A 144,179-nucleotide genomic window follows, 5' to 3' on the forward strand; every position below is an offset into this window, starting at 1 on the left:
AAGTTCTTTCAGTCATCTGTTTCCAGAATAGAAGGTTTTGTCCATTTTAAAGATTTGCTCTGGCTGGCAAGTAATTTTCCTCCACCATCAGCTTATCTAGCGTTTCCAAAAATTCTTCAGCTGCCTTCAAATCTGCAATGGCAGATTCACTGCTCACTTTCACATTGTATAATGAACAATGATTCTTGAATCATTTAAACCACCCAGAGCTAGCAGTAAATTCAACATCTAATTGGGTCTAGCTTTTTTTTTCACATCACAAACGTTTTGCTTTGGCCATGATTGTCATGGTGCTCCTGGAAGTTTCTGGTGAACTTCTCTCCTCCCTATCCTGGACTGGGTCTAGGCATCGCTCCCGTGTCACTTCTTACCCACTGGGTCTCTGTGCTGAGGAGCCTATTCTGCTGGGGGAATCATCTTTGCTGGTTGTTTCCCTTTGTCTTCAGTGTTCTCTAGTCTCGATAAACTGCCTCCAGACATGTCTTTGATTTTTGTCTATCACTGTCTCACACTTGGATTATTTCATATGTGGAAAATTTATACCTGCCTTTCTCTTAGAATATTAGGGTATCACCTCCCCACCGCCCACTCCCACTTTTCCTACCGCTTTCAGTGGGCCCATGGCCCTACCAACACCTTGACTTCATGCCACTGGCCTCTGGGAACCATGAGAGGATATATTTTTTTGTCTTAAGAGAGTATGGATTCCCAACAAGTGGCACGATTTAATAAGAAAGTGAGAGAATTGTTTTTATGGCCAATTTATGAAAAGCAAGGAGACATGCTTGCCAGTTGCCAGGGCAGATTTAACTCCAAACCCTTTTCTTTCTTACCCATATGAAGAGCTCAGTTCAGCACCCCTATGCCAAATGGCGCTTAGCTCACAATTGCAGTGACAGAATTCACAAATATTTCAGGATTGCTTATGAATTACATCATGAGATCAGAGAAATGTTGTCAGAGGAATTCCCTGCCACAGACTGTTCATGCTTCTTCAGGAATGAGGGTGCTTTGCCCACTTGTCTGCCCAGGTCCTAGGCTGTCTGCCCATCTCACTTAATTGCACTACCTTCCATGAGGATGCTAATTGGCTCACTTAGCACCCACCCATCTCGCCTCCTCCCAGTGTGTCTTCCTGTGTAACAGAGGCTGGAAGTGACATTTCCCAGGCTCCCTTGCTGCTGGGGTCCCAGGTTCTTTAGTTTCTGCTCATTAGGTGTGATTACATGAGACTTGAATTCAGGAGTGGAGACAGAGACAAGGCATGAGGTTTCCCTTTTGCTGGTGCAGACTGGAGAGGAAGTTATGTGATTCTAGAGTTAGCAACTGTAACAGAGGCTTCTCCATCCGGCCTACTGCTTTCTGGTCATGATAAGAGCAATTGCTCAAGGGATTTCAGCCAAGAGCCAAATTCTTCAGCTCTCACATGGACCCTATGAGCCACATGATACCCTGTAGTTAATTCATTCCTGCTAAAACTAGCTGGAGTAGATTCTGTTCTGTTAACCGAAAATAATCAAAAGGGTCAGAATTTAATTTAAAGAGAGTTTATTCAAGTGCCACCTGTGAGAATGAACCACCTGGAAACACCATCTCCAGAGGAATGGAATCAACATTCCAAAGTAGGGAAGGTAAGATTTCACATAGGCAGAGACTGGAGTTTTCAGCAGGATTACAGAATTATTCATATAAGATTGGCACATAGTGACAGCAGTTTGATTGGTTATACAGTGTTTGTTTGGGGGAAGGGTATATTTAACATTTTTTATAGAAGAAATCACTGTCATGGGCTTTCTGCCATTTGGTCTAAGCAAAGCAGGGCAACAAAGGGGAAATTAATTTTTTTTTTTTTTTCTGGCTACCTTTTATTTGGTTGCATAAGATGAGAGCTTCTTGGGAAGGCTGTACTTCCCTAATTCAGGGTCTTGCAGTCTAGAAAGGGAAACTCCTTTGATGAATCATTGACCAAGGCCAGGGCTTGGTCAACCTGGATTTTTCAAAGGCCTATCTCTGGCATCACATTTTTTAAGAAGTCTTCTTGGATCCCCCAACATGCTGGGTTTTAAAATATCAACTCGACATTATCCTCTCCTTTCTGTGTTCTTTCCTGCATGGGAGAAGCTAGCCTGGGGAACACATTCCCTAGACTTTTGCCAGCAGAGTTCAGGGTTAGATTCTACCAAGAAGAGGTGCTGGTGTGGTATTTTGAAGGCCAAGTAAAAGAAAAAGTCCTTATTCTCAGAAGCAGCTGTCAGGGAGAAGGTGTCAGTAGATGCAGAATGCTGTCATTGGCTTCCTTCTGCCTATTCTCTTGAAAATTACCTACTTCAGCACAGCTTCCTGTTCTAGCCCTTCCAGATTTCCCTACCAATATGACTCCAACCCATCCCACAGTTGTTTAAGCTTTTAATCCCCTGTATTAAGTCCCTTTCTGCTTGAAATGTGCAGAGCCTCCTGTCTTCCTCTCCAGACTTTGAAACTCTAGACTGAGTTAAGTGTTCTGTTTTTGACATTCTTAGCACCTGTTCCCTATGATTGCCTGAATCAATAGCTTGAGTCCACAGATAGCGGAGTAAAGCAGGAACTTTCACAGTTTCTTCAACTGCTAAGAGAAGCTTTAGTAAAATGGCCTGAGGGCAAAGCAAGAGGCTGAGCAGCTGACCCATGTCAGGCACCTTCAGCAACACTTGCAGCATGAACACAGCAAGCGGGGATTGAAATTGAGGAAACCAACTGTAGTAAAGTCATTGACTACTGATGAGTCATTTTAGTATCACAGGGCTAACCACTCCGATATATTGTGACTCTTAGAATCTTTGGCCCTTTTTCTATGTTTAGTATCTAGCAAATTTATCTGCCAGCAGAAAAACCATTCAGTTTCCCCACCACTTGCCACTTGACAGCTGCGTTCTGGTTTTGCAGAACTTGACACCAATACTAGTATAAAGAAGGGTGGAAGCAGTTTGGCAAAAAGTGATCCCCAGATTGTGAGAGTTGCAGATAGTACAGTCCTCCTTATTTCAGCCATCCTTGCAATTGTGCACGGCCTCACCTTGGAGCTCTGTTCTCTTTAATGTCGATGAAGACCCCCTGCTTCTGGTTATTCAGGTTCCTGGTGAGCCCCTGTAAGGCTGGGCATCTGAGCACAGGGACCTAATTTGAGGAGTCCACAGAGCCTGCCTGGTTGGAACTGCTCCCCTGCAGAAACCAAGGTCCATTCCATCTCTCTCCATGGGTCGTGGATTCCTTTCCCTCTACTCCAGCTTTCACTCTCTCTCACTGCTTTTCTCTTGTCTTAGTGTTGATCAGTTAGTGCTAATTTGATGGCAAGAACATGTGGTGCTTATTCTTCCATTCCTGTGATACCTCACTTTGGAGAATGGGCTCAAGCTCTATCCAGGAAAATATAAGAGGTGCTGGATCACCGTCGTTTTTGTAATTGAGTAGTATTCCATTGTATACATATATCATATTTTATTAATCCACTCATGGATTGACGGGCACTTGGGTTGTTTCCACATCCTTGCTATAGTGAATTGTGCTGCCATAAACATTCGGGGGAAGTTACTTGTTGATCTGTAACAAGGGTTGTTAATTAAGAAGTCAGGAGGTTTCTGTCCCTGATGTTATTTAATTCTCTCTAGTCATTGCACAGAACAAGAAAAAATAAGAAAGTTAATGTATAATCTGAGAACAGAAGGTGTAACTATATGTGACTTAGATCATATTCTTCTCTCTCAAGGCTTAAAGAGTTTTGGGGGGTTCCAACAGCTTTTAAGTTTCATTTATTTTCACAGTTCTCTGTAACTAAGCCTTGAATGACTGATAAATTATCTACCTATAAGCCTAAGCTAGAAATCTAATAAATTTCTTAAATTCCTCCCTTTCCCTCACTCTCCATAGCTAATCGATCCATGCATATTGTCTAAAGTAGTTGTATTAAAGAAAACATTCAGGACTATTCTGATAGGTGCCAAGACTATTGCTATAGGGGAGACAGATCAGTTCAACTTCGAACACTGCAAAGACAGCTGGAGCTACGTAGCCGACCAGCAGAGTGGGGCAGTCCGTGGACAGAAAATTACTGCAAGGAGGCATCAGTGTAGGGGAATTCTTGCTGCAGGCAGGCCAGGCTGATCAGATATCAAGGATAGGGAATGAGGAATTTGACCAGATATGGAGAGTGATTAAATATCAAGGTGGGGGATTCTTGCTAGAATTGGGCCACACAGGCCCAACAAGGACAAGGGTGGCCAAAATTGAGGCCTAGTCCAGAAGAGGGCTCAGAGGAGCCTGACTACAGTTTGGTCAAGGAAAGAGTCCTTGTCATACGTAAAAGTGCTCAGCACAGAGCAACAGTAGGCTCCACTAGTTCTCTTTCCCTCCCCCATTTTGCTCATTCCTTAGGCCGGGCTGTGAGAGAGGAGAAAGCTGAGTGAATGTGAGCAACGGAAGGTCAGTGCACTGTGGCAGCAATTGAGAGCGGAAGTGATGCAACAACAGAGGTGGGCAGATGCTGGGTTCTGCCACACGGCATGGGTCACAGGAAGCATCTCGTATTTTATTCTACAGACAGTGAGAAAATAAGCCATTGAAATGTGTTAAGCGCCTGTAATCCTAGCACTCTGGGAGGCCGAGGCGGGTGGATCGTTTGAGCTCAGGAATTCGAGACCAGCCTGAGCAAGAGCGAGACCCCATCTCTACTGAAAATAGAAAGAAATTGGCTGGACAACTAAAAATATATAGAAAAAATTAGCCGGGTATGGTGGTGCATGCCTGTAGTCCCAGCTACTCGGGAGGCTGAGGCAGGAGGATCACTTGAGCCCAGGAGTTTGAGGTTGCTGTGAGCTAGGCTGATGCCACAGCACTCTAGCCCAGGCAACAGAGTGAGACTCTGTCTCAAAAAAAAAAAAAAAAAAAAAAAAAAAAAAAAAAAAAAAACCTGTTAAGCAAGGAACTGACATGACATACACCATATTTTACAGAATTGACTTTGGCAGCTCTGTTCCACAGCCAGTTGAGGCAGAGGGGTGAGGATGGAAGTATAGGCAGCAAGTGGAAAGATCTTTCCAGGCCAACACTTAAAGCTCTACTTGATTCTTTTATAATCTCTGGGGGGAATTCAAGAGGGAGAGGAGGTAATCTTGCCAACAGCAGCAACAGATAGAATGAAAGACCTAGGAACGTGCCTAACAAGAAATGCAAAAGACCTGTGTGAAATAGACTGCGGGACTTTGATGGCAAGCATAAAATTATAAATTAAGAGAAAATATTTCTAAATGGAAAGGCCCAATATTGCAAAGATGTCAGTTTTCTTTGAGTCGATCTATAATGTCAATACAATTCCAACCAATAGCAAACAGTTTTTTCTTTGGAAACTTGGCAATCAAGTATTTAAGCTCATGTGGAAGGAAAAATTATTTAACATATCAAGCAATTTTACAAATAAGAACAATGTGTGTGTGTGCCCTTCAAGATAGCAAAGAATAATTCAAAGTTATAATGATTTAAAGAGTATAACATGGACAGCATAGCAGTGGCCCAGGAAGACATATATGCACAACAGGACAGAATAAAGAGCCCCAGATAGAATTATACAGCTTTATGAAATTTTAGAATGGACTATAAAACGTGTTTTAAATCACTGAAGAAAGAATGGTCTATTCAATTTACGGCATTTTTGATCATTGACTATCCATCTGGGGGAAAAAAGTTAGAGCCTTACTTCGATTGTACAAAAACAAAAATCAGTGAGAGTAAAGTATCCAATTCAAAAACAAAACTATAAAAGCATTAGGAAAAAAAATAGGATTTTTATCATCTTTGAATCCTAATCAGGACAAACCCAAAGGCATAAAAGGAAGATTGATAAATTAGATCTCAAAAAAGTTAAAAACCATTGTAAGACAAAATGCCACATAAAGATAAAAGAAAATTGATAGACTGAGAGATAATGTTTGTACTCTATAGGACAGACTAATATTCATAATTTGAAAGTACTCACAAAAATCACTAGAGAAAAGAAAACAGGAAGGATATAAAAAGGTTCCTATTAGAAAATAGAAAATGCTTATTTTATTCAATCTCACAGGTAATCAAGGAAGTGGAATTTAAAACAGCTTACAAAATTGAAAAAGATTAATAACACTGTGAGACGAGGTTGTTGGGAAATGGATACTCTCATACACTGTTACCCTTTTTGGAGGAAAATTTGGCACTATTACTGAGATTTTAACTGCATGAGAGTTACTGTCCTTTAATTTTTGGTAATTTTGTTACACAGCAATAGATAAATGATACTTGGAATTGAAAAACCAATACCTGGAAGTAGGGTGCTACCATAAAAATCCCCTAAAATGTGGGAGTGACTTTGGAATGGGGCATTGGACAGAAACTGGAACGACTTTGAGTATAGGGTTAATGAGAGCATGAAGTACCTTGAAAAGACTTTTAGTAGAAGTATAGACTTGAGGACACTCATTTAAAGAAAAGTGAAGAAAATATTACTGGAAACTGGAGGGAATAGATCCTTGTTAGCCATGGCAGAAAGATTAACAACACCGGAGCCTGCAGTAATGTGGAATAGTAGATGCAGCTACCCACCGAATTTGTGATCTAACCAAGGAGATTTCCAGCTAGAGTGTTCAAGGTGCCTCCTAGCTTCATCTTTCTGCTATACTAAAAGGCGAGAGGAGCAAGATAAGATAAGGGAGGATTGCTAAACATAGGAGGCAGAACCTGGTAGGGTTTTTTTTGTTTGTTTGTTTTTTTAAATTTATTTATTTATTTCAGGATGTTATGGGGATACAAACATTTTGGTTACATGTTATGACTTTGCCAAACCCAAACCGTGATTTGAGGCGTGCCTTTTCCCCCCTACCACACTCACTACGTCCATTAGTTGTGAGTTTACCCACTCCCAACCCTCCAATCCCTGAAGAATATTACTACCGTGTGAGCAGGACTGAGAATCCAGAGATGAAACCATCTGCTATTGTCATCTACTCTTTGACAAAACAGACAAAAATATACACTGGGGAAAAGAATCTCTTTTCAATAAATGGTGCTGGGAAAACTGGATAGCTACATGTAGAAGACTGAAACTGGATCCCCACCTCTCACCTCTTAGAAAAATCAGTTCACAATGGACAACAGACTTAAACATAAGGCATGAAACCCTAAGAATCCTAGAAGGTGTAAGGAAGACCCTTTCAGACATTGGCCTAGGCAAAGAATTTTTGAAGAAGACCCCCAAAGCAATCACAGCAGCAACAAAAATAAATAAATGGGACCTCATCTAATTAAGAACCTGGTAGTTTTTAAAAACTTTCAGACTCTCTAGGCAGCCAACAACACCAAAAGGAAGAGATGACTTTCAGGCAGAGATCAAGTTCAGGCACTCTCAGGAAAACATGGGCTAAACATGAAACCCAAGTTGTAATTTTAAAATTCCTTAAGACCTCAGAAAGATCTATTGTGATATCCTGGAGTACCTTTCAATCAGACAAAAGGTCATCTAAATATTTTTAAAATATGACTGACAATTTCTCTTAATCAAACAATGGGGCATTCTTGAAGAGATTTGTGGATGTGGCTATTGTCTGCGGGTATGAGCCTCAGAAGAGTCACAGGAAATCGTTACAGCCCTACCAGGTTCATTGCCTGCTGCTCAAGAGGAAGCCAATACACGAAGACAGCAGGGGTTACAGCAGAGAAAGAGTTTAACATCTAGGTGCCACGTGAGGTCACGAGAGGAGGTTCTCAAATCTGTCTCCCTGAGAATTTGGGAGAAAGGGTTTTTTAAAATAGTTTAGCAGGCAAAAGGCTAGGCAATTGGGTCTGCTGATTGGCTGGGCTTCGGGCAGGTCCATAGGGGTGTAGAAGTTGTCGTCTTTGTTGAGTCAGTTCCTGGGTGGGGGTCGCAAGACCAATTGAATCAGTTCCTCGGTGTGGGCCACTGGTCTGTGTGGGTCAGCCGCTCCACCAGAATGCAGGGCCCTGAAAGATATCTCAAAAACTAGCCTTAGGTTTCACAAGGGTGACGTTATCTATGGGAGCAATGAAGAAAGCTAAGAATCTTTATGACCATCAGCTCTCACTCCTGAGTAGCAATTATATTAACAGGAAAGCAAGCTAGGGGACAATGGCTAGTTGTTACTATTATTTTTAACTATGCCTGTGCTTTTGCTGAGTTTAGGCCCCTACCACAGTCCTCACCTCGCACCCCTTATTAATTTGTAAAGGGCGGTTTCAGTGCCCTGCCCCCAGCTTCATCCCACCTGATTCCTGAGGTGTGGGCTAATGAGATGGTTAAGGGCAGACAACAGATTTGGCTTCTTCCTGCTAACAAGGGACAGAGTTGGGGTTGAGTCTGGGATAAGAGGAATGACACCATTTTGCACCTGTCTTCAAGTATTCGTGGGTGCATGGTTGCAGATAAAAAGTTTGCATGACAAGAACATTAGTACTTTCATTTGCAGCCTTAGCACAGTACTTAAGTGAACAGTGGACTGTGAGATAGGCAATGAGTCCTAGCATAAGGAGTGAGCCCTAGCTTCAGGAGTTCCTGCAGACTGATCTGAAGTCCTGGGGAATCCAAGTGAATAACCCTCAAAACCAATCAAGCATGGGGTCACTAGTAGAGCCCTGTTGTAGCCAAATAGCTTGTTGGGAAACTTTTTGTATTTGGATTTCCATTTTTCCTGAGGTATTTATATGGATACAGCAGGTAGTGTTTAACGCTGCACAGACTCCGGTTGTTTAGCCAACAGGAAACGTAGCACTACCCGATTATACAGGACAACCTGGGCTAGAGAGTTGCAGGCTCTTTGCAGTTTCTTCTGAGTGATCAGTCCTAGAGTTGCAGACGGAATTTTAAGCATGTCTTTGATGGCACATGCTCTGTAGATAGGGACTAGCAAGCCCAGCAAGCCTTGCTACCAGGTGTGCTGTTATCTTCCTGGCAATCCTCTCCTAAGTCTAGGGGGAAAAGAGTGGACACTCTTGGTTAATCTTTTCTAGCTCAAGTATGCAAAACCCTGACTGCATTAATGGAGATTCTCTGCATAAGTAAAAACGCACACACACACACACACACACACACACACACACACAAGACAGCTTTGCAGTGTTACTTCTGTGGCAGCCATCCCAAAATACATCAAAGAAATATATTTTGGGGTAAAATATTTCTAATTTCTTTCACTCCTCACTTTGAAATTAAAAGATTTCACATATTAAAAGCCAAGCTGTTATCTTTGGACTAAGGAGTGGGAGAAAAAACCAAACTAGAGCAAATTTAAATACATCATCCTCTATCTTTTTGGTCCTGTGAACAGATCAGTGTAGTTAAACAGCTGTGTGTCATTTGAGGAGCTGGCGTTGCAGACGAGTTTTCAAACAAGAAAAATAAGAGTTAATATTTGAAACAATTCATAAAGTAATTTTCTTAGAGTCCAAAGGGCATCCGGCTGAAGTGTCTAGATGTTAAACTTAAAGCAGCCTCAGTTAAAGTGGAAGGAGGCAGTGGCAATCTGACAGATTTGTTTTTTTTCCTCCCAGAGTTTATATGTCCCAAGGTATGCTCGCAGGGTCTCAGGAAAAGATACTGGTGATTTCATTGAGTCCAAGTCAGAAAAATGAAACAAATTGAAAACATTATCTGGATACTTGTAGCCGGGAAGAATTCAGGATTCAGTCCAAATTGTAGGCAAATAACATAAACTCAAAAACGGTGGACAAGGCTAGAATCTAATAACAGGTGGACTATAGTTTCTCTTTTCTGAACCACATATTTTTTTCTCTTCAGTTTGCCATTTTTATTAAAGACAAATCAGAGCGGGATCAATTTACTTGCAAAAATAAACTGTAGTCTCATTATACTTAGCCTGGTTATTTGCATAAAGTGCAGTAAGAATAATTATTGGACATATAGGCTTTTCTTTTTTTTTTTAAATTGGCTTTGCTGGAACTTCTTCATAGAGAATCTCAGGTTAGACTTGAAAGCCTCTTGAGTCAAGCCAAGGATTTATCTGTGCCATTAGATATGTGTACGAAGTGGGTAAATCCCTCCTTTCTTGAGGTCCCAAAGTAACTTGGGGTTCCTGGACCAGTCAGAAAGTGACATTCTTTACTTACCGCAGATCAGGAAATGCTATTGATGAGGCACCTGGCCAGTTTTTCCAAAGGGCTTTTTATCAGCTGTATAAAGTCAACCTTAATTCTTTAACACAGTCTAGGCACCTCTGAAAACATGCCATTCCAGTCAAAGCCTTGGTAAAATAACCAGTATCTTTCAGTATGTCCTGTTATAGAAGAAAACAGATTCTTATTGAACTTATGCAAATAATTATATTGTTATAGATTAAGAATACTCACTAATAGTTTTCAAATTCTGGAGAAATCAAGTAGAGAGAAAAATTCTTCAAATTTTGACTACAAATATATATTTTGTTGTAAGCTATAAATAGCTCAAAAGAAGGAAAAAGTTTTCTTGACTTCTGGAAAACAAAACACAAAAAGAATCAGCAATGTTTCAAACAAAAAGTCATAAAAAAATTAGTTCAGTCCCATGGAATTAATTTCTATTCTGTTTGAGGTTCAGTTAGCAATACTTATGGGTGCATCAACTTTTTAATTAAAGTCCTGGATGTTTGTTTTTTTTTAGTCCAATGGAATATAATCTCCAAAGTTATCAGAAACCTGTATTCAGGAGAATTTTTCAGTCCTTTCCATGACTTTTCTTGAAGAAACAAACTTTAGACTGTAGTCAGTTTAAAAAAACACTTTTTGAGAAGAATCAAAGTAAAATAATACAAAAGTCTTAGAATAGCCATGGGTAAAGAGACAATTGACAAAGTTTGTTGTTTTGTGGCATACAAAAATTTAGCATAATAACCATAATTATTATTGATAACATACACCAACAGCTATCAGAATTTTAGGAATTTCATACAATATGGGAACATATTAATAACATGTTTATACAAACATAACCCAAAGAAAGTTAAACACCATATTTGACAATGCTTCCTGTATGGTTTTAACAGGTCGAGTAAGCCTCAGATGTCTCTTTTAGACTTTCAGTAGCCCTAATATTTAAAAGGGTAGTTTGAGGTCAAAAAGACTGGATTTAGAATTTCGATTTTGGAAAGTTTGTCAAATATCAAAGGCTTCAAACACTTGCTGTCATAAAACGTTTGTCACAAAATAGGATCATAGGTTACTATAAAATTATAGTCAGTTAGCCAAACTGATAATTTAAAGATTTTAAAAATCAAAAATCTTACTCTTTGATAGAGAGGAGACTTAGTTTCCCAAACAATCATAAGACCTAATATAGACAAACTGAAAGATTAGGTGACAAGGAGGCAAACTGAATCTATCTTTCTCTCTCCCTCCCCTTTTTCTTTGCAGTTTATTCAAAAGGTGAACAAAAATCTTTTGTTATTTCTATTAATATCATTTAAAATCTCGCTCAAAAGAAAACAAATTTTATCTTTTTATTATAAAACCAAATTTTATCTAGTGTATTATACGAATGGTAAGGCTAATTTAATAAAATCTTAAATTCATCTAATTTTAATCATAAGATGTTTATAAACCTTTAATAACCTTCATCATTTTTCCAACTTTTATATCCATTTAGTTTTAATTATTTAATTTAAAAACATTTTAAAACCTGTAAATTAGACAAAATTGCCTTTTTTAACAAAAACTATGTCTTATAACCTTTTTTATCAAAAATATCTTATTTTTCATAAAAATATTGTTTCTCTTCTACCTATTAGTTTTAATTACATATATTAATCATAATGCTAACTCTTAGGAAAACCTATGAGAGGCCAGGTGTAGTGGCTCACATCTGTAATCCTAGCCCTTTGGGAGGCCGAGACAGGAGGCTCACTTGAGGCCTGAGCAACATAGCGAGAGCCTGTCTCTATAAAAAATAGAAAAAATTAACTGGGCATGGCATGCTTTTTGTAGTCCCAGTTATTCAGGAGGCTGAGGCAGGAGGATTGCCTAAGCCCAGAAGTTTGAAGTGGCAATGAGCTATGGTAACACCACTGTACTCTAGCTGGGGCAGCAGAACCCTGTCTCAAAAACAACTAACCAACCAAAAATTCCCCCCCCCAAAAAAAAATTAAAAAAAAAAAAAAAACCTTGTGAGGTATTTATTATCTTATTATTTATTATTTGTTTTAAGCTCCTAAATCTTGGAGTAATTTCTTACACAGCAGTAGATAACTAGTACACAAGGTGAAGTCGTTAAGAATTTAGTAATTGCAATGACATGAATTGAAGATTGAATCTTGGAAATGTTATGCTGTGTTAGCCTTCAGTGGACAGTAAAAAGTGACAGTGAAGGTGAATACTGCAAATTGAATTTATTTTAATTAGAAGAGAACAGTGTGACAATGCGGTTTGCTTTGATGGAAGAACCTTAAGCATGCACCCTGTGGAGGTGGAAGGGTATGATGCCTCTCCTCACCCATCACAAGGGTCACAGCTGACGCTCCTATAACAAAAGACAGATTAACAAGAGGAAAGCATGACAGATTTATTTCATCAAAATTTTACATGCCATGGGAGGCTTGAGAAATGAAGACCCAAAGACCCAGGGAAAACTGTCTATTTTTAGGTTTGATACAGAGCAGACAGTCGTATAGAAATGTGATTAGTGACCCAATGGTAACAGACAGACAGGGGAAACCTAACAAGGCCTGTCTGTCCAGATTCTTCTTGGCCTGTCTATGTGGAATTCCTTCTCCTGGATACAGGGCAGGCCCCTTTGGAACAAGGGTCTTATGACCTACTATCAGACAATGTAGGTCAGAGAACCTCTTTATGGCCAGCTCCTACACAGAAAGACAAGGGAAGATCAGAGGAATATTTCTAGGTTTTATGACTGGCTTTCTATTTTTTTATTTCTAGTTTCTATGACCCATTTTGGGAAAGAGAAATTCTAGTTTCTATGGCATGCTTTCAGGGAGAAAGGGGGGCAGGAGAAAAAGGGGCAGGAGAACGCAGAAAGATCTTGCTTCTGAGCCCCTTGCCTTCAGTTCAAAGTACTCAGCATGCCAAAGTGCCACACATTGCAGGTTGGTTGTCTGATCTGCAACAATCAAAATATTTCCTTGAAGTCTTTCCCTGCAGCTCCTCAACGTTTTCAGAATACTTACTGTAGCAGGTCTGTGGTTTTGGTCTGCCTAGCACTACGTCTTCCTTCTTCCAGAGAAGAGAACACTCTTCCTTTTGAGAACTTTGGCATCTCCATTTCATGTTGGCTATGTGACTTCACTAGCTCTTCCTTAGGGGTGGGTATGAAATTCAACTTGTCACTCGGGATCCTTTATCAGGACCGACAAGGAAGAGTGAGGAACATATGCTTCCTTGAGGGGTTGTCCTTGATACCCTGCTAGGGAATCATACTAAGGAGAGAACCTGCCTGAGAATGAAGTTAATACAGAGAAAAGCTCAGCTGAAAGATAGAGCTATATAAGGAGAGGCAGGGAGCAAGAAAGAGAAGGGGAGGTGACATTTGAATCCCTGCCACATTGGATCTAGCAACATTGTTCTGCTTACATATAGATCTATTTTATTTCCAATTTATGTATATATATGTATATGTACACACAATTTATGTGTGTACATATACATATATATGTCACAAATAAATATTTAAGTTGCTCTAAGGAATTCTTTATAAACAAGAGTTTCTTTCTTTTTTTTTTTTTTTTCTTGATTGGGGATGTTGGTGCCCTAACTCAGGCTCATGGGGCTGTGTCCCTGCAGGACAAGACCCACTTTTTAAACTATTTAGCAATCTTCTACTAACGTTGCTTTATTAGTCTTTGACCCAGCCTTACCACTATAATTCTCTAATGAATACATCTTTGACACAGTTTCATTCTATTTTGTAACGGTCATGTTTTTAACTTTTTTGAAAATTATACTTTGACAATATTAATCCTTTATTACAAATATAGTCCCTCTTTGTACCATTTTTCTATTAGCTTGGTCCATGGTGTCCTTTTGAAGTTCTAAGAAGTCCTCTAAGACACTCTCCCACAGGATTTCCTCTGCATAATTTTTTAACCTCCCACCTGGTCAAAACTCTACCCCAGGGAGTTCTGATGGGAAGGCTTTATTAATTAAAGCTGAAACACCGTTAGAGAAAAGTCTAGACTTAGGAACAAATAAACGAAATTCCCATCTCGGTTATCCGGTGTTTGGGGGTCGGGGAGAAAGAAGGTGTTCCATAGGCTTCAGTTCTCCAGTTTCCCCGAAGCCAGTAGCCCACAGGGGACCTGTCGCTGGGCTGGCGTCCCCAGCTCCGTGTGCCAGGCCCTTTCCTTACTCTGGCCATCCTGTATCTGAGGTTGCTGCCGGCCTGATGACACTCCTGCAGTGAGCCCTCGGCGCGCCCCGGCGGGCAGGGGTAGCTGAGGGCGCGCCCGGGGCCTGGAGGCGGAGCCCGGGGCGGGGCGCGCTGTCATCTGACTCGGAGACGCGGCGGGCCCGCGCTTCCTCCTCCCCGCCCCGGCCCGGGCTGGAAGTCAAGTAGCGAGGCTCCAGCTGGGCCGAGCGGGCAGAGAGCAGCCATGGAGCGACGCGGGCTGGGGCTGCCGCCGCTGCGGGTGCTGCTGGCGCTGCTGCTCGCTCTGGTGGCGCAGGCCCCGCGCGCCTCCGCCACGCCGAGGCCGGCGCTGTGGCCCCAGCCGCTCACAGTGAAGGTGACCAGCAATCAGATGCGCCTCGCCCCGGAGAACTTCTATATCCAGCACGGCCCCAATTCCACGGCAGGTCCCTCGTGCTCTCTGCTGGAGGAAGCATTTCGGCGGTGAGCGCTCCCGGCGGGCAGGGGACCCGGGGGCCGGGAGAGGCGGACCACCCTGGGGCGCAGACCCTGACACCACCCTATGCCACAGGAGAGGAAACCGACCCGAGCGGGCTAGTGACCTGACCGAAGTCACAGGTCTAGGAAATGGCAGGGCCGGTTCAAACCAAGGCGGTCTGCAACCTCAGCTCCTTCCCTTTCCCTTCTGTCTCTCCTAAGGGGCACCGTGGGTGCTCAGGAACCCGGGTTTGGGTGCAGGATGCTGAGTGCAAGGAGCGGGTTGCTCGGAAGCAGTCGCTCTGTTCGCCTCAGAAGGGCAAATGAGATGGATGGAGGGGACACCGGTTTCCCAACTCCAGAGTTGGGGAGGGAAGTGACAGCCATTTATTTGAAGGGAGTTCTACGGGATCTTGGAAGATCTGGAAGAGCTTAGGCAAGCTCGTCTTGAGGGACCAGGCGCTGCCCCCCAAAGTTGACTGTCATGGGCCTGTCTCACCCACTTGTCCTCCCCAAATCTCCTGGTAACAACTCAGATGGCAGAAGTCCTTAAGTTGGAGCACCGCCTAAAATTCTCCTCCCTCCCAAAATGTTAGATGTAACTCTACTTCCTATAGCCAGTGCTTAGACAGTATCTGCTTTTTTTGTGTGTTCCCCCAACAGCAGCCCCCTGCTTCCTCTCCCTGCTTCCTCTTCCAGAGCCCTAAAAACCTTGATGCATAATGAGATGTAGCCGCACACAGCTGGCTTTGCTAACCACACCCTAGACGAGGAAGATTGCCTTTGGGGGAGTGTTTGAACCAGGCACACTGGCCCCTCTGGTATGAGACCTGTGTAGGTCTGTCTGTCCTGAAGGTGTGTAGTGCTCCAGAAGATTGTAATTTGGTGCTGTCTGCCGCCTCCAACCCCCGGGGGGGGGGGTGCCTCTGTGCCAAGTGAACACAATTATAGCTTAATTGTACCTGCAGGACACTGAACAGCTGGTGGAAAAATCCGAAACCAGCTTAGATAACCTGTTCTGACCCCAGGTGGGCCTAGTGCTCAAGCTGTAGGCCCCTGATGTTGATGGCAGAGATGGTTCATTCTCTGCCTTTGGAAGGGTCATGCTTTCCTTCTGTTTTGTACTGCATGGATATTGCTACCCTCTGTTTTAGGTGCATACTCTAATGAGCTTTTGGTATTGAATCTGCTAACTGGCCCGAATGCTATGGCCCTAGTGGGGTGGAGATGTAAAACCAAAGTGGTTGGTTGCATTGGGATATTCAGAAGGATTATGTGGGAAGTACTTGAAGGGTATTTACAAGAATATGATGACTAGGATTGGAAATCTTTTAAAAACAAACACCCTTACTATGTTTGCCTTGGAGCTCAGCTTATAAAGTTGAGTTTTCCTTGTGTGCCATGCTGCTAGTAAGACGAGGACTTGGTGATCTGCTGAAGTGATATGAGTATGGCACAAAAGCATCAGCAACATCGGTTAATAATGGTAGATAACTAGGACTTGAATCAGCTGCGAGGTGGTTTGAAAACATCGCTTGGCATTTCGAGGCAGGTACAGGTATTACCTGAAGAGTTTGTGCAATTAATTCATGGCACGTGTGAATTAATACCTGCTATTGTTAGGAAGCACATCATAAAACATTGGTCCTTATGGCTAAGACTTGAAAGCATGCAGGTGAGGCATTCTAGGAACTCGAGGTCAAAGTAAAAGCACAGTGGGGTTGGAAGGATTTGGAAATACTGCGGTGTTTAGAAAGCTCTGGGTGGTAAAGAACACAGCCTGGGCCCCAGGTGTTCAGAATCATGTGGCTCTTGTCTCTGTAGAGCCCAGGTTCTATCACAAACCCTGCTTTGAAATAGTATGCTTTTTGCAGGCAGAGAGTTTGGCTGGTAGGTGCATGGCTGCTTCCTCAGCTTCTAGAACAGGGTGCATCATATTCTAGCCACTAATTAACAAATGAATAACTTCACTCCTTCAGTTCCTGGAAGGCTAAATTAACCCGGATACCTTTGACATCACTTCCTCAGCCCTTTGAATTTTCTGTTAGAATTTTACTATTCAGGGCCAAGGTTTTCCTTATTTGGGACAAGCCGGCACCTAACTCAGATCTCGAAGCTGCTGCTTTAATTTCACATTTTAAATTTTTATTTTTAATTGTGGTAAAAATACACATAACATAAAACTTACCGTCTTAGCCATTTTTAAGTATACACTTCGGTGCTTAATTTCCTTTTTAATCTGTCAAGGTTTTGCTGTGAGAAGGGCCCTCAACACCCTCACCCATTCCATTCTCTCACTGGTTAACTTCCATACGCTTCCAGACTCATCCGAATTTTCCTACATCTCCTTACTTCTCTGGAAAAGCACAAGATACTCTTACACATAAGTAGCACATACAACTTTCTGGCTTATCCAAATCTATAAAATGTCATTTAAACAATTGCTCCAAAGCCTACTTGATCTTTTTATCCTTTAGCACCTTTAAATTTTTCTTTAATATTCCCTTTGATATTTGGGTACCAACAGAAGGTAAGTTTTAAAGGCTCTGGTGAGAATTCTGTGGGCTGGTGACGTTTTTTTTTTGGGGGGGGGGCATATATCAGCTAGGATACTTTTGTTGGGAAGTAACAGGAACCCTGACTCAATGTGGCTTAAGTAATAAGAAAACTTATTATCTCACACATTAGGATGTCCAAAAGCAGGAATGAATTTAGGGTTAGTAGACAGAGTGGCTCAATAGCATCATCATGGATCCATATTCCTTCCATCTCTGCTCTGTCATCTTTAGTGCAGCCAGCTGTCACATACAGAGAAAGTTTTCCTGTGGTTTGCTTAGGACAGGAACTTCTCACCGCACTCACACACACCCCCCCAATCACTGGTCAGAACTGGGTTTCATACCCAAAAGTGATAGGTGAGTTGGATTACTTGTTCTTAACAGGGACTTCCCTGGGAGTGTGGGGGGGATCTTTTAAAATTCTCATGCCTGCATCCCATTCTCATAGATTCTGAAGGTCTGGACAGCAGGGTTTTCAAAGAGCTCCCCAACTGCTTCTAACGTGCAGCTTGGGGTGAGGATGTCTGGTGGGACTAATAAAGGGTGGCATGGATTTGAGGAGTCAACTACAATGTCCTCTAGTACGTATGTATTTAAAATTTGGCTAAAAATGCTTTTAAAATTTGTTTAAATTTATTTCTCGTACAGATATTATGAATATATTTTTGGTGTCTACAAGCGGCCTAATGGGCCTGGAAGATTTCAGGGTGGAGCAGAGTTACAGCAACTTCTTGTCACAATTGTCCTTGAGTCAGAGTGTGATGCTTTCCCCAGTGTGTCTTCAGATGAATCCTGTAAGTACCTATGAAATATGAGCTTATCTTATTCAAAGCTGCTCGTTAACAGACTTAACTGCCAGAAACAGGCTCCATGCTATGCACTGTTATGAGTTCTTGGCCAATGACTTTATAATTCTTATTTTATTTTTTTTTTTATTTATTTTTTTTTTTTGAGACAGAGTCTCACTCTGTTGCCCAGGCTAGAGTGAGTGCCGTGGCGTCAGCCTAGCTCACAGCAACCTCAAACTCCTGAGCTCAAGCAATCCTCCTGTCTCAGCCTCCCGAGTAGCTGGGACTACAGGCATGCACCACCATGCCCGGCTAATTTTTTCTATATATATTTTTAGCTGTCTATATAATTTCTTTCTATTTTTAGTAGAGGTGGGGTCTCGCTCTTGTTCAGGCTGGTCTCGAACTCCTGAGCTCGAACGATCCGCCCACCTCGGCCTCCCAGAGTGCTAGGATTACAGGCGTGAGCCACCGCGCCCGGCCTATAATTCTTATTTTAAAAATAACCTTTAAGGTCTGATTACAAAAGTAATATATAGTCATTATAGAAAATTTGTAAGTACAATAAGTGCAGAAGATGAAGAAATTAATCACTCAAAATCCCAGCACACAGAATTAACCACTATTATTTCAGGTGTATATATATTTTTTGCAGAATAAAACATTTATGTATTTTACATGGATATAAATATAAACCCACGGTAAACACTGGCATGAAAATGAGAAGTAATTCTGGACATGCATATTCTTTTTGTAATTTTGCTATTTTTTAGATCCTGCTTTTTTGCATAATAATGCATTATGAACATTCATGAATTTCACTAAATATGCTTCTGTGACATCATTTTTAATGGCTGATTAATGTTTTACCACTCTATGGATAAGCTTACTTGGCTAATCCCTTACTTTTGGACATCTAGGCAATTTCTTTTATCTTTGAAGTCATCTGTGCTTGTACCCATTATCTTTATTTATAATCTAATTTTACACAAAGATAATGCAGAACCGAGGAGGGGGTACAGTTGTTTCACTTGATTGACAATATAATCAACATTTAGCTAAATTATTTTCTTTGTTGTTGCCTAAAGCATTATTCTTTAGGGATTTCCCCAAATTGTTTTGGAAGGAATAAACTATCAGGCATAGCCAGGAATGGTGGCTCACACCTGTAATTCCAGCATTTTGTAAGGCCAAGGCAGGAGGATCATTCTATGCTGGGAGTTCAAGACAAACCTGGGCAATGTAGTGAGACCCCATCTCTACAAAACATAAGAAAAAATTAGCCAGGCGTGGTGGCACTCTCCTGTAGTCCCAGGTACTCAGGAGGCTCAGGCAACAAGATTCCTTGAGCCCAGGAGTTCGAGGCTGCAGTGAGCTGTGGATTGGGCCACTGTAGTTCAGCCTGGGTGACAGAATGAGACCCTGTCTCAAAAAAAAAAAAAGTCAGGCATGTCTTTTCTTTAGGGTGCAGTGGCTGGAAGTAACGTGTAATTGTACCAAGGAATCAAAGAGGGGCACTATGAGGACGTGCGTAATATAAGATTAATATAAGAGAGTAGATGGGGAAATTGGGTATAAAGATAAAAATGCCAGGTATTTAGAGAAAAGAGCAACTCCGTTGTCCTCAGTCTGTCTCATAGACAGTGAAGTACATGTCTTTATCCTCCTGGTATAGATGAGATTTCTTAATATATCCCTTTGAAAAATAGCTTCATTTCTCTTCAATTCGATAGCTGTTCTTAGAAAAGATAAGGATGATTTACCAACATCAGCCATGTGATTTCAGTTGATACTCAGCATACAGACACTATATGAGGTAGGTTTTACAATCTGAGTTGAGATAGAAATGGTTATTAAGTTCCCAGGGAAGCTTTGCTGTCTGTTAGCTTCAGCTATACCGATGGCATGTTGTAAATTCCAGAAAATGGAATGTACCGAGTTTGGAGAGTTGTAGCTTACCTTCCAGTCAGCTCTGCAAACCATCTTCACTGTGAAAGGGAAGCTTCTTGAGATAAGGTAATTGTGAAATTTTCTGCCTTAGGGATAAACGAGGTTCTAAGTTTTCAAACTGGTTGATGATGATAAAAGTAACACATATGAATGGAAAATGTATCGAAAAGGTATCAAATATCCGGAGTAAGAGAAAATGTTGCAGGAAGTGGCAAGTGCTAAAGCACTATTAAAAATATGCGTACCCTGAGAACCATAGTGGGCTAGTTTCTACTCTAGAGAAATGGTTACATACGTCAAGGATGTTTGATGCAGTTTGCCTGTGATAGTGAAGAGTTGTAAACAAAACTCAGTGTCCGTCAGTAGAGGAATGGCTAAATATATCTTGTCGGTCCACACTCGAGTGCTGTCCAGCAGTTAGGAATAGAGAAGCAGTGCTACAAAGAACAGACCTGGAGAGCTTGCCAGGGTAAACTGCTGAGTTGAACAAAGAAAGCTACATAATAACGTGTAGAGGAAGACCCTGTTTATAAATCCACACACGCTGGAACGTGCCCATAAAGCAGTAGTTCTTGTGCGTGTATGGGAAGCCTAGGAAAGGCCTGAGAAGTGTTTCTCCTGAGGAGGGTAGAGGGAGTTGGGTGGGCATCTCAAAGGGGATTTTAGCCTTATCTATAATATTTTATTTTTAAAGGGGAATATATTGATATGTTATTTGTACATCTACCCACCAAAAGTGTATATGGTACAAAAAGGTATAGAAGGGGTGACTGACAAGTCAAAGATGCCATTTCTATCCCACATCAGGGAGGTGATCATTATTAACCCTAACAATTTTGTTTGAAATAAAAATTGAAATTATAGGCCAGGCGTGGTGGCTCATGCCTATAATCCTAGCACTCTGGGAGGCCGAGGCAGGAGGATCGCTCGAGGTCAGGAGTTCGAGACCAGCCTGAGCAAGAGCAGGACCCAGACCCTGTCACTACTAAAAAATAGAAAGAAATGATCTGGCCAGCTAAAACTATATATAGAAAAAAATTAGCCAGGTATGGTGACGCATGCCTGTAGTCCCAGCTACTCAGGAGGCTGAGGCAGGAGGATCGCTTAAGCCCAGGAGTTTGAGGTTGCTGTGAGCTTGACGCCACGGCACTCTAGCCCAGGCAACAGAGTGAGACTTCGTCTCAAAAAAAAAAAAAAAAAAAAGAAATTATATAGCTGTGTGTCCATATATTTGGAAAACCAAATCTCCTTCTAATTGTTATACATATTTTCCATTGAATTAGAATCCTTTTTATATCAGCCAGTCCTCAGCTATTGGAAAATAATTGGCATCAAGTACATGCAACATGTGAATGTTTTAAATGTTTTAGGTGACTCTTTGTGCTATTTCTGGGAGATCTCAAAACTATTAGTATAATGTGGCAAAAAAGTGCTTTTAAACAGTGACCAGTGAAACAATGAGCTTCTTAGGTAGCTGATGAAGAATTTGATACAGATAGAGAGGAAACATGACTAGATGTACTCATAACAGCACTGTAGTTCTTAGCCTGGCATTTAGCTGCCTCGTCACTGTGGTTTCTGATAGAAAATGCTATCTTGTCAGAAGACTGTTACCCAAGACAGTCACATCATTGATAGAGCTCTTTTGCCTGCCTGCCACCAACCCTCCTATGAGTGTCTGGGTGGAGGTGGCGGAAGGTGTTGAGGCAGCCCAGAGGATACAGTACTAAGTCATTAACCCCCAGCCCTTGAGTGTCTTTGCCGTGGCAAAGTCCCACTGCCACACCCTTTTGCTTTCAATCTCTGTACCCTCTGGTGCTTTACTCTGTCTGGGGTTGATTGCACCCCAGACCTCTCTAAAAGACTAAAATGGCTATTGAGCCAGTCTTAGGCAGAGTGTGATTTCAAAACTGCAAAGATTAGTGCCTCATGAGAAGTGGCCAACTGGAGGGAGCCCCATTCTGGATGGGTGTGAACTTGTCATTGAGTGAGACAAGCTAACTTATCTTTGTTGAGTGGGACAAAGCTGAATTAAGGTGAAAAGAGTTAGGGGGTAAGTCTTAAGGCAGATTTAGATGATATGGAGGGAAGATGGGTGCAGGGCAAGTAAAAAAAAAAACTGAAGGAAAAGAGTAGAGATAACTCTCTGGTCTGAAGGGGAGATTTGAGTGACACTCCAATAACCAAGGAATAATGGGCACCGAGGAACATTTGCATCTTTGACCTAAAATCTTGGCTTAACTAGGACCCTACTCTGTTGAGGGGAAGGAAGTTGGAGGGGAAAATGAGCAATCATGGCGGTAACAGCCAGATTCCTGACATGAGCTACTCAGCTGACTGAATGGCATGTGACTGACTCACTGACGTGGGGGTCGCAGGAGACCGGCAGGTTGAATTGTGTGGAAGAGGAAGGAAGGAGGGATGAGTTCCGTTTGGGGCATATGGAGTTTGAAGAATCTACAGGACATCTATGTGAAGATGTACAGGAGGCAGCTGGAGAAACAGGTGTGGTGCTCAAGAGAAAAGAATGGTCCAGAAATATCAATGATACACATTTAGGAAATGTATTGTGTGTCATTGAGAGATTAACAAAAGTGGTTTTTTTAATCCCCAATACAGATACTTTACTTGTGAAAGAACCAGTGGCTTTCCTCAAGGCCAACAAAGTTTGGGGAGCATTACGAGGTAAGTTCTATGCCGTTTCGTTGTTGTTTTCTAGTGAAGGAATATTTTTAGTTGGTGCTTTGTGAAATCAAGCATAAACTAAAAGCTGGTGCTTTGTGAAAATTTTGCTGCCTTGGGCCCATTACAGAAAGTTTTGTTGAGTAGTTCCAAGATGATTTCCATTAGACATGTACTCCTTCAAGCATGGGGAAACATCATTTGACCTTATAAAAAATGTTTGAGGGTCAGTACATTGCTGCTATCCTGTAATTCACTGATGGTCTGGGACTGTAATGTTTATAGAGCTATAATGGCTCCAACCTGTTCTCATTAGGAGATTTCATTTCAGCTATCACTTCTTGCTGCCTTCAGTAGCGAGCATCTCTCTTCCCCAATTTTAAATTCCTGTGGACTTAGAAACATAATCAAGTTTATAGGAAGAGTATTAAAAGCTAAGTATGCTCTAGAGTTGGTTAGAGGCAGTGGACAGAGAAGAATCTTAAAAGCTTTTCCTGTGAATTTCAGGGTCTGAACTTCAAAGTTTGGCATCAGGACATTTACTTTTGCTGTTCAAAAGTTTCTTTTACCTCTTAGAAGAAGATATTGTGCTAGAGTTTTTAAAAAGGGAATTTTTTAATATGAACTAACCAACCAAATTTATAGTAATTAAAAATAAAGAAGGCTTAGGATTTGACTTAGACTGTTATCTGAAATCATTATTATGCTATGTGTTTTTATAGCCTAAGAATGGTATGATTATCATCTTATTTCAAAATAGAATATGAAGATATCTATAGATTTGATCTTTACACATTATATGATATTTACAATTCACATAATGTATTATATGAATGTATTAAATCATCACATGTACCCCCAAAATGTGTATATCTATTATGTATCAATAGAAGAGTTGAAAAAAATTTCAATATTATACGAATTATAAAGATGATATGATGTATTAGGATCAAATCTATAGATATCTACTACAAATGTAACTGTGATCATTATCATTTGGATCATTTATATATAATGTTATGTGGTTTTAAGCTTTTATTAATCTGATCTGCCTGTTTTGTCTGGGGTCTGATAGGGAGAGTAGATCCTTATTGATGTCTGTCCTTATCCATACCAATAAAGAACTTTCGAGTATTCAGTGACTAGATTCTAGGCCAAGAAGTCCTTATTTTCTGTTTACCATCAGTCTTTCAAAGCAATGTACTCTAAACTGATAATTGGGTGTATTGCCACTTAATAGAAAATTGCAAAGTTATTCCTCCTTGGATGAACCTGTATTGGGGGGTGGGATGGGGAGAGAGGAAGGCATAGCAAAAATGACTTTGAACTATTCTCAGGTTAAAAATGTCCCTGGCTATATGGCTGTCAGCTAGAATTGATGAATCTTGATAAAGTCAAAACCAGTTAGAGGTATTAGCCTGTCATCTAGTATATTAAGGGAACAATCCACTTGAGTAAAAATGTTCAGGAGGTAGTCTTTGCAGCTATAACATTTTGTACCTTAAAACACTGTAAGTCATAAATTGGGCCTTTATTGATAGTTTCATGGTGGTTTTTTGAGCTTTTTTTCCTTCTGTTAAATTTAGGTTATCTTCTAAAAGTGACTATAATATTTGATTATAAATTCTTTCTCATAATGCTATAAATCATTAAGGAACTGGTATATTATTATATCACTGTTCTTTGTGTTTAATATTCAAACAAACCCTAGGTATGGGTAAAATGAAGTAAAGTACTCTTATTAGATGAATGGAAAAGGCAACGAGAATTTTTTTTTTTTTAATTCAGCCTTGATTTTAGAAAATATGCTAGAGGGTGTAGGTATAACACTATATTTAATTTTATTTGCCTTACCTGGTTATGAGTCTGTTTGGATAATACAACTTTAATTGTCTCAATTTGTTGTTTTATAAATTAATGAAATAAATTTTACTTTCCATAGGTTTAGAGACCTTTAGCCAGTTAATTTATCAAGATTCTTATGGTACTGTAAGTATGATTATTATGTTACTAAAAATTGTCAGATAGACAATTATTATTACTAGAAAAATGTAACCTGTTTAGCTATTGCTTCCTGAAGGTTTCTTTTCCCAAATATTTATCTTAGCTGATAAATGTAAATTTCATACTTACTTTGTTCTAAATTAATCTTTTATCCAATACTTGTATAGATAGATGTAGTCTTTATTGAACTTAAGAGAAAATTCTAAAACAAAAATCAAAATTTTGTCTTATAGTTCACCATCAATGAATCCAACATTATTGATTCTCCAAGGTTTCCTCATAGAGGAATTCTAATTGATACATCCAGACACTATCTGCCCCTTAAGATCATTCTTAAAACTCTGGTAAGTAATTATTCTAATCCGTTGTCTATTCTGAAGATGTGTTCCCTTTATGTTGTTACTTTACATTGGTCACTTAAACTGTTGTGTAGGTTGGGACAGGGGGATATGTTTTTCTTGTATTAAGTGTAAGCAGTAGGCATTCTTCCCTCCCTCCCTCAGCTGTGAAGTGGAGGCTCCCTTTGGGGAATCACGTTCCTGTTTTCACTGGGAGGGCCACATACGACATGTATTTATGAGAAAGACAGTTTTAATTCTGCCCATTGGCCCTCTGTGTATATTTCCATTTGTCAAATCATGTGCCTAGACTTTTGGTTAGGAATACCTGGCCACCATACTTATAGTTAATGTCCTTTAAATGTTGTGACCTCCTCTTTTTTTTTTTTTTTAAAGTGGCATTAGAAAGGGTTCTGGGAGCTGCCTTATACCTAGGGAAATGTTCCAAAAGAATATGGAAACTTAGAGGTGGATGGAGATAGGAAGAAGGTTGATAGTAACTATTTTCTCCTATGGACTTTTTATTGGTTCATCTCCACCATCACCTGCCAATTTGTAGGGGTGGGGAGGTTTTCCTCCCATGTTTTTATGCACCATCACTTGATCATTTATGAATATATCATGCTATTAAAAATTATTTTTACATTTACATTAATACCTTGCATTTTTTTATCCAAAAGATATTCTTGTCACTTTTATGAAAGAAATGCTTAGTGTAAAACATTCAAACAATAGATATACATAAAATAGGCATTCATCCCATAATTTCATTTATCAAAGATTGACATAAATTTTTATGTCTTATTTTTCTCACTTTAGACTTAAAAATGAATATATTAGTACATACAATGTGACTTCTTAAACTAAATGAGACTGTACTTTTGCTACCTTTTAAACAGTCGAATATTCCATTTTATGTACCATGATATATTTAACCAGACTCATGGTGATGGCTATCTTGGTTAACTTACTGTCATAAATAGTACGGCACAGTAAGCACCTTTGTCAAGGTTATCTATCTGCACATTTGTCAAGGTTATTTCTTGAGGATAAATTCTTACAACTGAATTCCTGGGCTTAAAGATGTACACCAAAAAAAATTTATCTTTTGGTACATACTGTCAGACACCCTTCTAGACAGGTCATAGCCACTATACTTGGCCAATAGCGTGGCACACTTTTGCCATATGATTTGCTCATCTGGTGATAAAATATATCTCCTTGTTTTAATTTGTATTTCCTTGCTTTTTAGTGAGGATAAGCCTCTTATTAGCTATTTGTATTTTTTATATTACAAACTGCAAATGTATTTTCTCTGTGCATTTTGTCTTCTAGAATGTTAATGCTTTAATATTTGTCTACAGATTGTGTCACTGATACTCTTATTTTTGCCTATGCTTCCATACTTATCCATCATATGTTGTGAAATTTTTCTAAATTTGCTTCTTATATCATGTTTATAGTGTTTTTCACCTATAAAAGAAATTTTTTAAAGAAGTAATATCTTGCAATCTTATCCTTTATCGTTTTGGCCTTGGGAGATACACTAAGGAAGGCCTTCTCCACAACAAGGGTATAAATATAAAAATAACCTCTCATATGTTCTTTTCCTATTACATTCTTGACTCAGTTAAAATTTAGTGTATCAGAGATGGTAGAGACCTTATTTTCCAAATGGCTAGCCAGTAATCCCAACATCATTTTTGAGCAATCTATAATTCCCCCATTGCTTTCAGTTATAGTGAATATTAAATACTAAATTCCCATAAATACATGAGTCAGTTTCTGAACTCTCAGTCTTTACCAGTTTATCTTCTTGGGCCAGTACAGATGGTTTTAGTTTCTACAGCTTTAGAAGTTGTTTTTATTTTTATTTTGAAGTAATTTTAAACTCACAGAAAAGTTGTAAGAAGGGTATAAAGAATGGTCATATGCTCTTCACCCAGACACCTCAATTGTAAAATTTTATCATATTTATTTACATATTAAATATTTATTAAATTTATTAAAAATGTGTCACATTTGCCCAATTTAAAAATATTTTTTCTAAATCATATGGGCACATATGTCTCATTACCCCTTAATATTTCAGGGGTACTGAATATCTTTAAAAAGGTTACACCTTAATAACTTCAGTACAACCATCAAAATCAGGAAGTTGACACAGTACTGCCATCTAATTCACAAACCCCATTCGTATTTCACTTGTTCCAGCAACATCAGCATCCAATCCACGATCAGGCACGTCTGCTTGTTATGTCTCTTTGGCCACTTTCAGGCTGGGACCATTTATCTTTCCTTGTCTTTCAAGACCATACACTTTTGAAGAGTAAATGTCGGTTACTTTGTGGAGCACACCCTAGCTTGTCTGCTTTCCACGTGATTAGATTCAGTCATGCCTTTTTGGCAGGATTAAAGCAGAAGTGATGCTCTGTTCTTCCCCGTGCATGTCAGGTGGCACGGTGTCTCATTCCTGGTAGTGTTCTCTTATAACTTGGCTCAGATGCCATCTGCCAGGTTTCTCTACTGCAATGTTAGTTAAAAAGTATTCTGTGCTTATTAATAAGTATTAATAGCTAAGTATCTTGTGGGGAGAAATTTTGAGACTATGTAAAATTCCCATTCTTCATCCAGTGTTCACCCACTAGCTTTAGCATCCATAGATGATTTTTGCCTAAATCAGTTATTACTAAGGTGATTTTTCTGATTTCATCATTCCTGCCATCATTTATTGGTTGGCATTTTAAGGTAGAGCATTCCCTTCTCTTTGATTTATTTATGATTTTTATCAGTATGGGCTCATGGATTCCTATTTTCTTCAACGGATTATAATCTGTTACGTTCCCTATTTTAATAGTCAAATTGTCCCAGGTTTGGCCAGTGGGAGTCCTTCAAGTTGGCTCTTAAATCCTTTCGGCATGTCCCCTTCAATCTTTGCGCACTTTCTTTTTAGCACATGACATTCCAGGCTTATCTTTCCCTGTCCCAGGCTGAATTCAAACATTTCTTCAAGGAACCCTTGTAGTTGTGAGCAATATTTTGAAACCAAAGTCTGGGCCCTTTGAGCAGACAGAGCTAGAAAATATATGTGTGTGTATGTATACATTTATATGAACATATGTGTCTTTCCCTATTTCCCTATCTGTCTATGTCAGGTGTTGGCAATCTATAGGCAAAGGGCCAGATCCAATTTACCACCCAACTTTGCAGATAAGGTTTACTGGAATATAGCCATGTAAGTGTGTTCACAGACTGTCTTTGCTCTACAACTGCAGAGGGAAGCAGTTGCAACAGAAACTGTTAGGGCTCACCAAGCCAAAATATTTACTGTCTGGCCCTTTATGTAAATAGCTTGCCAATCACTGATCTATATTAAAAACCATGAGATTGTACTAATGAGCTCAATTCCAATTGACACCCCTATTTGTATCCTTTCTCTAACAGTGAAAACTCTCCAATTACCTTCAATATGCGTATGTATTTGCGTGATCCCTTTGTATGTAAACTGTTTAGATTATTTGGTAGGATGAATCTTCCCTCTTACTATTTTTATTTTTTTCTAATAGTCTGTTTATATAAATATTATATTTATTCCTCCAGAGTATACATAAAATTAATATGTCAATTTGTCCAAAAATGTATCTGGAAATAGTATTTAGTTTGTAATGAATTTCTTTTCATTTGTAAGAGTTGGGACTCACATTTCAGAACTGTGGGAATTATAAGCCCTGACTCTTAAATGAATGCCCCATTTTTCTTTTGCTGTATTCCCAAATGCAGTAGCAGCCAAGAACTATTTTCCATTCTTGGCAGACCCCTAAATACTGGGAGTTTATAAGCTTGCTGTCTTCCCAGAGTGCAAAGTTAGAGCTCGCTGTCTAGAATACAAAGTCTATATAGGCTTTCTGAATGGTGACATGTCATGTAAAGTAATACAATGAAAAATTTATATTTCTTCCACATTCTTTCTTTGCTGAAAAAGAAAGTTTAAAGGGAAGCAGACTTACTGGAAGCCATCCCAAATGTAGATATGTAATACAGGTTGTATATTATATGCGTAGAGTATAATTTTTTAATGTTTGCTTGCAGGATGCCATGGCTTTTAATAAGTTTAATGTTCTCCACTGGCACATAGTTGACGACCAGTCTTTCCCTTATCAGAGCATCACTTTTCCTGAGTTAAGCAATAAAGTGAGTAAATCATGTTGTTGTAGTCTGTCTACAAAAACCTTTGGGATAGCTTCATTGGAAGTTTGTAGGTTAAATGTTTTTTTCTTATGGATAGAATTAAAGTTAGATGTTTGTGGTTTTTAATTTTTTTCTTTTTTAGGCTACGGCTTAGCATTTCAGATCCATAAAACTGTTATGTTTTTGTTGTTGTAAATGTTATCATAAATGTAAACAATCTCTAGGGGCAGTATAAATAAAAATTTTAAAACAATGTAGAAGACCCAAATAATTCACAAAGTACGTGTAGTTAAGATACTATATTTATCAAGTAGTCCGACAGTATATTTGTTCTCAACAGAATATGTAAATGACTGAAAAACTACATGAAGTAGGGAATTTTCGAGGTGAGAGCTCTTTCTTAGAAAATAATGGTAGTCTCAGTTGGAAGTGTTCAGATTGACTGTGTTATAGAGCAGTGGAGCTGGGAGGGACCCTCACCTAGTTTAATCTCCCTGTAATCCAGACCGACCACCTGACATCCAGAGAAGTTGGATGCCTTGTCTAAAGTTGCAGTTAGGAATCGGCAGAGCCAGGACTCTAAACTCTGTCCTCTGGCCATGATTCTAAAACTTTCTCCAATGTTAAGATATAGTATAGGCTGAAATGCTAGTAGCACTTTTGTTTTTTTGCTTTTGTTTTACTTTTTATTACAGAAAATTTCAAACATATACAAAAATAGAATATTTAATGAATTCCCATTTTAATATTTTATCACCCAGCTTCAAAAATCAATACATAGCCAATCTTGCATCACTTATACTCCTGCAGACATCCCCCTGCCCTGTTATTTTGAATCAAGGCCCAGATAACATCTCACTGTAAAAAGGCCTGTTTTGGAAAAAAAAAAAATCATTATATGTTATTGCAGCTAAACATTTAATGGTAATCTAGAAGCCAGTAAATATTCACATTTCCTCAAGTGTCTTTTCCTGTTTTTTAAAAAATCACTTTATTTGCAGTGGGATGCAAATAAGGTCCGTATGTTGTGGTCAGTTAATGTCCTCTTTTGATCTACAGGACTCCTCCCCCATCTTTGCCCTTATTATTTGTTGAAGAAACTGAGCCGCGTGTTCTACAGTCCAGCTTTTGCTGATTGCATCCCCATGGTGTTCCCTGTGTGTACTATAAACTGGTGGTTAGGTCTAGTCTTGATACAAATTTGATTTAGAGGTTCAGGAGGCAAGACTACTTTTCAAAAGTTGAATACTTATATCCCATACTTTGAGAAATGTGCTAATTAACATGTTTAATGGACCTTTATGTTTAGTTGCAACCAATAATGAATTCTAATTTTTCAAGTCACCTATAAAAGGGACTGAGGTAATCTTAAAAAAAAAAAAAAATCAGGTCACTTACAGAGTCTATGGGGGAACTTTTAAAGCTGATAGTAATTACAGTGACTAAAACACAATAGCTATGCTTTTTGTATTATAATAATGTGTGAAGTTTGATTCTAAAATTGACAAGATCAATATTTTCAGAGGTTTCACATTGGAAACATATTTTGTTGTTTGGTTACATGAAGTTGAAACAGCATGATTGGGCTGGGTGCAGTGGCTCATGCCTATAATCCTAGCAGTCTGGGAGGCAGAGGCAGAAGGATCACTTGAGGCCAGGAGTTCAAGACCAGCCTGAGCAAGAGTGAGACCCCCGTTTCTACAAAAAATAGAAAAAATTAGCCAGGTGCAGTGGCACACACCTATAGTCCCAGCTACTTGGGAGGCTGAGGCAGGAGAATCGCTTGAGCCCAGGAGTTTGAGGTAGCTGTAAGCTGTAATGACACCACTGTGCTCTAGCAGGGGTGACAGAGTGAGACTCTGGGGGGAAAACAAAAACAAAAACATGATAGAAGACATTCTTGAAACAGGAAGCACTGGTGGAGATAGACATTTCTATCAGTTGATCTGAGATTAACCCAAAGTATACTGACAATTTATTGATATGATACAGTAAACAAAGGATTTGACAAAAAGTCCCAAAATGGCTATCATCCTTGGGGTATGTGTCACTTAGTAGAAATTGGCTTTCTGTTTTCTCTAGATTTCCTACTCCTGAAGTGTTATGGTACTATATTATTTTTAAATGAGTCATCCAACATCACATGGAACTATTTAATACATTGTGATAGTGGAAAAATCTGCTATCAGATAGCAAAGTGAAAACGGGATTGTTAACAATTTCCAGGACCAGATCCACTTTTGTACATTTTAACTTGAATAAATGTGGCTTTTACAGGGAAGCTATTCTCCGTCTCATGTTTACACATCAAATGATGTCCACATGGTGATTGAATATGCCAGATTACGAGGGATTCGAGTTCTGCCGGAATTTGATACTCCTGGACATACGCAGTCTTGGGGAAAAGGTAAGGAGTTTGTATTTTATAAGTTGCAAAAAGTGAACATTTGAGGCCCCGCATCTCTTATTTTATGACTTGGTGTTTGTTCCTTTTGCTCTTAATTGTGATCTGTACAACAGTAGTACTATTGATAAATAGTCAATAACTATTACGCATCTACTGTGAGCAAGTCACTGTCTAGGTGCTGCCTAAATTATAAAGAAGGGATAAAGGAAAACATAACAAATGATTACAACAAGTAGAAAATAAGTGAATTCAAGAAACAGTTTCATGGATGAGGTAACACTTAAAGTGCTTTTGAGGAGGGAGCAAAGGATATATTCGTGCTTCTGGGGGAGGGAATAGCATGAGGAAAGGCGTGCAAAAGGGATAAGAGACGCCTGACAGGTAGAGTGGGACAGAGTGTAGCAAAGAGCAGGAAGCATTATGGGGTTGTGATGAGGAACTTAGGCTCCAGAGCCAAACTGCTTGGGTTTGAATCCTGCTTCTACTGTTTTATAAATTGGGTGATCTTGGGCAGGTTATATAACATCTTCAGTTTCCCTGTTTCTAAAATGGGGCTATTAATAGTAGCTATCATGTAAGTTTTTTGAGGATTAAATAAGGAGCGTAAATGTACCTAGCATTTATAATTGCTCAATAAATATTATTAGGGTAGACATGGGGAAGAGAGGGAAGTAATCTGGAAAAGTACATTGTAGAGGGCCTTGGGTGAGGAATGTGGGCTTCATTAGGACACACTGGAAACCAGTGAAAATTTCTGAGCAGAGGAGTGACATGAGGGAAGCCATACTTCGGGAGAACCTTTGTGAAAGTGACAGATTGGAAGGGGAAAGAGACTGAAGTCCTAGACCAGGAAGGGAATAGCGGGAATGGAAAATAATGGACATAACTGACATTCTGGAAATATCCATAGAACTCAGCAACTTACTGACTGCAGGAGAGGGAAGAGGTATAGACTTTATCCTTACTATAATAGAATACGAAAATCAGAAGCTACAGGAGAGAGTTTAAGGAGTGGAGATGCTGGTTTTTGATAGATCATATTTGAAGTGCAGCTTAGGATTTCCAGTTGCATTTAGCAGGGAATTTGAAGTATGCATTGAAGCTCAAGTAAAAGCGTTGGGGCAAGCTTACGATCTGGGAGTCATTAATATTTGAAGTGGGTAAAATCTCGGAGAGAGGCTGGATAGAAAAGGAAACAGATAGAACTCAGGAAACAATTCTCCCTCATCTTATTTGGAAGAAATTGCCATAGGAACTCCTAGTAAACATGCTTATCTTTTGTGTATAAAACCTCTTATAGCTTCAGCAAAATAAAGTAATATAATCATATGCAAAGCCAGGTCTTTGTGATAAATACGCTTCTTTAAAAAAAGAATCATGTTTTCTTCTCTAGGTCAGAAAAACCTCCTGACTCCATGTTACTCTGGAAAAACACAGTTGGATACTTTTGGACCTATAAACCCTATTCTGAATACAACTTATAGCTTCCTTACTACATTTTTCAAAGAAATTAGTAAGGTGTTTCCAGATCAATTCATTCATTTGGGAGGAGATGAAGTGGATTTTCAATGTTGGTAAGATGATTCTTTAAAACCCCCGTTTTTAAAAAAAGCTTCATGTGAAGTAGATGTCTCTGCTTATAAGGGTTTAAACTGGGAAATATGGCTCCTGAGATGGTGGAGTTTTGTAGAATGTACATTTGAATGGTATGACAAAGTAAAAGCTTTGGAAGGAGAATCAAAATAGAGAAGAAAATGGAGATTCAAAAAAAGACTACTGTGAAATGAACGTTTTTAATGAAAGAGGGCACTGATTAAAGGGAGGGGGAAGATTTTTCAAGTAAAAATCCTCTTTGCAAATAGCTTTAGGTGGAGGAGAGAGATGGGTGGGTAAAGAAAGCCATTTTTACAGGAAATCAGCTTCTGGAAAAAAATTATTTGTGATGGAAAATTAAACACACTCTTAATTATGTTTTTAGGCTTTTATTACCTATAAACTTTAGTAGCTTTAAGTCTGCACAACTGATGTTAGGAATATGTGCTGCTTTAAATAATTGGGCATATCAAACTTTTAATGAAATTTTAATCACCGTTTTTGTTTAAGGGAATCAAATCCAAACATACAAAATTTCATGAAGAACAAAGGCTTTGGCGGTGATTTCAGAAAACTAGAATCTTTCTATATTCAAAAGTAAGTTATTGGAAAGTCTACTTCTATATTTCATCAATGCTTTTTGTAAAAGTTTAAGCTATTTTTTAGCACTGTGCTGTATTTTTTCAATGTTTAAGCTATTATTTGGTACTACGCTTTATTTTTTTCATTTTCTCTCCACCCCTTGCCCCAAAGTATAGATGTGAAAAATCACCAAAGAAGGAAGCAATATCCACTGCTTTAAATCAATAACGTGGTGACTCTAAGTATTTTGCAAGACTGTTGAAATATAGGAATGCAGTCATCTGTTCTAAAACTCTGCTCCAAGCCCTAGCTACCCTGGGAAGTCTTCACCACCACCCAGCCCCTGGAATTCATTCCCTTTTGTTAATTCCAGGAACTTATCTTTTGCTCTGTTTCTGTGCTGTCCAATATGGTAGCCATAGCCACATGTGGCTACATTTAAGTTAATTAAAACTAAAGGTAAAAATTCAGTTCCTCAGTTGCATTAGCCACATGTCAAGTGTTCAAAAGCCAGATGGAGAGGCCGGGTGCAGTGGCTCATGCCTGTAGTCCTAGCATTTGGGAGGCCAAGGCGGGTGGATTGTTTGAGTTCAGGAGTTCGAGACCAGTCTGAGCAAGAGCGAGACCCCATCTCTCTACTAGAAAATAGAAAAAAATTATCTGGACAACTAAAAATATATAGAAAAAATTAGCCGGGCATGGTGGTGCATGTCTGTAGTCCCAGCTACTTGGGAAGGCTGAGGCAGAAGGATTGCTTAACCCCAGGAGTTTGAGGTTGCTGTGAGCTAGGCTGACGCCATGGCACTTTAGCCAGGGCAAAAGAGCAAGACTCTGTCTCAAAAAAAAAAAAACAACAGCCAGATGAGGCCAGTGGCTACCATATTGGGAAGTACATATATACAGCATTTCCATCATTGCAGAAAGTTATACTGGACAGTGCTGCTCTATAATAGGGATCAGCAAACTTTTTTCATAAAGGGCCAGACAGTAAAATATTTTAGGCTTCATGGGCCACATACAGTTGCCCATCCTTCTGTTTTACTAAACAGTATCTGCAGAGTACCTGGTATTTTCTAAATACCTGTAAATATTTGTGGACTGATTATCAGCAACTATTGAATATTATTTAGGTGATATGACAGACTAGATTATGGTTTCCATTATTCTAAGCAAGCCACAAAATTATCAGATTGTTGTCGGTACAATTTCCTATCAACTCAATTTGGGGTCACTTCTTCATATCTTAGGGGCATACTTAAGCACACTCCTTCCGGCAAATGACTGTTACACTTCTATACTATGTTAGGTTCTGTACCATGTGCTAGAAAGAAGGAACTACTTGGGTCAATGCCCAACTATAGCTGATTCTACTATTAAGCTTTGTTATACTGAAAGGGACCTCTCAACATTGCAAGTAATCCTTGGTAGAAAATGTACATGTTTAGAGCTTTCAGTCTGAACTTTGTGATTTTTTGCAATGCTAGGCTTTTGGATATTATTGCAACCATAAAGAAGGGATCCATTGTCTGGCAAGAGGTTTTTGATGATAGAGTGAAGGTAAGAATTGTGAAGACTGCGTCTGATTCTGATAATACATGACAATGCTTCCTCCTTCTCATCTCTCCCTTCTACCCTCTTTCCCCACTATCTCATTATGAATCACAAATAGAAGTACTTCAAATTTTTTTCCAGACAGGAAGAACAAATGAGTCTTTATATGCTATTGAAATAGCTTTGTAATAAGTAAAATTATCAATGTGTATATATATTTTTAATGGTACTTTCTCTCTGACATAGTCAGAATTCTTAATTTTCCTTGGGGCAGCTGAGAATTTGTGAGTCCATCTACTAGTATTACCTTTCCAGAGGTATTAGTGACATCCTCATAGTTCCAAAGGAAGTAAAACTTAGTGTGGTAGAAATGATACTAAAATGCAAATCTCAGCGTTAGTTTATTGCACCTACGTGGTGTCATCCATAGGCAAAAGTTAAATATCCAACCTTAAAGTGGATGAAACTTCTAATTTTAAATCCCTATAATCAATAAAGTATGGTACTAAATCTACAGGAAAGAGGAAAAAAGAAAATGTATGTTTTTTCATGGATCTTTGAAAATTATGTTCTTAGCCATAATGCCTTAAACTTTCAATTTTATCTACTGTATTTGCCAGACCTAATCATATGTATTGCAATTTGTAACTTTTATAGCTACAGCCAGGCACAATAGTTGAAGTGTGGAAGAACGAAGGGTATCTTGATGAACTAAGTAAAATCACAGCGTCTGGCCTCCCTGTAATCATTTCTGCTCCTTGGTACTTAGATTTGATTAGTTATGGACAAGACTGGAAACGATACTATACAGTGGAACCTCTCAATTTTGCGGGTAAGTGAAGCAACCATCATTACCTTGGTTTGTTAGTTTTCTTCCCTAATCCCCTATCCAGGAAATCCTCACCTAGATACTACCCACTAACTACCCTGCCTTTTACGCTTGACCCTTGATGTTTGTGTATTTAACACATTGACTGCCACACTGGAAAAAAAAATTTTTTTCCCTGGGGCCACCGTGTTTTATTAAAACAAAACGATCCTTTATAATTTGTTATCCTTTATGGTTTTCTGTGCGTGAGTTATATGCAACACAATCCGCATTTTTAGAATTAAATCATCAATATTAATTGTAACAGTAAGAACATCAAAAAGTAAGATTTTCACTGAACCAACTGCGGGGTTTTGCTTCATGATGCCCTGGGGTCGAAACTAGCCTGAGTTAAATACAATGCACATGGCAGTCAATGTGTTAAAGAAAAAAACTCAGTATCATTTTAAACTCTGTGAAAGAAACCACATAACCTACTTGCCTAAATGTAAGAACTTCAAAAGTAGATCCCTTTAGATTTTATCTCCATTTTCACTGATGAGTCTTGTCACTCTCTACGTTTGAAAGCTGTTTGACTGCTTAACTTTGTATTTCCTCTTCTGAATTCTCTCCAGTATAAGACACCTGAGCAAAGCTACAGTCTAAAACTTAAATCACATGTCTCCCAGTGGATTTCAGGCTGTGTGGTCATACAGTTATGAGTAGGCATCCTTGGGGGGGAGAGGGTGACAGGAGGGAATGTGTCTGAATGTGTCAGAGTTATGGAGCTCCAGGCATTCAGACCCCCTTCATTAAGAACAGTTCTAGGCCAGGTGTGGCAGCTCACACCTGTGATCCTAAGCACTTTGGAAGGCTGAGGTGGGAGGATTGCTTGAGGCCAGGAGTTCGAGACCAGCCTGGACAACATGGCAAGACCCTGTCTCTACAAAAAAAAAAAAAAGGAAAAGGAGAAAAAGAACAGGTTCTACTTTGTTCAGTTTTGTATATCAAGATTTAGTACAAAATTTCCTTTGAAAAAGGATTTTGCTGTTTAAAATTTCAAAACTGTAGGTCTATTGAGAATTGATACAACTTTGTCTAGAACATATTTTCTGATGATCAAAAACCCATAATTACTGTTAAAAAAAAAAAAAAAAGTAGGTCCTCAGGATTCTTTTTGATAGAAACTAAAGGCAGGCATGGTGGTTATAGCCCATTAAAAAAAAAAAAAAAACAAAAAACTAGCATTCTACCTTGTATTCCCTGGCCCACCAAGGAAAAAATGGTTTCTAGTGTCCAAGTAAGTTTGCATAAAACCAAAATAAAATAGTATCTCTAATACTAGGCTATCACGTATGTCTGTGATGCTAACACATGCTGGGAACCATGGGTCAGGGGTGAACATAAAGTTTGCCACCTTTTTTGTGCCACAACCATGAACATCTCCCAAGGTCCTGCTGACTACAGGAGAGAAATGTTGCCCTGGGATAAAGATAGAGGCAATGCTAATTCCTCCTCCTATGTACAAGCCTTGAACTGCTTAACTTTTATCATTTCAATAATTTTAATGTAGGTACTCAAGAACAGAAAAAACTTGTCCTTGGTGGAGAAGCTTGTCTATGGGGAGAATATGTGGATTCAACTAACCTCACTCCAAGATTGTGGTATGAAATTTTAAGTGATAACATTTGTGTTAAGAATTAAGGTGCCGCTGGGCGCGGTGGCTCACGCCTGTAATCCTAGCACTCTGGGAGGCCGAGGTGGGCGGATCGTTTGAGCTCAGGAGTTCGAGACCAGCCTGAGCAAGAGCGAGACCCCATCTCTACTAAAAATAGAAAGAAATTATATGGACAGCTAAAAATATATAGAGAAAAAATTAGTTGGGCATAGTGGCGCATGCCTGTAGTCCCAGCTACTTGGGAGGCTGAGACAGGAGGATCGCTTGAGCTCAGGAGTTTGAGGTTGCTGTGAGCTAGGCTGACGCCATGGCACTCACTCTAGCCTGGGCAACAAAGTGAGACTCTTTTTTTTTTTGAGACAAAGAATTAAGGTGCCTTAGGCTTTCTTTCTCCCTCCAAGTAGGAAAGCACTAGGAATTTCCCCAGGCATATGATTCAGGCACTTATTTAAGAAAACATGGCTTTTAACTGTTTTGGGGGACATGTTTAAATTTTAGGCCTCGGGCAAGTGCTGTTGGTGAGAGACTCTGGAGTTCCCAAAATGTCAGAGATGCAGATGATGCTTACAGGAGACTAACAATGCACCGCTGCAGAATGCTCAGGTAAGATACTTATTTCTCAAGCCAGGATAATTTAACCTTCTTATTCAGTGCTAGCTAGTTTTTTTTTTTTTTTTTGGCTATAAATAGAAATGCCTCTTACCTCAGTAGTAATTAGGAGAAACTGGGAATTATTTTTTATAGGTAAGAGGATAATAAATACCTCTAAAGATACATAAATTGTGGTATAACTTAGAACTCTTTTTTTCAGTAACAATGCTGTGATTCTAATTTAAGCTAAGTTCTGTAAGGAGGCAGATGAGTTCTGTCGATCTGAAACATCTTTATTCATGTTATCTGTCTATAGGCGTGGAATAGCTGCACAACCTCTTTTTGTTGGATATTGCAACGATGAGGACAACATGTAAAAATGAGCTGAAACAAATATAGGAGTGGGGGGAAGGCCACGGCAACTCCGTATTATAATCAACTCGATTTTGAAATCATGTAAATTGAGACTTGTTAGACTTTTTTGAATAAAATTTTTATTGATTGAACCTCTTATTTTACATTACATCTAGAACTCTGGCATCTTTCTTGTGAGAGCTTCTAATCAATATATTCCAAAGGGCTGAGTCTTAGTAACTTCACAGATGAACAACATGATTCAGGTAGTTACTTTGAACATCAAAGCACATTTCTCATTACAAATGAATGGCTCCAGTGCCACTGTCGGTTAAAAATGATTCTTACGGAAAACAGAAGTAGTTCTCTCCAAGGACCTAAAACATCTAGGTCAAGCCGCTTCTCCGGTTGAGCAGTGCACTTTGGTCTTGGGGATTCATTGCTTGATAAGTAGACAGTTCTAAGGCAAAGGTAGCTGAGCCTGATGTTAGCGTTCGAAGCACCGTGGAATAGCCCTAATCAAAATAATTTAAGTCATTTAGCCCATCAAGTTGAAGCCTCAAGTTTCTCTTCCTACTGATAGCGTTTGCCTACTATGGGGGAAAGGTGATGTCACTCATGGGGCTTAGCCATTTTTTTCAGAGGAAATTGGCTATAGAAATATTGTAGGTGACAGAAAACAGTAATGTAGCTACGCTGCAGATGTATTCTGTGGTCCTGGCATTTGGTGAGAAGGGCAGAGTCATCTCACCAATCTGCTGGTACCCAGGTGCCTGCCTGTTCTAGAGCAGAAGATGGTGTTGGGGGAGAACGACACTTGCCTCAGATCTCACAACGGCAAAAGTAAGACAAATGCTTGGAATAGAAAACATGGTCATTTACACTGGTGCCACGTTTCGGTACGGCACACCTCAACCACTGTGGTCCTAGAATTGGAAATAACCTCCTGAAGTGCTATAATACCTGCATTTCTGCAAAGTCCTAACCGCTGCTGATGGTTGAAACTTAAAATGTATTCTCTAAATCAAAGACCTGATGCTTCTTGCAGGTTATTGTCTGTTTTCACTTGAAATACATATCCTCTAAATTTAAAAAAATATGTGCTTTTCAGTCACAAAGTACCTACCATCATTTCTGCTAAGGGAACAAATCCAATAACAACTTTGTTGTCCTGGCGGGTCTGGATTTCCTGAATGTTTCCTCTTCTTTGTGCCAGGTCTGCCAGGACAGGGCTGAGATAATCTTTAGTTACTGTAACCTCGAGATTCATCAGAGGCTCTAAAACTTGCTTATTAGCTTTCTTCAGAGCCTAAAGAAATGAAAGAATGTTAATCCTTCTTTCCTAAGCTAGGGCTCTAGCAAAAACACATAAGCTTGCTTTAACTCTAACATTTATAAGTCATCAAGAATTTCCATGCATGATAACTGTCTAGATCTCTTGTATGTTGTATGTTGCAAGGGGGTATTTAGTAAAGCTTTTTTATACAGAGTACCTGTGAACATGTGCCAAGAGTCAAGGAAAATATTCCTCCCCTTTCAAAGATTCACTTCTTCATGTCTATAGTTACAGTCCATGTTACATAGGACAATGAAGGAAATAAAGGGGAGAGCTTTAAAAAAATTTAACACAATAAGGTAGTAGAAACAAATTATTTAAAATAAACTCTCTTGTAATACAGAGGCCAAGACCATGTACATAAAGAATATGAAAACTGAAAATATCTTTTGGAATAAAATGGCGGTGGGAAAAGGTAAAAATTAAGAGGAAAAATGCTACAACTAAGAAAAGGATTACATTCTGTGTAACTGAATAAGACAAACTGTGCTTATGGAACTGTTCTTAGTCCTCTTTGACAATCTTTTCCCTTGGTAATATTGTCTAATTGCAGAGTTCAAACTTATGCGGCTTCCTCAAAAACTTTAAATCCTGTCCAGCCCACAGTCTGAGTGCTACTCCATTGCCCTGCTTTGGGATAGTGTTGGAATATCCTACAGCTCCTCCAATAGGCCCCAACCTGAGCTCATCGTTTTCTTTTCCAAACACTCTGCTCTTCGCCATTCCTGTTCAGTTCATTTGGATGTGCATCTTTGACTTCCTTTCCTCCAAGTAAGCTGTAAAAATTCCATTCCTAGTGCTGGTATCCTACTTCAGACCTAATCCATTTCCTAGACTATCTCTTCTCTACCCTAATCCCTCTGGTACTGATTATACTTCCCTCTTTAAAAACTGTTATTCTCCACTGGTCTCAGAACAAAGTTCAAAACTCTTTAATGTAGTTTTTAAAGGTTTCTCTATATTCTGACCCCATTTTACTTTTCCAACACTATGCTACTACAGCTAAAGGGACTTTGTCTGCAATGTCCCCTACCATGCCCAAATCCTCCAAAATCATCAGAACTCAAATATTAATTTCTCTCTAAGAATCCTCCCCAATTTCCTGCTTCCCAGCTTTTATGGTACTCTGCCGGTTTTATCTAATACTTTGACTGTTTGGCTAAATTGAATTCCCTCACTAAATCACATGCTCCTTGATGTAGAGAAAAATATAATCATCCTATTTGTGTCCTCAGTGCCTAGTGAAGTACAAGCACAACACGAATGACTCAATATACGAAGCACTGGTTATTAACCTCTCATAAGCAGAGAGAAGGAGCTTCCCCTTGAAGCTTAACAGGGGTAGCAGTACTTCCATTAGGAGTATTTTAGTTAAAGTAATGAATTATAATTAAAGACTAAATGTAAGCCCCCATAAAATTCTTGTTCTCTAGAACAGTCTTATTAAAAAGGTTAAACAACTCAGAAATACCTGATCTTAGTTTTAGAATCTTACATTTTGAAAGACAGACCAATATATTGGGTCTTGCAGTTAGTTTGGAAACATTAGATCATTTTTTTGGATTACCATTATTTGAATATTAAAATCAATTTCAAGATAAACTTTACTTGAAGGTGAATGTTCTCAACAATATGCCTACTTTAGAGGTAATATTTCTAACTACATTCTAAGGTGAATAATATCTATTTTTTTCAAAACAGGTTTTTCTAATCAAACTTTTCAAGAAGTATGAATTTAAACTCATATGAAAGATATTGGGCCTTGAGTCAGGGGCTTACAGTATTTAAATTAACCTTATAATTAATCACATTAATTATGAATTCAAATAAAACTATAGAAAAATCAGGTCTCAAACAGTCCAAGTATTAGAAAATGGTTAGAAAGGGAAGTGTTATAATGCAAAATCGATCACCTACAAAACTAGGGTAATTCAACACTGAGAAGAATGCATGGACTCAGCATCCAGCACACCCCACTCCTGGGAGTTAATCCAGCTCTGCTAGGTCATTGAGGCAGGAAGCAGAGGGTCCATGACACTCAAGGACATCCCCCTGCCCCAGATAACCACCCCAAGACCACACTGCGGGATGCTTTTCAGAAGGGAAAATGCTTCCCCTGATTTGTTATTCAGTGAGACTTACCTGGTTTCAATGGTCCTTGACTAAAGCAATCATTTGAATAAACATGAAATCCAAAGTTGGAACCAATATTAGATTTTCAATGGCCTTTAGATTATGGTCCATCTTGAGCCAAGTTAACCCCAGATCTGTCCTCTACTCAAACCTACCAACCTTGTCTCTAATGGCTGTGTGTCTGGGATGGGGAAAGCAGAGATGCCACTTAAAGAAGCCTGCTTCTTTCCTAAAATCAGGATATTTCAATAGCAATCAGTGTTACACAGTCATTTCTAAGATCCTCTTTCAAATAAAAATCTGGTGATTAAGAAATCAAAGAGTGTCCATAATAAGAACTTCTGTTGACCACAAGCCTCAGGAGGCAAAGACACAAGGTGAAGTTCTGTAGGCATGGCTGTCTGCAAGATCAGTGGTAGTATACTCCACAGAGTTGCCATAAAGCCGTAAGGATTAGGATAGTTCTATACCTTTTGTACACATCTTGAGACACAGGCTGAAATCATAGTTGTTGAGGTACCAGGATGAATTATCAGGGAATGTAAAGTAATTGCCACATCTTGCATTGGGGATCCAAGCAATGGTCCTAGGCAAGGGAAAAAAAATGTACTATGACTACTCAATATATAGTGATGAGTAACTGAGAAGTGCAAAGAAAGAGGGAGAAAACACTATCAAAATTATGAAAAAGACTGCAACAATATGTCACAGGAGTGATTAAATAGTTGGGTGGGAAGCTAATACTTCCTCTAAAAGCGTACCCTACCTTGAAGGCACACACTATGAATTCCATTTTCAATGGCCTCTTGGGAGACCTTCAAAAGGTCTTCCCCAACACTTGCAGCATACTCAATCACTGGCATTACAGATGATGTTTCAGTTGGCCTTGTTTCCACTTCAACAGTCACGAGATGCCGTTTGTCTCCTAAAGTTCTATCTAAGGTATCTGTAAACAAACAAATGGAATATACCTCAGAGATTTGTTCTGAAAAGGTATCAAGGTGCTACAATCAACAAGCTCAAGGTCTCACAGAAGATACAGTGGGAGAGAATATTAACAATGGCACTAAATACAGTATAAAAAATCAGAGTAAAGAGCTCTACCAACAAAGCATCTGCTTCCAAGTTTATCAATGTTAAAAACCTGCTCTGTATCACCTACTACTGTTTCAATGTTCACATGTGTTGGGGCACATGATACGAAGATGATACTTTTAAACTTTTCAAAATGTATCTTATGTGATTGAAGTCCTTTCAATTATAAAAGTACACAAGTTTAGCTAATGAAAACTAAAAGGTTTTTAAATACTGCCAACCCACAAACTGTTACATTTCATATATTCTTCCAGTAATATTTTAAGCACTTAATGTTTAAAATTTCTTTTCCAAAAAACAAGTAAAATGGTTTTTGAAAACAGTATCTCTTATTTGCTAATAGCTGTTACCAATCTCCAGTATTTTACTAAAATAAAACTACGTTATATTTATGTGAGTGGCCATGTAACACAGTCACTCACGGCCTTCATTCAAAACTAAGAGTTAATTATGGTCTATAAATCTTCATAATTCCTTTTAAAGTTCATCACTTTTACATTATAAAATATTTTATATTTAAAAATACATGTATAAGCTAAAAGTATGTATATAAATACATAAAAGCTTATATGAGCATCCATGAAACCTAAAACTATTAAAGAAACATTAGAGTACTACCAATATCTAGGAGCCTTCTGAAGCAACTACTCTCATATTTAACTACTCTCATGGTTTTCCTTTGAGTCATATCACATATGCACATATCCCTAAACAACAGTTTACTTCTGCTTCGTTTGGAATTTGTTAATACACCATATTTATTCCACAACTTCCTTCTTTTGTTCCATATGTTTGTGCGAGTCATCTGAGCTATTTTCCGACTCCAGCCCACCTCCTTGACATCTAATAGTCAGCGCTTGGCATTCCACAATGAGGAAGAACTCTCCCTCTTCTTCCCCAGTTATTTATCTTTGTATTATCAGTACAGACTCATGAATTCCTATTTTTTTCCTCTATGGTCTATAATTATTGTACTTAATTATCTCAGTGTTCAAATTAATCCAGATTTGGCCAGTGGAGTTTCTTCAAGCTAGTTCCTGTGTCCTTATATGCCCTCCCAATCATTTCTTTAAGCATTTCTTGCCTTTCCCAAGACGTTAGTAACTGAACACTGCTTTAAGCAATTAAACAGAGAAAGAGAGAGAGAGAGAGACAAAGAGAGACAGAGAAATAAACAAAAACAGCAAGTCCTAAAAGTTTTATTTTTTACCTGTGGCACGAACCGAGTTTAGGATGGTCTCCCGGTATGCTATCTGGAGAGGACCTAGATAGGTCTCCAGTCCATACTCCCTCTTGATTCGATCATGAATAATTTCAATATGTAATTCCCCCATACCACATAGGACAGTCTGGTTACAAGAGGAAGAAAATAAAACAAAAAATATGGGAAAATTACATGTATTGCAAAACAGTATATAAAGGTATGATGTTAATATATATTTAAGATACTTTTCATTAATTACACACTGAGTTTCCTTTGCAATTTTTTTTTGGGAGGACTCTAACGTCAAAACACTGTTTTTTACTTTTCTGACTGGAATGATAAATCAATTAAAAGTAAATTACCTGGCTATTCATTCTCTCCTGCCACAATAGTTGAATTATCTACTGGGCAAGTGGCATCTAGCTAGGACTATACTTCCCAACCACAAAGCTAAGTTCCAGCCAATGCAAGATGAGTATAATTGATGTTGGCAACTTCTGGGTTGTGCCTGTAAGAAAACCCTTTTCTTAACCAAAATGTAGACAACTGTCTTGACACGTGGATAAGTGCTAAAGCTTCTGAATGGAGGGAATAACGTTTTCCCACAACATTTCCCAACCCCACGGACATCTCCCAACCATCCTGGGTGCCTACAGCTTTGTAAACAGTCAGAAACCTCTAGACTAGCTTGAGCGAGAGAAACTTTTATCTATTTTGAACCAATGTTTTTCTGGGTCCTTGTTAGAACAGCCAAATCTGCATCAAAACCAATTAAGACATGTATTTCTTTTTAGTAAGTGGTTATACCTAAAGAAGGTCTTTTAATGAGAGAGAACATAATGCAAGGTGTCCACATTTGATCCATCTTATTCATATGCCACCTGATAAAGTGAAGAGCTAACTTCACCCAAAGAGAGATCTGGCCTTTGCTCTTGGCCACTGGGAGCAGATTTCTAGGCCCTAGATTATCCTCCCTGATAAAAGTGTCTTTGTTTGCCTCATGGCTTTGCCTACCAGGTAGTCTAACAATGTGATTTATGATGTAGGCTTTTTAACATACCACGTTAGCTCTGACTTCCAGAGAAACTGGAGACTAAAGATATTAGCCTGAACCTATGGGAGGGGCTAGAGACTAAAGGTCAACCACACAGGCAGTGTATGATTAAGCCCCAATAAAAACTCTGGACACCAAAGGCTCGGGTGAGCTTCCATGGTTGGCAATACACTGCCAGGAGGGTAATTATGTCCCTCCTGGATGAAGGAAGCTTTGCAAATGTTTAGAACCCTCCCAGACTTTGCCCTATGCATCTCTTCCTTTGGCTGATTCTAATTTATATCCTTTTGCTTTGATAAAACTGTAATCATAAATTTAAAAACAAATAATCACTTGGTATAGGATTACTATAAAGTTAAAAAGTGAACTAGGTGAGAAAAAAGCAAGTTTGTAGAACAATATAGACAGAATGACTTGTTAACATATATCCTGTACTTACGTATTTGGAAAAACTATGCTGTACTGTATAACAGCACAGCAGAACAGATGTTTGGGGGGAAAAAAAAGTATGGAAGGCTATTCACCAAGTCTTCACAATGGTTACTTCTGCAGGATGGGATTGAGGGACAGTTACTTTGTACACTTGTATATTATTTGCTATTAAAAAGAAAATATAGTGCCATTTTAAAAATAAAAGTTTCTTAAAATAAAAAGCTTCTGTTCTAATTACTGTTTTTATAGCCTTCAAGATCAACTAAACTAAATTACTACTTCATTTGGCTGGCATTTTGGAAAAATAAAATACTCCATATTTTCCAGATTAAGTCACTTTATCCTTTTTAAAGACAAATTTATAATCTTCTTAAGAAACTATTTCTAACATCTCAATAAACTTTACCCCACCCTCCTAAAAAGAGGATGCAGAATGTAATCTTTTCTTGAATCAAGAAAATTAGTTCTTCTACTGTGCTATATTATACAGCACAATTCTGCACCTATTTTATTATTTTATTTTTTTAGCAATAGGGTCTTGCTCTGTCACCCAGGCTAGAGTACAGTGGCACAACCATAGCTCACTGCAGCCTCAAACTCCTGGGCTCAAGCAATCCTCCTGCCTCAGCCTCCTGAGTAACTAGGACTACAGGCATGCACCACCACAACCAGCAAATTTATTTATTTATTTTGAAGAGATGAGGTCTCACTATGTTGCCTAGGCTGGTCTCAACCTCCTGGCCTCAAGGGATCCTTCTGCTTCAGCCTCTGGAAATGCTGAGATTATAGGTAATAGCCATGCCCAGCCAGCAACTACTTTAGAACTCTATTTAGATTGTAATTTATCCCTTCTCTCCTATTTTAGGTATGCTCCGGTCATTAAAAGCACCTTCCAATCCTTCCTCTAGTAATGCTTCTATAAGCCTTAGCATAAGAGGCTCAAGGCTTTGTCTTGGGGTTGAAATTTATTTCAAAATTTCACAAAAAGCTATCTTTTGGAAGGTCACAATGTTAGGGAGTAGTTTATATATATGAAGTGTAATTACATTAGGGAATTAAGAAGAATTTATTTAGGCTTGACAGTCAACATAAAAACCAGAAATTTATAAGAAAATCAAAAAAGAAACCCTTTTCTTTCAGGGGCACAGACCAAGCAATGTTTTAAATATATGCACATGTGTGTGTATGGCACGCTCGAGCACACATACACACACAAACAGGCTATCATAGAAAGGATTCTAGGGTTAAGTAATAATATACCTACTTGTCCAGAGTCAGGATCTACCCTCACTTTTAAACTTGGATCTTCACGCTGAAGGCATTTCAATGCATGATCCAAATCTGTGAGATAAACAACTGTTATCTTGGTATTTCATTATTTAAATAACTTACTATATGTTCTAGTAGGGAAAATAGATGAACACGCAAACAAATTTTAAAAAAGAAAACTTCAAACAGCCATAAATGTTGTAGTAGAGAATAAAACAAGGTGATGTAATAGTGATGAGAGGCTACTTTGACACTGGGTGATCTGGGAAGGCCTCTCTAGGATAATTTGCCTGCGGCCTTGGGGCCACATCTGGCCTTCTGGATCCTTGAGTGTGGCCTTTTGACTGAATAATAAAGGGATTTGTTCTGTGAAGTCTGAATGTGGTCAAGGGGTTGCACTTGGGGATCTGGAGACCACATGTGGCCTTGAGGCTGCAGGTTCCCCACCCCTGATTTAGGTAAAGACAAAAAAAAAAAAAAAAAGAAGAAGAAGAAGAAGAAACCTATAGGCAAAATCCTGAAGAAAAAGAATTCCAGACAGAAGCAATGGCTGTGCAAGAAACATTTTTTGCTAACATTGGGAAAAACAGCAAGAAGGCCTACTAGTAGCTCGAGATTGGTGGGCAAAAGGAAGATTAGCAGCAGATGAGGAGATGTGTGACAGGGATCATATCACATAAGGTCTTATAGGCCATGGTGAGGAGTCTGGGTTTGCACCGGGAAGCTCCTTAAGGGTTTTAAAAGGGGCAGTAACCAGTGGCTCACACCTGTAATCCTAGCATTCTGGGAGGCCGAGGCAGGAGTATTGCTTGAGCTCAGTTTCAGACCAGCCAGAACAAGAGCGAGATCCTGTGTCTACTAAAAATAGAAAAATTAGCTGGGCATCATGGCGGGTGCCTATAGTCCCAGCTGCTTGGGAGGCTGAGGCAAGAGGATTGCTCAAGCCCAGGAGTTTGGGGTTGCTGTGAGCTGTGATAACGCCACTGCACTCTACCCAGGAAAACAGAGCAAGACTCTATCTCAAAAAAAAAAAAAAAAAAAGGGGGGGGGGTCAGTAACATCACCTGATTATATTTTGCAAAGAACAATCTAGGAGCAGACCAAAAAGCAAGATGCCTTCAAAAAAACACTGGCAGTAACAAAAAAACTGGCAAAAAATTACATCATGAATAAAGAGATACTAGTATGACAACTCTATGATAAATTATCACAACCACAGAAGAAATAAGAATATATTATTTACATTAAATATGCCATCTAAAGTGATACTTTAATACAATCAATTAACTGATAAGCATTCTCTCTCTCTTTATAAAAGAAAGATGTTAGAAGTTCCACAGACATGAAGTATACCTAAAGAAAAGAGGTGAGCAATGGATTCATGAGCTAACCTTAGAAGTCACAAATACAGCGTTCTTAGGTATATAAACCCGGATTTCTAGACCTGTACTGTCCAAACATTAACTATTAGCCATTTGTAGGCATTACTGATATGAACTGACAGGAGCTGTAAAGGTAAAATACAAACTAGGTTTCAAAGACATATTATGAAAAAAAGAATGTAAAATATCTTAATACTTTTTTATACTGGTTACATGTTAAAATGATAATATTTAGATATACTGGTTTAAGTGAAAATATATTATAAAATTAATTTCACCAGTTTTAGTTTTATGTGGCTGTAAGAAAATTTTAAATTATGTATGTGGATCACATTCTATTTCTATTGGACAAATACTGTTCTAGATCCTTGACATCCCAAAGTGGGATCCAAGGACCAGCACTGGTATCATCTAGAGCCTGATAGAAATGCAGAATCTTAGGTTCCAGACCGACTGAGTCAGAGTTTACACTTTAATAAGAATCTCAGGAGACGTGTATGCACAAAGTTAAGAGGCATTATTTTAGATAATATTTTTAAGCATGTAGAGATACTTAAAGAGGGTAACAATGCATATGACACTATGCTGCTTTTGTAATAAAAAGACAATTTTTACTATAAAATAAACAAGTTCATTTAAAAAATATTTATACTCTATCCTTCAAGGAGTTTACTGGGGTGAAAACACTTAGAGCATTATGATACCCCCAGGGTGTCAAGTGCTACAATAGGCCTATGGGGTAAACACAGAAGAAGCACAGAAAAAGAAACATGTTGACCTGCTCAAAAGAAGTGTAAGTAAGGGAGCTCTGGGAAGTTCCCTCCTCTCAGGGGCCTGTGACCTCTAAGCTAATGCCCCTTAATGAGACTTTCTTTGGACACCAAACTTTTTCTCCCTAAAGTAGTTAAAAGCTTGAGTATTAAGATGTAAAATTGGCTAGTACAATGTAACTCAATCCCACAATTTGAATTTAGGTGCACACACTACATTTGAAATATGAAATGACTTTCAAATATATTTAAAAGAACTCATGGGTTACTTTGTTTGGGCAGCCCCCGCCCTTAAATGCCTCGTCACTCCTGATGCAACAAGCTTGGTCAACTTTGATGCACTTGGGCAGCTAGATTCATCATTACCTGATCCTTCTCCACTAGAGTCAAGACTATACCTAGCTCACGCCTGTAATCCTAACACTTTGGGAGCCCAAGACAGGATGATCACTTGTGGTCAGGAGTTTGAGACCAGCCTGAGCCAAGAGTGAGACCCCATCTCTACAAAAAATACAAAAATTAGCTGAGTGTGGTGGCGCTGTGCCTGTAGTCCCAAGCCACTTGGGAGGCTGAGGCAGGAGGATTGCTTGTGCCCAGGAGTTTGAGATTACAGTGAGCTACGATGGCACCACTGCACTCTAACCAGGGTGACAGAGTGAGACCCTGTCTCAGGAAAAAAAAAAAAAAAAAAAAAAGCCTGTACGTAGCTGGCCTCAGAGCATTTTAAAGCAACAGAAAATGCTGCTGCAAAACAAATGCTGTTCCTTCCCCAACTGGACAAGAAAAGACCCAGTTTCCTTCAGTAACCTTGGGGCTGCCTTATATCTGCACTCAGATTTCCTTCATGTGAACTCCATCTGGGAAAGTAAGGAACTGGAACCCCTACTTGGCCAGGGATCTCCCTCCGTCTTTCCCACTTGGTCCTCAGGAAAACATGGGGAGGCAATAAAGGTTGCTTTTGTTTTTCTATAATCTGTGAGTCCAACTTGTCTGCAAGGAAAAAAAAAAAAAAAAAAAGGCTTCTAATGTCACCTCTAGAACTACAAGGTTTGTCCTTAAATAGACTAACATAGGAATTCAGTGCGAGCCTCATACTGTGGTGATGCTTGAGCTGAGACCTAAAGAAAGAAAAAACCTTTTCCAGGCAAACAAGTTCAGGGGATACCATTATAATGCAAGAGAGAACAAATGAAAAGAAACAGCAATGCAAAAAGAGTACAGCATCTTCAGGAAATCAGAACTACTTTAAGTTTCAAGAAATGAGGCCAGGCAAGAGGGCTTGTGGCAAAGCCTGCTGGTAGCCTTCTACTCTACTCTGCTGCTGCTTCCTTAAAATGCTACTTTTACCAGACTCCCTTGAAACTGGGTAGCCCTATGTGTCAGTGCTGGCCAATGACATATGACAAATCTTAAGAGGGAAGGGGGTACATCTTCTTCCTCCCCATTTCTCCTTTTTGCTGTCGGGAACTCCAAGGTGACGCCCAAAGCTCCAGGAGCCATTATAGGGCTACACACTCAGAGAGGCAGGGCAGAAAGATGGGAGCCTGGGTTCTTGGTAACACTGTGGTGCCACTCTTTAACCCTTGGCTACCAGTTCTTCTTTTATAAGAGAGAGAAAAAAACTTTTGTTTTATTAAAACAATTGTTATTTGGGGGGCTTCCTATGTAACCAAATCTAATTGGAAATGATACAACTGGAATCACAGGCTTTATATACCACACTAAAGAGTTTGGGTCTCTGTTATATGTAATGAGAAGCCACTGAAGAATTCTGAGCTAATATGCTAAAGAACAAAGTATATAATTCTCTAAAGGTCAAACAATATTAGTCATAGCATATAAATATCTTCACTGAGTTTTAGAAGGTGAGCTAGAAAACAAAGTAAAATAGCATTTTTATACATGGTGATAAGAAACTGAATTGATTATACTGTCTAATATACCAGAAGGGCAGTTCTAGGGCCAATTACTTAGAATCCCATAGATAGCCCTATAAGAATGAGAGTAAGGAAAAATATGAGAAAATGGCTAAGACAAGAAAAAAAAAAAAAATGAAGGCATTCAAAAAAGTCAAACACCTTACATAAAAAACTAGACAAACCATAATAAATTCAGATAAAATTTAACTCAATCACATAAATCTTTTGCGGTATAACTATTTGATATAAATTATCAGAGCACTAATTAGTTGATACACCAAGACTGTTTATACCTGGCTGCTTAGCCACTGATGGCGGTTCTATGGTACAGAAGAAAACAGGTTCTGGAATCTCCACACCAGCCAATAAAATTTTCTCTGCTTCATTGCTTTGTTTATGCTTCTTTTCTCCTTCCCTTTCGGCTCTACGAGCTGCAGCTAATGTGCTGGACTTGGATGACACAATGGTGTCTCCAGTGACAGTCTGCAAGAAAACAAGATGACTTGGAATAAAACAGGCTCTTGGCAAGCACTCGTCCTCCACCAAAAACTACAAGATAAGAAAAATTTTAATGTGGCATTTTCTTTTCATCAGGAACTTAAAAGAGAAATTCACAAAGCTTATTATAACTTTGTATTAATATAAGTAAAGTTAATTTAACTTGTATAAGCATTCTATCCAAAATACTGCTATACTGTTACAATAATTTTTAACAACAATAAAATACACACACACATCCAAAATTTGTTTGGCAAAACAATGTACCTTCCTAAATTTCCAATCATGATGAGACAGGTTAGGTGTACATTATAGTGTTTTACCACCCATTAGAATTTATTACTATTTTTTTTCTTTTGAGACAGTGTCTCGCTCTGTCACCCCAGATAGAGTGCAGTGGTGTGATCACAGGTCACTGCAACCTCAAACTCCTGGACTCAAGCAATCCTCTTGCCTCAGCCTCCCAAGTAGCTGGGACTACAGGCATGCACCATGACACCTGGCTAATTTTTCTATTTTTGGTAGAGACAGGGTCTTGCTCTTGGTTCAGGCTGGTCTCAAACTCCTGAGCTCAAAAGCAATCCTCCCACCCCAGCCTTCCAGAGTGCCAGGATTAGAGGCATGAGCCACCTTGTCCAGCCAGAATTTATTACTATTTTACAGAAAATCCTCTATCAACTGAAATATACAATTAAGCAGAATACCCTTGAACATGCAGAATTGCTGGCTTCTGTGTAGAGCCCAGTTATTTTTTAAAACTAGAAATTGACTTTTAAACTTTTATATGATAAAGTTCTGTGCCAATTTCCTTCTCTATGAAAACATCCTACTGAAGCAACGGTTCAAACATATTTGTACAGCTTCTTCAAATATGTACAAGGAACTCCTGCCTTCAGGTAGAAAGAGGGGACATTTCAATGCCAGAAGTCCAGTAACCAGACTATGGGAATTTTCTACTAAAGGATCTTAAAATTTGCAATTAACCATGAAGAATTAAAATGTTAAAAGTAACAATGTTTATCCTAAATGCCAAATGTATCAAAGTTTAATGAGAAAACTGTATTTGACTTATCCATATAAATGAAATATCCTTAGTTTTAACCCACCAAAAATAGACAGGGCATCAAGTATTTTCATCCATTCTTCCCACAATATCTATGGAGTGCCTACTATGTGCAAGCACTGATCTAGGGACTAAGGATAGAGCAGTGAACAAGACACAAAAATCCTGACCTTCATTGACAAAATATCTTTAGTTATTACGTGATCAGTTATAAGTCTAGATTAAATTTTCTGCAATGATCAAGACAGGAAAAAACCCAGTGGGAATAAAACAATATTTTATGTAAACTTAAAACACACATATGTATCCATAAATAGTGTATCATTTTACTTGGATTTGAACTTTATATGAATATAATCCATCTTGTCTGTCGTCTTCCGTAATTTACTTTTCTTTCTAGTAAATGTATGAGATTCAACCATGTTGATGAATATGCCACAATATTCATTATTCCACTATTGATAGATATTTGGATTGTATATGGGAATTACTTCCTGAAGAAATCATTTGGTCACTTACGTGTTTAAGGCCAACGGTCAAAGCAATGTTACCAGCAGTCAGTGAAGGTATTTCTATATGTTGGTCAGCGAATGGCAAAAGCAGACGACTTATTCTCTCCCTGTAAAACCATGGTTTATATTAGTAGAAGTGTTTTAAAAGAAATGAGTGCAGTTTCAGAAAATAACCTAAGCTTCTACTTACGTGCAGTCTCTATTAATATTATGGATGGCTAAATGGGATTTTATCATGCCTGAGTAAATGCGCATAAAAACCAGTGGTCCTCGCTGCTTATCATGGAGAACTTTAAATGCCAGTGCACATAAGTCGCCCTTATACCACTTCCTATAAAATAAAGGAGACATTCCAGAAAGTTTTGTAAAATATACTTCCCATGTATGTATACAGATCAGATCAGAAAATCATTGCAGAAACTTAACCTTAATGTCCTCCAAATATCCCTCATATCTTCTAATAGAGCTACTCAGGGCCATTAAATAATGTCATTACTATGTAACACTGTTCCTCCATTGACTAAATTATTCAATGGAGATCTTACCATTAATTCCTCAAAACTAAAAGAAACAGATCCTCTTCCATATATACCTCTATTTGCAAATAATTTCATTGCCAAGAGGTCTCTCCTCAAAATTTATACCTGGGAATATCACACCACTTCTTAAGAAACCTGCACAGGGTAAACAAACAGGTACTTTTCAATTATAGTTTTCACTCTCTTCTCCCACTTTCTGTCCAGGTGCATAACCATAAAAATCTACACTAAAAATTTGAACTTGTTTACAAAGCCAACATTCTAAAAAGAATGTTGTTCTTAAATCAGTATTCACTGATAGGTTAGAAAGTTTGAATTTTCCTGAAATTGTCAAATTTTGTGCATAGGTGCATCTTTCTGAGGAGAGGCTCCATATTTCCATGAGTTTCAAATGAGGCCATGACTAAAAGTAGGTTAAATACTTATTATAGAACTTCTCCAATCTTACCCTTAATCCGTCTGATTTTTTACCTTAACAAATACTAATATAGAAAGCTTACTATGTACTAGGCACTGTTTCTTGTGCTTTATAAACTTATTTCTTTTTTTAAACCTTTTTTAAAATTAAAAAAAATCTTTTTTCACTCTCTGTTTGAATCACAATAAACTCATTTAATTCTTACAACAACCCCATGAATAGGGGTTGTTGTAAGAATAGGTTCTATTCGTTGCATTTTATAGATGAGATGTTAAGCAATTTGGAAGAGCCAGCATTTAAACCCAATAGTACAAAGTCTGTGCTCACAATCACTTTACCATGATGCTTCTCCAATTTAGAAATATGAAAAGTTATTAGTCATAGTTAACAGAATTAAAGTCTACTTCTCTGCCATTTTGTACAGTGCTCACTCAGTTTTAGAGCACTTACTAACTTAAGTACAAAGCTGTTAGTAACAACAGGAGTAAAACGGTGACCTTTCCTTATAGGCACAAAATATTTTGAGCTTATGAAAAATCCTGAAATTTAGATGAATATATATACAGAACATTTAACAAACATCCCCAGGATACTTCCTTTTTTTTTTTTTTAAGAGAGTCAACATTTACAAAAGCCATACCCTCTTGGCTCCACCCGTAAACATGGCAGGTTACAAGACAAAATGGAAAATGTCCTTTCAAGTAAAAAATGACTACAGCTCTATATTATATCATTTGCAATAATATTCTTCACCATTGTTATTCAAAAATGGTGATTTAACTACTTTTCATGAAACAGCCTATTTGCCTACTTATTTCTTCAAGGCTATAGGATTTTAATCTGTATTACTGCATACTTACAGAAATTCATAATTACGCTCTTCAGGTGACGGTAAGTACATAGTAATAGCATCTAACAAGGGCTGTATGCCTTTGTTTTTCAGGGCACTTCCACATAGCACAGGCACTGCTGTCTGAGCCAGCGTTACTCTGTGTATTGCAGTCTGTAGCTACAAACCAGAAATATAAGTGAGCATTTATTTTGTGTGCAATATATTGGTCTCTGCCAGAATTCTCAAAATTAGAGGCCTCCTCTAACCACCCATGTAAAACACCACTATTCACCATACTTCCATCATTCTCTATGGCTTTATTTTTTTTCTTTTTAACACTAATCACTACCTGGCATGTTACATATTTATCAGGGTATTGTCTGTCTCACATTCTCTACAGGGGTCCCTGTGAACGTTCACATTTTCCCTATGTATGGCGGCGTTTGGGACACCCTGTAGAATGTAAAATCCATATGGGCATTACACAGTAAGTCTCATGAAAATACTATTAAATCCCCAGAAACTAGAAAAGTTCTTAAAATATAATAGGACTCAAAAATATTTCTTGAATAAATAAATTAATATACTTGTGATGTAACCTTTATAGTTCAATAAACTGTTCAGAAGTAAAAATATATAAATCTGAGTTATAATTTCTTCAAATGAATGAGATCCACATTAAACAAAATCAAAAGGAAAATGAGAAATCAAAGTAGAAAAAATTTTTAAAAGACCTCAAAAACTAAGAAAAGCTTTGGATGTGTTTTCAAGCTATTAATAAAATTAGTAGGTCAATGCCACTTCAAACTATAAGCTCTTTGAAAACAGAAATCATGTTATGTGATAACAAAATGTTTAATAAACATCACATTTAAACATTCAAATACTAAACAAAAATTCAAAAATGATGGCTTTTCATTCAAAAGAAAAAAATCAGTCCCCTTCCCCCTTCTAACTTCAAGTGGCTCAAAAGTATGCTTCAGCTATTGTGTTTTTAATTCTTTTCATGAATAACAACTACTAAGTGAATTTGCTGGGCTCATCTTTGGCCCATTTTACAGATTACTGCTTAGAAACACGCTACTTTGTCAACTCTTATGTTTCCTAAAGGAAAATAAACAACATATTTGCCAAATTCATGGGGGAAGGTCCCAGTCAAAACAAAGCAGTGAGTTTCTTGAAGAACTCTGTCATAATTCAATTACTGTCAGTATTTTGCTTGCTGCTTCTCTGGCTTAATGTATGTCAAAAGGAAAGGAAAAAAAAAAAAAAACAAAGAATTATAAAGAGTCTCCATTAAAAAATAAAACAAATTCAGAAAAAATCTTCTGAGAAAAACGGTCATTGTAGTAATTTGAAAAACCAGTAAGTTTTAAATACAAACTTTCTACCTATGATTTCCCTTAAATTCCTTAGAGAAATGATCAGAGAATGAGCAATTAACTGATCCTGAGTCAGTATGCGTAAAAAGGATTTAATTTCTAATTTTGTAAAGTATATCTGATTTGATACCGCAATGAGGAGCCTAAAAAAATAAAAATAAAGTATATCTGAAAATAGTAAATCACTGCGATTAAGTATCAATATTAGTAGTGATTTTACCTTAATATTCTAATTTTTAAGGTAGCACTTTCTAATAGTATGCAAAGTTAAAAACACACACACAAAAGACAGAGAAATCAAACTACATCCAATTAGTATAATTTTGTCAAAGCAATGGAGTAATAAAATCTACCTTTTCAGCTGGCAGCAAATCAAAATTTTCACTAAATTCTCCTAAAACCAAGTCAGCAAATTCGTCATCCAAATCTGCAACCTATAAAGAAAGACTTTAGAGTTCTATAACTTGCATTTATTTTCACAACTATTAACTTGTCTAAATACTATAAATACTTAATATTCAAATATTTTGAGATGGCTACATGATCTACCTTATCCAGGCCAAGCAACTCTTCACACTCTATTTAGAGAGAAAAAGAAAAAAGTTTTTCTTTCGAAAGGAAACTGAAGATATGCTATTCTGAGTTTCCTAAATTGACAGAAATCCTAATAAAGCATTTCAATAAAGTGCTATCTACTCAGAGCACTCAAAAGAAATGAAAGAAAACACACAATTTATAAACGATGATAGTACATACAATGGGTTGCCATTTTTAAGATCAATTTGGGGATTTTAGTTCATAAAAAAGGTTCATCTGGTATCCCTCTACTATATTCTGAATGTTCATCAGATATCCCAAGACAGTCAAATTAAAAGAACTAATGTTATTGTAATACTGCACTAAAGAAATACATTTACGTTGCAGGCCGAGGCAGGAGGATCACCTGAGGCCAAGAATTCGAAGAGGTAACAAAACCCTGTCTCTAAAATAAATAGAAAAATTAGCTGGTCATGGTGGTGCATGCCTATAGTCCCAGCTACTCAGGAGGCTGAGCCAGGAGGATTGCTTGAGCCCAGAAGCTTGAAGTTGCAGTGAGCTATGATGATGTCACTGTAATTTCAGCCCAGGCAACAGAGTGAAACCCTATCTCAAAAAAAAAAAAAAAACCAAACCAAACATGTAGTAAGTGCATAATAAATATTAGCTGTTATTATTATTGTTTGTCTTTAGAACAAATAAAGTTGATTCTTATTCTCCAATTTAAAAATTTTTAAATTGTAGTAAAATAAACATAAAATTTACCATTGTAACCATTATTTAAGTGTACAGTTCAGAAGCATTTAAGTACATTCACACTGTCGTACAATGAATCTCCAGAACTCTCTTCAACTTGCAAAACTAAAACTCCATACATGTTAAACAACACATCATTCTCCCTTCCCCTATTTCATGGCAACTACTATTCCACTTTTTTTTTTTTTTTTGAGACAGGATATCACTCTGTTGTCTATGCTGTAGTGCACTGGCACAATCACAGCTCACTACAGCCTTAAACTCCTGGGCTCACGTGATTCTCCTGTCTCAGCCTCCTGAGTTGATGGGATTACAGGTGTGAGCTACTGCACCCAGCTCTACCACTCCACTTTCTGTCCCTGAATTTAACTACTCTACATACCTCATATAAGTAGAATCATACAGTATTTGTCTTTTTGTGTTTGGCTATTTCAGTTAGCATAAGGTTCTCAAGGTTTATGTTGCAGCATGTGTCAGAATTTTCTTAGGACTGAACAGTAGTCAACTGTATGTATATACCACATTTTGTTTATGGACACTGTTGATGGACATTTGGGTTGCTTTCATCTTTTGGCTATTATGAATGCTGCTGCTATAAATATGGATGTGCAAATATCTCTTCGAGACTCTGCTTTCAATTCTTTAGTGTCTATACTCAGAAGTGGAATTGTCGGGTCGTATGGTAATTCTACTTTCAATTTTTTTGAGGAATTGCCATATTGTTTTCCATAGTGGCTATACCATTTACACCCTCACCAACAGCGCACAAAGGTTAAAATTTCTCCACATCCTTGCCAATATCTATTTTCTGTTTTTGATAGTAGAAATCCTAATAAGCATGCAGTGGTCTTATCAGATAAATTTTATACACACTTATATATTCCTTATAATTAGCATCTTATTATTAGTTACCTACAGTCTCAAATTTTATTTCCATCACATTCCAAAAAATATGAGATATATTACAAGTGTGTGTTGGCTCCTCAACTAGATTATAAAATCCTTTTAAAGTTTATCCCTATAGCTCTTTTGTATTAAGACAACACAAAAAAACCTCAAAGAGGAACTGATTATGCACCTAATTATTGATTAGTAACAGTCAATTCCACTTTTATTCTTTTTATGCTCCCCCAAATTAAAAAAGCAGTATAGCAAAGTGGGTAAAAGCTCTAGCTCCAAACTAAACAGACCTGGGTTCAGATTCCAGCTCTGCCACTTTATTAGCTCTGCAACAACTTATTTAAGCATTCTAACTTGTTTCCTCAGCTATAAAATGGATATAAGGTTGTCAGGATTAAATAAAATAGCATATGTAAAGCGCATAACCTAGCACATAGCAGGCCCTCAATAATCAAGTTTATTTATAATAAAAATAACTATTATGTTAATGATAAAGTTGATGATTACTATATACAATTATACGTCAGTGACATGGATACATTCTGAAAAATGCATCATTAGGCAATTTCATCATTGTGCAAACATTATAGGGTACAGCCTACTACACACCTAAGCTATACGGTACAGCCTATTGCTCCTAGTCTACAAACCCGTGTAGCATGTACTGAATACTGTAGGAAATTCTAACACAATGGTATTTGTGTATCTAAATATATCTAAACATAGAAAAGATATAGTAAAAATATGGTATTATAATCTTATGGGTCCACTGTATACATAGTTTGTTATTAACCAAAACGCTGTTACACAGCATATTACTGTACTTCAAAAATAGCTACATATGAAAGTGAATGAAAAAAATTAAGGTTGATATAATTTATTCAGACCAATTCAATTTAGAAGTGAAAAATCAAAGGGATCAGACTCAAATGTTTTTCTGTACCACAATATTCAGGGAGTTTATTTAAGGTAGATTTACTTAGTGCCCTATATACTAATGATATAAATATTACACATATTAACAATCTTACTATTTTCTATTAAAATTTTGAAGGTGGATGAGATCCAGAGCTATACACCAACTATAAAATTGATGGTTTTAAAATTTTATAAATAATCTGACAACCAATAAAGTAAAAAATGTGCATACCCTTTGACCCAGCAATTCTACTCTGAAGTTTAACCCTAAAGAAACTCTTGCACATGTGTACAAGCAGATAGATACAAAGATGTTCACAGCAACATTGTCTGTAACAGCAAAAAAGAGAAACAACTTTAAAGTCCATCTACAGGAGAATACACAATAAACTGTGGTATAAATCATATATTAGAACACTATACAGGGTTGAAAATGAATAAACTATATCTACACATAGCAACACGGTAAGTGTCCAACATGGTGCTGAACAATGTAATAAAATACAAACAGTATTATTCCAATTATGCAAAGTTCAAAGCAGGCAAAACTAAATTCTTCAGGGATATATACATTTATGGTAAACTATAAAGAAAAATAAATGAAAGATAAATACTAAAATAATGTATCGATTATAGGGACAGATAGATGATTAGTGGAGGGAGAGACAGATGAACAGCAAGTACCACATGGAGATTCAAGAGCACTGCTAAAACAACTGGACCTCCGAATCCTTGGGTTCCACATCCACTGATTCAACCAACTGTGGAACGAAAATATTTGGAAAACAAATTGTGTCTGTACTAAACAGACTTTTTTTTTCTTGTTATTATTTCCTAAACAACATAGTATAACAGCAATTTACATAGCATTTACATGGTATTTGGTACCGTAAGTAATCTAGAGATGATTTAAAGTATATGGGAGGACATGCATAGGTTGTATGCAAATACTATGCCATATTGTATCAGGGACTTGAGCACACGCAAAGGGGTGGTCCTATAACCAATCACTCAGAGATACCAAAGGACAACTAAATTCTATTTCTTAAGTTGAGTGGTGCTCATTTTATTATTCATTATAGTTCACATATTCCATATGTAATTTTACATAAAATTTCAAAATAATTTTTGTAAAAGTTTCTAAATACTTAAGCAATTTTAAACTAAAAGTATTTATTTTACTTGTTCAATTAAGGCATTCCTTGCTTCAGTTGTCTCTTTCAGCAATTCAGGATCACTCGTTTCCAAGAGGGGCTTTCTCTCAAAGTTTTTTCCATCACCTGAATTAGGATTCCAAAGAAGTTTTTCTTTATTTATTACATCCACCACTCCTTTGAAAGTTTTGGCTTCACCAACTGGTAACTATCAATCAGAGTGAGATTAACATTATTAAATGATCACTCACTTAAAACTGCATTAATGATAAAACTTAACTAATTGTACCACTTTCCCCAAAATATCTATTATCATTATTACCATAATCTATAGCTATACTTATATTCCACTTTCTTCAAAAAGGATTTCAGACAGCCTCAGAAATGTATATATTGCCACAGTAAAATAAACTGATGACAAAACTGAGGAGGAGCTGATGCTATTAACTAATTTACCTGTAAAAGCAATGGCTTTGCCTTCAACTTCTCTCTGATGCTTTCAACTGCATAGTTAAAACTGTAGAAAGCAAAATAATTACAGTTAAAAGTATAGCTAAAAATTCTTAAAACAGGTTTAAGAATGTTAACACCCTTCTCTTATGAAACTGTAGGAAACAATTCTCTACTCTCTGCCTTTAGCAATGATGAGGAGCACCGTAACCTGCAGAAATATAGGGACTATACCATACAGTTCTAAAGAGAATCAATGGCATCAAGATACCACTTTGTCAGGATCCTATAAATATGATTAAGCCTCTCTACCCTAGAAACAAGATGATTCACTATCTATTGGCTTTCTATTAATCCCAAATTGTTACTTAACCTATGAATTAGCTGCTTTGAAATTATCTTTTTTAATGGCAATGAATTGGGATTCCATAGAATATTTACCCTATACGAAAGAATAGCTATTTCTAAATTGAAGTTATAGTCCATTAAAAGCTCAAATTGTGTTCTCACTTTGATAAGCCAAAGAAACATTTAAAATACCTTGCTCCAGTTTTGTCCATCTTGTTTAAAAAGCAAATTCGGGGTATCTTGTGTTTATCTGCTTGCCTCCATACTGTGAAAGTCTGGGCCTAAAGCAAAGTTCAGCAAAAATATATATATTGGACAAAAGCAACTATGTTACTAAACACAGAATGAAGAGATCCAAAAATCTATCATAACATGGAATTGGGACCTATTCTAGCATAGAATTAGTGCCTCTGCACTAATAATACTTCTAGGGCCACTCTTTTGCTATCTGGTTAACATAGTTGGGAATATGATGAAGTATGAAGAATGTGCTTGAATACTACTGTGGGTGAACTAGGTTGACACACAAAGAAAATTAACACCTGGGAGGTACTGACAGTTATGGAAAGAGGACTTAACTGTGAATCAGAAGGCCTACTTTTTGTTTGGCTTCACCTTTCCTAGTACATGTCACACAATATTGAACTCGTTTATTTATTTTTTTTTTTTTTCCATTTTGTTTTTTAATTTTTTTTAACTTTTTATTTTTTTCATTTATTATTATTTTTTTTTTTGAGACAAGAGTCTCGCTCTGTTGCCTGGGCTAGAGTGCCGTGGCGTCAGCCTAGCTCACAGCAACCTCAAACACGTTGGCTCAAGCGAGCCTCCTGCCTCAGCCTCCCGAGTAGCTGGGACTACAGGCATGCACCACCGTGCCCGGCTAATTTTTTCTATATATATTTTTAGCTGTCCATATAATTTCTTTCTATTTTTAGTAGAGACGGGGTCTCCCTCTTGCTCAGGCTGGTCTCAAACTCCTGAGTTCAAACAATCTGCCCGCCTCGGCCTCCCAGAGTGCTAAGATTACAGGCGCGAGCCACCACACTGGCCTTGTGTGATTCTTTGATTAATAATGTCAGTCTCCCTGGCTGAGCCACATGAGGATCAGGGTGCGGTCTGTTTTTGTTGCACACCTCTGTATCCCCAGCTCCAAGTATGGGGCTGCCATATAGTGGATGCTTAACACATAGTTGAATGAATGAGTTCTGTCTACTCTGCCTTTGCACAAGCTGCTCCATGGCCCAGATCTGAACTCGTTTAATGTCAGTTTTCTGATCTGTAAAATAGGAACTTTTGTCTTAATTCAGACGCTTGTGAGATAAAAGGAACAAATGGGAATGTACTATAAAAATGCTATTATGATAAAAAGTTACAGATTTTATAATGAATGTTCATGTAAACTGAAGAGGATTAAAAAGGGAAAAAAAGAAACCAATACCTACATTTATAAGTTGCAATTCTCATATGCATTTCTTCTATTTGACTGCTTTTAATTTCATTTTTGCACATATTAAATATATACAGTCTAAGTCTATTATAATATCTGTGTCCAGTGGAATCCAATAGCCCAGAAGCAAAGCATAATAAGTCTAACATGCTGACGGCCAGTTACAGTAAAAGTCAGTTAGTTGTATTTTGGGGTAAAATTTATATACAATAAAATACACAGATCTTAAGCGTATGGCTCAATGAGTTTTTTGGGTTTTTTTTTTTTTTTTTAGGAGAGGGGAGATAAAGAGAGGGACAGGGGGGTGCAAAGCTCAATGAGTTTTGATAGAAGTATACATTTGTGTAACTACTACCCCAGTCAAGATATAGAACACTATTACTCCAGAAATTTTTCTTATCTCCACTCCCTATAAGCAACCTGTTCTGACTTCTGTCACCATAGATTCACTCTGCTTATTCTTGAACCTCATATAAATATTACAGCATGGCTTCTTTGGTTCAACATAATGTTTTTGACATTCATCCACGTTGTTGGGTATACCAGTTCATTCTTTTTTTATTGCCATACTCCTTTGTATAAATGTACCAGTTGTTTCTCTACCCACCTGTGGACATGTACTTGAGTTGTTTCTAGTTTGGGTCTATTATGAATTTCGCTAGTATAAACATTCTGAATAAGTCTTTGGTGGACAAACATTTCCACTTGTTTGGACAAAAATATAGAATTGCTGGGCTTCAGGGTAGTGATATTTAACTTTAAGAAACTGCCAAATAGTCTTCCAAAGTGGTTGTATTATAATATTTTATAGTCTTATCAAAAATGTATAAGAGTTCCAGCTGCTGCACACTCTCACCAACATTTGCTATCATTCTTTTTAGTCATTATTGTGGGTATGAAATGGAATCTCTTTGTGATTTTAATTTCCATTTTCTGATGACTAATGAAATTGTTCATCTTTTCACATGCTTACTGGCCACTCAGGTCTTCTTTTGTGAAGTGTCCATTCAAGCCTTTCATCCATTTTTTTACTTGGTTTTTTTTTTTTTTTTCCTTATTGTAGTTCTTCATATATTCTGGATGTAAGTTCTTGGTTGTACATATGTACTGCAAATATTTCAGCACATATTTCCCAAGAACAGCGATATTCTCCTATAAAACCAATACTATTATTATATTCAGGAAATTTATTATTTGTATAGTATTTTATCCAACGTTAAAATATTTTCTCATAGTCTGTGGCTTACCTTTTCATTTTTATTAAAAGTTTTATGAAAATTTCGATAAGGTTTAATGAATCAATTTTTCTTTTATGTTTTGTTTCTTACATCTTTAGAAATTGTTACCTACCCCAAGGTTGTGAAGATATTTTATCTTTCTTCTAGAAGCTATATAGATTTAACATAACACTATTATCTATCCCAAATTAATTTTTGTTGTGGTGAAGTGTGTGTTGGGGGGGAGGAATATATTATAAATTTTCCAGGATCAGAAACATATTAAAAATTTTTTAAAAAGCAAAAAACTCTGGCCGGGCACGGTGGCTCACGCCTGTAATCCTAGCACTCTGGGAGGCCGAGGTGGGCGGATCGTTCGAGCTCAGGAGTTCGAGACCAGCCTGAGCAAGAACGAGACCCCACCTCTACTAAAAATAGAAAGAAATTATATGGACAGCTAAAAATATATATAGAAAAAATTAGCCGGGCATGGTGGCCCATGCCTGTAGTCCCAGCTACTCGGGAGGCTGAGACAGGAGGATCGCTTGAGCTCAGGAGTTTGAGGTTGCTGTGAGCTAGGCTGACGCCACGGCACTCACTCTAGCCTGGGCAACAGAGTGAGACTCTGTCTCAAAAAAAAAAAAAAAAAAAAAAAAAACTTATGTAAAGAAGTTATGACGACAGAAAGGATGCAACCATTAGGAAATAAAGTGACTCAGAAGGAAACAGAAATAACAATGTATAATCAATCTCAGACCTCAGCATCAGGCTTTATCACTGTCAGGGGTTCTCAGGCAGAGCTTTTAAGTAATTGTATTATTTCACCCCAACTTTTCGTTTTGAAAAAGTTCAAATCTATAGAAAAGTTGAAAGAATAGTAGATTTGGGAACAACACTGGAAAGCAAAAAAAAAAAAAAAAAAGACAGACTAGTATAAATTATCCACGTAATCTTCACCTAGATTCCCCAAATGTTAACATTTGCTTTTCTCTCTACCAACATCCGTGCATGTGTGCATTACGTGTGTGGTGGCTGTCTAAACAGACCACTCATCTCCTACTACGAGAAGCATAATTAACTGATGGTCCAACTGCGGCCCTTCTGGCTCTGCCACCACCTTCTTGCCAAGGCCCAGCTTCCTGTGGGCTTTTCCCCGCTAATGACTGAGTACAGCAGGGGTATTAATACAGGCCTATTCCTGCGAGACATGGGACAGGTAACTTGGCTCAAGGACTCCCCATCGGCCTGACCAAACCTTTTTTGGAATTGTGCTGTGTAGTCTGAGAATGTGCCTACCCAATCTTTCCTTCCGTCTCCTTCACAGGTGTCGGACCCACACTGTGGTCTGAATGTTCTCCCCAACTTCTGTTTCTTTTCTCTCTTATTCCTCACAGGCATTATCCCCAATAAATCTTCCATATATCTAATCCCATGTTGGCATCTGCTTCTCAAAGGGCTCAAATTAACACCAGGTATGCAAGTGGATGGGAGCCGTACTATCAGAGCGAGTTGTAGATATTGTGACATTTCAATCTTAAATACTTCAGCATGTGTTTCCTAAGAATAAAGACTTGCTCCTAAGTAATCAGTTATAATTATTACATTTAGAAAATTTTAAGTTGATAATACTTTTATCTAATACATATAATCTATATTCAAATTTCTCTGATTTTCCCAATGCTGTTCTTTGTAACTTTTTTTTTCGGACCCAGGATCCAACCAAGGATCATGTATTACATTAAGTTATCTTGTCCCTATAGAATCCTTTAATCTAGAACAGTTCTCTAGTTTTCTGCCCCCCATCAGTCATGAGGCTTACATTAATTAAAAAAAAAAAAATTTCAATTTCTGAAAAGTTCTGGCCAGGTTTTTTTTTTGTTTGTTTGTTTGGTTTGGTTTGGTTAGCAGAATGCCTTTTCACTCAGATTTGATTGCTTTCTCATGATGAGATCTGGGCCAAATATTTTTGGCAGGGATATAGCATGTGTAATGTTGTATCAATTCATCACATTTTGAGGAATGTTAATTTTGACCACTTAATTAAGATAATGTTACTTTTAGTAATTTTAAGGTGAGGAGAACTAATATGGATTCTATATTTAACATAAAGCCAATTTTGAGATTGTGACATAAAGAGGGTAACCAGGTATAAAGAGAGCATAACTAACCCCACTATCAATGTATTTATTATAAATCTTCAAAATTTATTCAAGAGCCTTTATATTATTGGAAGATAATTCTTCATGGGTCTCTCATATTTTTGCATGTTTGCTAGGAGAGGCACTGACTGCCCTTTGTTCCAGACTATCTTTTCAATGACGTTTGTATAAATGAACAATCTTGAAAGAAAGAGATGATGTCTCCCTCTGAAGCAAAAGGCAGGTCTGCTTATAACTTTGGAAGATAATGTCTCCCTCTAGAGCAATGGGCAGGCAAGCTTACTGCCCATTTTAAAATATCAATATTTTTCATTCCCTAAGCACAGAATTTCTCTCAACCCATTGTACATACAGTTTTCACTTGACTCCCTTCATGTCACCCTGTGGAAATTGGGATTTGAGGAATCAACACAAGAAAATGCTGATACTCTGGCTACTGCCATTTCTATGATGAATAAAGTCCTTTGCCCCTGACCCAGGAGTCTTACGTCTTTTTCCAGAGTCCACGAAACCATGGCAGGCTAACTTATTAGCTTAAAAGTAAGGTAGTATCTCAGGCCCTTCACAGTTCTTGACACTAACTTTCCTATTTCCTACAGAGAAGCAAATTTTCCTTTCCTTTTACCATGAAATATCTGAAATCACAAATATATTGCGTCTCAATATTAAATTCCAGCTTCCTTTAACCATAATTTGATTTATATGAACTTACCAAATAAAGGGTTACAGTTAACTAAATCTGATGTACTCTTTTTTAAAATCATGCCATTCTATCTTCACTTTAACAGTATTTTTTACCTCTACACCAGCAGAGGCATCAAATACAGCCACTGCACCATCCAACACTCTCAGGCAGCGCTCAACCTCCAAGGTGAAGTCAACATGACCTAAGAAAAATGTAAGACATAATGCTTAAAATCTTTTTAAAAAACAAAAACATCATATGATCTAGCAATGCCACTTCTGGATATACACCCAAAAGTATCAAAAAAGTAGAGTCTTGAAGAGATACTTGCAAACCCACATTCATAGCAACTGTTCATGACAGACAAAAGGTGGACAACACCCAAATGTCTACTTATATATGAATGGATAAACAAAATGTGGTATATACACACAACAGAATACTACATAGCCTTAAAGAGGAAGGAAATCCTGTCACATACTACAATATGGATGAAACCTGAGGACTTCATACTAAGTGAAATAGGTGAACCACAAAAGGACAAATACAGTATGATTACACTTAGATGAGTCATCAAAAGTAGTCAAATTCCTAGTTATAGAAAGTAGAATGGTGGTTACCATGGGTGGAGAGAGGAGATAAAAGACAGTCGTTACTATCAAATTGGTTTCACTGATTATCACCTAAGAGCACATTTAGGAATAACATTAATCGGGTGTCCGGCAGATGTGAGGTGGGGGGAGGGGGGGGAGTATACATACACAATGAGTGCCATATGCACTGTCTAGGGGATGGACATGCTTGAAGCTCTGATGGTGGGGGGGCAAGGGCAATATACGTAACCTAAACTTTTGTACCCCCATAGTATGCTGAAATAAAAAAAAAAAAAAAGACAGTTGTTGTTCAATGGATACAGAATTTCAGTCCTGCAAGATGAAAAAATTCTGGAGATCTGTTTTCACAGCAATTAGATTTTACTTAACACTACTGAACTGTACACTTGGAAATGATTAAGACAGTAAAATTTATGTTTTGTGGTTTTTACCACAATAAAAAAACAAAACAACCCCACACAGACAAAATACCCCCAATGATGCAACATCTCTATATTGTTAAAATAGTACCATACCTGGTGTATCAATTAGATTGACTCTATACCCCTTCCAATCAAAGGTAACAGCAGCTGATTGAATAGTAATGCCTCTTTCTCGCTCTTGAGCCATGAAATCTGTCACTGTGTCTCCATCATCAACATCTAACCAGGAAAAAGTTGACACAGTCTTAATACCAAGTGTATTTCATTGGTACTTGATATCTACCTGACATAGTTCAATTTGCTTTAAGAAAAATCTTTCCTAAAATAGTTTAATAGAGCCCTTAATCTTTCTCTAAGTAAATTCTCATTCTAGAAAGTTTTTCAGCAAGAGTAGTAATTTTGCATAAAAATAATCTTTAACCACTAAGAGGAAAATCTTTTAATTTTACTGAACCATATACTTCCTTCCTTTTTTCCATAGCTGGAAACCTTTATTACCCCCCTCTTTAACTGATGTCCCTCCCTCCTGATCCCTTCCTTGAGAGGGGGCAGAGTGGCGCAATGAAAGTGCACAAACCTAGATTTAAATGCCAACTTTACTACTTACCACTAAGATCTTGAACAAGTTACTTAACCTAGTTTGAAATATAAGGCTAATAAAGCCATCTTGGCTGGGCTATTATAAGGATGAAATGAGACCATATACATAAAGTATCTGGTACAGTAGATGATAAACAATAGCTACATGGAATGAGGTACAGAAAAAAAAAACTCATCCAAAGTTAAATTATCCTTTACAAACCCTTCACATTACTAAATTTTTTCTTTTTGTTTTTTGAGACAGGGTCTCGTTCTGTTACCCTGGCTAGAGTGCAGTGGCATCATCATAGCTCACTGCAACCTCAAACTCCTGAGCTCAAGCGATCCCTCCTGCCCTTGGCCTCCCATGTAGCTGGAACTACAGGCACATGTCACCATGTCCGGCTAATTTTTTTTTTCTATTTTTGGTAGAGACCGGGTCTTGCTCTTGCTCAGGCTGGTCTCGAACTCCTGACCTCAAGCAATCCTCCTTGCATAGTGCTAGGATTACAGGCGTGAGCCATCTCGCCCAGCTTCACATTAACTACATTTTCTAAAGAGAAGGGATTTATTTGTGCAAATGCAAATAAAACCTGAAGTCACAGAAAAACTTTATCCTGACTACTGAAAAGTTCAAATTACTCTGCAGTAAAATTCTTGAATTATGCATTTTATTCTAATTAAATTTACAGACAGTAAAACAAATGGAAAACAGTTGATCTTCACCATTCAAAATTTAAGAAAAGATATCATAGCCTTATACTACCACTTGTATCAGCATTAAAACCCTAAAATGGTAGCTAGTTGTCCCATATGGTTGTGTATGTGTATAAAAATGCATACACACATATAATCTAAGCACCAATAGAGGGGGAAATAGCAAGAAAAATATATTGGACAGCAACTCCAAATATCTTTGTTAATATCTATGAATTGCGTCAGTTATTCACGATTATCACTACCAAAGAAAATTATCATTAAGGTTACAAAGACCAAATAACTAATCAAAAGTTCTAAACAGGGTAATGTTTTAAAACACCTATAGGATAACAATAAGATTTTTCACAATGATAGAGATCTGTATTTCATATCATCTCTTCATGATTATTCATATAATAAAATCAACCTTGAATAAGTTCTGCCACAATTTGGACAGTTTCTAGGCTATAGCCTGAACTAGAAAAGGACTTCAACAGATAACTTGTACATACACATGGGATATGATTCAGCCTTAAAAAGGAAGAGAATCTTGACAAATGCTACAACATGGATGAACCTGAGGACATTATGCTAAGTGAAATAAACCAGTCATAAAAAGACAAATATTGTATGATTCCACTTATATGAGGTACCTAGAGTAGTCAAAGTCATTGAAAGAAAGAAAAAGTAGAATGATGGTTGCCAGAGGTTGGCGGTAGGGAGAATTGGGAAGTTATTTAGTGGGTACAGAGTTTAAGTTTTCCAAGATGAAAAAGTTCTGGAGACTGGTTGCACAATAATGTGAATATACTTAACACTATTAAACAGTTCACTTAGAAATGGTTAAAATGGTAAGATTTATGCTTTTTACCACACTTAAAAGAAAAAAAAGATAACATGAAAGTTGCGGGGGGGGGGGGGAGGGTTTCACCTCATCTGGACCCTCGCTTAAGGGATATGAATTGTGGATATGAAGGAAGGATTGTTATCAGATTTGTGACATAACAGAGGAAGCCTAAAAGTTCCATGTTTTGCCATCCATCACAGTCCCATTTATACAACAATAGGAGAAGTTCAGGTGGTTATACATTTAGGAACGTATCATCATGAAGATTCTAACCTTGGTGTTCTTTTCCTCTATAAATATTAAGTCTCAGCCTATTCCAAGCGTCTAGAGAAATGATTCCCAATAGAGTGCATATCATATACTAGACCTTCTTAATTTCCCGAGTGGGTCTAGGCTGGGGCATCATTATTTAAAAACAAAACAAAAATACAAAAAAAAACAAAAAAAAGGCTACATGGGGATCCAAATGTACATGCCTAGTCAAAAACCAGTTTTCACGTGTTTTAATTAAAAAATAAATTCAAAACTTAGGTAAATACTACTGTTACAGGTTAAGGATTAACAAAATCCTTTCTTCTACATGAGAATTTGACTCAAGTTAACTTTTCCAGTTCTTCTAGAAACTAGATAACAGAGATATGTCAACTATGTTGCTTGGCAATATATCTTATGGAAAAAACAACTTCTGATTGTTAAACTAAATCTGAACTGGAAAGAACTATAAATGAATTATAAATACCTTATGGAGAAATATAACTTTGCATTTTCCTGAGTATGGCACGTCCCTTATGTAACTAAAGGCTATGTCTGTGGAGTTGTAACAAGAAATATTCATCCCCATAGGGCCAAATGGGGTCCATAATAGTCTTGTGAGTCTGAATGTTTAGTTGAATCGAAGAAGACCCTTTCTTTGGTGGGTGTTGCAACTACCTTATCTTTATGTTGTGGTTTAGACATCAGTGCTTCCATGCCATACTCAAGGTGTCTAGGTTGATTTCTTAATCAAAATATTTTCCAGTGATGATTTTGCTAATGGGGAGTGGGGAGAGGAGGAATCCATTCTAACCTCCCAGTGATCTTGTGTATCCAGAATAGTACAATATTCTTTCTGTGGTGGTAGTTTTGCCTGCATCAATATGAGCCATAATTCCAATATTACGGATTCTGTTTAAAAGGGAGAAAAAAACGTGTTATGAGGTGGACACTACATTTATAAAACCAAAATATCTATGCTATGCAAATTTCAAAACTGGTATTTCTATAATTTACATAATATTGTGTAAAAACTAGAAAAATGGAAAACCCATTTAGAATATATCCTACCACATTACTCTGACAAAATAAGTAACAAAAATGCTAACTACAATCTTGAGAATATATGATATTTCTGTGAAAAGTATGCTGCTGTTACATTCATTAATAATGCCCATCAGAGAAAACGTACATATTCTCAACAGCCTATGGAAAAAAGCAATATCAACCATGGTACTTACTTAGCTACGGGAGGATTGATGATAGAATGAAGGGACTTGATGTCATTTCCTATTAAGCCTAATGAAAAGAAGGTTAAAATTGAACTGTGAAATTTTCCTTTAATTTACAAATGAAGGAAATTAAAACAATTTTAAGCACATACTATAATGTCAAATAAAGCAAAATTCAAGCTCAATAAAACTCTCATTTATCTAAAAGCTATTTTCCTTCAATCTATAAGGAAAAAGCTATGGACAACAATAAAGCAAGGTACAACTTTTAAACATCAACTTCTACATGATATCCTTAGAAAAACACAGATTTACCCCAATCTCTGCCACCTACTGAACATCTATTTACAAAATTATAGAAGAATGGTCATAATGATAATCTTAAGCTCTAATAGATTCTGAATCAAAGAAAAATTTAAAAAATGCACAGTCCTGTAAACCTGCATTTTCTAAGGCTTGAAGAGCTAAGAGTGATCCTCTTGTCGGCTGATAATGAATTTTTGTACAATTTGGAACCTACCTTTCTAAGCAATCCCAGGATGTAATACCTTTCAAGATGGCCTGGACGTATCACTAAACAGAAGTCATAGTAATCTAATACTTCTAAAAGGCCAAGTAGTATTTCTTAAGTTAAAAAAGTCCATAATGGCTTACTCCATGCTTACCATAAATTTTAAGAATATTAACGCAACAATGCAGTTACATTTGTAAAATTAATCTATACCTTCCTGCTATTTAAACTAATTCTCCCAAGTTTCAATAATAAAATAAGAGTTTTGTTTTGTTTTTTTGAGACAGAGTCTCATTGTGTTGCCCAGGCTAGAGGACCGTGCAATCAGCCTAGCTCGCAGCAACCTCAAACTCCTGGGGGCTCAGGAGATCCTCCTGCCACAGCCTCCCAAGTAGCTGAGACTACAGACACTCACCACCACACCCAGCTGAAAGGGGTGGCCTTGTAAAACACCTAATCCCACCTGGGAAAATACCTAATCCTGCAATTTCCCCAGTAATGGTTAAAGATTAATTCTATGAGTTCTCTCACTAATAGACACTTTACAGGAGTTCTGTTTTGCACAACTTCTGAAGATAACTGAATGGACGGAAAAGAGACGTAAATCTCTCTTTCAAAATTGCTTTTTTTGAGAATCTGCTTTTACAGAGTTCCTGAGTAAACGAAGAACAAGCTACAGCCTCAACCATATCTCAAGGACAGAGTCACGTCTCCTGTGATAATCCCTTCTCCGAGAAAAGGCAGGAAACCAAGTCTTGGACTTTGACGCCCTTGTAGTTTTGTTATCTGCCTGTTCCCAAGAAGAAAGAAAGGAACAGATGCAGCAATTTCTCAACTATACCCTGTCATTTTTACAGGTCCTTTTAAAAAGCTCCAATAGCTGATTTTGGGGGCCAGCATGTTCTTCCTCTTTCCACCTCCATGCTGGTCCTTTTCCCTTCCTTCAGGGAAAAGTAAATAAACCTTTTCTTCCTATCCTAATCTGTCTGGAGAAATCTTTCTCAAAACCCAAGTGCACCAGCTCTACACTAGCTTATCACCCTAACACAAGCTAATTTTTTCTATTTTTAGTTGCTCAGCTAATTATTTCTATTTTTAGTATAGACAGGGTCTCTCTCTTGCTCAGGCTGGTCTTGAACTCCTGACCTCAATCGATCCTCCTGCCTCCCAGAGTGCTAGGATTTTAGGTATGAGCCACTGCACCCGGCCTAGTTTTATATTATTTTTAAAACCTCATGGCATTTGAGGATCAAAAGATAATCTACACTGCTTACAAGGGCAAAATATAGAAACTTAGATACACATCAATAATGTGGCCCATTAAATTCACGTGCCCTTGTAAGTGAACAGCCAATCTGTAGTTTTATTCTATTATTCTCACATGACAAAGATAGTAATGAGAACAGCAACAGAATTAAACTAGTTTCATAGAGCCCACTATGTGCTTGCTTATTGCAAATACAGGAAGGATATTCAAAACTGAAGTAGTCAGCTCCTCAACTTTCAGCTTTTGATAGTCATATATCTAACCTAAACTATCCCAGATAAATACTTAACCAAACTACTTTTAAGAATCTTCAAAATACATTCTAGTATACCTCTATTGACAGAAAACACTTGCATAAAAACCAAAAACTAGAAAATAAATATTTTACAAGAGCACTCTACATCCAGTTAGACTCACGCGGTAAACTTCTGAACCCACTACTAAAACCACCAACCTTCCTTTCATTCAGCTCCTCAGCATGTCCAGCAAATGAGGAGTACAACTCTACTGGTATTCCCTCCTGCCATCTATCAGAGTACTCCCACCCCCTAATAATCTCAAGGAAATAGCCAAGAAGTAAAAAATGGTTGGAGATCCCTAATAAGGGAGATTATTGCAAACAAAAGAAAGACAGAGAGAGAAAAGATAAAGCCAGCAGTTTAGATAAAATAAGAATCTAACATTTGTACCTGGTAGGGAACTGTAATTTCTTCCAAGAGGTACATGCAGCTTTAATCTTTTTAAACTTGTTCTTATTTTACAGAAGCACATATTCTAATTAGGAGAAAAAGAAACATGACATTAATTTTATTTTAGCATAACACAGCAGTTTTAACACTGTAACTATGCTTTGTCAGAGAATAAAATATTTTGCATATCCTTACAGTAACCCCAATTTATTAACTCCAATCCTTTTAAAGTGACGACCCAAAATTATCCTACAGAAAGAATAAGGATAAAATAAATACTGATCTGCTACTTTGAGCTGACCTTAAAACAATGGTTCTCCTAGACCTGCAACACTGGCATAGAGTGAGGACTTATTTGCAAATTCTAGGGCCACTCCAGACAAGACAATCAGAAACTCCTGAGGATGGGGCCAGGAATCTGTTTTAACTAGTCCTCCAGGTGATTCTGATAGCTACAGTTTGAGAATCACAACCCTGAAGTTTAGAAAGTCAGAGAGTGCCAGAAAGTTTAAATATGGTATCTCACCATATATATACCTTAATGCTCCTCTTAGCACTCCCAAGTGCTAAGAGCTTGTAGGGGAACTCTAAAACCATTAGTTGTTTTCAGGATTTATAACAGTAGTTACACATTAGAATTACCTGCAAAGCTTCTTAAAAAGATGCAGGTGGGGAAAAGAAACGAGCAATGGGGGATCTAGGCAGTGGCATTTTTAAAAGTTCCCCAGGTGTCTCCAGTGTAGCATCACAATTGAAAATCACTGAGTGAGAGCAGGTCAGCCTAAGGCCAAGTCTACCCTCCACTCGCTGCTTCCCTTACCTTCTCCTAATGTTCCCATGCAGAGGTTGAACATTCTCCATCCCTATTTATCCATAGACCACTAGATATACATTTAATGGCTGCCAATATATTTGGAATTATCAATGTATATAATGATTTGGGGATCCCACAATCTTCTTCTTCTTTTTTTTTTGATATCATGGAATGTATGCCTGCGCCTTCTACATTATCTTGATACTAGTTACTAGGTTCCTAGCAATAATACACTATCATCCTAAGAAAGTATTTCAAGAGTAGAGACTCAAGTTTCCACTGCATAATGACCAAGATAAGAAGACCCAGTGTCTACCTTTCACAGGTGGCATAGTCTGGATTGTCAGCAATAGAAACACCAAAGAAAAACTGTGTAACTCCTCGGGCCTCTTAATGACATAAAAATAGAATAGAGAGATATATACTCTTCAAAATGCCACACAGGTGATTTAGAGTAGCACACACTGCACTACCACAACAGCAAATCTGATAGCCAAGATGGCTACTGATGGCAGCTAGTGCCTATACAGTGTGGATACGCTAGACAAAGGGATGATTCACCTTCTGGCTGGGATGAGGCAGGACAGCGTAAGATTTCTTCATGCTACTCAGAATGATATGCAATTTAAAACTTATAAATTGTTTATTTCTGTAATTTTCCATGTAATATTTTCAGATCTCTGTTGACTGCAGGTAACTGAAACAGCAGAAAACGAAACTGCAGATAAGGGAGGATTACCGTACTCCCTGTTAAGTCACTGCAGAAGATAAAAAGAAATGACCCAGAGAAGCTTTAAAGTAGTCTCTCACTTAGCTATAGATTAAAAAAAAAAAAAGGAGGCATGATTTCATTTGAGGATATTTCTAAAGTATATTGAAGGTGTGACAGTTTACAAAATAATTTATAGTGTTTTGAAGAGGATTCAGGAGTCAGACCAAAGCTTAAAGACCAAGACAACATGCCTACAGGAGACAAATATTAGATTGCCCAAGAAGCTGACTTCCAACAGCTCTGCAGAAGAAAACCAAAAGTAGTTTTATTGTATCAACCATTATACAATTATGTTATACCTTGACATTAATTTAAGAGGAACTTTACTTTCAGGAGTCTCAAAAGCATATTTTTAGTTAGCAGTTTAAGGATGTGCATTAAGTGCTGCTATTCCTAGAAAAGATAGAGGCATACCCGCCTCCAAAAACAATTGGCGTTTTAGTATTCCATGAGACCAGCATTTAGCTATATGTTGTTGTTTTTCTTAATTGAGGTAATTTCTTATTATATTTTATTAAATTGAGGTAATTTAAGTTAATTTGCCTTGAGGATATCCAAAGGTTATGACTAAACTAAGCTTGGAATCAAAAGCTGATGAGATATACTATGCATTTTAGGCAGTGAAGTAACTGAAGTTATTGAAGTACATTTAATTTCACAAGAAAAGCTTACATTAATGTGCAAACTGGATATTTTCTGATGATTCATTACAAATATCCTCATGTTGGTCAACATCTTGATCCTCTGAACAGGTATTCTCTGAAAAAGAAATATACAAAATGATAAAACCAAATTTACATATTATGCATAAAGTATATATCAGACATATGTAATATGTATGTTAAAAACGTATTACTTTTGGCTGGGTGCAGCAGCTCACGCCTGTAATCCTAGCACTTTGGAGGCCTAGGCAGGAGGATCACTTGAGCCCAGGAGTTCAAGACCAGCCTGGGCACTGTCGCTACAAAAAATTTTAAAAATCAGCCAGGTGTGGTGGTGCGTGCCTATAGTCCTAGCTACTCAAGAGACTAAGCCAAGGGGACTACTTAAGCCCAGGAGTTTGAGATTGCAGTGAGCAATGTCACCCACCACTACACTCTAGCCCGGATGACAGAGTGAGATGCTATCTCAAAAAAAGTATCACTTTTATTATAAAAAGTAGGAACAATATTTTAGCTATCAATAATTCAATGCAAAATTCTGAGTAAATATGAAAAATAAGGTTAAGCATCAAATATCCCTTATTTGTTCCACACATTTTAATACTTAAAGGCAGGCCAGGCACGGTGGCTCATGCCTGTAATCCTAGCACTCTAGGAGGCCGATGAGGGAGGATTGCTTGAGCTCAGGGGTTTGAGACCAGCCTGAGCAAGAGCCAGATTGTCTCTAATAAAAATAGAGAAAAATTAGACGGGTGCATTAGCTTGTGCCTGTAGTTCCAGCTACTCAGGAGGCTGAAGCAGGAGGATCGCTTGAGCCCAGGAGTTTGAGGTTGCTGTGAGCTAGGCTGACACTACAGCACTCTAGTTTGGGCAACAGAGTGAAACTGTGTCTCAATAAAAAAAAAAAAAAAAAAAAAAAAAGAACTTAAATATTTGAAGGTATAGATTTAGTGAAATGACAAAAACATCATACCAACCAAAATGCATTTTTATGTAGAGAATTAAGAATAGAAAAGTAAGCATCCACATGTTAACTTGGTAATTTCTCACTGGCAGTAAAATTTATTGGTTTATCTGTATATTCTAATTTTCCTACCATAAATATATAAATATAGAATCATGTAAAAAATACACAAAGGAAAGCACTCTTCCTGTATGAGTACAGAAACTAAGCATCCTTAGTTTAAAAACATTTACTAAATATTCACTATGTTTCAAGTACAATATCAAAGCTATGAGAAATACAGGGACACATCTGAGACTGGGGGTGGTGGGGAGATAAAGAGATAATGTTAAACCATCGTGTTCCATGTATATAAGTAGCCATGTCGAAACTCATTATTACTCTTAAATCTGTTCCTTTCTGTATTTTATCTAACAAAGAAACATTCGTTATCCTTATTTAGGAAATCACCAAATCCTTTCATTTTCTTTCCTAAATATATTAATATCTTGACTGCATTCTCTCTTCACTCCTAATGTCAAATTTCAGGGCTTCATCTTCTCTCTCCAGTTACTACTGTAATAGACCTTTGTCTCTTGTTACTCTAACCTAGTGGTTGTCAGCCAGGAGTGATTTTGCCTCCCCTCAGGACTACGTTTTCTCATTCAACAAGATTCACGTGTCTACTGTTGCCTTCTAGGTGTTGGCATTAAAGCAGTGAACAAAAGACAACAATCCTTGCTCTCATACTGCCTCTATCCTAGTCAAGGGATATAGACAATAAATAAAAGGAATGAATAAAATACATAGCATCTCTTCTGGTGATAGGTGCTATAGAAAATTAAGCAGGAATGGGGAATTGGGGCAGCAGTGAAGAGGTCAACGAAGGCCTCACTAACACAGTGAGGCCTGCTTTTTAACAGGCCTCATTTAAACAAGCACCTGAAGTAAGCGAGAGTGGGAGGGGCATTTCAAGCAAAGAGATTATACAACTTACTACACCTGAAAAATACATAAACGCTAGTTAGTTCTGGTTTTAAAGAAAATGAGAGATCATTTTGAGGCAGTTTTTCCTAAGATGAAGTCTTAAAAAACGGCCTCAAATCCAAGCACTAAGACTTAATGAGATGAATACTTTCCTCTGGCACAGTTATTTTTGCTCCCATCATAACTAGGTCACCTTTCAAACGGTGAGGTAATTAAGGGAACTTCTGCCACTGGGCAGTAAAATGGTAAAACTTTCTTATAGTGAATTACTTCATTCTAGGCACTAGAGGGCTACTCAACACAAGTCCACTCAGCACTTGGTCCAGGAAATTCTGGAATCAGTCCTGTACCTCCAGAAGACCAGAATGGTTTTTGTTTTGTTTTGTTTGGCAGTTGTAAAGTTTTACTTTCCTATACAATAAATTTCAATTCCTATGCATCTTTCTCCATTGTGCACACATTACACATCATAACAGGAATAAGGATGAGTCGCCCTCGCTTAAGGTTAGGGAGAAACGTCCGCATATAGCAACACCGAGGGGTGTTCTGGAGCCCCTGTTGCCCTCCTCCGTGGCTGGTTGTGTCAGTCGCAGCCTGGAAGGTCAGCAGTACCCTGCGCGGGGCACGGTCATAGGCACGCGGAGTCGCAGGCTCGGGGCGGTACTCACCCGGCATTAGGTCTTGTGTCGGAGATCAGCTTTTTACCGCTGGGCTGTGAGAGCATGAGGCGCATGTTGCGCCAAATCTGCAACAGCCTCACGCCTCGACGCACCACCTCGGCAATCGTCCTCGTGTCTACATGGGGCCGGGGGGAGGGGGGGGGGGGGGAGTGTTTCCCCGCCCCTTCCGCTGTGCCTCCTCCGGCAGCCACACCTCACTTCCGGTGGTGCACCAGCCAAATGCCGCCTACTAGCAACTTCCGCCCTTCTAGCTAAAAGCAAAAGCAGAGAATAGAGGCTCGGAACGAGTGTGTCGCGCTTGCTCTTCATTCGGTCCTTTTAAAGGGTGACCTTTTCCTGTCGCGGCCTGCGCTAAGTTGGCTCGTGGATCTCTGAGTCCCGAAGATTGAGAGCTTCTTCGTGCCCGAGAGGTTGCGACCGGCGGCTCTGCGGCCGTCACCATGGTAATGAGGCTGCCTCTGGCGCTCGCGACATAGGGTGTGTGAGTTAGTAGAGCCTGAGGGTCTCGGGGTGCTGGGGCAGGGCGTGAGGGTGGTAGGCGGAAGTGAGATACTGCTGAAGGGAAAGAGGGTAGACTCCGTGGAGTAGGCTGGGCGGGGGGGGGCGCGGAACTTCACCTTAGGGACAGAGAGTGGGTATTTTCCAGAATACAGACTTTGGAGTAAGACAGATTTCACCCTTAAATGCCTGGTTTCGCCACATGTGAGGTCATCAGTGCCAGAGCCAAGCAGGAATACGGTTGAGCTTTGTGATAACCCTATACGGTATAACCCTATCTCGCCACTTCGTTATACTTCCGAGGAAACTGATGGCGTCCTTGACAAAGACCGCACAGTTAATGAATTCTAGAGCCGGGCTTAACAGTCCAGATCTGACTGCCCGTATCCTTTCTCTACATGTCTAATCTGTTTCTTTGCAAAAATGGCATTCCACCATACCTTTCTTGGGGTTGCAGCAAAGTCTATGTGGGAACAGTAGAAAACACTACAGCTTATTGTTACTTAGCATTGTTCTCCGTGCTGGAGTTGGCTTTGCATCATTTTATTTTTGCAGTCTTAAAATACAGATAGACTTGGGCCGCCTGTTTAAATTAAAGCTAGCATTTGAAGTGCACAAGGGATCCCATACATTGCTGGTGAAATGCAAAATAATACAGCCACTTCAGAAAACGGTCTAGCAGTAAACATATGTCCACATGAAAACCTGCATGAAACTATTTTGCAGCTTTATTCCTAATCACCAAAAACTGCAAACAACCCAAATATCCATCAACTGATCAGTGGATTAAAAAAGGGTTGCGTATCCATATAGTGGCATAATACTCAGCAATAGAAAGGATTGAAATACAGATACTGGCAACAACATGGATAGATTCCAAAAGCCTTAGGCTAAGTGAAAGAAGCCAGATACAAAAGGCTATGTGCTGTAGATCCCTATTATGTTTCCTTCTGGGAAAGGCAAAACTATAGGGATAGATATCATTGAGGGTGAAGAAAAAGGATTGACTTCAAAGTGACAAGGGAATTTGGGGGGGTGGTGATGGAAATACTCTATATCTTGATTGTGGTGCTTACAGGACTATAGTTAGTCAAAACGTTGTATGCCTACAGCTAAAATGGGCAAGTTTTTTGTTGGTCCAGTGGATTTTAGACATTTCCCTTCAATGAACAATAACCTTTACTGAGATTATTATAAATTTAAACCCTAGTGCCTCATACTATCCAAGATGAAATTTTATTTAACTTACATCATATGAACAGACTTAATAGTATAAGAAACATTGAACAGGTGAACATTTGGATGATACAGGGTCTTACCTACTTTATGTGCTGTGTAAAAGAAAGTATTTTAGAATGGTTAGTACTTTTTTTTTTTTTTTTTTTTGAGACAGTCTCACTTTGTTGCCCAGGCTAGAGTGAGTGCCATGGCATCAGCTTAGCTCACAGCAGCCTCAGACTCCTCGGCTTAAGCGATCCTACTGCCTCAGCCTCCCGAGTAGCTGGGACTACAGGCATGTGCCACTATGCCCGGCTAATTTTTTCTATATATATTTTTAGTTGTCCATATAATTTCTTTCTATTTTTAGTAGAGACTGGGTCTCGCTCTTGCTCAGGCTGGTCTCGAACTCCTGACCTCGAGCGATCCTCCCGCCTCGGCCTCCCAGAGTGCTAGGATTACAGGCGTGAGCCACCGCGCCTGGCCTAGAATGGTTAGTACTTTTAAAAATTAAAGTAACATTTCTTTCATCATTATAGCCACAAAATGAATATATTGAATTACACCGTAAACGCTATGGGTATCGTTTGGATTACCATGAGAAAAAGAGAAAAAAGGAAAGTCGAGAGGCTCATGAACGGTCGAAGAAGGCAAAGAAGATGATTGGTCTGAAGGCTAAGCTCTACCATAAGCAGCGCCATGCTGAGAAAATACAAATGAAAAAGACGTAAGTAATCCCATTTATTTGTTATAACAAGTTAACATCCTTTGGGTAACAGTAAAACAGAATCTTGAATCTTTTTCCTTCTTGGTAGTATCAAGATGCATGAAAAGAGAAACACCAAACAAAAGAATGATGAAAAGACTCCACAGGGAGCAGTACCTGCCTATCTGCTGGACAGAGAAGGACAGTCCCGAGCCAAAGTACTTTCCAATATGATTAAACAAAAACGAAAAGAGAAAGCGGTAAGCAATAACAAGTGAAGTCTTTATTTCTTTTTTGTTCAAAATTACTTAAATTCAAATTTGAGGGTCTTTGTTTCTTCAGTTTAACTTGAAACATCAAGTTCAACTATTATTCATTCCCATTATTTAGGTGTTGACATCTTTGTAAGTTTTGCAAATTTAATTATAAAAACTTGCTTTCTCATCAGGTTTTAGAATTTAAGTTTTTAAAAAATTTATTAAGATGTCACGCATCTTTAGTTTTTAAAAATTAATTAAAAACAAAAGTTAACCTGTTAATTTCAAATTCAATATTTTTTGGCTTCCTATACTTGAAAATTCCTAACACTATGCTGCAGTAAAGAAAAATACAACTGCTACTTGGTTTTGCTGCTCTTCAATGCCAAAATTGGTTAAAAAGTAGAATGGTGGAAAACTCCCTGAGTGAGTTGATATAAATAAAAACTCAGGTGGTTGTTTTTAATAATACTTCTGCATTGTACTTAGTGTCAGGTTAGGTTAAATTTTGCTGAAAACAGAAGGTATAGATATTTTTAAGCACCAGTGAATAGACTGACAAAAATCCAGGTAGGAGAATACAAGATATCTATATTTAAAGAGCTTATAGTCTCCAAATTTTATTTTTAAAATATTACTGCGTTTTTATGTGTAAATAATCAAAATTAGAATGGTGTGACTTTAGCACTGAAAGAAACTTTAGAGATTATCAATCTAACCCAGGGGTCCCCAACCTATGATGAGTTGTATAATTATTTCATTATCTATTACAATGTAATAGAAATAAAGTGCACAGTAAGTGTAATGTGCTTGAATCATCCTGAAACCATCCTCCTTTTCCCCAGTCCATGGAAAAATTGTCTTCCATGAAAACAGTCTCTGGTGCCAAAAAGGTTGGAGACCACTGATTTTTAACCCACTCCTTCATTTTATAGATGAAGAGACTGGAGTCCAAAAGGTTGTAAATCATTCTTCAGGTCACGTAACTATGAAATGGTAGAGTTGCTCCTAGGACCCATGTAGTAAGCCCAGGTTTCTTTCTACTACTTTCTACTGCTATAATTTTTTCATAGAATTTGCATTCTAGGGAGGTACAAACATCTGGTAAAGACTTTGTCTTACTAGTAATGTAATCCAAAATCCATTTGAGGGAGAAATACAAAGATTATTAAAAGGTGAAGACAGTCTTCAAATTTTATTCTGTTAACTAGTAGTAAGCCCATACACTGCTAATAGAAGTCACTGCCTTACTATAGGTGATATTTTTGCCCATAACAAGGCATTAAGATTTTTAGCTTAAGTAAACCATTTATTTAATATACCCTTGATACACAAACTTCACTAGTTCTATTTAATTTGCAGCTTCTAAGGACACAGTGCAGACTTCTAAAAAACAGTTGAGCCAAAAAAACATGTTGAATGGTTAAGGAAACAAGTGAATCTACTACTTTGTACAACTAGAACATATTTGATTTATTATTTTCATTATCCTTTACTAATAACATAAATTTCAACTGTGGTATATTTTTAGGGAAAATGGGAAGTCCCTCTGCCCAAAGTTCGTGCCCAGGGAGAAACAGAAGTATTAAAAGTTATTCGAACAGGAAAGAGAAAGAAAAAGGCATGGAAGAGGATGGTTACTAAAGTCTGCTTTGTTGGAGATGGCTTTACAAGAAAACCACCTAAATATGAAAGATTCATTAGGCCAATGGTAAGTCCTTGAAAGAGTGCAGTGACTTAAATATTAGTTCTCCTTGTTAAACTGGATAAAGTCCATTACAATTTCCTGAATTTTTATTTTTTTTTTTTAGAGATGGGATCTTGCTCTGTTACCCAGGCAAGAGTGCAGTGGTGCAATAATAGCTCACTGTAACCTCAAACTCCTGGGCTCAAGTGATCAGCCTCCTGAGTAGCTTGGACTATGGGCATGCTCCACCAGGCCCAGCTAATTTTTTTTATTTTTTGTGGAGATGAGGTATCTTGCTACATTGCCCACGCTGGTCTCAAACTCCTGGCCTCAAGCAATCCTCCTGCCTCAGCCTCCCAGAGTGAGGCACATATGAGCCACCATGCCTGGCCAACCTCCTTAAATCCTTAAAATTGATATAAAAAATAGGTCGAAAGATATTTTTGTTGTTTTATTAATAAGAGTTACTTAGTACTTTTTCCACTACTGTCAGGAATCTTGTCTTCAGCTTCGTAAGAGGTTTGAAATGAAAAAGAATTTTCATGAGAGAATGTTTTCAGTGAATTCTGACTTAAGCATATTAGAATCTTCATTTTCCACACAAATTCATATTTTACTCATTTAGCAAGTGATATACTATATCCCTGGCACTGCTAGGCCTCAAACCCTTCTTTCTGACAAGTTAGAAAACTTGAGAAGGACTATTTATCGAAAGAGTCAATTCCAATTTAGTAAGAAAGTAACTTAATGCTTTTGAAAACATTCAATATGCTATCATTGGAAAAAGAAAGGGAATTTAATATAAAAGTAGCTTAATTTATGTTGACACCATTAGTAGTAATATGACCCCAAACTAAATTCTGTCCCTACCTGCAGGGAAAAATATAATTGAAGATACATCTTTCTTTGTAAAAGCCCTTCAAAGAGACTGAATTATTCTCCCAGCTAGATGTTCAGCCTACTTAGGAAAACAATCAGAGAAAGGAAAGTTTCAGTGTTAATCCTAGTGCTCACCCTGAGTAATTATTACTGGATTAAAATATTGGCAAACAACCTGTTTCTGTAATAAAGTTTTATTGGACCACAGCCATGCCTCTTCATTTATATTTTACTTATGGCTGGTTTTCCCCTCCTGCAGAGTTGAGTAGTTACAAAAGAGACCATGTAGCCTACAAAGCCTAAAATATCTATCTGGTCCTCTACAGAAAATCCTTTGCCCACCCCTGGATTGTATCATAGACTCCCCTTGATTTCATAATCTTATAAATACATTTTGATAACCTTATCAGTTCTACAAGGAAAGAATATTCTAGCCAGGCTGTGCTAGGTTTTCTGTAGCTTGGCAGATAGATTTGCCATTGTGAATTAATTGGATGGCATTCTGAATGGTGTAAGTTTCTCACAAACTTGATTAGTGAATCTGTTACTAAGAACCTGACTTTGTGTTGTTTCCCCCTACCCCACATAGAGGCAAAAATTTAAAAAGACTGTGAAGTGTTGTGACAATTAGAGTGCTACACCCCAACAGACACTCTATGTGACTGGGTGGCTCTGTAACTGGTCTCTGTAACAAAGACCTCTCTGGGCCTTCTCGGGTCTTTGATCCTTATCATCAACACTTATTACCATCAACACAAAGCTGACAATCCACCCCTTTTTTCATCATGGAAGGTAGCTGCAAAGTATATTTTATAAAGACTTCGAATCAGAATATTCACCATTTAATCTGGAAACAAGTCACTTAACCTGCCGATCCTTATTTGAAAAAATGTGGGGAAGGGTTATGTTTAAATGAACCACTTAGTGAGCTCTAGCATATTGCCTGGCATGTAGCAAGTCCTTACTAAATGTAGATAACTAGACAAGGTAAAATCCTGAGTATGTTCCTAGATAGCTATTACATGGTAAAAACTTTGCAGGAGTACAAGTGTGGGGTGTTTTCCCCACATTTATCCTATTAACTATCAGATTTTTTGTCTGCAGAATTGCTAGTATTTTATTTGAGGCTTTAAGAGTGGACATTATTCAACCCATGGTTTTTTGGAGATGGTTGGAAAAAATAAGGAAAAAGGACTACTACTCATCGTTAACATTTTGAACTCAACATTCTGTGCTGTGTTTGACCTACTAGGGCTTACGTTTCAAGAAGGCCCATGTAACACATCCTGAACTGAAAGCTACCTTTTGCCTACCAATACTTGGTGTAAAGAAGAATCCCTCATCCCCATTATATACAACTTTGGGTGTTATTACTAAAGGTACTGTCATTGAGGTCAACGTGAGCGAGTTGGGCCTTGTGACACAAGGCGGCAAGGTTATCTGGGGTAAGTAAATTTTTTAATATGGGGCTGTTGCTATTATATAATCCTAACAGAAATACCTTCAAGTAGATATAAAGTACACAGCAAATTTTTAATGCAAACAAGCTAAATAAGTTAAAACTTGATGTAAATCAGAAGTAAACCTTTAGGAAGAATACATTAATAGAAAAAGTAGTTACGAATATAATTCTTTTTAAATGTAGCTTATTAGTTTCAATTACATAAGTTTTACATAATATACTCCTAGATTTATTTTGATGCTTTTTAATAAAAATCATTTATTATAAGGGAAGCAAATGCAAAAAAATTTTTTTAAGAAAATTCATTAACCATGAGCAGAAGAAGTGAAGCATACATCAAACACATAACCACACTAGTTCAGTGATAATTAAAATGGAAATGTGTCACGCAGCAAATTTTAAATTTTTCTTCCTCATTTGCTTAGTTTCCTGCTTTTAGTGCCCAGGTATCTCTAAACTTTGACGTTCTTTGAAAGAATACACTACAACTTCTTAAGTCATTTGACTAATACTTCATGTTGGCTGGCCTCAGTTATAAAATAGGTTGTTAAATTGATTTGAAACTCATTTCAAACCAGTTGCATTTTCCAGGAAGAATTGTGTGGAAAAGTAGCAATGCTCAGGTCAATCCACAGAGGCCTGTTAATACAATGTACCAATAAGCATGGAGCTGACCATTATTTCTAAAAACACTATTTATATCAAAATTGTCTTTAGAACTCAAAGTTGGTCTTGAATAATTTTATAAAATCTCATTTATCCCCCTATGGTTCATTTCTTATTTCTTAAAAGTGTTAATTAGAAATATTTTAGGCAAAAGTTATATTCTTTAAAATTAATTTCTATTAGCTAACATCCTTCCCTTTTCATTTTTGTTTTGTTTTCCTTAGGGAAATATGCCCAGGTTACCAACAATCCTGAAAATGACGGATGTATAAATGCGGTCTTACTGGTTTGATAGCACTTACATACAAGTAACTTCTTATTGAAGACCACATACCAATTGGGAAAACCACCATTACTGTGATGTTTCTGAATGCCACCAAGTAGCCTTACGTATCTGCAGTCATCAAAAGAACTATTTATTAAATTGTATAAAACATTAAAATGGTCCAGTTTTACAAAGTGGTCTTTATTTTGGGATCTGTGTAGACCCCATGTTCATAAAATTGAATGATTGGAAAAGCAAATCTACAACTATCCTACCTCATCTGTATCTGCATTAATGAGTGGGTATTCAGCAATGCAGATCTGTTATTACTGGAAAACCACCAATGTAATTGACAACACCTTTCTTTTTTTTTTTTTTTTTTTTTTTTTTGAGACAGAGTCTCACTCTGTTGCCCAGGCTAGAGTGAGTACCGTGGCGTCAGCCTAGCTCACAGCAACCTCAAACTCCTGGGCTTAAGCAATCCTCCTGTCTCAGCCTCCCGAGTAGCTGGGACTACAGGCATGCACCACCATGCCCGGCTAATTTTTTTTTTTTCTATATATATTTTTAGCTGTCCATATAATTTCTTTCTATTTTTAGTAGAGATGGGGTCTCGCTCTTGCTCAGGCTGGTCTCGAACTCCTGAGCTCAAACGATCCGCCCACCTCAGCCTCCCAGAGTGCTAGGATTACAGGCGTGAGCCACCGCGCCCGGCCGACAACACCTTTCAAAATAGTTAATGCACAACTTAAATGGGGCCTAGGCTGAGAAACTCTCACGTCTCAGACCTTACCTGAAATCTCTTCTGTATTGTTTATCATTAATCCTAAAAAATGTAACATTAACACGTGGTAATGTTGAAGTTTACAAGTATTTACACTAAAAGTATGTGAAAGAAGGCACACATTAAGTAGAAAAACTTCAGAATTCTTAGATAAATCTCTTCACCTGTGATTAATCCTTAACTTCTGAGTACAGTAAGTCAATGAATGAGCATTCTAAACATTTTTTTCCTCTTATTCACCATATATAGTAATACCTACTGGGGACAATACTTTCTACTTGAAACATGAAAAAGATGAAAAGATTATACTAAAATGTCTATTTTGTTAGCATTTTTCTATATGCTAAACTTATACTTACTTTTTTTTTTTTTTTTTTTTGAGACAGAGTCTTGCTTTGTTGCCCGGGCTAGAGTGAGTGCCGTGGCGTCAGCCTAGCTCACAGAAACCTCAAACTCCTGGGCTCAAGCGATCCTCCTGCCTCAGCCTCTCGAGTAGCTGGGACTACAGGCATGCGCCACCATGCCTGGCTAATTTTTCTATATATATTTTTAGCTGTCCATATAATTTCTATTTTTTTTTTTAGTAGAGATGGTCTTGCTCTTGGTCAGGCTGGTCTTGAACTCCTGAGCTCAAACAATCCGCCTGCCTCGGCCTCCCAGAGTGTTAGGATTACAGGTATGAGCCACCGCGCCCGGCTAAACTTATGCTTTCAGAATGGTATTAAATATTAACACATTGACTGCCACACTAGGGAAAAAAAAATTTTTTCCCCGGGGCGACAGTGTTTTATTAAAACAAAATAATCCTTTCTAATTTGTTATTTTTTTTTGTGATTTTCTGTGCATATAAAACAAAATAATCCTTTCTAATTTGCTTTTTTTTATGATTTTCTGTGCATGATTTATATGCAACGCAATCCATGTTTTTAGAATTAATTTGTCAATATTGTAACAATAAGATCAACAAGTAAGATTTTCGAGAACCAACTACAGGGTTTTGCTTCAAGAAGCCCCAGGGTTAAAACTAGCCTGAGTTAAATACAGCTCACAGGGCAGTCAATATGTTAAAAATTGGTTTAAGTAATTCCAAGTTAGTTTTAAAGGGGAAAAAAGACTACACTGACACCCTGAAGATAATTTACTTAGTTACTTAGCTAATATAAAAAGGTCATGTAAGCCGGGTGCGGTGGCTCACGCCTGTAATCCTAGCACTCTGGGAGGCCGAGGTGGGTGGATCGCTCGAGGTCAGGAGTTCAAGACCAGCCTGAGCAAGAGTGAGACCCCCGTCTCTACTAAAAATGGAAAGAAATTATCTGGCCAACTAAAAAATATATATAGAAAAAATTAGCCGGGCATGGTGGTGCATGCCTGTAGTCCCAGCTACTTGGGAGGCAGAGGCAGAGACAGGAGGATCGCTTGAGCCCAGGAGTTTGAGGTTGCTGTGAGGTAGGCTGACGCCACAGCACTCACTCTAGCCTGGGCAACAGAGCGAGACTCTGTCTCAAAAAAAAAAAAAGAAAAAAGGTCATTTTTCAGGGTTCTAAGTTGGTCACAGCACTTTTGTGATCTGTGTTACACATTTATGGCTTTGAGCTTTATGATGTTCATATATTAATCTATAATCACCACATTTTAAATTCTGTTTATTTTTTTCTCTGTCTGCAAAATACAACCAATGTGATTTATTGTGCCTTTAACAAAATCATTCAGTATCTAAACAAATTCATTATCTAAACACATCTTCATAAACAAAAGTGGGGAAAAGAATTTCAAAACACAAATCAGGAAACAATCACAAAATATAGGTTTAATTACTACTTTTTTAAACTTAAAAAAAAAAACCTACCAAGAAAATAAACATAATATTCCAGTAAGACTTGCATTTGTGAATAATATCTCTTCTAAGTTCTATAAATATAGTAGAAGTTTCAGAACACATACAGATGCTTAGGAAAAGAAAGGCTAGTTCTTGGAAATGACATTCAGTATGACAGAATCACTTGATGACAGAAGCTGAACCTTTCTCACAATTAGATTTCAACAAATGATTTTGTCACTGATAAAAATAGGTAATACATGAATGAAAAGTTCTAGAAGGTGAAAAAAATTGACTCCAGGTAATTGCTGGATACTACAGAAATGAAGTTTGCTTGTTCTTTGGAACCCAATATGTAGGAAATTACTATCTTGTACAAAGAAAGCTTGATACTAAGTATAAAAACATAAGCGTAACATCTGTAACTAATCACACCCATGAAAGACTAGATCACACCTGAAACACAATATTGCTACTAGTGGACATACAAGGCAGAAATTTGTTTCTAAAATACTGTTATACAGATGAGTAATGTTAGTATAAATTCTTTATTTACATTAAGATCTGTTTCAGTTTGCTGGTGTGACCAAACCTTAGAAGGTAATTCCAAAGGGTAAAGCAGAACATTAAGAGCAGGTATTTAGGTAAAAGCTCAACTTGATGCAATCATAAAACTTCAAAATATTTTTCTAAAGTCACTGGAACCATTTTAGGTAGTGTTCTGGTGGTCTGGTAAAAGTAAACCATTAATGACTAGATGTTATTTTTACCATCTCTGCACTGAATGGAAACTCCATGGATATAGACACATTTTAAGCAGAAGACTGACATTCTAAGCCATGCTGTTTGATTTCATAAAAAATCAAAATAGAACCTCTCACCTTTAAAAGTTGTAGAGGAGCTTTACAATAAATTCGTAAATATACAAATTTCTGTGATATCTAGCAATTGAATAATTTAGAACTAAAATTTTGCTAATAACCATCTGCTTTATATTACACAAGGAAATATATATGTATGTACACAAAAGGAGAACTCCCTTCTCCACGAAAAAAGCAGTTCACAAAGGATTATGTAGAATGTGACTGGACACTCAAGAACTAGACTAGCTGGTTGAAATTGTACTTTAGTACTCTGTAATTTTGAAAGTTTTTCTAATGCCTTGCAAAAACTACAAATATGTGATAAAGCTTATTTAGATTTAAGATAAATTTTGTTATAAATTCTGTACTCAAGTTACTGAACATGGAAGTTCAGATTTTCCATGTGACCTTTTTTGTCTACAATCTATAAACTTCAAAATAAGATTTTCTGTCAGAGATAATCTGTAACAGAAGTTTTCTTCTGTGCTGAACAAAAAAATTTGAAATTGCTTAAAATTCACTTACTGTTAAGAATAATTTTGTACTGTTAGTCCCCAGCGATCGTAACGTCTTTTTTGTAAACTCAGCAACTATATTCAATATCAAGAGTTGTCAGCTCAATCTTTAAAAAAACTACACCTGTTTAAAGAAAGTATTTTAAACAGAATAAGCAATCCAAATAAAAAAGTGAAATATACAAAAGTTATGTTTTTAAATCTAAGAAATGAAAAATGGAAAGGTTAAGAATTTACTTAACAGAATCTTTAGTTATTTCCCTAGTTTAACAAAAGTTTCCCATAAAATATATAAAACAGCATGAACGTTTGATAGATTCACTAGTATTAGCCATACTTATTCTTTCACTTAATGAGTATTTGTTGAAAAAAATAAATGGTCAAAGTGCTCTAATTTTCAATTAGAATGAAATAATCTGGCTTACCTCTGACCAATAATTTAAAAATACAAAGGATACAAGTGTTCAAAATCTTACATGATTAGTAGGGTTTACTATTTTGCTTGCTTAAAGGTGTTGACTCATTAGATCTTCCTAAAATACCAACATCCCAAAATAAAATTTATCGACATGATATCACCTGACTGCAGACTGAATAAACCTTCAGTGTCAATTCTTAGCACCTCAAATAATGACACAATGTCATAACATATTTCTTTCACATAAAGGATCAAGATCAAGCTATTTTAAAAACAGCCTAAATGGTCTCAAAACATTCTCCAATTAAATGCAAATTTGAGTACATTTAATACTTCCAAAGAGTAAGACTGTTTTGAGATTCTCTTTGGATTTTAAGAACCACCATTTCGTTCATTTTTAAATAAATTATACAAAAATTAACAGTTCAGGGATTTTGTTTTTAAAATTTTCCTAGGCATTTGCCATGGCAACACAACGTACACATAACAAACTACTAATAGCTTGCAACCAGTACTCAGCACAAATCAAGAGTGAGGAAGACCAAGGGGACAACTGAACCCTCCAATTTGATTTAAGCTCTTGTAACTACAACTCCTAGGGCAGCCTCCTGCCATCTAGGTCTAAGACTGTGGGGTGCAGCTCCAAGCCTACCCAAAAAATGAGTATCAAGGGTATAAGCTAGGAGGCAGGATAATCTGGGGAGCAACTCTGAGAGTTAGAGAAGTGAATGAAAGCTGAAGGGAATATAAATAAGACTCTAGAATTAGGGCAGTGGCAGGATTAAGGAGAAGCCTTAGGAAGGAGCCTCACACTTCCCAAGTACAGATGTTAATTGGGTAGGGATAAATGTATAATCTCCAGCTTAATTTATCTATCTGATCAGGACCAGATAGTCCCAGTTAAACTACATCCCTAAATTATATTAGTGGGATGTTTAACCTCATTAAATGTTGAAAGTGTACTTTTTAAGCTTGTAAGCATCTGTAAATATGCAGAGAGAGAAAAAAATCATACCAAACTAATACTGCAAATGGAATTTTAAATAATTATATTACTGCCCACATGCCACTGTTAAATCCCTAATAGTACTGTTAATATCAGATGATAGAATGAGTCATTAACAGATTTTGTGTGTACCTTTCCAAAGACATTGAAGTCAATGGAAGAAACTGTATCTAAGAGACCAAAACCAAAATATCTTCATAAACTTTTGATTATGTTTCTGTTTTTGTGCTCTCATTTATTTGAAGTTTTATTTATTCTAATTTGCTGACGCTTATTTTTGTTTAGGCATGTCTACATTTTTAAAAATGGTGATTAGTTTTGATATTTAAGATAAAACTTCAAGAACCCTCACCAAGTTTTACTATTAAAACCCTTAGTATAAAAGATTTCTGTGATCCTTACAAGTAATGGAAAGCCTACTACTTTCACAGTTTTTTAATTATACTTTTTGAAATATTAATGGTCAGATACCTCACCTGCTAAAGAAAATATAATATGATCTGGTTTCCCAAAATTGAAACATGGTTAATAAAAATAAAAAATTGCATTTACAAAAAATAGCCTGAAAAATTAAAAAGAATGGTGAATCCTAGGTCCTAAAGGGAAGAGAAAAAATGCATAGTAAATAAGTTCAAATTGAAATTTTGGAAATTTTTGTCCTGTGTCCCATGCTGTTTATTAATTACCATATTTTAAAAATAACAATTATGTTACAAAGTAGAGGATTTATAATCTGCATTTCTTCATTCAGGTCAGCTTGGCTTTCTTCTTAGCAGGTCCTTTATGCCCTTTGGCCTTTCTTCTTAAATTCCGCCTGTCTACCACAGGCACTTCCACTTCTATTTCCTCCGAGCTGCTATCCACAACTTTTTCTGCTGATTGGGTAAACTGATCCAGTTGCTCAGAAGATGCTTCAGACTGCTCCTCTGACTGGTTCTTCTGTCCTGCATTCTGTGAAAATGGCACATCTTCAAGTTCAACCTCTATCAAGGAACTCTGAGGAAGAGGAGTAGATCTTTCCTGGGGCTCAGGTACCCCCTCCTCCCCCTGGTCTTCCAATGAAGAAGTAGTGTTGGGTGATAAATTCTCAGAGACCGGTTCTTCAGAAAATTCAGCTATCACAGAGTTTGGAAAACCAGTGTCAGATCGTTCTTCATTTGAGATAGCAGCAACATTGTCTGAACTCCCAAGATGTGCTTTCTTTCTTGAAAACAGGGACAGTTTCTCTTCGGTGTGCCCCTTTTCATCAGATGGGCCTTCGTCTATCAACGTTTCTGAGTCAGTTATACGTGGGGTCTAAAAATAAATAACCTGGTCAACAAATAAACTTTTGCAACATAGTTCTAAAATAAATTATTCTAGACATTAATATGCAATGACACTGAACTACAATGTAAATAATTTAGTATTAGTTACTTTCATCACTCGTACATATTCTGAATACAACCCTATCTCTTCAAAATTGTCTCACATGGTAATTCTGATACACTAAGTTCTTAAACATATAATGAAAGTAATTATTTTACCTCAAATAGTACACTTAAGACCCTTTAAACTTCTTACCAAGATTCCTCAAAACCATGAATCAACTCAAAGTTTCTAGTTTCCTGGTATTACTGAAGCCAGAAACTAAGTACCCCTTGGGGCTTGACACTGTGCCCCCCACTAAGTTTGACTATGGTTTCATTGCAATGGAAGTTTTATTCATTTATTCAGGTGAGACACGAATAAAATAATGCTATACAATACTGTTTTAGCCACAAATTGGAATATTCAAAAGTAACAAAATTAAGTTTATTTTAAAATCCTCCACCAAGTTTTTTCCCCACTAATCTAATCTGTCTTCCTAATTAAAATTGCCGTATTGGCCATAGACTCTGTAAGCAATAGGTACTCAAATATTTGATAAATAATGCTTTATCCATTTTTCTAAGCACTTCCCTAAGTATACAAAGTAAGTCATAACAATCTGAATTTATGAAATATTACTAATTGCACTTTCTTACACTATCAAATCTAACATAAAAGTTAATCTTCCTGAAGGACTGTACATCTTAAGGTGGAGGCAGATATATATACTACACCCCTCTCCCCTGCCATAAATCACCAACATTGGCATACTTTACAAAAAATTAGGTTATTTCTCCCTTACCTTTTCTGGTACATCAGCCTCAGGGGGTTTTGAAGATTCTACCACCAGTGGAACAAGATTTGCAGAGTCTTCATTGGAATTAAAAGACTGTAATTTTAATTCTTCATCTAAAACTTCACTAGTGGAATCCTCCTCTTCAGTTATAAGTGAGGTCTTAAGAGTATCATCCATTATCTCACCATTCATAGGCTCTAATTCAGATTCCTACATCACATGTCGGGGGAGAGATTAGGACATGGTTACAAACTTATTTGTCATGCAAAGTAAGCCCCTCTCAGTCTCTACCTGTCGAGCATCAAGACTCAAGATAAATTTATGTTATAAGGTATGGGTTTAAGGAGAGTCTTACTGGGGGAAAAGGGGAAACTCATGAGGCAGAGTCAGGAAAAGAAAAAAAACGTGTTGAGTCTGAGATTCAGTGAAAAGACTAAGCACCCTTCTTGTTCTTCCTTCTTATAGGACAATCATGGTCTTTGAAGACTCTTTGCAGTACAAAGGCTCCAGAGGGAGTCCTGCTCATTACTTAACACCAGCTGTTCAGCACCTGGAACCTTTCAGGCCCGGGGGATGTTGCAGTTTACCTTGCCACAGTAAGGAAGTACTATCTGTCTCATGGGAAGTTGAATTTGACTGCTGCTTCCTGCTGGGGAAAAGAACCCCAATCTCAGCTAGCTCATTGTCACTCAACCCAGAGTCATTTCTGAATAATCCTGCTCCTTGTATCATATTGGTAAAATATAGAAATGCAATTTGATTAACACAAGCCCTCCAATTTCTCAAATTATTCTTTTAATGTTTACCAATTTACTTCAATGTGATGTCAAATATTTCTAATTGATACTAGTGACATTCTAATAAGTAAGGGGAACTTTACTACCATTATTAAAATTAGAAAACTAAGGCACTTGAATGTTCAGAACTAGATTTGGCCAGATTATATAGGACTCCTAATACATAGGGGATAATTTTTCAAAAGGGATGTTGAAATCAGAGACTTTTATTTTTCTATACTAAAATTTTCTAAAATAAAGTAACTACAATAAACTTTTCCTAAAATAAAATTTTCTGTAATAAATGGATATTATAAAATATGCTTTATTATATACCAGATGGTATAGAGAATAGATTACACACAGAAAGTAATTATAATAAAATTCTTGACTGGGCGCGGTGGCTCACGCCTGTAATCCTAGCACTCTGGGAGGCCGAGGCGGGTGGATCGCTCAAGGTCAGGAGTTCGAGACCAGCCTGAGCAAGAGCGAGACCCCGTCTCTACTAAAAATAGAAAGAAATTATCTGGCCAACTAAAATATATATATAGAAAAAATTAGCCGGGCATGGTGGCACCATGCCTGTAGTCCCAGCTACTCGGGAGGCTGAGGTAGGAGGATTGCTTGAGCCCAGGAGTTTGAGGTTGCTGTGAGCTAGGCTGACGCCACGGCACTCACTCTAGCCCGGGCAACAAAGTGAGACTCTGTCTCAAAATAAATAAATAAAAATAAAATTCTTAAAAGGACCACAGTGGGAGAAATGTATAAATTAAATTTATAAATTAATTTGTACATTTTTGTGAGTAACTAAAAGTAAGAAGCAATGGAAGAGAAAAGTCCTTCAACTTTTAGGTTTGAGAACAGAGTGAAGGATGAGAAACAGGAAAGTAGGGCCAGGAGTTCAAGACCAGCTTGGGCAACACAGTGAGACCCAATCTCTACCAAAAAAAAATTGTTTTAATTGGGAGGCCAAGACAGCAGGATGGCTTGAGGCCAGGAGTTTAAGACCAGCTTGGGCAACACATCCTGTCTCTACAAAGAAAATTTTAACAACTGGCCAGGTGCAGTGGCACACATGCCTGCAGTCCAGCTACTCGGGAGGTGGAGGTAGGATGATCATGATGGATTCAGCCACATTAAGAAATAATTTTGAGATTTTGTTCAATTTAATATGAGAGAAGATGTTTCTCTAAATATAAATATTCAGAAGGCAAATGACATTATGGGACTAGAGTCTGGATCAATACTGAAGATCTAGAGTTATTCATCATCCCCATGGAGACAATTAAAGACATTAGCACTGGATGCATTTTCAAAAGAGAGCATGAACCAAAGATCAGAAAGTCAAGAAAGGAGTTTTTCATATTGTCCACAATAAGGGGGGGAAAAGCAGGAAGAAGAGTAAAAAAAATAAATAAAAATAAAACTTCAGAGACAGAAAAACCAAGAAACCAAAATACAGTAGTGTAATAAAGCCAGGGGACTGGAGAAGTTTGAGGAAGGGAAAGTAGTCCACCCAGGTTTAAAAAAAAAAGCTATCACAATTAAAATAGAAGTTGTCACTGGTGTATGTGTGGTTGGATAAATGAAACAGGTTATATGAAGTATGTGTAGTATAATCTTAAGCTTTTAAAAGACAGAAAAAGCCACAAATATATATTTCCATAAATATCTAGATACATGTAAATCCTATTTTTAAAAAATGTGCTTTTCTTCATTTTCCCAATTTTCTACAGAAGAAAAATGCCATTAAAAAATATAGTTTCATGAAGTACAGGAAACAGGAGCTGAATAAGAGTGACTTAAGAAAATAAAACTAGTAATAAAGTTTCACTTATTCACCTGCTGGCTGGACCTGGCAAACAAGTAAAAGGTTTTTCAAGAACCTTAAGTACATATGAAAGAAGAAATAAGGAATCTGTAGAGAGGAAAAGATTAAAGATACTAAAGAAAAAAAAAAAAAAAAGACAGAAAGGAGAGGAAATGGATAGAGAGGAGGAAAAAAGAAGGCAGAGATAAGTACTTGTGAAGCTACAGAAATCAAGCCAGATGAAGAGTTTACTTAGTCACAAAGGGTTTGCCTATTTGTTTTCTAATGTTTATTTTATTTTTTTTGAGACAAAGTCTTTACTCTGTTGCTCAGGTTAGAGTACAGTTGCCCAAACCAGCTCATTTAAACCTCAAACTCCTGGGCTCAAGCAATCCTCCTGTCTCAGCTGGCACTACAGGCACATGCCACCATACTTTTTGTAGGGACAGGGTCTCGCTATGTTGCCCAGGCTGGTCTTAAATTCCTGGCCCCAAGCAATCCTCCCACCTTGGCCTCCCAAAGGGCTAGGATTACAGGTATGAGACACCACACCTGCTCTGTTTTCTGGTGATTAAAAAAAAAAAAAGAGTTTAATTATTTTTCCAGGAATTTGTAAAATCAATTGTGGTCAATTATTTTTTTTTTCCTGGATAACTAATTCCTATCCTTCAAACCAAAACAGGGGTGCAACAGAAGGCTTGTTGGACCTGAAGGCATTTTAATTGGTTCTATAAGGTAGAATTATGGTCGCATCATTTATGTACTTAAGTGTGTTTAATTCCACAAATTATATTTTAAATGCCCTGAAGGATCTTACTACTTAAACATCCCCTATTTTATCTTTGATATAACTCAAACTTTTATAAATTCAGAAATATATAATTAAATTTGTAGCTTTATCCTCTCCCCAACTCTAGTATTTGACCTTGCTTAATAAGTATGTGCTTTTTAACACTAAACACAATTTCTATTAAGACTCTAAAATACATCATTATATTTTCCTAACAATAGGATTAAGAAAGTTAAAAATTTAGTTTACTTCCATTCATTATAGTCACACCTTTTTACCATCTTGCTTCTCTAAGTGTGGCTGGGTTTCTGGCGCTGGCTGTGCATCTTTATCACTGCTTTCATCTTCAAATTCAATCACTCTCTGTTCGCGTTCTTCTTCCAAGAATTCTTCTGAGCTCTCTGATGTGCGTGCAGTAGACTCCAGTCTAGAAAACCGAAGAAAACCATTCTTACTTGTTTTATTAAGGATGAATATAAAATTCCGGAATCCTTTCTTAACAAAGTAATATTTTAGAGAATCAACTATGTTCAGTTAACAACTTCAGATTTTAAAACCAATCTCCTCATCCTCTTATAAACTTGTTCTCTTTCCCACCGTGTTCTCTGGTTCAATTAATAACATCACCATCTTCTCAATCATGTTAACTGGACCCTCCTTTTTATTCTATCCATATCTTATTGGATCTCATTCTATTAGATGAACATATATCACAGTTTACCTGGTGCAGTACCAGTTTATAGACTTTTGTCCATAATTATGGATACTGGCATAATTATTAATAACGCCCCTTTCATTCTCAAAAATTTCAGTTTGAACAATAAATCATATGGTTTAGGCCAGACAAGGTGGCTCACGCCTGATAATCCTAGCACTCTGGGAGGCTGAGGTGGGAGAATCACTTGACGTCAGGAGTTTGAGACCCTATCTCTACAAAAAGTAGAAAAATTAGCCGGATGTGGTAATAACACATGCCTGTAGTCCCAGCTACTAGGGAGGCTGAGGCAGAAGGATCGCTTGAGCCCAGGAGTTTGAGGTTGCTGTGAGCTAGGCTGACGCCACAGCACTCCAGCCTGGGTGACAGAGCGAAACCCTGTCTCCATTAAAAAAAAAAAAAAAAAAAATTTATACAGTTTAGTTCAACCCCCAAAATGCCTTTCAAACATATCCCTAACTTTCTATTCCCATCCTCATAGCCCTGCTTCAGGTCCCAATTCTCTCTGGACCCCTGTAACTTTTTCCCAACTCATCTTCAGACTTGCAGTACATCCTCAAGGCTTTCGGAGCTGACTTTCTTTATTTTTTTGAGACAGAGTCTCATTCTCTTGCTGGCCTAGAGTGCCGTGGTGTCATCCTAGCTTATAGGAACCTCAAACTCCTGAGCTCAAGCAATCCTCCTGCCTCAGCCTCCTGGGTAGCTGGGACTATAGGCGCACACCACCGTGCCTGGCTAATTTTTTCTATGTTTAGTTGTCCAGCTAATTTCTTTCTATTTATAGTGGAGACGGGGGTCTCGCTCTTGCTCAGGCTGGTCTTGAACTCCTGAGCTCAAGTGATCCAACTGCCTCGGCCTCCCAGAGTGCTAGGATTACAGGCGTTAGCCACCGCGCCCGGCCAGAGCTGACTTTCTAATTCACATTATTTACACCTGTGACAGCCCAGCTCAGAAACTTCTGCTGGTTCTCTGTAAGTTCAGTGAATAAAACATACCTCCTTTCAAGGTTAACATGCATGACCAGACACTTGTATTTTTATTTATGTTAAACATCAGTTATCCTTATCAATATTCCCCCTAGCTTTGTTCAGGTTATTCTTTTACTAATACAGTAGCCACAAGACACGTCACTATTTTACATTTAAACTAATTAAAATGAAATGAAATAAAAAATTCAGTTCTTCAAGTACTCAATTGGCACACTGGCTAGTGGCTACTATACTGAGCAGTACAAATACAAAACATTTGCATCATCGCGCAAAGTTCTATTGGATATCCCTGGTGTAGATAAGGGGTCAGTGAACTCTTCCTTTAGGCTTTGTGGGCCACGTGGTCTCCATTCCAACTATTCACCTCTGTCACTGTAATGTAAAAGCAACCATAATAAAACAAATACATAAACTTAATGAGCATGAGTGTCTTACAATAAGACTTTGTTTATAAAAACAGATGGCAGGCCACATTTGGCCTACAGACCATACCTGGAGGACCCTTACAGTACAAAGTCTTCTCTCCCAACTATCTGTTGAGTTTCTACTTATCTTTGAAGCCCTGGCCCAGAAGCCAAATAAATCTCTCTAGTCCCTCAGTTAGAACCAATCAGTCTTTCGTCTGCATTCACAGCATTCTCTACCTTACAGTGCTCTTAACTGAGTAAATGTCTGTCTTTACCACTAGGCAGTCAATTCTTCAAGGGCAAAGATGATGTTTGTTCTTCCTAAGTCTGAGGAAATACTCAAGCATTTAGTCTTACTGTTCTATTTATGAAAAGTAAACAAAATGCCACATTAATTCCGGAATTGATATATTTCCTCCTAAAAAGGGTACTACATCAAAATATTGCTCAGTGAGAAAACCAGTTATGTAAACTCTTATTCTTTTTGCAAATTTCTAGATTTAAATATTTACTTATATTTGCCTTTAACACTGTGAATTTTTCACCAAAATAAAACATTTACATATTTAATTACCCAAATTTAAAATTATTTACATAACGAAATTAGCATGGTTACAGACTTCTCTACCTTAGTAAAATAATTTGACAGCTAAAACAGCAAAGTTATGAATTAACTAAACGGTTGATTCAGGAACAATTGGCAAAACTATTAGCAGAAGTCTAATTTTATTATAAAATTTAGAATCTTGCCTTAACATTCAAAAAAAGACAGAGGATAAAGATTTTTATTTTATTTTATTATTTTTAGAGACAGGGTCTCGCTATGTTGCCCAGGCTGGTCTTCAACTCCTAGACTTAAGCAATCCTCCTGCTTCAGCCTCCCGAGTAGCTGGGATTATAGGCACACACCACCGTGCCTGGCTGAAAGGCCAAAGTTTTAACCCAAGTATTCTGTTGATTCAGTTTGGCTACTAAATTCCCAGAGGAATTGACTGCACTATTCGTGGTTAGCTTTAATTTATAAATTATATCCAATGGCCCAGTAAAATGAATCAATTAATAAAGTAAAATTGAAAGTTTTTAAAAGTTGACTAAACCTCAGCATTACTAAAAAATCAAATTCAAAGTTGGCAATAATGACTCATTTGGGATAATATAATCACTAGAATATGCTCCTGGATTTTCACATGAGAGATTAAATAGTGAGTTTATACCACTCTCTTACTAACAACTTCTCCCTATAACACTACCAAGTTGCCACCACTAGGAAGCACATAACCAGTAGTCTTATAGAAGAATTCAAATACAAACTTCTACACCAAGGTCATTTGTTATACAAACAATGCAATAATGGCCTCTACCTTAAATGCTAAATACTATGAAAATAAAAATAAACAAAATAATGAGAGTAAAATAAGAAATTATTTACTTGTTGATTGAAGCCGTAGGTGAAGTCTGGGGAGTCTTTTCATCTTCACCTTGAGAAGTACTAAATTCAGAATCCTGAAACCGTTTTCCAATCTTTGGTCGCTTTAGATGACTACTGCGAGTACGAGTAGAAACAGGCGTTTTATCATGACCTGAGGAGAAAATGGCAAAACTGTACTTGATTATGCATTCAAAGGATTACCTAATACAATACAGAGAAATGCAAGAACTACGCTAGTTTACATATATTCCCTCCCATCATACAGGTTTGCCCTTCCCTCGCTTACGTCAGGCTAAGAAAATTATTTTATAATTTATGTCTTTTTCTACACTATAAAATAACCTTGTCAATATTCATTCCTCACATTTCCATGTTACCTTGAGCTTTGCAAAAGTGCTTTTTGCATTTTCATTTACATTCTCTACCATCTTACAGGTAAGGAAATGAGGAAAAGAGAGGTACAATAGCTTACTCAATGTTCACATAGCAAAATCAGTGGCAGCGGTAGCATTAGAATCCAGATCTGGATTTTACAGCTGGATAAGTCACACACACACAGCCTTAATTCAAAATGTCTCACTGATAGATCAGCTGAATTTCTTACCTTCAGAAGTACTTGCAAAGGCATCTTTTAGAGAATCAATCTAAAATAGAGATATAGATTAAAACAGAGTTTTAGACTATTTTTTCTACCTGTCAATCTGTTTCATTCACATCATCACAGAAAAACTTTTAAAATGCATTTCAAGTAACATTTTTTGTTAAGAAAATTTACTTTAAAAACAAAGCTTCAACTAATGATAAGGCTAAGAATATATGCAAGCCATCCAATAGGTTACAGTGGGATATAATGGCCTTGTCCTAGTGTTCTGTCCTTAGCCACCTTCTCTTTTCAAGCCACATACTCACCCTTTACTTTTTTTTTTTTTTTGAGACAGAGTCTCACTCTGTTGCCCAGGCTAGAGTGAGTGCCGTGGCGTCAGCCTAGCTCACAGCAACCTCAAACTCCTGGGCTCAAGCGATCCTCCTGTCTCAGCCTCCCGAGTAGCTGGGACTACAGGCATGCACCACCATGCCCGGCTAATTTTTTATATATATATTTTTAGCTGTCCATATAATTTCTTTCTATTTTTAGAGGTGGGGTCTCGCTCTTGCTCAGGCTGGTCTCGAACTCCTGAGCTCAAACGATCCGCCCACCTCGGCCTCCCAGAGAGCTAGGATTACAGGCGTGAGCCACCGCGCCCGGCCTCCCTTTACTTTTTAACCTACCAACTTAACCTCAACATCTATTTGCTGATGAATCCAAATATACACCTTAAGCTCCCTAACTTCCTGATTTTCAAAGCTCTATTTCTAATGAAATGTCTCTCAGTGGGTGTCCCACCCAATTTCACATCCAACCTTTCCTAAAATAAACTTTATCTTTCCCAAATATTATCCCCTATCTTGGTTAATGGCAATAACAATTCAGTCAGTTATTCCAGCCAGAAACTAGTGAGGCAGTAATGATTTCTTCCTCTCCTTCATTTGATCAATCACAAAGCCTGTCAATTTTAACTAAAGAATCTCTCAAAACTGCTCTGTCCTTTGTATTGCCATTTTAGTTCAGGCCTTTATTATCTTCAACCTGAACTATTCCAACAGACTCCTCACTGGTATCCCTCTAATTACACCCCATCTAATCTCTTCCATTCTGATGACAGAGTGATACTTCCAAATCACAAATTGTGCCACTCCCTTCTTTAAAAAAAAAAAAAAAAAAACTTTAATAATCTATCACTGCCTAGAATACAAACTCTCAACCTCTTCAATACCACATTCCTCTTTCATATCAGACATGCCATTTCCTTTCACATCTCTGTATTTTTTTTTAATAAGCTATCCTCTGGAATGCCCTGACAACTCTTGTCCTAGAACTCCCACCCTTTAAAAGTCATACTCTGCTATGAGCCTCCCATCACTTACTGTAATAATTAAGGCAATTATCATCCTGTAGCATACTTTGTTTACATATCTGTTTCCAACAATGAACCATCTAGTTCTCCCATGTGTATAAGAACCATATCTTTACGTCCAGTGTTTGCCATAGCACCTACTTTATTATATAAACCACCATCCATCCATTATAGGGTTACTAAAACCCTTGTATATGGTAGGCACATAGACTTTGACAAGCTCTATTTATAGAACACAAATGAGGGAGCAACAGTAACAGATGTTATGATAAAAATATTATCTTCAAGAAGCCTGTAGTTCAACTAGAAACAGATAAGATATAAAGATGAATAAATAAATGGAACAAAAAGTATCATAAGAGAAATGTATGTTTTAGGAAAAAGCAGATAAAAATACCATCATCACCTAAAAAATAAATCATGTAGTTGAAATAAACAAACTACTTCCTCTTGTGGTTACTGATGATAAAAGGACACATAAAGTAAATCATTTAATGTAAGAAATAAACATTTTCCTTGAACTATTAAAACATTAAAGTAATGTGAAGAATATGAATTTCTGAAATCTAATTTAATTAGGCTAGGCCCTAAAAATCTAATTTAATTTAATTAGGTGAGAGTCCAAATTCTAATCTAATTTATGCTGTCAACCTTATAAAATGGTTCCACTATAATACATCCTCACTCAAATGACACATTTAAAATTATGTGCCTTAATATTAAAGTAAATCATTACCCTCATTACATTACGGGAAGAACAGATTTTCTACTTTCCTCGATTTTATGACATCTGGCCAATACTAAATGAATCTGTGTATATCTGAGGAATCTGGACTATAACAGAACAATAAGAGCTTATTCTGAACTGTGAAGTTCCAAATGTAGAAAAAATAAAAACAAAAAATCTAACTTTTTATATATAATTATATTATTTGTTATTCTTAAAAATGTTTAAAATTTTTTCATTCAAGTATAGTCAACTTTCATGCTAATTAAAACACAAAATAAGAAGCACAAATCTCCAAAGCATTTATCTCTGAAATGCCTATGCATTTACATAGGCATGTTTAACACTCACTAAGAATAAGCTCAGATAGTTATGTACAAAAATACAACTGTAATAAATGCTATCACAACAAAACCTTGAATAAAAATAGATTTCTAGAATCCCATTAATGGGCCCATATTTTGGGTAATATCAAGTACCACATAAGAACCACCAGGTTCTAGAAAAGGACCTGGTAAGTCCTATGGAGTTCACTAATGGGACCTGCCTGTCTACTTTCAGAATACCTGGTATTTGCAAAGTGCACTGCATTCTACAAAGATCTAGCATATACACACTCACACCTTCCACAGTAACTTCATAATCTTTGACCTACTAATAATTCCACTTCTAGAAATTACTGTATATGTGCAGAGAAATAATTACATATGCACAAAGAATTGTGTATAAATGTGTTTGTTTCTGCACCACTTAAAAATGTAAAAAATTTAAGTATCCTATAAGGAAATAAATGATGGTACTTACATAAAATAGGTAATAGTGTGCTATTTAACAGTCATGTTTTAAAACAGTAATGCCATAGAAAATGCTACCAATATTATATTAACTGAGAAAAGCAGTTAGAAGCAGCTGAAGACAATAAAAACAACAAGTGTACAGATACATGTTTTATAATATTAAATACATATACCAAAATGTTATCAGTGGCTATATCTGAATAGTGAGATTACAGGTTTCTATTTTCTTCTACATTATTTTATGTATATTCTAAATTACCTTTATCTTTTAATACCATTAACATCATTAATTTTTTAATATCATTAAAATTATTTTTCTAAGAAAATTAAGTCTTTAATAATTAACAGAAGATGCCAGAAAAACTAACAAATAGAAATTACAGAAGCTTGTTGAATGAACTATAACATTTAAAACTTAAACATAAACTGAACCTATTTTTAAAAAAACACAGAAATTATTATTTCCTACAATAAACATACAGTGTACCTACAGTTAGAGGAATCTCACTAGACTGATTGTCTTCAGCTCCTGCTTCATATTCTGGAACAGGCGTGGGACCATATTCTCCAGACATAGGTCTTTTAGGTTCAATTTGAGAAACTGCTGTGTATAGAAGAATTTTAAAAATTGTAACCCAATCAGTATTTGGTTTTAACTGTAACATTGTTTGTAGTGATTTTCATAAAAGCTCTGAATAGCACCCAGGACAGAATGGTATAGAACATCTAGGTTTGAGATATTCCCTCACCAATATCTTATAGTGAAACCTTGTCATTATACAGAGTGTTAAATAGTTATAAGGATTTAGTGACTTTGGAGAGAGATACATGAGTAGGTGCTACCTTTGATCCCCTGATGCCTATTCTATGCTGTTTTAGTAAAGCCTTTATTTCTTACCCACCAATTCCTATTGGGCTGCTACATTCAAGTGGGCTATTTGAGGTCTCCTTATTAGTGACTCCAAAGTCAATGCGCAATAAAAATTCAAACTTTAGACAAGAGGGTCTGTTACTAGAAAGATCACATTATAATACAACACTACTCCGGACTGTAAGTCACAATCATTAGCCACTGCTTTTTAAACTGGACTTGCATTCAAACTGAAAACATTCTTACCTGGAATTTTAAGTGTTTCTCTCTGTAACGCTCTGGTGACTGGTATTCGCTGGTACCAGTGTCCAACACCTTCAACCTCCCAAAGGAGTTCATGGTCTCCTGGATACTTTTCAAAGTACTGCTTGCAAGCTGAAAAACACATTTAGAATTTTCTAGAAATCCCAAATATCAACTGTTTTGAAAAACAGAAGATAGAAAATAGGCTGCCCAACTAACTTAATGGGGATAGCATAACCTTGATACCAAAACAACACCAAAGGAACTCAAGAAAAGTATACAATAGTCTCATTTATGAATAAAAATTTTTAATAAAATACCAAATGAGAGTTTTAGCATGACTAAACAATAAAAACCCTAATAAAAATGTGCTTCAACTTTAAAGGCAAAATTATTAAATGTTACTGAAGGACATAACAGAAGAACTGAATAAAAAGACTGTCAGACTCAACAGCATAAAAACACTAATTCTCACCAAATTAACCTGTAAATTCCATGCAATTCCAAACAAAATCCCAACAGAATTTATTTTTTAATGACACTTGACCAAACTTAATCCCAAATTCAAAATGAAAGGACAAATAAGAAAAAATATTCAGTATGCACAACTATTATACATCAAAAAAATACAAAAAAAGCCAGCCTGAGCAAGAGCGAGACCCCGTCTCTACTAAAAATAGAAATTAGCTGGACAGCTAAAAATATATATAGAAAAAAATTAGCTGGGCATGGTGGCACATGCCTGTAGTCCCAGCTACTCAGGAGGCTGAGGCAGAAGGATTGCTTGAGCCCAGGAGTTTGAGGTTGCTGTGAGCTAGGTTGACACCACAGCACTCACTCTAGCCTGGGCAACAGAGTGAGACTCTGTCTCAAAAAAAAAAAAAAAAATTAAAAAAAAAAAAAGAATACAAAAAAAGGAAAAGAATAGGCAGATCAGTTCTATGAAGAAAAATAAGAATAAGGACTTGTCCAAGTAGATACCAAAAAGTTATAAAAACCACAGTAATTAAAACAATCTGGTCTTGACATATGGATATACAAACAGGGGAGAAATAGAAAATACCAAAAAAATTAAAAAACGCTCCACCAGGAAGAATCACACATACGTTAGAACTTGGCAAATGACAAAGGAAGCATTACATTTCAACAGAGAATGGATAAACTATTAAAATAAGGGTGCTGAAATAAAAATCCATATAGAAAAAAACAAAGTCAGATCTCAACCTCACATCAATATCATTCATAAAAATAAATTCTAGATGGATTCTAAGACCTATGTGAAAAGCAAAATGTTTAAAATAAAACATAGGAGAGTACCTCTAGGACATTAGGGTTCTGATGGCTTTCTTAATAAAAGACTCAAAAATCACAGTCCATAATGAAAAATCATGATAAACTTGATTGCTAAGATTTAAACCCTTTTATATCAGGATTATGCAATAGAACTTTCTGTGATAGGGATGTCCTATATCAGCACTATCCAATACAGTAGCCACTAGCCACATGTGGCTCCTGAGAAACTGAACTTATAATTCTATTTAATATTAATTAAACTTATATTTAATTTAAATTAGGGGCTGCTGTATTGGACTGCATAGCTCTATATGAAAATGATACCAGAAAGACAGAGATTGGGAGAAATTTAGAATATAACAAAGGATTAGTACTCAGAGAATATAAAGAATTTCTAAACTTGAATTCTAAAGACAAAATGATTCCAAAGAAAAACTACATATTTGCTCCAAAGAAATGAAAACATATGTCCATACAAAGATATTTTCATGTAGCCTTCCTTGTTCATTATAGCCAAAAAAGGGAAAGAAATCAAATGTTTATCAACAGGCAAATAAACTGTGGTATAACCATACAAATGAGGAATACTCAACAATAAAAATGGAATGAAGTATTGAGACATACATCAATGAATCTCAAAAATAAAATGCCAGACACAGAAGTATATATACCGTATACTTCCATTTTTTAATGAAATTCTAGAAAAGAAAAATCCAATCTGTATTAAAAGAAAGCAGATCACTGCTTGCCTGGAGCCAGGAGTTTGGAGGGGAAGGAAGCTAGGAGATGGATGGACAAAGGGAACTTTGGGGAACAATGAAAGTACCATCTAGATGGTGTCTGTGATACCAAGGGTCTATACGTATGTCAGAATTCATCAAAATGTACACTTAAAATAAGAACATGTTATTGTATATAAATTATAACTTAATAGAGTATATGTTTAAGATGCTATCCCAATAACACTTTTTACCTATCATGTTAAGAAATATCAAACATATTTGATGAACTACGTTGCTATGATGTGAGGAAAAAGGCATTTCATGCATTGCCGGTAGAAGTGTAAACTGGTACAACCTCCATGGAAGGCAATTCAGCAAAATTTATTGAACTTAGAAATGCAGATCTAAAGTGATTGAACCAGCAATTGCACTTTTAAGATTTTACCACTTTAGATATACAGTAGTCCCCCCCTTATCCAAGGGTGGTACATTCCCAGACCCCCAGTGGATGCCTGAAATGTTGGCAAATGCCCAACTCAATTGCTGCCAACAGGAACATATTTCCGATCATGTCTTCTACCCACCAATTTCATGCCTTTTCCTTCTTAACTAAGCACTTATCACACACTGTTGCCATAACTTTTGCAGTCTGAGGTGTGACAGCAAACTAGCAAAAATTTCTTTTTCCTTTCTCACAATTTCACAGATAAAAGATTTGTTCTTACCATAGATTTTAGCAATCTCAGAAAAAAAATTTTTTCTGTCTTTATTAAGTTGAGAACTTTCACCTTTTCATTTTAAAGGAAGCACTTTACAGCTTCTCTTTGGCACATCCAAATGGCCAGCATCAATATCCTCGCACTTTGGCGCCATTAGTAAGTAAAATAAGGGTTACTTGAACACAGGCACTCCAATATCATGACAGTTGATCTGGTAACTGAGCAGCATGGATGTGCTAAACAAAAGGAGGATTTCTGATCTGGGCAGGATGGAGCAGGACAGCAGGAGATTTCATGAATGGCACACAATTTAAAACTTATTGGTTTTTTTCCCCTTTTTTTCTTTTTTTTAATTCCTCAAGTCACCAAGTAAAACTTATGAATTGTTTATTTCTCAAATTTTCTATTTAGAAATTTTGGAGCATGCTTGACTGCAAGAAACTAAAACCACAGAAAGCAAAACCTATGGACAAGGAGGGACTACTGTACTTACGTGAGTAAAAAGTTAATAAAACTTTTCAGTTTGTCATAGGAAAAGGACCTTGCTTTAACTTTCGAAAACTCTTTTTCCTACAAATCTGATAAAAGTGAAATGTCAACTACTTTGGTAAGTAATATTACTTATGGTAAAAGGGACCACTGATTGGTAAATTGCATCTGAACTGTGACATATGAATAAATCATAAATATCTAGAAGATACACATATTTGTGAACCTCCCCAAGTTCAGCTTGACTTGTAACTGGGCATTTGTCTGTTTGCCTTTATGAACCACAAGCTATGCCTTTTGGTTGTTACAAGAATCCCTGGGGCATTAGGACTTCTAAGTCAGGGTAACTCACACCCATATCCATATGTCACTGGCAATGTCCTGAATTATAGCTGCTCAGTGAGCCAGGGTGCTGGAGTGAAGATGACAAAGATGACCACTAATGGACATGTACCATCAGGGAGAAATCAACTTCTGTGATTTCAAAACACTGAGATTTTTTTTTTAACCAGGGCATTAACACAGAAGCTAGCAATATTAAGAAATATACACATGGTCTCTGCCCTCAGTCCCAGAGCTCTAAAACCCTAGCAATTTCCTTAGTGGTAGGGGTGCTAGGAGATCTTTTCAATGTTTGGTGTCTGCCCAGTTGCTGAGACAGAGTTCCTAATACCCTTAAATAGGGGTGCTAGGAAAATCTTTGTTCTCTTATTTGGTCTTTGATTCCAATTCCTGACACAAAGCTCCTAAATCCCTTGGAATTTCCTGGGTGATAAGAGCATGTTTTGTTCTAATGAGACAATTCTTGGTGGGCTGCTGGAGGGGGCTGGTCACTAGAAAGGCCAAGCCACGATCATAAGCATAGAGCTTTCAGCTCCATCCCACCATTCTCCGGAGAGGGGATAGAAATGGAGTTAATAATGGATCATGCCTACATGATAAAGCCTCCATAAAAATCTCTAAACTATGGGTATCGGGGAGCTTCCAGGCTAGCAAACACATCCATGTGCTGGGAAGGTAGTGTACCCCAATTCCATGCAGACAGAAGCTGCTGTGCTAGGGACCCCTCTAAACCTCATCCTATGTATCTCTTCATCTGGTTGTTCATCTGTATCCTTTATTATATTCTTTTAACAAACAGGTAAACATAAGTGTTTCCCTGAGTTCTGTGCGCAGCTCTAGCAAATTATTCGAACCCAAGGAGAGATAGTGCGAACCCTGATTATAGCCAGTCAGAAGTACAGGTGACAACCTACTACTGGTAATTGGCATCTGAAATGGGGGCTGTATTGTGGGACCAAGCCCTCGATTTTTGAGATCTGAGGCTAACTCCAGGTAGGCAGTGTCGGAATTGTATTGGAGGACACCCAGATGCTGTCCCTGGAGAATTGCGTGTTGTGTGAAGAAATGCTCCCACCCACACATCTGGTTTCAGAAGTGCTATGCTGAATAGTGTGTGGGTAGAAATAACAAATTAGAAACAATGTCCATCAATAGTTACAGTATCCATTTGTAACATACTATGTAAAAAAGAATGGCCCATACCATGTTAAAGAAAAAAAAAAAAGGAAGGTCTTTACACACTGATATGGAATAAAATATATTAAGTGAATAAAAAAAGGTTTAATGTATAAAGTATAACATTTCTGTAGAAAAGGAAGAAAAAGGAAAATATGTATTTTGTTTGCATATACATAAAGTATGTCTGGAATGATACATAAGAAACTGAGAACATTATTTGCCTCAGGAACAGAAAGAGGGTGGCTGAAGGGACAAAATGAGAGACTGAAACTCTTTTATATCTCTGAATCTGTTGGCCGGGTATGGTGGCTCAGGCCTATAATCCTAGCACTCTGGGAGGCCAAAGTGGGAGGATTGCTTGAGGTCAGGAGTTCCAGACTAGCCTGAGCAAAAGTGAGACCCCTTCTCTACCAAAAAGAAAGGGGGAAAAAAAAAACCCATTGCGGCAGTGCACCTGTAGTCCCAGCTACCTAGGAGACTGAGGCAGGATTGCTTAGAGCATAGGAGTTGGAGGTTGCAGTAAGCTACAATGACGCCACTGCACTCTACGCAGAGCAACAGAGTGAGACTCAGTCTCAACAAAAACATACAAAGCAAGTGAACACCCCACCTCACAGCCCCCATCCCTAAAAATAAAAAAAAAAAATAAGGAATTTGTGATTGTACTATTCAGTGAAAATAATTCAATATTAACAGCATCAATTGTCACCAAAATAAACATTAAAAACAAAACTTTAAATGAAAGTGAATATAAAACAAAAATCATTATTAAATTAAGACCGCTAAGACAGATAAAGGTAGGTTTTGGATATGTAACAAGAACATTCTAGTATCATGGTCCCTCAAATTTATGCAAAATGCCCCCATTTTCTGTCAACACATATTCTAATTTGTACTGTTATTCAAGGTAAAATTAAAGTAATAATCTTAGCAAGCATTTATAAAAAAAAATTTTTTTAATTGGTGAAAAGTCAGGGACCCTGTTAGGGGCAGAAATAGTTCAATAGTATGTAAATTGTATCTAAATTTTTTTAAAAGTTACCACACCCCCAAAAAGCCATATACATTAGATAAGGGCACATTTGCAAAATTACGCCCTAAAGAGCCAAAGATTCCAAAGTTACTTAATTGTTTTTTAATTTCAAAATTATTTTTATTTCTTTTAGAGACAGGGTCTCACAATATTGCCCATGCTGGTCTCCAACTCCTGGCCTGAAGTGATTCTCCCACCTCAGCATGAGCCACCATGTCCGGGTGAAATTTACTTAATTTTGACGTACACACAACTACAATATCGTGGAGAAACAAGTCAGAAGTAACACTGGGACAAGTTTAACATTTTTTAACTTAGACCATTTACCTGTATACATGACAGAAGACAGTGGATACCGCAAGCCCAGCGCATCTTCTGTAAAGGAGTCAACAAAGTCTTCCAGCATATGAAGCCCAAAATCTTTACCTCGATATTTCTTTCTTAGAAACATTGTATCAAGAACTGGCAGTTGGTAACTTTGGGTAAGAAAGGAGGCACATATGCTTCCTGCAATAATAAGAACAGAAACCCAACAATTTTTCACATTCAGATATATATACATTCAGTGAACACAAGTTAACATCTTTCTAAAAATGTTTAGTTTTTATCCTACATCAAGAAAAATGTTAAAGAAATGTAAATTCGGTAACATAAAGTGTTTTCAAGCTGTTATTAGACATCATAATGTATACATGTGATAAGGAAAAGAGCTATGTATCTTACATTTGCCCACGGTATTATCCAATAAAGGCTAAATAAATAGCTCATTATCATTTTCTGAAAGTCAAATACTTGACTATACGTATTATATATACTACCACTGTCTGTAGACTTGTGCAACTTTAAAACTCATCAACTATTAAAATTTCAGATTCAGAGTATTTGATGACTGCATACAGTTTAGAATACATAAAGTATTTAATTCTAACCTTAGTACCTGAACATTCATCTTTTCCCTTTACTTATTTCTTTATGAGTTCCATTTTATTTTTATCTGCTTTATGATGGTGAAGAAGTGAATTAGTTCTCCAAATTTTTAAGGACTAATTGGAAACATGTGTCTTAGAAATGGCTAAATCAGCTAACATTTTTCCTGTGGATTTCATTCTAAATGTATCTTACATGTTTAAAGTTAAACAGCAAAAATAATTTGTAGTTATCTAAATATGTCTCTCCTTATTATACACAGCTATGCTGATTTGTCTTTTAAGAACCCTGCTGTATATTTGGGTTCTGACCAACCAAACCGATATATTAGATCCTTTCATGTCTTAAGATAATTTACAAGTTGAGGGCACACGTTGTGGTTTCCCCCCACTTTCTATTCATTTTAGAATTCATAGTTATCAGTCAATATTCTACCCCTTTCTGCCTCAAATGAAATAATTATTCTTGTCAGATTATTCATATGATTTTGAATAATTCTAACAATGTAGTTCAAACCAGAAATAAAATGTCAGGAAACAAACATCTCACAAATTGATTTACCGATCATATTATTTAATTGGTTGATAAATATAACATCAATGCAAAAATGAATGAGAACAGAAAGCACTATCTAGTTCTAGTTCTCAATACAAAGTCAGCGATCTATGGTTGCTTATTATTGTACATGCTTTGCGTTCTTTACAAAGGAATACTAATTAATTGTATGAAGGAAATTTCCCATAAGTTGAATTTTTTTCTATTTTCACAGAAACATTCCTTTTAGTAGAGAAAGGGTAAATTCCAGCATCTAAGACTACTGTTAAAATAGTCAATTTATGGAACAAGCAGGGTTCACAAAGTCTGAAGTTCTTCTACTATTTACTTGACATGCACATGTTCATTTCAAAAAATCATGGTGGTTTTCTTCCTTCGCCTTCACCTTACATACTTCTACTCTCCAGGGTTCGGCCCATATAAATGCAATTAAATAAAGGGAATAAAAACTTCCAATGTTACCGGAGATTCTTAAGATACATCAATAGCTGCAGACAGCAGCATAATTACATGGTAAAGCAAAAATCACAACCTGCTACCTTACGTCAAGTTTTCATGAAATTTATTAACTCAAATGAAATTAAATTTAGCACTGCACATGATAGATTGAATGTTTACATTTCTCAAAGTTCAATCTTTGGCCTTCTTCTCTTTCTGTATTCCCTCTTTGGGCAATTTTATCCACCCCCAAGACTTCTGCGATTTATTCAAATGCTGAGTACCACTAATGTCTATCTTTAACCTCTGTAAGGCATGGCACTTACTTCAAGATCAAGAATGGAAAAGCTCATATAAATGTAAATAAAACAAAAGCTACACGATCATCTCAATAATCAGAGAAAAGCCAACACCTTTCCAGATAAAAACACTCAACTTCTCAACCTGATAAAGGGCATCTACAAGAAACCCACAGCTAACGTTATACTTATTGGTGAAAAACCGGATATTTTCCCCTAAGATCAGGAACAAAGCAAGGATGTTCTCTCACTACTTCTATTGGACGTTGTCCTGGAGGTTCTAGCCAGGGCAATTGGTAAGAAAAAGAAAAAGCATTCAGGTGGAGAGGCAAGAAACAAAACTATCTCTATTTACAAATGACATGATCTTGTATATAGAAAATCTTAAGGAATCCACTAAAAGGCTATTAAAAATAATGAAGTAGTTCAGCAAGGATGCAGGATACAAGATTAATACAGAAAAATCAATTGCACTTCTATGCATCAGCAATGAAACAAAACGAAATTAAGAAAACAATTCCATTTACAATAGCATCAAAAACTAATAAAATGCTTAATAAATTTAACAAAAGAAATGCAAAACTGGTACACTGAAAACTACATTGTTAAAAGAAATTAGAGAACATGAAACAGACAGACATATCATGTTCACGGATCTGAAGACTTAACATTGTTACGATATCAATATTCTCCAAAATGACCTACGGATTTAAAATCCTAGTTTGATTTTTTTGGTAGAAATTGACAAGCTGATCCTAAAAATCATATGGAAATGAAAAGGACCCCAAATAGCCAAAACAATCTTGACAAAGAACAAAGTTAAAGAACTCACACTTCTCAATTTCAAAACTTACTACGAAGCTACAGTAATCAAGACAGTGTGTTACTGGCATAAGAACAGATATAGAGATCAATAGAATAAAGGATCTAGAAACAAACCCTCATGTTTATGGTCAACTGATTTTCAACATGAGTGCCAAGACAATTCCATGGGAAAAAACTACAGGAAAGAACTGTCTGTCTTTTCAATAAATGGTGCTAGGACAACTGGACATCCACATATATAAAATAACAACGTTGGGATCCTTCTTTGCACCATAAACAAATCTTAACTAGATCACAAACCTAAATATAAGAACTAAAATTATAAAACTCCTAGAAGAAAACATAAGCGTAAACCTTTGCCATCTTGGGTTAGGCAAAGCCTTCTTAGATACAACACCAAAAGCACAAGTGACAAAAGAAAATGTAGATAAATTATACCTTATCAAAATTAAAAACTTCTATGTCTCAAAGGACACCACAAGAAAGTGAAAAGACAATCCACAAAATGGGCGAAAATATTTCCAAATTATATATCTGACAAGGGAAGTGTATCCAAAATATATAAACAACTCTTACAACTCAAAAAGAAAAATAGACAACCCAGACTAAAAGTAGATTAAGGTTTCCAAGGATTGTGGGGTAAGGGAAATGGGAAGTGGCCATGAACAAGTACAGGGATTCTGAAGTGATGAAAATGTTCTAGAGGCCAGGCAAGCAGCTCACGCCTGTAATCCTAGCACTCTGGGAGGCCAAGCGGGGAGGATCGCTTGAGCTCAGCAGTTCGAGACCAGCCTGAGCAAGAGCAAGACCCCGTCTCTACTAAAAATAGAAAAATTAGCCAGGTGTCATGGCGCACACCTGTTGTTCCAGCTGCTCAGGAGGCTGAGACAGGAGGATTGCTTGAGCCCAGGAGTTTTAGGTTGCTGTGAGCTAGGCTGACGCCATGGCACTCTACTCAGGGCAACAGAGTGAGACCCTGCCTCAAAAAAAAAAAAAAGAAAAGAAAAGAAAATGTTCTGGAATTAGATCATGGTAACTGCTGTTGCACAACTATGAATATAGTAAAAACCACTGAATTCTACACTTTAAAAGGATGAATTCTATGGTATGTGAATTATAATAGGATGGATCTCAAAATGTGCTGAGTGAAAGAACCTAGACCACTCCCTAAAAAATAGAGTACTACTGTATGACCACATTTATATAAAATTCTAGAAATAGCAAGCTAAGCTATAGTAACAGTCAGCAGATAAGCATTTTCTTGGGGACAAATGGGAGGGAGAGACGGATTACAAAGGAGCAAGGAGAAACTTCTGAAGATAACAGATATGTTCATTATCTTGATCATGGAGATGGTTTCACAGTTGTATACATATGTCAAAACACAACAAATTATAAATGTTAAATATGGGCACTTTCTTATATCAGTCATGCAAACACAACTCAATTAAAAATGAGCAAAAGCTTTTAATAGAATTTCTATTCAAAAAAGATATACAAATGGCCAAAAAGCACATGAAAAGATACCCGACATCCGTAGCCATTCAGGAAATGGCATGCCACTTCATACCTACTAGGTTGGCTATTATTAATATGACAGATAATTACAAGTATTGGCCAAGATATGGAGAAATTGGACCCTCATATACTGCTGGTGAGAATGTAAAATGGGGCCACTGCTTTGGGAAACAGTTTGGCCAGTCCTCAAAAGGCAAAACAGAGTTACCATATGACCCAGCAACTCCACTACTATGTATACATGCCAAAAGAAACGAAGACATGTCCACATAAAAACACGTACACAAATGTTCACAGCAGCATTATTCAAAATAGCCAAAAAAGTAGAAACAACCCAAAAGTTCATCAACTGATGAAAGACAAAATTGGTATATCCATGAAGTGAATATTATTTGGTCATAAAAAGGAATGAAATACTGTTACACAGCAATATGGATGAGACTTGAAAACATTATGCTAAGCAAAAGTAGCACAAAAGGCCACATAGTGCATGATTCCATTTCTATGAAATATTCAGTAGATTAGTGGCTGCCAAGGTCCAGGGGCCTGGGATTGGGGAGGAAATGTGGAAAGATTGCTAAGGAATACAGAGTTTCTTTTGGGGGGATGGAAATTACCTAAACTTAGTTGAGACAACAGTTGCACAATTCTGTGAATATATTATTATAAAATAATTGAATTATATACTTTAAATGAGTGGATCATATGGTATGTGAACAATATGTCAATAAAGATCTTAAAAATGTAAATAAAACAGCAATTTACACATGACTCCAATAAACCATGTGTAATCAGATTTTGCATAGACAGACCCCAAATTTGCTCCTCCCCCAGTTTACCAATTTTTCAGTAAATTTCACCACTATTCAGTTACTCAGAGCACTCAGCTTTGACTGTTCCTTCACAGCCCTTGTAGAATCCATCAGACATCCTGTAGCAATAGCCTCATAACTTATCTCAAACATGATCTTCACTTCTCACCACCTCTACCCCATATCTCCCTGTCCACGCCACTGGCACCTCTCACAAGGCTTCTATAAAACAGCCTCTTAACTAGCTTAACTCAACCTTGCCATCTTTCCAGTTGTAACCAGTTTTCCACATAGCAGTCAGTCACCTTTTTAAAAGGCAAATCAGATGTTACTCCCACCCTCAAAACTTTTCAATGGTTTGCTATCACCTGCAGAATAAAATTCAAACTCTTTCTTTGGCCTTCAAGACCTTTCAAGGTAAAACCTCTACCTCTCCAAACCCGTATCACTTGCTCCAGGATAGCCACACCATTTCTGAAACATGCCAAACTTGTTTCTAACTCAGGGCTTCTGCATTTTCAATTCTTTGCCTAAAAATCTGTTCTACTGAAGTTTCACATATCTCGTTATTCCATCACTTTTTTCAGAGAGGCTTCTCCTAACCAGTCTATTTAAAATAGTACCCCTACTGGGAGGCTGCAGTGGCTCATGCTTGTAATCCCAGCACGTTGGGAGGCCGAGGCAGGAGGATTGCTTGAGATCAGGAATTCCCCACCAGCCTAAGCAACATAGCGAGACCCTGTCTCTACAAAAAATAGAAAACTTAGCGGAGCATGGTGCTGTGCGCCTGTGGGCCCAGGTACTTGTAAGGCTGAGGCAGGAAGATTACTTGATGCCACCGCACTCTAGCCCGGGCAACAGAGCAAGACTTTGTCTCAAAAAAATAAAAAGTAAAAAAATAATACCCTGCCCCAGACTCTCTATTCTTTTAATTTAGTTTTCTTCAAAGCACCTGCTAGCATTATTACCTATTCGTCTATTCATTGCTACCTCTTCCTCTAAAATGTTAAGTTCTAGGACAGAGCTTACAAAATTTTTACTATTAATACTATCACTCAATTTTTCCCACTTGGTCTTTCTCCTACTCTCTTCTTTCCCTTTTTCCTCCCCTTTTCTATCTACATAGCACTTAAAAACAACTTTTCAATAAATGAATACATTTAAATGATACCATTCAAGACCTATGCATCAAATTCAAGAACAGATTTCCCTGCCACAATTGAGTGGCTTCCTCTTCTCATGGAATCATTTCTTCCTTGTCCACCCAGGAATGTCTTTCCTCCCCTCCATAAAACCAGGATTAACACCTCGTGAAGCCATCAGCCTATGACTGTCTCCAGTCATAGAAGACAGGCATAAAGTGAATTCCAAATAAACAATGTGATTATCTTTAGATAAGAGACCTGTCTCATACCACTAGGGAATATATTCTCATGATAGTCTTCACACTTTATAAATCAGTTAAGGTAATGCTAACTGTCAGAACAAACCAAACCTGGAAAGCTTAACACAGTAAGTTTCTTTTTTGCTCAAGTAAGTCTCACGTAGGTGTTCCTGACGAGTGGATGGTTTTCTGCCTCACAATCATCCAGAAACTATTTCAGTTACTTATTCCTGCCTAACATACCAGCCTAAAACATGCTGGATTAAAACAAAAACGTATTCACTATTTATCACCACTCTCATATGGCATCAGCGGGGGCGCTCGGTACTGGCTGCTGACGGAAAGCACAGCTGGGCTTGGCCTCAGAGCCTCCGTCCTCTTCCACAGAGCCACTGGGGCCTCCTCGCCACAACGTGGTCTTAAGAGTCGTATTTCTTACCTGGTGACTAGCTTCTAAGAGAACCACAGCGGCAACCTTCTTAAGGTTTAGCACAGTGTCCTGTGTCCTGCATTCTCCCAGTTAAAGCAAGTTACAGGGCCAGCCCAGACTCAAGCAGGCTACGCAGGATGTAAACACTGGAAAGCATGGTTCATTGGGGCCACAAAGAAACAGACCACCACAAAAACCCGGCTTCCTGCTACCTGTGGCCTCCCTATCCCTTACGTCCTCAAAGTCCTGCACTCAGCAGACAGATGAGGAAAATGAATGCATCTTAATCAACTTGACTGGAAATCACACACATCATTTCTTTCATTACTTAGAGGGAGACCTAGTCACACAGCTCCCTAAAGTTGTGACAGTGACTGGAAGATATAATCCCTGACTGAGCAGCTGCTGGCCAATGATCAGAATAAAGAAAAGGAAGCACAAACATTTGGTGGACAGGCTGCAGCCTCAGCTAACTTTCCTCTTACCTCCCAACAGATTAACATTTCCTTTTTAACTTTCAGGAAATCAATGGTCACATCTCAGGAGAGAGTCCCTTTTGCCGGCTTCTTCCCTCCAGTTATGTTTGGTTACCTCAGGCTGTTTTCAGTAACACAAGCTCACACTAACATTCACACACACAGATACTTTATACAACAGTTCTGACTAATCCCACCCACACTATGTATTACCTTGGCTTCTGGGGTCCACACAAATATCCACACCTCTCCCATGTGCTCCAACTTACATTTCTAACTATATATCTCTACTTATATGTTCCACAGGAACATTGAACTTTCCCTGTCAAAATTGAACTAAAGTATTATCAAATCTACTCCTTTTTTTTGTATTTCCAATCTTAGTTAACAGCCTCCCATCAATGCCTAAGCACCCAAGCCAAAACCACCCAGATCCATCCCCTCCCTCCACACAGACAATGGAGTCACCACACACTGCCCAAAAATCTCCCTCAAATCTGTTTCCTTCTCCATTCCTACTACCACTTTCCTAGTTTCCGTCCTTCTTTCACCTGAACTACTAAAACAGCTCTTTTAATTGAATTCCTGACTTTAAAATACAAATTTCCAACTGCTGCAAAGTATTTAATCATGTTATCCCTACATAATTCTTTGATAGCTTCCTGGCCAATAAAATGCCAGACTTCTTAGTAGGGCATTTAAGACCCCTCACAACATGACCTCCATCTTCACGTCTCCTACTTGTTAGTCCCACCACCTCATCCAGGGTGTAGTCCTAAATACTCTCTGAACTTTAATGGCTCTGTGCCTTCTTTAATATATTTATATTCCATCCACATGTTTACTAAGAATGTTCTTTTCCTTCCCCCTTCTCTGACAACCTACTTACCCTTCAAAGCCACTTTTTTTTTTTTTTGAGACAGAGTCTCACTCTGCTGCCCAGGCTAGAGTGCCATGGTGTCAGCCCAGCTCACAGCAACCTCAAACTCCTGGGCTCAAGCAATACTCCTGCCTCAGCCTCCCAAGTAGCTGGGACTACAGGCATGCATCTCGACCATGCCCCACTAATTTTTTCTATATATTTTTAGTTGGCCAGCTAATTTTCTTTGTATTTTTAGTAGAGATGGGGTCTTGCTCTTGCTCAGGCTGGTCTCGAACTCTTGAGCTCAAACAATCTGCCCACCTCGGCCTCCCAGAGTGCTAGGATTACAGGCCCGGCCCAAAGCCACTTTTAAATATCACTTTCTCAGTAACACCTTCCCCCAGGCAAAATTAACTGCTTACTCTTTAAGGACTACTACTGTTGATACCGCAAATACATTACTCATCAAACTGAATTATGATTAGATGTTTATCAACTCTAGTTTTCTGTCTAATCTGCTAGATTTTCAGTGCTTTGAGGGTAAACTCATGACCTTGAACCCATGATCTTGTGTCTCTACTGAGTCACCTGTATCTCCCCAATAACAGAATCCTTATGTGCTTTTTTAGATAGTTAGAACTGCACCTGAACAAACTAGCCATCTCATTTCCCAATGACACATTTCAGGTAGCCACAGAATAGAATGGGATTCTCACATGCCTTTGCTCATTTCCATAAGAAAGGGATTACAGACTCAAGTCCCTAAAATAGAACCTCAATCCTCCAGCACAAACTTCAGCTGTGTTTTGCCTTTAGCTATACCATCAGTTGTTATCATTTTATATCAGTTTTTGTTATTCCTTAAATAATCTCATTAAATAAAAGAGTCAAATCCAAATTTTACTGAAGAGGAATCGAGAGATCTATCAAAAAAAAGTAGGGAAGATCATGGATATAGATAGCTCCCAGTAAAAGGTCTGAAAGTCATAAGGAAAGCTGACTAGCAAATAAGGAGAGGAAAAATTGCTTCCATTATAGATTATTTCAAACACAGATTTAAAAATCCAAAATACATCCCCTAGTATTGATCATCAATCTCTTCAATAGTGAGTTAAACTGACGTATAGAAGTAGATCAGGCTTCCCCAAAATAGAGGTTTTCAAATTGGATGAAGGCAATTCACAGTTGAAGCCAAACAATTATGGGTATTTCCAAAATAGCAGCTAATGACAGTGCCCTCAATTTTGTTTTTTCTCTCAGCTTGTCTATACCAAAATGTGGTATCTGATTTATACAAACTGCATCTTTATTCTTTATATATTTCTTGATATAGGCCAAAAGACACAAAACTGCCACTGAATTAACCAGTGGTGTTTTTTCTTCCATTGTTTTTAATATTAATAACCCCAGGACATTTTTTCATTAGTTTTCTAGTTAGAACAGATGGCCCTGATCATTACAGGCCCAATGACAATTTATGAAGTTCAGCTAATTTTGTGGTGGACATTGATTAGACTCTGGACAAGGTTCCATTTTTTTAAATGTTTTCTTTTTGATTTTAATCAAAGTTATACATGAATATTGTTTAGAATATAATAGTTGTATAAGACCTGAGGGGAAAAAAGCACCTTCCTGATCCACACACAACACGCCTGCCACACCCCATAAGCAAACACTTTGAAATCACTTAACTGATCTTTTTGGTATTTACTTCCACATCTCTAAATAACATACTACTTGTCAGGCATAATTAACTGACTTCCCAGTATGGAAGGTGAGAATTTAGCAATTACTTACATTCACACACCCCAATCCCAACTCCACTACAAACACATTTCCGATACACCATACCCCAATAACCCCAAAACAGTAATCTGTGATTTTTTTGGTTAGATCAATTTTCAGTTTTACATTATGACTATATAAATGCTTTGGACAACTGAGCCACGTAGCATACCATGATTGTTTCTTCTTTCCTGCGCTGCTTTTTATTTGCCTTAATACTAATTATTATTTATCTCTAATGTACCCCCCAAAGGCTTCCATAACTGTGTAAATCTTGTCTTGATAATCAGTTCAAACACTTCAAATTTTCTCTGTTTCATCTTCTTGAATCAAAGTTCCAGAGCTTTCTGATCTGCTCCAATCTAGATGAGTCAATCTCTAGAAAAATGTTGTTCAAAATATCTGTGATGGAAATGTTCTCTCTACTGTCTAATGCAGTAGCCACCAGCCACACATAGCTATCAAGCACTTAAAATGCAGCTAGCATGACTGAGAAAATGAATTTTAAAACTGTATTAATTTTAATTTAAATAGCCACCTATAAAGCTAGTGGTTACAAGACACAGCAGCTCCACAACTGATATATAGCTGTGATTTCAGATCTCCTTTTTCTCCTTAGTTTCCTGATCCCATATTTTTCTTCCTTGATTTACTTTCTTATTTTAATGGAGCATAAACTCTACTTGCTTCCTGGAAAAGGATACACAAGAAGTAAATTGTTTTGAGATTGACCATCTAGAAATTTCCTTCATTCTCACATTTCATTGATAACTTGACTAAGCATAGAATACATTGGAAATCATCTTCCCTTAGTATCTTATAGGCATTGTTCCACTTCTATTGTTCAGTGTTGCCGTTGGAAAATCTAATTTCCTGATCTATTATCTAAATCACTCCATCATGATTTCACAACATCTGAAATTTCACAATAGTCTATCTCGGTATGAGTCTATTTTAATTCATTGTGATGGCTGCTCAATGGGCCCTTTTAATCTGGAAATACTGTTCTAATAGTTCTGAGAAATTTTCTTGAATTATTTCATTGGTGATCTCTTCCCCTCCAATTTCTGTTCTCTCCTTCTGAAACATCATGTAGATGATTCCTTTACTTTTATCTTCTCTTTCCCATATTCCATCATTTAAGGTTTTTTGTTTTTACTCTCCTTTCTGATCAATTTCCTCAACTTTATCTTCCTTCTGTTGAATTTTTAATTTCTAAGATCTTTATGAACATTCTTCTAAGAGATCTTGTTCTCATTTCATAAATGCACTGACTACTCTGAACTTTCCAAAAAATATTAAGGGCCACTGTCTTCTCCAAACCTCTTCTATTCTTCATTGTTTTGACCTCCATCTTTCTTATCAGTGGGTTTCCTTAACTATGACTATCTGTTCATAGTTAAGAATGAGACATTAGAAAGCCAATCGGAAGCTCTGTGTGTATAGTGGGGATTGCTTACAATGAACTTTACAGCAGGATGATCTAGCTGAGGCCCTTCCCAGGGTAACCATTTATATCGGTATTTTTAGATTTTTTTTTTCCTAGGAATTTGGCCTAGTCAAATTCCTCAAAGAAAACATTTTTGCTCATGTAACTATTAAAATAATTTTGAAATGCTATGTATTCACACATCTTTGGTGACATCTAAAATTTTCATCTAAGTTTCAATAATTAGAAAGGATGTAATTTCTGACATATTGCCAATGTTGACTTTTAAAAAACTAGTTGGCCGGGCGTGGTGGCTCACGCCTGTAATCCTAGCACTCTGGGAGGCCGAGGTGGGCGGATCGTTTGAGCTCAGGAGTTTGAGACCAGCCTGAGCAAGAGCGAGACCCCATCTCTACTAAGAATAGAAAGAAATTATATGGACAGCTAAAAATATATATAGAAAAAATTAGCCGGGCATGGTGGTGCATGCCTGTAGTCCCAGCTACTCGGGAGGCTGAGACAGGAGGATCGCTTGAGCTCAGGAGTTTGAGGTTGCTGTGAGCTAGGCTGACGCCACGGCACTCACTCTAGCTGGGCAACAGAGTGAGACTCTGTCTCAAAAAAAAAAAAAAAAAAAAACACTGTTTTAAAAATAAAAAAAAAATAAAAAACTAGTTTAAAAATAATTTTAGACTTACAGAAAAGTTACAAAAATATTGCCCTTCACTATAATGTTAACATCTCACATAGCCAAAGTATTACTATCAAAATCAGAAAATTAACAGATACTATCAGCTAAACTACAGACTACTCAAATTTCACCACTTTTTCCACTAATGCCCTTGTCTGTTTCAGAATCCAATCCAGGATTCCATACAGCATTTAGATTAATGTCTCCTTAAACTCTGGTCTTTGATTTTTTGTTTTTTGTTTTGTTTTGTTTTGAAGGGACAGGGTCTCCAGGCTGGAGTGTGGTCTAGTGGCACGATTATAGTTCACTGTAACCTCGAACTCCTCGGCTCAAGCAATCCTCCCCTCAGCCTTCCCAGTAGCTAGGAATACTGGCACTCACCATCACACCCGGCTGATTTTTTTTATAGATACGGGGTCTCACTATTTTACCCAGGCTGATCTCAAACTCCTGGCCTCAAATAATCCTCCTGCCTCGGTCTCCCGAATGGCTGGGATTATAGGCGTGAGCCACCCTGCCCAGCCAGTTTCTTTTTTTGGAAACAAGGTCTCACTCTATTACCTGGGCTAGAGCGCAGTGGTGTCATCATAGCTCACTGCAACTTCAAACTCGTAGACTCAAGCAATCTTCCTGCCTCAGCCTTCCAAGTAGCTGGAACTACAAGTGCACGCCACCACACCCAGTTAAGATATGTCTTATTTCTGGTGACATTAACCATGATCTATTGGTTAACGTGGTATCTGCCAAGTTTCTCTATGTAAGTTTACTATTTTTCCCTTTGTAATTAATTAATGATATTGACTTAAAGAAAAATAAAATGATTAAATCATTCTTTAAATATATCAAATAGACTCCATCATAAAAACTACAATGTGATAACTGCTGCTAATCATTAAACAAACTATTCCTTAACTGCTGAACAAGCTCCCTGTAACTAAAATGACCCTCTAAAAGAAAGCCATAAAACTCGTAATGGATCTACACAGAGAAAGGAAAAGTCATTGTCCCTCAAAAGTGTCTAAATACAATCTTGTAGGTATCCGGAGAAGATATGAAGTCAAAGAGTAAACATATAGTGTAGCTTCCTAGAGTGTAAACTTCACCAATATTCTACAGTGGGAATGTTTTAAAAAATCCTCTAGTGTTCCGTAGCACAATAGGGCAACTACAGCTAATAATTTATTGTATATTCAAAAATCACTAGAGGAATGGAATTGAAATGTTCCCAATACAAAGAATACAAAGAAATGATAAATGTTGGAGGTGATGGATATACCAATTACTCTGATTTGATTATTACACATTGTATGCTTGTATCAAAATGTCACAGGAACTCCATAAATATGTACTACTACATAATCATAAAAATAATGAAAGGATAATTAAGATAAAAACTTAAATTAGTCTATATGTATTTTTTTTCAACAATCACTACTTTATTTGAGAACTTGATTTGAAATGTAGAGAATATAAAGTTCTGTTGCTCTTCACCTGGAAACAATTTTTTCTTGAGGTGGGGGAGGTGTGTCTTCTTAACTGGATATTTTAACAGGTGAAAATTCTGAAACTTGGAAGATGTTAACTAATATATTTACCTCTAAAAAAGAAGTATTGTCAGACATCTTTCCTTGGTAAACTACTACTTGAGAGCAGTCTGCTTCTTGTTTAAAAAACAAAAGAGGCACTTTGGGAGGCCAGACTAGCAGGATCACTTGAGGCCTGTAGTTTGAGACCATCCTGGGCAACCAAGCAAAATCCCATCTCTATAAAAAATTTTCTTTCAAATTAGCTGAGTGTGGTGGTGCACACCTGTAATCCCAGCTACTCAGGAGGCTGAGGCAGGAGGATTGCTTGAGCCTAGGAGTTCAAGGTTACAACAGAGAGCTATCAATCATGCCACTGCACTCCAGCAGCTCTAAGCAACAGAGACCCTGTCTCTAAAACAAACAGAAAGAAATATGATAATTATACTCCATTTGCGAGCCCCACAACTGACTGAAAACAAAATGACTATAATATATTCCTGTGATATATTTACAGTCTACTAACGAAAGATTAAAGATTGAAATCCTTACAATAACGAAGAGCTGGTTGAATAATTTTGAACAAAAGAGAAAGGAAATCATTAACTTCCTGTCTACCAAAACAGTATGGAGATTCCGTATTTTTAAATTTGGAATAACAATTCTTACAATAAAGGAATTAGGCAGTAAATTATATGCTAGGTACAGTTTCCAAAAATGTTTGCAAAAGCAAAGCCAAAGAACTCAAAAAACCCAGCACAAGCAATTATTATTTCTTATAGTCTAGTTTCCATTTTTATGTATTCATTTTCCTGTTTCCTTCATGTGTTGCAACCAATATTTAAAGGAGAGATGCAATGCTTTCCCTTCCGAATCCTAAGAAAAATGGTGTCAATAAGGATATAGATTTTTTTAACTTAAGAAATGCTCTCTGTTCTCAGAAACTACTTTAACTCTACTTTTTTCTTTATTTCAATAGATTTAAGGGGTAAAAGTGGTTTTGTTACATGGATGAACTGTACAGTGGTGAAGTCAGGGCTTTTAGTGTACCTGTCATCCAAATAGTATACACTGTACCCGACAGGTAATATTAGATTCCTCACCCTCCTCCCACCCACCCCGCTTCCAAGTCTCCAAAGTCCCTTATGCCATTCTTGTGACCATGGTCATTCTGTGTGACCACGAATACCCATAGTTTAGCTCTCACTCATAAGCAAGAACACGCAGTACTTGTTTTCCCATTCCTTCCTGAGATACTTCACTTAGGATAATGGCGTCCAGTTCCATTTAAGTATGTGAAAGACATTATTTCATTCTTTCTTATGGCTGAGTAGTACTTCATGGTATATGTATACTACATATTCTTTATCCGCCCATCAGTTGACGGACACTTAATTTCATATGTTTGCAATTGTGAATTTCGCTGCAATAAAAGTACATGTACATGTGTCTTTTTGATATAATGATTTATTTTGCTTTGGGTAGACACCCAGTGGTGGGATTGCTGGATCAAATGGTAGGTCTACTTTTAGTCCTGTAAGAAATCTCCACACTCTTTTCCATAGAGGCTGTACTAATTTACATTCCCAACAGTGCATAAGCATTCCCTTTTCACCACATTCATGCCAATATCAATTGTTCTTTGACTTTTTAATAATGGTCATTCTAACAGGCATAAGGTGGTATCTCACTGTGGTTTTAAATTTGCATTTCCCTGGCGAATAGTGATGTTTAGCATTTTTTCATGTTTTTTTGCCATTTGTATATCTTCCTTTGAATATCTTCCTTTGAAAAATATCTGTTTATGTCTCTTGCCCACTTCTTAATGAGGTTGTTTTTTTCTTGCTGATTTGAATTCTTTGTAGATTACAAATATTAGTCCTTTGTCGGACGTATACTTTGCAAGTATTTTCTCCCATTCTATAGGTTGTCTATTTGCTCTGTTGATTATTTCTTTTGTTATGCAGAAACTTTTTAATTTAATTAAGTCCCATTTATTTATCTTTGTGTTGTATTTATTTTTGGGGTCTTACTCATAAATTCTTTGCCTAGGCCAATGTCCAGTGAGTTTTTCCTAAGTTTTCTTCTAGAATTTTTATGGTATCAGGTCTTACATTTATTTAAGTCTTCAATCCACCTTGAGTTTATTTTTGTGTATGCCGAAAGATAGGGTTCCAGTTTCATTCTTCTGCATGTGACTCTACAATTTTCCCAGCACCATTTACTGGATAGAGCGTCCTTTCCCCAGGGAATGTTTTCACCTGCTTTGTCAAAGATCAGTTGGTTATAGGTGTATGGTTTTATTTCTGGGTTCTCTATTCTGTTCCACTGATCTATGTGTCCACTTTTATACCACTACTATGTTGTTTTGGTTACTACTGCCTTGTACTATAATCTGAAGTCGGGTGATGTAATGCCTCCAGATTTGTTCTTTTTGCTTAAGATTGCTTTGTCTATTCAATCTCTTCTTTGATTTCATATGCAATTTAGGATTGTTCTTCCTAATTCTGTGGAACATGACAGTGGTATTTACTTCTTTTTTATTAATCAACTCTTACTGGTTCGAGATAATTCTAAATTAAATTCCTGGTTGCTTTGTAGGCATAACTTTTATTATAAATAGATGACTTTCAAACATTTAGAATATTAACTTACAAAGTATATTACATACAGATATAATTTGGAATTACATCAAGAGGTCAACTAAAAGAACAGATTGTGACAAATTTATAAACAAAAAAATCAAAGATGTTATAATGTAAAATATCTAGAAATAATTATACCATTCACTACACTGGCAATATATATGCCTTAAAATATTATTTTTATTGCTAAAATTATTTAATAAATGCCAGTTTTAAGAAAAATTCACAAGTTAATGTTGAAGAAATCCCTATCACAAGCTATTCTAAGACAAATGGAATAAACAGTGTTGAGTTTAACACTGATAATAAACACTTATCTATCTTGAGCTGGCTGAGGAAACTGGGTGGTGAAGAGACAGAACATATGCTTTCAATGAAAATTTCATAATCATACAAGAAGATAGTGGGATTTTATGGCACTGTAGCTTTTATATCACTGAAACTTTAATCAGTTTAAAAGGGCCCTGAATGAGCCGGTCAATCATTGCTCCAATAATACTACAGCAATCTTCTGCCACAACCAAGGAAACTACATATGAAAATCTGTTGTTGATATCTAGGAAGAAAGAGGAATTGGTCCATTTGGAATTATACAGGACATACTGTCAACCTTAAGAAATACGGAAAATTAAAATAAAGATTGCTTAGTAGTTTAATCCATAAGGCAAGTAGCATTGTGCGTGTTGTGCTACCAGGAATAAACATTGTATCAACTTGGTAATCTAACTCACTTCTAACTCCAGATTCAGAAAACTTGAGAGCCAAAAAAAAAAGTCTCAACAATCGTCTTGGTCAAGCCTAACTCCCTTATTTTAAAGGAGGAAAGTGAAAACCAAGGAGATTATTACACAACTTACAAGTTAGTAATATAATAACCAAACCCAAAATCTCTTTGATACTAATCAAATCTACATGTTCTATCTTGATTTTGATTTAAAGATAATTTCTGGGTTATACAGTAGAGTGAATAGAAACAATGAATAATCTGACTGAATACATTGTTCCAATTATTTCATTAATAATTTCTTCAAGCTCAAAATCATCAGCAGTCTTGGGGTATGTAAATAAAAATAATTAAGGTACAAGTTAAGTATCCCATATCCAAAATGCTTGGGCCCAGAAGTGTTTTGGATTTCAAATTTTTTTCGGATTTTGAAATATTTGCAGTATTCTTATTGGTTAAGCATCCCTAACCTGAAAATCCAAAATCTGAAATGCTTCAATAAGCATTTCCTTTGAACATCATGTCAGCACTCAAAAAGTTTCAAATTCTGGTGCATTTCGGATTTTGAATTTTCAGATTAGGCATACTCAACATATATACTTTCAAATTTATGATGAATCCTTTCACTTTTCTGGACTTGTGAGAGGTATGGTACTTGTTAAGTTATGAATCATTATGTTTTTCTTTGTTCCCCATCTCTCCCTAGAGCTTAATTTAAGCAAAGATTTGACTCATCATAACTAAAGACATTATGAGATATGAACAGAAGATCTCAAGAATTATCCATTTCTGGAATGCAGTAACAATACCTTCAATCTCACTCTTATGTTCTTTTTCAAAAACATTTGATATAAGAATCAGTTACATTAAGTAAGTAATTGCTGATTAAAGAAGTGAAAACTTATTTTGCCAATAAGATAAATCAGAAACCCCCAAGGAACTATTTCCTGAAGCCCTCTTTCAACTGTAAAATAAACATTACTTTATTTGAAAAAATTTTTTTACTTCATTTGAAAGACCAACTTGAAACATTTGCTATTTTTGGAGAGTTTTTGAAAAGTACAAAAGATCATATAACTACCAAGGACAAAAAATGAAATATAGGCCAAGCATGACAGGTCATGCCTGTAATCCCAAGAGTTTGGGAGGCTGAGGCAAGAGGATTGCTTAAGCCGAGGAGTTGGAGGTTATGATGAACCATGACTGTGCCATGCACTCCAGCCTAAGGCAACAGAGCAAGACCCTGTCTCTGAAAAAAACATGAAAAAAAGCCAAAAAAAAAAAATATATATACACACACACACACACACTCCCCTTAAAGGAATAAATTAGAGCTCATTACATGAAAATAACAGAAATACAAAAAAACGCAAAACACGTATCTGTATAACAGAACTATCTACCTAACCCAAAAATCAAATAACCAGACAACTGGTCTCACACAGTGATCTCTTTATTTCAGGCAAAAAAGAATTTATATAGTTTCTGGAATTTCACTGTACTGTAACAGAATTTGACCTCATAAACAAAGTCTCCATTTATATACCAAGGCTACTGTTATATCCTAATAATGGCCATTACTAAAAAGCCAAAAAACAATTGGTATTGGTGTGAATGCAGTGAAAAGGGAATGCTTATGCACTGTTGGTGGGAATGTAAACTAGTACAGTCACTATGGAAAACAGTGTGGAGATTCCCTACAGGACTAAAAGTAGACCTTCCATTTGATCCAGCAATCCCACTACTGGGTACCTACCCAAAGGAAAAGAAATCATTATATCAAAAAGACACATGTACTCATATCCCCATAAACTCATTTGCTATTTAATTTTTAAAAATCATAAATAAAAAAATAATAAATGATTTCACAAGACTTCATTCAGCTACAAATATGCTTAATAAAGATTTTACATTTTTGTTGCTGCTGCAGATTTTTCCTGAGAGAAATATATATTTCTCATATATGAGAAATATAATTATATTTACATATATAAAAAATATAAATACACCTATTTTATATATATAAAGTATATATATCAGAAATACTTCTATCACAGGTGTTTTAGTATTTGTTTTGGATAATTTCTCTAAAATATTTTAATTATGTTTAGGTTTCCTTTGCAGAAAAAAAACTTCCAGACTGAATTAAATGGCTACTAATCAAAGGCCAGTATAAGCACACTTAATTCCACTGTTATCTGGTAGATGACAGACAGAGCTTAAAAAGGAAAAGAAATAAAATATATGGTAGAGAAGTATGAAAGGTGCTAAAGTGGTAGATACAGTAGCACCTGGAAGCCCCAGGACATACACCAGAGTTGGCTACCAGAACAAGCAAAAATACAGGCCAGGTGCCAGGGAAGCAGAAACCCCACGATCACATAAAAAGAAGATGCGCACACTCCTGAAGTCAAATGTTGATCAGAAATCCTAAAAGGAAAGCTATGTCTTTTAACTGTGTGTCTTTCACAGAAAGCAAGCCCTCAATAAAAAGGTATAAGCTAATATGTGCCCCAAATGTCTATGAGCTAGTTTCAGGTAGGAAACTCCCCTGGAGCCAGCATAAGAAACAAAAAGCCTCCAATTCCCATGGGAATAATGTTGTATAAAATAAAGCACATAGCAATTAATTCACACACCAACTCCCAAAATTAAAACATTTAAAAACAAAGTAATGTCTTTTGTGCAATGCAGCACTAAACTTCCACTGAAAGTTCTTTTTCTTTCCATATATATCTTTCTAAAGTTACATAAATTATTGGTTCTATTTCAAATTTATACAAAAATAAAACAGCATATTGGAGACCCAAAGTATTTACCATAATGCAGAACCATTTTAAAGTATACATCACAGTTTTTTATTCTTAGGGAAAAAATGGCCTTCCTTTTATTGACTATATGCACTAATTCTCATCACAAATGTGTATTAAATATGGGATCAAATCAGCAGTGAATCTGGTATGATCTTTAGACTGGATCTGACCAGTTTGGAAGATTTGAAATGGAAGTAAGAAAGAAACTAATGTGTATTCTCTGTGAAAGGTTTTTTGGTCAAGGTACAGAACAAGGCAGACTTTGTTCTTTGGTGGTAACAAGGTGTGGGGTGTATGTGCACACAGGGTAAGTAGGTTAGGTCTTCCTGGCTCCAGCAGCTCTAGGGAGCTGAAAGAACAGGAAGACAGGGAAACCAAGTCTGAAGTTCCACTAGTCTTTTAAGGGTAGGGCACAGCTGGCTATTAGGATCAGAAACCCAAACTTTAGATTAACACTTTCAAAGCTATTTGTATTTTATAAATACATTAAAGTACTTTGTTTTTCTTGGTAATTAGCCAGGTTGCTCTTTAATGTCAGGCAGATTCAGCTGTGCTAAGCAGAAACAAACTATGCATTTGGGCCACAAGTAGACTGGAGTTTTAGAAGGAGCCAGTAACAGTAACAGCAGCAGGAATCAAAGTAAACAACCATCTTTAAATAAAGGGAAAGAAGTGCAAGGACAAGGGGACAGACGAAGATAAGGTTCAAATACAACCCTCTCTCCACATATGTGGGTAAATCTTCCTCTGGATCAAATGTTTGCTTTTATTTTGTTTCAAAACACTTTCCTAAAAATCCTCATTTTCACAAGATGGCAGAATCAAAGTACTCCCAAGAAATACTAAGTAGAATCACCTCAGTTTGTAGCCTGGAGATCAATTTAACAGAGATGTTGATACAATTGGGGGTCTAAAATGGAGATTTCCATAATATGAAGTTTAAATAACTTTTAAAGACTCACCTGTAGGCTTAACTGAATAAAACCCAATGGCCTCTCCTTTCTTCCACAGAATCTTAGCATAATCAGTACTGCTATGACACAGGAATGGGATCTCATTTCTCTCCATTTCCTGTTTTCTATAAATAATTCGATTCAGAACATAAAGAACCACTCTCTCCCCAAGAGTGCTCACCTACAAAGAGAGTCAAACACCAGGCACAACAGTTATAACATGCATCAATTAGGAGATGCTATTTACCTTGCCCCCAGTTCCCATACTTCATACTAGCATTCAAAGCACGTTGAATACATTCAAAATAATTGGTAAACATTTTATTATCACAAAGACGAGACTAATTATTCATACTGATTACAATCCATTTCCATGCACACATATTATGCATGGAATACTACTACTCAGCAAAACCGTAAACCAGGCAAAACAAGTTCCCAATGTACCAATCCTCCAGCATCTCTTTCAGCACTCGGTGTCTTCTTTCTGCTTCCAGCTGCTCCGATCCAGGGTCTCTGCAACCCTAACTGCAGCCCCCACTACATATACTGCTTAGTGTTATCCCCTGCAGACTTTAAAAACAATTACCTCATTTGATGAGGGGAGCCATAATTATGCTCTTCGGAAAGGAATCTGTCTCATCTTTTCTAGGTAAAATACTCATTTAACAGCCTTGTCTTTGCTGTCTAACTATAAGGAATATCCCCGCCTTGCATGCCCCGCTCTCCCAGACCAGATGAGAGAGAACAGTTGACATCAGGAAGTCTAGTAAAAACGTACTTGGGGCAATAATAGAATGGAAACAGAGGCTCACTTCCTATACACAGAGCTACATGGCCACACGGCTGCATGGTCACAAGGACCCCACCAACACCCCAACTTACTGACATCAAAGAGTAGGTTTTTACCCATAGACACCTTCCACTGCTTAAAACAAGAGTTCTATATATAAAGTCTATTTTCCGCAAGTCACCTTAAAGGAAAACAAGTTCACCCTCTAGTTAGTTGAGTGGAGAGAGAAAGAATTAACCATACACATGCACTACTCTCAAAAATATCCCTGGCAAGGGATATCCCATACAAAACAACACATAAAATGACAAAGAGCCCACTAGCACAACATTCCAAGGCAACTCATTCCTTCCTTGTACAGCTCTGACCAACAATTCTTCCTCATACTGAGCTGAAATCTATTTCCCAAAGACTACACTTTGATATTCTGCAGCCACACAGCCTACAAATAATTTGAAGATAGCCATGATCTTCCCCTAAATCTCACAGCAAAGTTAAACAGAGGAACAATTCAAGGAAAAGGCTAACCTAATGCAATGTGGGGTACTCTTGCCCTTCCAATCCTCCTCCTTGAAATTGATTCTCTAACATCTCTCTTCATGTCTGGCACATGTATATTATAAACATTGGAGGTACTGCTGAGACAATGGGGCTTTCTATATAAACTTCAGGTTTTTATTAGCTTTTTTGCTAACCTTGATTTTACTTCTAATAAAGCCCAACTCTTTTTCATATGTGCTGCCATTTCAGTTTAGTTTTCACGGTGTACATGTACAGTTAATTTTTTGAACTTGTAAGTATTACTTTACATTTCTCCCTATTTAATTTTATCATGTTAGAGTCTTCTCTTTGTTTCTTAATTCTGCCTTTCAAAGATTAGTTCCTGCATTCAGCACTATGACATGCAGAAGTGATAAGCATGCCGTCTACATCTTCTCTAAGTAACTGATAAAACGGTGACTAGGACAGAAAAAAAGACAGTTTTGCAGCACGCTATTGAGGACCTCCCTTCCATATAACTGAGCTCTAGGGTTCAGGCACAGGGTTATGGTCTTTATCTCATTTCATTTTCACAACTATATGAGACAGAGGGAATTAAGGTTTACAAAAATATAGTGACTTGCTCAAAGTCAGGTGTTTGTTAAGTGGAAGAACTGTTACTGCTTCCTGTAACTTTACCAACCAATTTTTCCTTATTAGCCAGGATCTGACTAGAATAGCAGTCCCCCTTTACTGATTTCTCTACACTCAAGAGGCGATGTTGTCACAAAGGTAATTAAAGCTGAAGGAGTCCAAATAGTTAGTCTTATTTTTGGTTTTGACTCCTCCTCCCTTCCCGTATCTGGAAGTTTCATAGTTTCTTCACTGGAGAAGAAGCTACAATATACTTATACTACCATAATAAAATGTCTTTTTTCTCCATTCTTTAACCTTCACATCCAAATGTCCCCTGTAATGTGCCAAACCTCAGTCATGTTTAAACACCTCAGGGTGTTTATTTTCTTGGCATATATGCTTCCTTTCGCTAACAGAACTGTTCCTGAGAACAAGTCATACTCCTTTATTGCCATCTAATACTCCAATTTTATAGCTTCATGCAAGTTTTTAATTCCCTTCTCCCCTCTATTTTTTCTTCAAAGTTCTTTATCAGACTGGCAGATAGCCAGGTGTACACATTCTCCTAGTCTTTGTGAGACGGGCCTATCACTCTAGAACCTCAAGGCACATTCGAGAACTAATGCAATATACAGAAGTAAAAATAATAAGTGTATTATTCTCATATTTTCCTATGTCTTCCAAAGTTCCAAATTAAAAGGGAAGAAATGAACACACCTCAGTAACCTACAAGCTTTTCACTTTCCTATCCTGGATTTCAAAGTTTCTTGACACACTTTCCTTGTTTCTTCTGATTGGTTCAACTGCCCACAAAAATGCACCTTGTAAATTTGGCAAGTTTTTACAGATTTAGCCCATCCTAGAAGCATTCTAAGGAAGAATATCAAGATACATATATATTTCTGTTAACTCCGTTCCCTCATCAAGTCTCTTCCTCTTAGGATTAATTATCAAGGATCCCTATACCTATTAATGAATAGTGCTTCTCCAAAAAGTCAGTATTCTCCTTACGTCTAATGTAACTCCAGCAAGTCAAAGTTTCCTATCCCTCCACTTATATTGTAAATCACACTCTTCCAGACATCAAAGATATCATCACTTTTTTATTCTGCCCTGCCTCTTCAAATGTTTTACATCTTGGTTTCTGTGGATGTTCCCTCCATCCTGTCCTATTTATCCTCTAATAACCAGAGCACCAGAGATTTCTCAAACTCTCTCACCTCTAGCATGAAAATCAGCTTCCCTCCTGCGATACTCCTTAGCAGGCTGGCTTCTACTATAACCTGCAGAGGCTGGAAGCTTACTCCCTCCTGAACCTGGTTACTGCACTGTTCCCAACACTGTGTAGACCACCCAAGGAGGCCCTACTGATAAACAAGTTTCCTGATCAGTCTCTCCTAGGGACAGAGAAGCTAAGCAATCACACTAAGAGAATTAGCTTTTCCTTTACCAAATAAAAAAATCAGAAGCTAAAGTGGATAAAGGTAGCCGTAGCTCAACTAATCTGTAGGTATTCAATCTTCTTCACCCAATTCTCAGATACTGTTAGAATCACATAAAATAGAGGAAGCCCAACCTGAGTACCAGTTTCACCACAAGAATGAAAGTCTAGGGGGTTAATATAACCTCATTATATTAAAACGGGGAAGAACTCAATAACTTCAAAAACTCTCACTGATGATAGGAAACATTGTGAAATGGCCTCATAAGAAACACTTTCACAATTACAGGATCTTGTTACCTGCTTAAGCCCCTCTCTAGAAGGGACAGATGTTTTCACAATATCATCAATAGCCCACCACTGATCAGCAAGGTAAAGTGCCACAGCTAAAACAGAATAAATAATCATTAATATTTACATTTTAGGGTATACAATATTACTATTTGCTAAGGTTTATATAGAGACTCTTCAATACACCACCCATACTTTATAAATACCATGTGGCCTCATCTATACTACTTTGATTTCATTTCATCCATTAAACATTTAATTATAAGCAATTGAGAATTACATTTTCCTAAAATTACAATTTGAAACAAGTTTTTTAAAGAACAAATTCCTTCATATAGCTACCTTTTTAATAAATTTCTAACAGTTTGGAGAAAAATTCCTCAATTTATAAAAAATTAACCAAAAAGAGACCTGTCAGTGAATCCTCAGGAGCAAAAAGAGCAAGAATTTTCTGGGTCTGATCTCCACCATAAAGAGGTACAAAGCCTACATTTGATAGGCTAATAGGAATCTGAAATGACAATTAAAGATCAGTGAAAAGTCTGTTAAGAAAATACATGACAAAAACGCCAATTTTTTACCAAAGTATTAAACTTTTCCTATTAATACATTAATTTTAGTTACATAGCTTCATTTCATAGGAAATAGTATCTCTAGTTTCCTTAAAAAAAAAAAAAAAGTTAATCAGGTATTTCCCTTTCAGAAGAATTTTATTGTCTTAAGGAAAAAATGAAAATTTATTTCAACAAATATTACTGGGTTCTAGCCACACATCCGAATAAAAACAAACGCCATGATATCACCCATAAGGCCATAAAAAAACTATAACTTATTATCAGTTTTTTAGCCTACTTGAGGGGAACACATTCCATTTTCCAAGAAAAGAAAGCAGTTAGGTTAATTTATTTTTCCAGTAAGATAAGTGCTATTAACACACTTTTAACATTTTTTTTCCTTCATTAATCCAACACTAATTCCCCACTTAGAGACATTACACTTCAGAGAATTATAAAATATTGGTGCTAGAGAAGACATAAAAAAAAAAAAAAAAAAACTTTTAAATCATCATCATTTCCAGAAGAAAAATCTGAGGCCTAGAGAGGTTGAGGAATGTGCCCACCTCAGTTCATAGCAGAACTCTAATGATTCCAAGTCTAATGGTCTTCCTATCACAAAGTATCATGGCTTACTGACCAGAAAATTTGATTTTACTATTTTAGGAAGAGGAAGGAAAGATTCATGACACAAAAATGTATAATCTCATGTTTTGCTGCTATTTTTAAGTAAAAAAAAAAAAAAAATTCTAATCACACAAATTCCAAAATCTGAGGCCGGGGGCAGTGGCTAACACTTGTAATCCTAGCACTCTGGGAGGCCGAGGTGGGAGGATCACTCGAGGTTAGGAGTTCAAGACCAGCCTGAGCAAGAGCGAGACCCCGTCTCTAGTAAAAATAGAAAGAAATTATCTGGACAACTAAAAACATATATAGAAAAAATTAGCCAGGCATGGTGGCACATGCCTGTAGTCCCAGCTACTTGGGAGGCTGAGGCAGAAGGATCGCTTGAGCCCAGGAGTTTGAGGTTGCTGTGAGCCAGGCTGACGCCATGGCACTCTAGCCAGGGCAACAGAGCGAGACTCTGTCTCAAAAAAAAAATACCAAAAATATAAAAATTAATTAATTAATTAAATCTGAGTTAATGCAAATAATAAACAGTCTTCGCAAAGCTGAAGAACTTCTCACATATAATTTTAAAGGCATAAAGACAAATACTAAGCAATAACCCATGGAGTTTGTCTTTTTAAAACTGATCATGCTGCTCTATGAATCAACCAATATTTACTCATTTTACTGAACAGATTTCTGATAAAAATTTCAAAAGTAAATGGTTAACACTTAAAGATGAATAAAAGGATATTGATTTCACGTATAAACTGGACTGAAAAGATTGATAAACATCACTGCAGAACGCCTTACCGTAATATTGAGAAGAGAAAAACACTCTGGATTGTCAGGGTCCCCACACCTTAAATCTGACATGTAATCTTCAGCAGAGTTTTCCAGGTCCTCGTGACTGCAATTATCCAGCATATCCACAGGGAATGCCATCCTCTTTAACAAACAACATGGAACAAAACATTTCAAAATATGAAATGCCATCTTCCTTTACTCATGGAAAAAAAAATTTTATTGTAATATTGCCATATTTTATTGTAACAAGACTTTTCTATTTCACTATGCCATGACAGACTGCAACCTGAGACTGCTGATTCAATCATGTATGTCAGAAAGAAGACTTTCAAACATAATTCATTTGTATTAGAAAATAGGCAATAGAAGCCAGGAGTAATGAGTGGCTCAGGCCTGTAATCCCAGCACTTTGGGAGGCCAAGGCAGGAGGATTGCTTGAGGTCAGGAGTTTTAGATCAGCCTGGGGAACAACAAGATTCAGTCTCTACAAAAAATAAAAAAAAAATTAGCTGGGTATGGTGGTATTTAGGTGCCTATAGTCCCAGCTACTCAGGAGGCTGATGCAGTAGAATTGCTTAAGCCTAGGAATTTGAGATTGCAATAAGCTATGATCAGGCTACTGCACTTTAGCCCAGGCAACAGAGCAAGACTCTGTCCCCCAAAAAATAAGTAAATAAAAAGCAGACAATGAAACAGTAATAGATACTTCCTTAAATGATAAAAATAAATATATTTATACAGGAAGAGGACATACCTATATGCACCATAGACACAAAAATACGCCTATAAATACACTCTCATAAACCACTTAACATAAAAGTCACTGTATAAGGACACAAGGGAATTTTCTGTAATGATGAAAATCTTCTAAAATTGGATGGTGGTAATGGCTGCACAACCCTATAAATTTACTTAAAAAAAAAAATCAACCCTATAAATTTACTGAGAAAAAAAGTCACTGAATTGTAGAGTTTCAATGGGTTCAGTGTTACAGTATGTAAATTATATTTCATACATATATAGCTGTTTAAAAAAACAAAGTCCAGTACTTTAATGGGGCAACACCAAAGGCTTTCCCACTAAAGTCAAGAAAAATAAGGACTCCACTAGTATATAACATTATGTACTCAACAGTCTATGCAATTAGACAAGACAAAGCAATTAGAAGCATAGAAACTGTGGTTGGGGGGCAGGATGGGAGGGAGAAACTATTCCTATCTATTATTACTTTCAAATAATATACTTAGTTAAAAATCCCAAAAGAATCCATGGAAAAACTATTAATATTCCAAATAATAAGAAAATTTAGTAAAATAGGAGGATATAAAATTAGCATACAGAAATCAAGTCTTCATATATACAATAATAACAGCAAGAGGAAATAAGGAATGGGAAAAAAGTAAAAATAGAAAAGAAGACCTCATTTACAACAGCAAAAACCAAAATAGGCTTAAATTTAACAACAAAAGCTATAAAAACCTCCATGAGGAAAACTATAAAACATTCCTGAAAGAAGTGAAATCAACAGCAGGAAAGACAAATCATGTTCTTGGAAAGGAAGCTTCAACATCATAATGCAATCCCAATGAAAATACCTTTAAAGTTTTATGTTTTCCTGAAGCAAGACAAGTTGATTATAAAGTTAATTTGAAAGAACAGAGTAGCAAAAATAGCTAGAAAAACCTTAAAAAGGGAGAACAACGATTGAGGGAAAGTGCTAGCCCTGTCAGAAATTAAAAAATTATCTCTATTTAATTATATAAGATATAATTAAAACAACATGATACAGACAGATGAACGGAACAAGATATAAAAATAAATACTAATGCCTATGGAAACTGAGTATAGGATAAAGGAGATCTCTCAGTGAGTTAAAGACTTTTTTGATAGTATTGTTTCACTGGTCTGTCTTATGTTTAAATGAGATATTCATTTTGCTCATTTTTGAACTTCTTATATCTGAAATCATTACGTCCTCCATTGTGTTAACAACTCTTTTCACTCAACATAATTTCTGCAAGAAATATGCATGCTATTGCATTTATCAGTTAATTTGTTCCTTTTTATTGCTATGTAGTATTCCTTCATATACAAATACAATTTATTTACCCATTCTGCTGCTGGACATTTGAGCTGCTTCCAATATTTGGCAATTATGAATAAAGTGCTATAAGCATTCCTGCATGGGTCTTTTGGTGGACATACGCACTCACTTTTGTTAGCCTGTATACCCAGGCTAACCAATCTTACTAACGGTGAGACAAGAAAATCGCATCCTGATGTGATGCAACAAGAAAACTGGACCCAAATCTAACCAAGCCATTAGAGAAGTATGTTAAATGACGCTTGAAGTATGTAGCCAGCTAAATTTAGAGTAACTAAATTCCTTCAACAAATATATGGCATGGAGTTTAAAGAAAAAAGGTAGGGTGGAAAGTAATATAAATTAAAAGTAACTGAAGAGACATATGAATCAAATGCATTGTGGAGAGTATACCGCTTAGTTTATTCTTGAAAGTTTTCCATGATAAAAAGTTAAGTAAAAAGTAACTTATGATCTATGTCAAATACTGACCTACTAGTTCTTAAAGGGGGCATAAACAAAGCTAGTAAAGTTGCCTATTTCATATTTACCCAAAACAAAAACTGCAAAGCCCACTTCCTGCAATTGTCAATAACCTCTTCAATTTTGCTTTAAAACAATTATAAAAGGAGAAGCTGAAGAAAATTAACTGATCAACTAAAAGTTATTAATACTTTCTTCTTGAAATGATCTTCAAAACCATTTTATCACAACAAAGTGTTAGAAGGCAAGGAACTGAAAATCTAATGGAAATATGAGATTAACACATTTAAAAAAAAAAGGAGACACATATACAGTAAGTTATATATAATTTAATACATTTTTCTGAATTTTGAAGACATGATCGTGATGATGAGAGGAACTATTTTTTATCATAATTGGAAATCCTGGTCCTAGTTTTTTTTTCTTTTTTTAGTAAAATCTTCCTTTGTGCATGCTTTTTAATCTCATCTTTATTCTAGTCCATCTTTATTACATCTTTTTCAACATGGGAAATTGGGAAAAGGAAAAGTTCCCTAGGGAGCCTTTTTAGAAACTAGAAAGTAAAGCTCTTGTAGAGAGAAGACCTGCTCCTTTGAGGTTAGCAGGCATTTTTTGGAACTCTTTGTTGGGAAAACGGGGTTGGGGGGGGAGCATAAGCAAACAACCTCCAGGGGGTCCTTGGCCAAGGATCTGTCCCACTGACTGCACTGCTTGGCCCTAGAGTCCTTACAAACCCTCAAGGAGAAGTATGTCTTCCCCTTATGATGGGAGTCCATGGATCTACATGGGTTGGGAGAATCACTTTTTCTTTGTCAGTCTAGAGACTCTCTCTGGTTTTGTTTTGTTTTGTTTTTTAATTTAATCTGTACCCTTGTTAGCATAAAAGTGTAAGTCAGGGTTTCTACAGCTAGGCTCTGCACCAGAATGACTTGAGGCAGTTTTCCTAAGGACTTTAAAACTTGACGTACACAAAGTTGGAAACCTAATTCTTTATGTATATTTTTTAATCAAATTGATTTTTTTAAATCACAACCTAAAAATAGAACACACAAATTCAGTTCAGCTGTTAGTAAATGCACATGTCTAAATAAAAGGGAAAGCCAAGAAAAATTTATCAAATGATTTTAGAGCAATGTCATAAGATTTCCAGACAATTTAAAAAAGGAAGGGAAAAAAACCTATGAGTTTTAAGAGACATCGATCAGAAGCTTATGTAAATAAGATTTTATAGTTAGAAAAGGACCACAAAACAAAACACTAGCTCTATTGTGAAGGAAGTTTCTTTGGGCAAATCTTTGTATCTCTACCATGAATTCAATTGGTAAAAGTAAACTAAGGAAATATAACATTATGTTCTACAGTCTGACCTAACAATTTCAATTAAGATTTTAGATGAAACTATAAACACAAAACAAATGGTCAATAGTGGATAAAAGAAGCATAATTAGGATACTAGTTAGAAGAATATATTAACTGTTTTTCTTCTTATACAGACAAGACCCTAAGTATCAAATATCAAATATCCAAATATCTGTATCAAAGACACAAATATCAAAGCAAAGCATTAAAAGACATTTAAATACACCGTATCATTGACTAGATGAAGCTGAAGAGGATTAATATCACACTATTCACCTTAAAGCAATTCAAAAGATTCATTTGAATATTTGCTACCAAAACAAGGTATGTACAAAGCACTTTTAAAAGTTTCATTAGCTAAGATTAATCATAACTTGTAGGATAAAATGTAAATTAGTATTTGAAGACTGCCGCCAAAAACTTTGTCTTTAAAAGCATAACTGATTACAACCACATAAAAATAATATGGCACTCTAGACAAAGAATACAATATAACATATTAAAACAAGGAGTTTGTCATGTTAAAAATTCTAAACATGCATTTTTTAGTTTTATTATTGAAAAAGAGAAAACTCTATTAAATATGCGAACTAGGTCATCTGAATAACAAACCCATTGGCATAACACAGAATCAGAGAACTTCAGGGTAGTGAGCAATCTTAGAGGTCTTGGTTTCTCATCTAATATCCTTTAGATAAGAGTCATGTATAGGCCCACCCTGCTAGTTCATGGCAGAGGTTGAGACTGGAACACAGGTCAGGTCTTCTTGGTCCCACTGATCTTTCCTCTATCCTAGCATTGCCCAAACATCTATAATTTGCATACCACCATCAACATTTTTCTGTGTGTCAAGTGCCTACACCTATATTTAATATTTTTCTCAACTCTTTAAAAAATCTACACATACACTACCTCGTCCCATTCCTGCCCCTTTTTATAATTGTAGTAAAATATACATAATGAAATTTACTATTTTAACCATTTTTAAGTGTACAATTCAGTGGCAGTAAGTACATTCATAATGTTGTACAACCATCACCACTGTCCATTTTCAGAACTTCTTCATCACCCTAAACAGAAAGTCTGTACCCATTAAATAATAACTCCCCGTTCCTGCCTCCCCCCAGCCTCTGGTAACCTGATTTATTTTCTGTCTCTATGAATCTGACTATTCCAGGAAGCTTATAAGTAGAATTGTACAATAATTGTCCTTTTGTGTCTAGCTTATTTCACTTTGTGTAGTGGTCTCAAGGTTCATACACGTAGTGAATCTCAACTCATTCTTTTTTAGAAACATCTTATTCACCCTAAACTATTAAGACCTATGAAACCACCAATTTGATATATTAGATTATACATTTCCTAATCAGCATTAAAATTCCTATCATAATTTAAACATCCACCTGAATACCATCTAAAAATGTCTCCTAAGTTACTGGTAGCATGTCGACACACATCAGAAAGCACTACATTCTATGTATGGGGTTGCTTGTCACAAGAAGGCACTACTACAGATCTAAGGCAAGCAGAACGTGACTAGAGTGTGAAAACAGAGATTCACTATCCTTCATTCTCAAACCTTTTTAGATTGAGGTTTTTAAATTGAAAAATAATAATTTCTGAGCTTATTTTTCTTACTGCCAAGGAGTATTCTTTTATTTATATTCAAAATTTTATTTAAATACAAAACAACCCTGTTTCCCTAAATCTGACAATCTAGATACAGAGTTAAGAATTTGCACACAGAAGAATACTAAGGGAAAAACCCCTTAGTTAGAAGTCATGATTTCTGAAT

At 37.0% G+C, this 144,179-nt stretch overlaps 4 protein-coding genes across 5 annotated transcripts; 2 read left to right on the forward strand and 2 right to left on the reverse strand.

The window, feature by feature from the left end:
* The first annotated feature begins 14,535 nt into the window (after positions 1-14,535).
* On the forward strand, positions 14,536-38,934 carry HEXB (hexosaminidase subunit beta). Its single transcript, XM_069492810.1, has 14 exons — positions 14,536-14,842; positions 18,043-18,188; positions 22,752-22,817; positions 24,757-24,803; positions 25,052-25,162; positions 29,246-29,347; positions 31,622-31,751; positions 33,145-33,325; positions 33,855-33,941; positions 35,411-35,483; positions 36,135-36,309; positions 37,859-37,949; positions 38,462-38,566; positions 38,871-38,934. The coding sequence occupies exons 1-14, from the start codon at positions 14,604-14,606 to the stop codon at positions 38,929-38,931; spliced, it is 1,614 nt and encodes a 537-aa protein (XP_069348911.1). The 5' UTR covers positions 14,536-14,603; the 3' UTR covers positions 38,932-38,934.
* A 341-nt stretch (positions 38,935-39,275) lies between these two features.
* Positions 39,276-79,389, reverse strand: GFM2 (GTP dependent ribosome recycling factor mitochondrial 2). The gene is made up of 21 exons (XM_069492809.1): positions 79,276-79,389; positions 76,688-76,774; positions 74,430-74,514; positions 71,972-72,029; positions 71,545-71,642; positions 68,447-68,572; positions 67,431-67,519; positions 62,002-62,090; positions 61,468-61,528; positions 61,040-61,219; positions 57,100-57,180; positions 55,393-55,541; positions 53,766-53,906; positions 53,583-53,682; positions 51,796-51,985; positions 47,427-47,503; positions 44,683-44,821; positions 43,144-43,323; positions 42,848-42,963; positions 40,035-40,217; positions 39,276-39,423 (listed from the first exon to the last, which is right to left on the reverse strand). Exons 2-21 carry the CDS (start codon positions 76,748-76,750, stop codon positions 39,295-39,297), a joined length of 2,334 nt encoding a protein of 777 aa, XP_069348910.1. The 5' UTR covers positions 76,751-76,774; positions 79,276-79,389; the 3' UTR covers positions 39,276-39,294.
* A 244-nt stretch (positions 79,390-79,633) lies between these two features.
* NSA2 (NSA2 ribosome biogenesis factor) lies at positions 79,634-87,096 on the forward strand. The gene is made up of 6 exons (XM_069492811.1): positions 79,634-79,730; positions 81,543-81,730; positions 81,819-81,969; positions 83,498-83,677; positions 85,785-85,977; positions 86,885-87,096. The coding sequence occupies exons 1-6, from the start codon at positions 79,728-79,730 to the stop codon at positions 86,950-86,952; spliced, it is 783 nt and encodes a 260-aa protein (XP_069348912.1). The 5' UTR covers positions 79,634-79,727; the 3' UTR covers positions 86,953-87,096.
* Positions 87,097-93,074: 5,978 nt separating this feature from the next.
* Positions 93,075-138,597, reverse strand: FAM169A (family with sequence similarity 169 member A). 2 transcript variants are annotated; one of them, XM_069492622.1, is made up of 12 exons: positions 138,466-138,597; positions 136,901-137,000; positions 136,499-136,584; positions 132,858-133,029; positions 112,087-112,266; positions 105,986-106,114; positions 105,360-105,472; positions 101,994-102,033; positions 101,390-101,540; positions 98,120-98,276; positions 94,480-94,683; positions 93,075-93,623 (listed from the first exon to the last, which is right to left on the reverse strand). In XM_069492622.1, the coding sequence occupies exons 1-12, from the start codon at positions 138,595-138,597 to the stop codon at positions 93,075-93,077; spliced, it is 2,013 nt and encodes a 670-aa protein (XP_069348723.1). The 2 variants fall into 2 exon arrangements, with proteins under 2 accessions (XP_069348723.1, XP_069348724.1); XM_069492623.1 differs by lacking the exons at positions 132,858-133,029; positions 136,499-136,584.
* Between the last annotated feature and the right edge of the window lie 5,582 nt (positions 138,598-144,179).

This window comes from Eulemur rufifrons, chromosome 17 (assembly GCF_041146395.1).
Source record: "Eulemur rufifrons isolate Redbay chromosome 17, OSU_ERuf_1, whole genome shotgun sequence".
Taxonomy (NCBI): domain Eukaryota; kingdom Metazoa; phylum Chordata; class Mammalia; order Primates; family Lemuridae; genus Eulemur; species Eulemur rufifrons.

Coding starts and splice junctions, on each gene's coding strand:
- HEXB (XM_069492810.1), top strand. CDS start 14,604: ATGGAGCGACGCGGGCTGGGGCTGCCGCCGCTGCGGGTGCTGCTGGCG. Junction 33,326..33,854: donor GAAGTGGATTTTCAATGTTG/GTAAGATGATTC, acceptor TTTTTGTTTAAG/GGAATCAAATCCAAACATAC. Junction 38,567..38,870: donor CACCGCTGCAGAATGCTCAG/GTAAGATACTTA, acceptor ATCTGTCTATAG/GCGTGGAATAGCTGCACAAC.
- GFM2 (XM_069492809.1), bottom strand. CDS start 76,750: ATGTTGACCAACATGAGGATATTTGTAATGAATCATCAGAAAATATCC. Junction 57,181..61,039: donor GGAATGCCTTAATTGAACAA/GTAAAATAAATA, acceptor CTTTCTTTATAG/GTTGCAGATTTGGATGACGA. Junction 40,218..42,847: donor TCTCAAGATGTGTACAAAAG/GTATAGAACTAT, acceptor TCATTTCTTTAG/GCTCTGAAGAAAGCTAATAA.
- NSA2 (XM_069492811.1), top strand. Junction 81,970..83,497: donor AAAAACGAAAAGAGAAAGCG/GTAAGCAATAAC, acceptor GTATATTTTTAG/GGAAAATGGGAAGTCCCTCT. Junction 85,978..86,884: donor AGGCGGCAAGGTTATCTGGG/GTAAGTAAATTT, acceptor TGTTTTCCTTAG/GGAAATATGCCCAGGTTACC.
- FAM169A (XM_069492622.1), bottom strand. CDS start 138,597: ATGGCATTCCCTGTGGATATGCTGGATAATTGCAGTCACGAGGACCTG. Junction 133,030..136,498: donor CTAGAGAGGGGCTTAAGCAG/GTAACAAGATCC, acceptor CTCTCTTTGTAG/GTGAGCACTCTTGGGGAGAG. Junction 106,115..112,086: donor GTCTTCTGTCATGTATACAG/GTAAATGGTCTA, acceptor TGTGTTTTTCAG/CTTGCAAGCAGTACTTTGAA.